A 144,179-nucleotide genomic window follows, 5' to 3' on the forward strand; every position below is an offset into this window, starting at 1 on the left:
AATGTTGATTCAATTCAGTCAATTAAAAAACAAAGTCAGATCAGCTATAGAGCTGCTCTGCAGAAAACAGCGGTTTTGTTGGTGTAACATAATAAATTTCGGTTCATTTAGTGATATTAAATAATATTGTTGATTTGAATAAAATCAATTAATTTAGATGTTAACAACTGATCCAGATGTAATATTTTAATGTCATTTTTTAGTTTTTTGGGGGTTTTTTGTTCAGTTTTTAAAGAAATTTGATTTGACATTTGATTTGCTAAACCTCCATCGCATTTTATTTGGTTAATCAAATTCTAGGGCCATATTCACACAACAATTTAATTTACTTTAATTTACATTTTAAGTTATCGTAAATAACAGTAAAAGTTCTTAGGTAAGTGTTTCCTCTTAAAACCTATTCACAAAGCTGCTGAGACCAACTTTTAACAGAGAGGAACAGAGATAAATCTTAAGCTAAGGGTTGGGTTTCTCTTAAATCGGCAAGTTGGGAGCTACTTTCAGCCTTGAGAAGTTTTGTGGATACGGCCCCTGGTCATTTTGTATAAGAAACTTGAGGCTTGGTAAGGGATTCACAAATTAAAATCTAGTATTTTTCTCATAAATTAAGTGAAGTTTAAACAATGATTTGAAAAGGGAATAAACAACATTGTTTCATTTGGCTCCTAATATGGCCATCCTGAGCTCAGTATGGAAGAATGTACTATGCTGTGAAGAGGAATATCAGTATATCAGATGATGCTTACTTTACCACACACTTCCCTCCTAACAAATCAGCTACATGTAGGCACCATTTATGAGTGGCAACACATTTTAAACATAAAGTAAACCCTCTGTAAACTAATTCCCCTTTCACGTCGTACCTGTGCCGCTGCCACTGTGCCATGGCATGTTTACACATATAGAAGGGGGATTTATCACAGTTTCGTTTCACCAATGTTACAACCCCACGTCACGTGTTTACAAAAAAGACCCACGGCTGCCAGCCATGCTCTTAAAAGGTAACCATGATAAACAATCTTAGGTTTCCCACAGTGTTCGGCCCATGACCAGACCTTTTAAGACTGGAGCACTGGTGCTGTGTTTACTTGGAGGAGAAGGGCAAAGGGAACCACATGGAGAGTGGCTACTACACATCCAAATAGCAACCTGAGATGCAAGGCTGCACATCAGGAGAGAGAGAGAGAGAAAAACCTGTGATGGTCTGTGTCTATGTGTGGACACAGCTGTCTCTAAGGAGTGTTTGTCCAGCAAACTGCGAGGTGCCATATGGTCATAAGGAGCACTACAGAGCAGAAAAATACCTTAATTTATCAGGTTTGTCTCTTTAGAAAATAAATATATATATGAATATATATATATATATATATATATATATATATATATATATATATATATATATACCAGTTGAATGCTCAGGAACAAAAACTTGTAGTAGCTACCTGAAAACTAAATGTTTCTTTATAAATGTTTGTCCTTAAAAAAAATGACATTTGAAGTGGCAAATTTGTACAAAAACAGATTTAAATATTGTAATATTTATCTCTATTCCACAACAAAGGCATCCTTCTGGACAAAAATGCCATGTTGAGTGAAAGACAAGGGAATAAAGTGAGACATCATACATCAATATCTGCCTTTGTATCTATAAAAGCCCATATACACAAAAAGCAATAACTAACAATGACTACAACGATATTAGCATCGACACCAACAAACGTTAATGATCTGTTCCCTTTCAGGAACGTCGAGCTGCGTGAAACGCTGCGGGAACGCCTCTTGCGTTGTGCGTCATGAAGCACGTATGGAATCAGCCCAATGGCGAGACGGAACGTCACGAGTGACGTCATCGACCAGGAAACTATAAAGCACACCCCTGAACACAATGGCGACAGCTTCTGTTGTCTTCAGCAAGCGCTCTGTGTGTGAATCTGTCCAAAAGAAAAAAAAACTGTGTTTTTGTCTGTTCTTAGTGATTGCTAGGCAGGAATTTTTCACTTAAAAAAACTATATATATATATATATATATATATATATATATTCACATATATCAGTATGACGAGCGAGCAGCAATACAGAAAGTGTGTTCCCCCCTGTACTCGTTTTCTCACGGGTGGGGATACACACGATCTGTGTGTTGTTTGTTTGGGAGTGCAGCATGCCCAGTCAGCTCTCGAGGGGGCTGATTGTGAGCATTGCGAGCGTTTTCCATTAAGAACGCTCCGCTCCCACCGATCACATTTACATTTGCATTTATTCATTTAGCTGACGCTTTTATCCAAAGTGACTTACAATTGCTATATTTCAGAGGTCGCACGCCTCTGGAGCAACTAGGGGTTCAGTGTCTTGCTCAGGGACACATTGGTGTCTCACAGTGGATTTGAACCCGGGTCTCTCACACCAAAGGCATGTTTCTTATCCACTGCGCCATCACCACCCCACTCTTCGAGGAGAGTTGTTCGGTTCACGCTCCCCACGGCTCGGGTCCCGCTTCTGTCGAGGCAGAGCGGCGGCGCCTGTCGTGGGGATCGCAAATGGATCTGTCAGCGGGGTTTGAGACGAGCTCTGCCTTATCTCAGCCTTTACCTGCCAGTTCCAGTGCCTCAGTTCCAGGTGTGGAAGCACGCATCGCGGTTTCTTCCCCCCAGGCTGAGGCACCAATTGTCACGGGGAGATGTGGTGATAAACCCAAACGCAGACAGTATAAAAGAAGACACAGTTTAATGACAAAAACAGGAAAACAAAACCCACGAGGGGGCAAAACAGATGGAACACAGAATACCAGACTGACTAGACTAAACTGGGAAACAAATGAACAAGAAAACAAACAAGACTTCAAGAGATGCTAACAATGACTAGATGTACACAGGGTACTCACGATCAACGTATAACAATGAACCGACACAAGACAGCAAACACAAGGGGATTAAATAGGAAGACTAATCAAACATAACAGGTGACACGGGTGAAACACTAATGACAGAATCAGGATAACAAGGGGGCGGGGTAACGAGACGAGACAACACAAGCACATGACCAAAACACAAGGCCATGTGCTTGCACACAGAACATGGGTCTGTCATGATCCTGCCAAAATCCTAGAACTCACAGACCTGATGGCAGAATCATGACAGTACCCCCTCCTTAAAGAGCGGCTACCAGACGCTCCCCAAGGAGACATTAAACGCGGGACAAGACTGACTGAGACATAGACCAGACCCAACAAAACATGACAAATTATAACAGGGGCATACAAGCGTGAACAATGACCGGGTTGGGGTGAAACATCAGAAAAAATAAACAAGGAAGGGGAGGCGGAGGGACAACAGAGTCTTTGAGCGAGAATCCAGGGTGGGTGGGCGGGACGGTGATCTTGGAACTACAGGGTGTGGGCTTAGGACGGGGGACCCGAACGGACTTGGGTGGATTGGTGTGAGTAGACGGAGAAACAGTCCTAGGTTGAACCATGACGGGGGAAACAAACGGGAGTCCGGGGGCAGTAGAGACAGGGACACACGAGGAGACAGTCCGGGGACTTCTGACGGGGAACATGGTTGGTGATGGGACAGGACTGGGTGCCGCGCTCACGGCGACCGACTCTGGAACAGCGCTTGCCGTAGCGGGCTCTGGAACAGCGCTTGCCGTAGCGGGCTCTGGAACAGCGCTTGCCGTAGCGGGCTCTGGAACAGCGCTTGCCGTAGCGGGCTCTGGAACAGCGCTTGCCGTAGCGGGCTCTGGAACAGCGCTTGCCGTAGCGGGCTCTGGAACATCGCTTCACGTAGCGGGCTCTGGAACAGCGCTTGCCGTAGCGGGCTCTGGAACGGGCACGGGGTTCAGCTCCGAAACACCGAACACCGGCCTCTCTAAGATCCGAGCCAGACGCTCCAGATAGTCCCAGCTCAGGAAGGCAGACGGGGCGTGAACATTCTCTAGCTGGATAGACGGGGCGTGAACAGTCTCTAGCTGGACAGACGGGACGTGAACTGGCTCTGGCTGGGCAGACGCAGGTCTCCTCCTCTTCTTCCTCCTGATTCGCGGAGCCGATGATGCCTCGGGAGTCGAACTGGGACGAGTCTGTTCTCCAAGCCTCACGAAGCCTAACCTCAGATCCTCCGGGATCATCGGCAGACAGGCAGGAGGTGACGACACCATGGGACCCTGTGACTCCCGACGAACCAAGCAGTCCACCATGTCCCGGAACGGGCGGTGGGCCAGCCTCTCCCGTTCCGCCAGAGGTGGAGGAACTTTGAGACCGGCGATGAGGTAACGGTTAACCAGGCTCTCCGGTAAAAAATTTCTCTTTGCCTCCACGGCCTGAGCATATCCTCTCAGGGACCTCTCTCCCTGGGGAGGGAAAGGAAGCTTGCCCAACTTGCTGTCGTTGATAGCTGTATGCCACCATAGTTCCTGGTCAGCTGATTGTTGTTTTAGTGGGGATGACATACTGTCCGCTGGGTTCAGAATGGGTCGGTTCATTCTGTCACGGGGAGATGTGGTGATAAACCCAAACGTAGACAGTATAAAATAAGACACGGTTTAATGACAAAAACAGGAAAACAAAACCCACGAGGGGGCAAAACAGATGGAACACAGAATACCAGACTGACTAGACTAAACTGGGAAACAAATGAACAAGAAAACAAACAAGACTTCAAGAGATGCTAACAATGACTAGATGTACACAGGGTACTCAAGATCAACGTATAACAATGAACCGACACAAGACAGCAAACACAAGGGGATTAAATAGGAAGACTAATCAAACATAACAGGTGACACGGGTGAAACACTAATGACAGAATCAGGATAACAAGGGGGCGGGGTAACGAGACGAGACAACACAAGCACATGACCAAAACACAAGGCCATGTGCTTGCACACAGAACATGGGTCTGTCATGATCCTGCCAAAATACTAGAACTCACAGACCTGATGGCAGAATCATGACACCAATACTGCAGCTATCCAGTTCTGAGGAGCTGGATGTTGTCAGTATTGAGACAGGGGATGTTGAGGACTCGTCACCTCATTCCCCTGAACACGAGGAGCTTATGGAGGTGCTCACTCGTGCTGTGTCAAAACTAAGCATAGAGTGGCCAGCTGTTAGGCAGGAATATGTTTCTAAAAGCAAGCTTGACGAACGATTTTTGCCTTCCCGCGTTCAGCCTCCACAGCGGTGCCTTCCGTTTCTTCCCGATCTCCACACCGAGGTGTCGAGGTCGTGGAAGAGACCCGCCTCTTATCGTGTGTTTAGCCCCCAGACTTCCACATATTCTAATATATCGGGGGCTAAGTTACATGGTTATGGGGCGAGGCCCAAGGCGGAGGAGACTCTAGCTAGCCATCTTTCTGCTGAGTCTTCCTCGTCTCTTAAGGCACCAGCTTTACCCACCAAGCCTCTCAGAAATACTTCGGCTCTGGTGGGTAAGGCTTATTCGGCGGCTGGTCAGGCTTCGGCGTGTCTGCACACGATGTCAATATTGCAGGCATACCAAGCCGATCTTTTAAAAGATATGAGTGAGAGTGAGGAGGTCAGCACTGACGTGGTTCGAGAACTGCGTCAGGCTGCAGATTTATCTCTGCGTGCCACCAGGGAATCGGCTAAACTAATGGGCCGTACTATGGCAGCCCTGGTGGCTGCAGAGAGACACTTGTGGCTTAATCTGTCTGATATGAAGGATAAAGAGAAAGCTTTTCTTTTGGATGCTCCACTTTCTCCATCTGGTTTATTCGGTGACGCGGTAAACACGGTCATAGATACATTTCAGGAAGAAAAGAAACAAGCTGCAGCTTTTCAAAAATTCCTCTCACTTAAAGTTCATGTCCCAGGGTCTGCTGGGCGAGGGCAGACCAAGCCGTCGACTAGCTCCTCACATAGGGCGCAACAAAGGCAGAGTGTCGCGTCTCGTGGCCCCCCTTCTAAACAGTGGGAACAGACGCTACAGTCTCAGGCGAAGCCTTCTAGTGGTAAGACTGATCTGAGGACAGTCATTATGGCTAGGAAGGCTTCGTCTAAGAAGTCCTGACGCCACTGGTGTCAGGATGCCGAGGGTGGTCCCCACCGAGAGAGGGAGGTGTTCACCGCTTCAGACGGTGCCCGTTCTCTCACGGTGCCCTCAGGGGTCCCTTCTGCCAACCCCGCCTTCGTGTCGGGGCGCAGACGGGCCCAGCGAGTGCTTTCCCGAGGGATGCTCGCCCCCTCTGAGGAGGGGTTTAGAGCAGTCAGACCAGTTGTCCCCTGCCGGTGCGCCGTTACAGGGCGCTGTGTCTGCTGCTCAAAATATTCCAGAGGCCAGCCTCGAGAGGCTGGTACCCTTAGTAGATTTTCTGGCAGAGTGGAAAAGTCTTCCAAAAATATCTCAGTGGGTTCTGCATTCGATAGAAAGGGGTTATGCCATTCAGTTGAGATCTCCTCCTCGATTCAACGGGGTTCTGCCCACCGTGGTGGGCCCCGAGCAGGCTCTGGTAATGGAACAAGAGGTGAAAACGCTCCTTCAAAAGGAGGCTATAGTTCCCTCCTTGACTCCGTGGGTCAAATTCAAATGAGCTCCTATGGAGTCACTTATAAACGTCTGTTGTAATCCTTGAGATGTCACTGAAAAATTGTCTTTTCAATGTTAGTATCTGTAGAAGCTTGCAGATGACTGTGTTCACCTGCAGAACGCCTGGTCTCACCAGGTGTATGTAGCTTGAGTTCAGCAGGTGGATGAATGCGTTCAGGTTTTCTTCTTGCGTTTCAGCCTAGAATGTGAGCAAAGTTCATAAAGTCAATCTGGACCTTTGTGACTTGTTCAGTCGACGTGTCATTCCTTCATAGAGAAACTTCTGCTTCTCTGGCACCTTTCCCATGACGATAATCTGACCCTCTTGACCAATCCTGTCACCTCCAGCAGTGCGGTTGTCTGGGCAGACCTCGATGGATGAAGGCGTTCTCCTTGGTTCCACACTGCCTCGTATGAGACACCTGAAAATCGTCTTAAATGTCCACTTCACGATTGAGCACTTATGAACTTGAAGCCATGAGGAAATGCATACGAACACATAATGCAACAAAACAAAATCATGTCATGTTCAATGTAAAATACCATGTTCTTGTCAGCAAGTGCGAATGGTACATCTGTCTCATATGTTTCTGAAGGTCCTGAATGGTAAGGATGTCTCATATTAAATATCCAATTCTTAAATATATATATTTTTTGGTCTGAATTATATAAAGAAAATGCAGCAAGAGGTCAGTGTAATCAAAGCAATCAAATAGATTCTATGGATCAAGAAGTCATGTAATAACAACAATACTATTCAATAAATGCATATGTATATAATAATCAGTGTTTGTTCAGGAATCTTCCAATGCCAGCCACTTATGCAAATCTAAGAAGTGACTTGGAACATGCTTAAATGTATTCAAGAATGGAGATTGTTCATTCCTTGCAACAGGTGTGAGAGTGTGTGTTTGTGTGAGGGTGTGTGTGTGTGTCTGTGTGTGAGTGTGAGAGTTTGTGTGAGAGAAAGAGAGAGAGCGAGAGAGAGAGTGTGTGTGTGTGTGTGTGTGTGTGTGTGTGTGTGTGTGTGTGTGTGTGTGTGTGTGTGTGTGTGTGTGTGTGTGTGTGTTGTTGGCTAAGTCACAGTCAATGACAGGGTTGCATTGCACTGATTTGTGACTGTAGCCATTAATATGTATATTCCAGTGTTTTCCCATGAGTTGGCAGAGTGTTGTGAATCGCGTATGCTATGTCATGGGATCAGCTTTCCCATCCTATGTGTGTGAAGCTATCCGGATCTGTTAGTGTGAAGATGTACAATAGGTCTTTAGTGAGGTGATCTTCTTATGATGTATAGTGTTCAGCCTGGATAGATTTGATCTATTCCAGGTGATGGTGATGTGAGGGTGTAGTGATGGAGGAGTGTGTAGAGATGGAGGATTGTGTAGTGATGGAGGAGTGTGTTCAGTGTTCATGTCTAGGAGATGGGTGGAATCTAATCTATAATAATTGTGTTGTAAATTTAGTTCCAGTTCTATACTGGGAGGCCATGCTTATATAGTGATGTGCTATTGTGTGATGTTAATGGCCTCTTGAAGTGTCTTTTCACCCATCTCCCGAGTCTCAGGTTATTTTCTAACAATCCCGCTGTCCTGGCTCTGATGCAGATTGGGTCCGGCCCATCCTGGCATCCGTCCTTCAAGGAATTGCAGTAATACACCTGAGACAGAAACAAATGCAGAGAGAATCACAGTTAATTCTGATGTTTTCAACAGTTTCAAATTCAGACATGTGGAATTATTTTCCTTTCTCCATTATCATGTCCATTGAAATTTTAATTCCAGTTGTCACATGAAACAGAGTTTCATTGATCAGGTCTGAACTATTGCTGTTGTTTCAGCGCAGTGTGTGACACCTAAAAGCTGCTTCTGCAGTGGAGCCTTCACAGTCTGCTGTGTCATGAGCATTAGAGATCCCAGTTCTGCTGGGGAAATTTTCTGGATTAACCAGAGTTTTTCTCACTCATATTTTTATGAGATCAAATGGGTCGATGCCCATGGCTTTATTTCAAAGTTGCTCTCTTTACAGTCAGATCTGTGGGGAGAAATTAGTTCACCTGTTTGGGTGTTCGCTGCTTAGCATTTGCTTTTTTGTGGTGTCATTCACACAAGTACAGATCTTTTGTGACATGCAAAAGGCTGTGATACTTCTGTTCTCACCCTTCTTGTACATTTACTTCTCTGATCCGATTCAATTTTAGTTGGTGTGTCCCAGTTAAGGATGATTTGGTTTGCTATTACCTGTGCCACACTTCTGGTTGTGTTTTTGTAAAGGCAAAAAATAAAATCACATCCCCTCCCCCCTTTGGCACTGGGTAGCAGGCCAATGAAATCAAATTGTAAGGATTAAATGTCACACTTCTCCAATGAATGCCCTGTTTGGCGATTACAATATAATGCATATTATAATTTGAGTTATAATACAATTATATTATATTAAAGGAATATAAATTAAATTATATTGTTTCTGGTCTCTAAAGAGTCTCTGGAACAACTTAGTTGTCAAAGTGTCAAAGCTGTCCGTGCATTGTATGTACAACAACGGTCAGGCTGATAGCCAATGAGGAATTGTGTTGTTGTTAACACCCAAAGAACCGCAAGCACATGCTAAACACATGGTCAAATCTCTGCTCATTCTCATGTCAATACATTTGAATATGAAAAGGTTTCTTGGCTCAGGGCTGATTAGAAGCACATTCGTGGTTTCTGATGTAGATTTCAAATGCCTGTTCATTTAATTTAGTCTTTTTAAAGACGACATAAAGGCAACGTGGCCATTTTAACGTTTGATTATTCTATTTTCTCTTACTTTATATTTTTCGTTTATAGATCAGGAAAGTATATCACTTTGCAGTCCTTCTTCTAAGGATGCACGACACAATCTCGCCAGTCTGACTTATCAAAACAGAGGTAATTGGCTAAATATCTGAGATGTGCCGTATTCACACGTACACAATAACAGACACTTGAATAGCCCCCTTGAATGCCACCTCAGGAACTTAAATTAATTGTTTCAATTAGTAGAGGTCATGATCTAATAGAACATTAAATTAGAACAGAGGTTATGGAACGCACCCGAATCCAGGTTGATCAACAGCATTTTGCTGATTCTGGCCGGAAATAACTCGTTCCCCTCATTCAAGTACACTTGAATCTGATATTCAGTATTAGTCATCACTAATGTCTGGCGCAAACTTGTGGAAATATACGAATCCGGTAATCTATTTTGAAAAATAATTTCAGAGCAATCCAGAATTAGTTCAAACGTGAAAGGGTTTTTGTTTCAGGATTAATGAGATGCGCGTTTGTTGTTTCTCTTTTGTAGATTTCAAATGCACTGTGAAAACACATTGTAACCACATGGCAATCCTATGCTCCTGTACAAGGAGGCAAACAAATTTCTCATAGACACGTTTACACCGTATACACAAGATACATGGCCTAGAATGCATGTCATCTACAGCCTTAACCTAAGTGCTACAACCAACACTTACAGTTAAGTAATCATGTGTTTCAAAGAATAAACTAGCCTATGTGCACATATAGTAGCACAAACAACCATAAAGTGTGTTCTATGAGCAGAATGTGTTAAGCACAATTACAAATACAAAAATACAAACAGAATTATTGCGTGCTTTTTAGTCCCATATCCTGTTAATCGTTTTTGGAAGAAACATGGTCATAGCATTTAGCTTAGCCTTGAAATCTAAATTTTAACCTGTGATCATACAATCCTATTTTTTCCCAAATTGCTTTTCATAAACAAATGCATCGACTTGCCTTTTTATATAAAATCACATGTTTTCCGATTGTTTACAAACTTAGAATTTTCTTTCTGTTGTTTGCTCATTTTTAATCACGTGTTGCTCGTTTGTTTCAACAAGGCCATGCAACAATGGAGAAAACATGCGGACTCTAAATCTTGAGGCTCAAATTTACAGATCTTAATCGAATAATAGAATATAATTTGGAAGATGTTTTCAAATTTTAGGTTTCGTTTCTTGTTGCGTATGCAAACAAGGATATCTTTAAAATCTATTAACAAGGGTTTTCATTCTTCATCTGCGCAGCCACTATCACGTCCTCACGTGTTTCAGTTCCGGACTAAACAAATGGCTTTCCGATCCGTAACAATGCAAACAACATTTTCTCAACACTTCTAAAAAAGGGCAGAAAAAGTTGACTTACCAAAACGGCGGAAGAAAGAGAAGATGTTCAAACCTCAAGTTGATTTCAAAATCCCAATACTTTGCTGGATAAGACGTTGCTCGCTTGTGATGCGAGATCACGGAGGCTTGTCACCACTTTGTAAGGCCGTCTAACTCGATCCAATGGCGGTATTCGAATTAGCGGTGAAGGTCTTTGCGTGTTACTGTCTTTTCTCGTGGCAAAGTATTTTTGGTTAAATGCAATACATTTTATCTTATGTATTAACTCGTTTCATCTGACTCCATAAAATGAAAAGGTTTTTCAATGATATCTGTGCATCATTAAATATACGTTAATGTTTGACTATTCCTTTTAACTCCAATGAAAATAAAGTCAAAGTCTGTTAGAATAATCGAATATAACAATTTATTATGTCAGGTAAATGTATTATTACAATTCCATAATCAATTGAAAGATAATCAATGCAAACCATCAAATGTTCTAGAACAAAGAGGAAAAAGTTTACCCGACAAGAAATGCGTGAGGCTGAAAGTCTCGCAACTCTCAGCCTCACGGGCCGATCTCAGATATAGAAAAGGCCCTGAGCTCTCGCTGCGTTTCATTATATACCCAGACCTCATTTCAAATCTAAACATCATTCACAGTGGAAATTTACCTGTAAGTCACCATTTGCTAGCAGTGGAAAATTAGCATTCAGTCAAATGGTCGAAGGTGTTAACTCAAAGACACACCCTCCAGTATTGGAGGGTGTGGAAGATATTTCTAAACTTCCTGAGAACTTTATTACCTTTTGGGTTTACTTCTTTGGGAATGAGACATTTGTACCAGTCGTACTGTGACATTTTAAATAATAATAAACATGAAAATACTCTGTGATAATCATTCACATTAAAACTACATTTTCTTGGGTGCATTCAGGTGGGGATGAGGGGAGATGTAGATGAAGTTGGTTCGGAGGTGAGACTTTCGTCTCAATGGTGCATGAAGGCCAGTTCAAATGGTAATCTCCAGAGAGGTCCTTTTGTCCTCTCAGTGTCTGGTCACCCCCGAAACAGACTGTCTGGAATTTCCTAATTTATCAATTCTTACAGAACGGGTTCCTCCTCCCAGCGAGGAGTCAGGTTATTACAGCCGATATTTCATCGTTCCAAAGAAGGATGGGGGGTTGCGTCCAATTTTAGATCTACGCCTATTAAATCGTGCTGTAGCCAAGCTCAAATTCAAGATGCTTACGCTAAAGCAAATCGTGTCACAAATCAGGTCCGAGGACTGGTTTGTCACGATAGATCTGAAGGACTCATACTTCCACATCTCCATCCTTGCGCAACACAGGAAGTTCCTGAGGTTCGCTTTCGGGGGCGAAGGGTACCAATATCGTGTTCTTCCGTTTGGCCTAGCTTTATCTCCCCGCACGTTCACGAAGTGCATGGACGCAGCGCTAGTCCCGCTGCGGCTCCAGGGCGTTCGTATACTGAACTACATAGACGATTGGTTGATTCTCGCTCAATCGCAGCAGCAAGCGGCTCGGCATCGAGATGTCGTCCTCGCACACATCAAAAAATTGGGGTTGAGGCTGAATGTCAAAAAGAGTGTTCTATCTCCATCACAGATAACATCTTTTCTGGGGGTACTATGGGATTCTGTGGCAATGCGGGCTCGCCTGTCGCCTGCCCGCATCGCTTCGATTCTCTCAGCTGTAAAAAGAGTAAAGCTAGGCCAGTTGCTCACTGTAAAGCAGTTACAGAGACTGCTGGGTCTGATGGCAGCAGCGTCCAGTGTTATACCCTGCGGCCTGCTATACATTAGACCATTACAGTGGTGGCTCAGGACAAAGGGGTTCTCCCCGAGGGGAAACCCCCTCCGCGTGATCAAAGTTACACGGAGTTGTCTCCGTGCTCTGGTCATGTGGAAGGATCCTTGGTTTCTGTCCCAGGGACCTGTGTTGGGAGCTCTTTGGCGTCGTGTAACGCTAACGACAGATGCTTCCCTCACAGGCTGGGGGGCGATCATGAGTGGTCGCCCAGCCCAGGGTCTGTGGTAGGACCATCATCGATTTTGGCATATAAATTGTCTAGAGATGTTGGCAGTGTTTCAGACTCTGAAGCACTTCCTGCCAGACCTGAGAGGTCATCATGTTCTTGTCCGGTCCGACAACACATCGCTGGTCTCTTCATAAACCATCAGGGGGGTCTGCGCTCTCGCCCGTTATACAATCTGGCTCGCCAGATCCTTCTATGGTCCCAGGGGAAGCTTCTCTCATTGAGGGCGATTTATCTCCCGGGGTATTTAAATCAGGGAGCGGACATCCTGTCGAGGCAGGGGCCAAGGCCCGGGGAATGGAGACTCCACCCCGAGGTGGTGGAGCTCCTTTGGATGCAGTATGGTCGTGCCGAGGTAGACCTATTTGCGTCCAGGGAGACATCACACTGTCCACTGTGGTTTTCTCTCAGTCATCCAGCCCCGCTGGGGTTGGACGCTATGGTGCAGGCGTGGCCGAGGTCACGCCTGTACGCCTTTCCCCCGATTGCTCTGCTCCCAGGAGTTCTGGAGAGGGTTCGCCGGGACGGGGTCAGTCTATTATTGGTAGCCCCGTTTTGGCCGGCCCGAGTATGGTTCACGGACCTAGTGTCTCTTCTAGACGGCTCTCCTCTGGAGATTCCGATCAGGAGGGACCTTCTCTCTCAGGCGAGCGGGTTGATACTTCACCCCGGCCCAGAGTTGTGGAAGCTATGGGCTTGGCCTCTGAGGGGGCCCAGCTCGTAGGGGCTGGTCTCTCAACCGAGGTTGTTGAGACCATCCTTCATTCCAGGGCTCCTTCCACGAGGAGGTTATATGCCTTGAAGTGGAGGCTTTTCACTTCTTGGTGTGGAGAACACCTGTTGGACCCAGTTAACTGCCCAGTGGGTGCAGTGCTGGAGTTCCTGCAGGAGCGTTTCTCCTCAGGGCTATCCCCCTCCACACTAAAGGTGTATGTGGCGGCACTTGCTGCTTACCATGTCCCTTTCAGTGGAGTCTCTCTGGGGAGACACCCATTTATAACTGCTTTCTTCGTGGTACTTTGAGGCTGAGGCCTGTAGTCCGCACGAGGGTGCCAGCATGGGACTTAGCTATCGCCCTAGAAGGTCTTTCCCTAGCTCCCTTTGAGCCTATTGAAGAAGTTGCTGATAAGTTTATTACTTTGAAGACTATTTTTCTCCTTGCCATTTCTTCTCTTAAGAGAATCGGAGATATTCAGGCTCTCTCGGTTGCTCCTTCGTGTTTGGAGTTTTCACCTGGGATGGTGAAGGCTTTTCTCCACCCCAGGCCAGGTTATGTCCCTAAGGTTCCTACCAATGTGGCCAGACCTATAGTTCTGCAGGCCTTCTGTCCTCCTCCTTTTACATAATCTGATCAGGAAAAACTTAATCTGCTCTGCCCTGTTCGGGCTTTAGATGCTTACGTCCACAGAGCTGCCCTGTGGAGAAAATCAGAACAGCTGTTCGTTTGTTTTGGACCACCTAAGAAGGGGTCCCCAGTGTCTAAGCAGAGGATGAGCAAGTGGGTGGTTGAGGCCATCTCACTTGCCTATGAGTCGGTTGGTCAGCCTTCACCTTTGGCTGTCCGAGCTCACTCTACCAGGAGTATGGCGGCTTCCAAAGCATTATAGTCAGGAGTCTCCCTCCAGGACGTTTGTGATGCGGCAGGCTGGTCCTCACCGCATACTTTCATCAGGTTTTATGACCTAGACCCCCTGGGGCGCAGGTGCTTTCGGCTGAATTTAATCTTTGATTCACACAGTCGGTCACTTGCTCTTATGGCGATGTGGGTATTAGCGTTCCAGCAGCGTTTCACGCAGCTCGACGTTCCTTAAATTGAACGTCCCGGGTTACGTATGTAACCCTAGTTCCCTGAAGGAACAAGACGCTGCGTGTCGTTGCCATACTCCCGGCATTCCCTTGATCGACTTGCTTCAGACTTTTTCCAGAAGCTGTCGCCATTGTGTTCAGGGGTGTGCTTTATAGTTTCCTGGTCGATGACGTCACTCGTGACGTTCCGTCTCGCCATTGGTCTGATTCCATACATGCTTCATGACGCACAACGCAAGAGGCGTTACCGCAGCGTTTCACGCAGCGTCTCGTTCCTTCAGGGAACTAGGGTTACATACGTAACCCGGGACGTTTATTATAAGCGCACTGTAAATTGTTATGTAGGCCTACTGCTTCAATTGGCAGTTTGAAAGTAGCTGGGGTAAACTTTTCCGGAAAGTTCGCTTTGGAAAGCCGTTTCGAAATCCAGATACAAACTCTAAATGAACAACGTTTTGGCCTGAGTTTGTTCGAAATGGCATGACATCAGTTCGTTAAATTTTGCTTAAAAGTATAACGGGCCTTAACTTGGTCATGTTCTGAGGAGTACATTGTGTCCAGTACAAAAAGTTCAGGTTCATTCATGATAGGTTCAACCAATGATAAAGCAACCGAGAGAGAACAGTGGTTTTCAACTCCGTTTGGGGACCCACCACTTTGCATTTTGTGTCTCTCTTTATCTGATACACTCAGTTGAGTTCACAGAGCTCTCTCCTGATGAGCCAATCATCTAAATCAAGTGTGTTAATTAAATAAGGGAGACATACAAAAGTGTGACTGGAGTAAAGAACCACTGTTTTAAAAGCTGTGGACAAATTGGCACTTACATCTGATCTAACAAGCAGGGCCGAGCACAGGGGGGTGGCCCGGTGGCTAGAGCCACTGCCCCTCTGCCCTCATCGACTGAGGTGCCCCTCTTCCCCACCCCCACCGCTCCGCTCAAAGCATTCCGCTGATTCTGCTAATCCGCTCCAGGTTTTCCCGCTCGCTCCGCAGCATCACTCACAGTATATTTGTCTGCGCGGCACTCTCTTGAAACTGATGACCCTTTCACACTGGCAGTTTAGTTTGGAACGGGGCACGGTTCCCATGAAAAATCGCTAATGTGAACGCTGTCATGTGGACCCGGTGCGCACTGGGGTACCGAACCCGAGACTGCCTGGAGGAGGTGGTCTGAGTTCGGTTGCTCCCGAACTGTGCTGCGGTTCGCGTGCATGTAAAAGCAACACGGACTCGGGTGCGCACTTGTTCAGGAAGTTAGTTAAAATAAAACACACGTAAGGGATGAAGATTTACCTTGGATACGAGCAAGAGTGAGTCTGCAGTGTATTCGCGCATAGTGCGTGCAAATCAGGGCAACAAATTAATCCACTGTCTCCTCAAAAGAGTCCATTTGTAAACAGCGGGAAGAGGCAGTAAACCTGTGCTGTTTACTCAGCTATGCATAATAGCACCAAATTAATAAAAACACAATATACTGACCCGCGTCGTGTTTTCTATCATGTTTGCAATGACGTAAGATGAACGCAAACGCACCAGAGTTCGATAGAATCAAGTTGAGTGTGAAACCAGACCAACGTTGCGGGGGGGCACCGGGAACAATCGCGCTCGGCCTCGGACCGCAGCAAACGAGCCCAGTGTAAAAAGCATCACGAAAGCTGTGTCATTAACAGGTAGGCTACGCAAGACAGTGGTTGAATCTGCAAAATTATTCTTTTTTTTTATATTAATGTCAGTAATGTTTTGCTCTTGGTCTTCTACTAGTGCTAACGACTTGTACAACATATCTACGTTCTTAGAATTAGCTGCTTGTCTAATCAAATTATTGTACTCTCGATCAGATCTAATACCAATAACTAAATGTTCTGTTGTTGGCACACTTTGTAGACAAAGTGGTATGAATAACACCCCTGGTTAGAGTATTCTCCTGATAAAGTGTAAAATGTAATAACTGAATAATTTGTGTTAACAAGCAACCACCCCCTTAGTGCCCCTTTTTTTTGGTTTAGGCCACTGCCCCTCAAAATGTCTGTGCACGGCCCTGCTAACAAGGACATTGATATTCCAGGCAGTGTCCTCTTATGTATCCTCAATCTGCCCAGGCTCGATTCTCTTTATCTCTTTATGAATTACCATTTATAAATGCCAAGACTGCTGGAAGGATGTTTCCACTGATGAATTCAGTCAATTTAAAAGCAGCAGAAGGGCTGGTGTGTATGCTGTGTAGTGGCCTGAAGTCAGGTAAGGTAAGAGTATCACCACAGTAACATTTAATTGCCAATCATTGCAAAGAATTTCAAACAAATACATTTACAGAGGCTCAAGTAAACAAAAAAAATGTGTCTAACTAATCACTAATTGCTAGTCAACTAATCACTAATTGCTAGAATAATAATCTGCTACAATGTTTATTTGGGTGATTTAATACTTTCAGGCAAATGCACGAATACAAAAACATTTTAATTTAATTAACAACTTAATAAATATTTCATCATATTCAGCTAAATAAATTACAATATTTCTTTGTTCACATCTGATGGTCATTGATGGTTGATGGTTATTTTAATGCTGATGATTACTTCATTTTATACCACACAGGGCCGTTGAATGCTTGGTTCATATTGGTTAACAAACATTCTAAAGTGTGCAATTGTTTTTCATTAAATGCATGGCTATGGAATAGTTTCTGTCAATATTACAATTCCTTATGTCACTTTGCCAAATTATTTCAGTTATTTTAAAGATCCTTATAGCCTACATCAGCAAAAGAACTGAAAACTACAAAGAAACTGATCAAGCAAACAAATTTGACGGCCACACTTTATATTAGGTGTCTTTAACTACTTTGTAATTACATCCAAAAATAAGTAAAATGTACCTATTCTGTTGAACCCTTGTGCAACTGAGGTGGGATACGGATAAGTTTAAGGACAGGTTTGGTGGTATGGGTAAGTTTAAGGTTGGGTTAAAAGGCAAGGGAAGGGTCAAAAGTGTAATTAGTATACAGAAACTAATTGCAGATGTAATTAGATGCAGTTCCCTTTCAGTCGAGAACGTCAGACGTAGTCGACGGTCGACTGAATTGGGAGATCGCTAGAGAGCCTGTCTTCTTCGAGTACTATTGAACGAGCCAATGTAATTGGCGTGCGTGATTCGCATCACACACTCCGCCCCCGCGGCGCGGGTATAAATACGGAAGTGGATGCACGCACTAGTTGCCTTTTCGCTTCGGAGCCGATCGTTTGATGTCTCTGAGAGTGGTGTTCTACAGTGCGAGTGCAGCGGTGATCGCGAGCTTTGAGCTCTCAACTGCTGTTTTAACAGCAACAAATTTCTAAATGTTTGTGTGTGTTGATGGCTGGTTAGAGGGCGGAAAAGTGAGTGCTTCACTGTTTCAGTTCTCTGTTCAGTGTTGCCGCGGTCATTCCCCTGTGTGCTCCGGCACTGGTGACGCTCCTATTTTCTGAAAGAGCAACACGGGTGCGTTTGCGTCTTTTTCAAGATGTCATTCCGCCCGTGCGTTTCTGGCGCGGTCGTTCCCTGTCTCTCTCTGATGGTCACAACTGTTGTGTCACGTGTTTGGCTTACAGCACGCTGAGACAGCTTTTGTGGACAGCTCATGTTTTCACTGTGGGAACATGACTGTCGCAGTGTTGAGGGCGAGACTCGCCTTCGTTTGCGGAGAGCGAGTCCCCATTACCATGCCCCACCCTCAGGTGCTGTGTGGGATGGGTGACCGGAGGATAGTGTTGGATGTCCCGCCCGGTAACCATTCCCTGTGGGCTCCTCACTCCTCCCTTCCACTGCAACCACTGGAACCTCCTGTGTTGTCTGCTGGTCCATCTGTAATGGGTGGGCCAGCGGTTTCACTCGGGCCTCCCCTGGAGGACAGGACGCCGATTGCAGCATCGGAGGGTGAGCTGACTTCTAGAAATGATGACTCGGCTGCATTGTCTCCCTCCGGGAGTTCAATGTTGCCCGAGCCGGATCCAGAATTATCAGCTATGCTGAAACGGGCCGCCGAGGCTGCCGGGCTCGAGTGGAACCTCCACCGTGTCTCGTTCAGTCTCGGTTGGAATCTGGAGTTTGGTATCTTGGGGCGGGCCGCGCTGGTTCTCAGCTCGCCGCCCCAGTGCCTTTCTTTCCCGAAATGCATGGAGAGCTTATCAGGTGGTGAACAGCATCTTTCTCTGCCAGAAACTGCCTGAATAGCTTTTCCCCCTCATTACCCTTGATGGAGGAACGGTGAAGGGTTGCGAGGTGTCCCTCCATTGGAGCGGTCTGTCGACACAGGTGCACCTGTGTCCGGCGGCCGCTGCCTTTTGGGGGGATCCTCGTCTCCCCCCTAAGGCCTGTGAGTTTCGTCCGTTCCGACGGGCAGAGCTTACAAAGCCTGTGGGCAAGCCCCTTCCTCTTGCGTGCCATGGCGTTGCTGCAGGCTAGGGCACCCATGGCATGCACGAGGGTAATCCAGACCGTGCGCTCATAGGTGAGCACCGCACTGCATCCGACCTCACCCTCCGGGGTACGGGTGTCGTAGCGTGCGTGATCGGTCTGGCGATGTCCACCTTGGTGGTCCAGTAGCGCCTTCGTTGGCTCAGCCTGGTTGGTATGGCGGATGCGGACAAGGTTCGGTTCCTGGTCTCCCCAATTTCCCAGGTTGGGCTGGTCGGCGACGCGGTGGAGAACTGCATCAAACAGTTCTCTGCCGCTCAAGCGCAGACGGAGGTCATCCGGCACATCCTGCCCCGGTGGCCAGCTGCTGCCTCCACCCGCCGCCGGTGGCAGCTCCTCCGCCTGCTCGTCGCCGTGGGCGTTCTCCGGCCGCCGCTCCTGCTGGCCCTCCGCAGCAGCCTCCACCCAGGCCTCAGCAGGGAGCCGGCCGCAGTAGAGACGCCCAGCCCGCTCCAGGCGCTGCCAAGCCAGGTGGCAAGCGACAGCGAAAGCATTCCGGAGCGGGCCGCCCAGGAATGGATGAGATGCTCTTGGAGTGGCACGATCACTCCCTCCCCCCGGGTGAGGGCCGGGTGGAGCCTTTGTTTGTGTGTGTGTCTGTTCCGCCGCTGGCTCCCTAAAAAAAAAAAAAAAAAAGGCGGAGCAAGCAGTACCCACACTTCAAAGAGAGAGCAATTTCATCTGTTCCTGGGTCCCAAGAGGGCCAGTCTGGCGGGTGTGACCCTGTATAGCCTTACACCCCTCAGCTCCCCCTTGGTCGCCAGCAGGCAGCTTGGTGCGTTCGAGGACCCGGTCATCCGCCTTCTCACGCGCCCCCTGCCGCTTGTGGAGACAGGTAAGTGTTGCACAGCACACTAACACCACTCTCTCTACTTTGCTGCCCCACCTCAGGCTCGGCTACCCCGCTCAAGTCAGTGATAGTCATCACATTAGGTGTTGAGCAGACGTGCTCCTGAAAATTCAGTGATATTCATCACACCGAGTGTTGAGCAGTGCTCCTGACTTGTGCGTGCTTATCTTATCCTGCTGGCGAAGGATTTGATATAGCCGCTCGTCCAGCCGGTACGAAGGCCAGTTGTAAACTCGTTCTTCGTGCTACTAGGGGGTGGGTCGTGACCATCTTGGCCCAAGATTGGTCTGCAGCTTTGACCTGAAAGACAGGTGCTTCAGATCTCTACCTCCCGCACCGCAGGCCATCCTGTGTGTTGCGTCTAAGGGTGGAGTATCAGTACAGTGTCCTTCCCCTCGAGTGCTCCAGAGCCCGTTGGGTCTTCAGGTCAACTGGAAGAGAGTAATCTCGCCCACGGGCTGAGTATCTCTTTTCTAGTTTTGGAGAGGTACTCGGTCCAACATGTCTCTCCAATGAGAATGTGTTCAGCTGGTGTTGAAGTGAGAAAGGGTCCCACTGAAAGAACTTTCAGAGGCTCCTGGGGTATATGGTAGTCGCAGCCTTTGGCTCCCTCCATATGTGACCGCTTCAGCGCTAGCTTCACGATCGAGTCCCGAGGTGACCGTGGCAGAGCAGCTCACCCTGTGTGACTATAGTTCATCCCGGTCTGCTGCCAAACCCTCTTCAACAGAGGGGCCATGTACAAAGGGTGTGTTTTAACGGGGGCCTGGGCGACCCCCGACTACACGGGCATTCGTGCCTCGAGTTGTTAGACATTGCGACCGTTGCGCAAGCTTCCCCTGCATGTCACAAACTCACCCGTCACCTCCTCCTTGGAGTCAGACGCTTCTGAGGGCGCCTTGTTCCACTCCTCCCGCTTACTCAATCGTGCCGCCATCGAGCCTCACGACAGTTATAGCCAGGGCAAGTGGAGACTCCATCCCCTGGGTCCGGCTGGGTCATGACCATTCCGGGGCCGCTCAGTTGCCCCCCCGGTTTTATTTTTCCGCCAGTGTTTGGGTAAACCGAGCGGACTACCCTTGGACAAACACTGGGACTCAGCTGCCCCAGGGGCCCGCAGAAATGCGTTTAACCCCAGTGAGCCTTCTAAAAGTGACTGCGACTCATGGTCGCCTTGCGCCTGCAAGTCAGTGAAATCATCACTCTTCATGTTGAGCAGAATTGCTCCTGAAACTCAGTGAAGTTCATCGCACTCAGGTGTTGAGCAGCAATGCTCCTGTAGCTCAGTGAGTCCATCACAGGTAGCTCAGTGAATTCATCACACGCAGTGCTGAGCAGAAATGCTCCTGGTGCTCAGTGAAGTTCCTCGCACTCAAGTGTTGAGCAGAATTGCTCCTGAAGCTCAGTGAGTTTATCACACTCAGGTGTTGAGCAGTAATGCTCCTGAAGCTCAGTGAACTTGTCACACTCAAGTGCTGAGCAGAAATGCTCCTGTCGTTCAGTGAAATTCTTCGCACTCAAGTGTTGAGCAGAAATGCTCCTGAAACTCAGTGAGTTTATCACACTCAGGTGTTGAGCAGGAATGCTCCTGAAGTTCAGTGAACTTGTCACACTCAAGTGCTGAGCAGAAATGCTCCTGTCGCTCAGTGAGGTTCTTCGTACTCAAGTGTTGAGCAGAAATGCTCCTGAAGCTCGGTGAGTTTATCACACTCAGGTGTTGAGCAGGAATGCTCCTGAAGCTCAGTGAACTTGTCACACCCAAGTGCTGAGCAGAAAATGCTCCTGAAGCCCAGTGATCTTCACATGTTGTGTTGAGCAATGCTCCTGTCTTTTGCGCCCGTCGCTTGCACCTACGTGCCAAGTCAGGAGAGGAACAGGTCTTCATAGTTGCCCCTTATTGGCCCAACTAGACCTGGTTCCCTTCAACAGCCTTCCTGACTTCCCCTGAGAACTCTTTCGGGGACGGGGCACGATGGCACACGCGTTCTTCCCCCGGAGATTCCGGGTGGTCTTACATCTGAACGCGGAGGTTCAGGTGGCTATCACAAGAACATGTGATAGTTACCATCACTTCTGCGAGCACCCCCTAGAATTGGGTAGCGTGCTTACGCCTTTAGAAGTGGAACCTAGTCGTTGAGTGCGTCTTCTCTCCAGAGGAGATCCTGAAAGCTTTCGATCACTTCAGTGCTCTCTTTCCTGCAAAATGGGTTGCAGTAGGCTGTTTTCCTTCACCCTCAAAATGATGTTGCCTCGGTGTTTAAACGACGCTCATCGTGTTGCAGTAGTATGCAGAAGCACGTTCTGATCGTCAGGTTCCTGAGGAGCAAGGTCTTGTAAATCCTTGTGTCCCTCTTTATCCTCTTGGGCCTTGTCCCTGGTGCGACTGCACTGCAGAGACCGCCCCTGAGCCACTGCAGGCAGTGAGTTAAAAATTCTGTTATATCAGTTCTCCTGCTCGCGTGGTCTCTACTAGAGGGTAGGGACTTGCTCGCTTTCGGTCAACGTACTGTGCCTGGAGTCTGGGCCGGCTAACTCTCACAAGCTGAGACCCCGGCTCGGATTGTGCCCAAGGTTCCTACCTCTCCCGTAATAGGAGCAGGTGGTGAGCCTGCAAGTGCTGCCCTGGAGGAGGCAGATCCAGCCCTGGCTTCTCTGTCCGTTCGCTTGGATGTGTACAGAATGCAAGTCATAGACCTCAGACCAGCTCTTCAAGTATCTGTTGGAATTCAGCAGAGAGGGAAGGCTGTTTCCATGCGAAGTTGCACTTAGTGCTTGCCTTCATTTCGGCAAAGATCCGAGATGCAACATGTCCACTTAGGTGTTGAGCTCCTCTATGATGAGTGTAAAGTGCTCCGCCTGGGCGTTGACGATATACTTTGCTAAACAGATTCTAGAGTTGGGGGCTGGACGACACCTAGTTGAACCGCTGCCTCACGTGGGCTCCCTTCTCATGAAGCCAGTTTCACCGTGAGCCCGGTTCAAGTGTCGGCTTGCTGCGCCATTCCCCTCCTATGGACTGGATACGTGCGCCTTTTTACTCCAGTTGAGTTCCCTTAAAATTGAACCCTGTTGAGTTCCTCCACACCCCTCCGACGTTGGACGTGCGGAACGTCTGGTGTTAGGCCTACCACTCGTAAGCAGTGTGGAACCTGTGTTAAGCTGGGTCCATATGTTGCGGTCCCTTCGGTGACCCCACATGTGTATTCTTCCACGATACGGCTCCCTGCGGTGAGCCCGTGTCTTCCCTCGGCAGAGTCTCTCTGCCGTCACTGTCCGGTGTGTCTCCCCCCGTCTTAGGCTGGAGCCACCCCAGTGACATTCCATATGTTAGACTGCCCGGTTTCCGCCCAGTTCATATGTGTATTCTCCACATTACCTCCCTCTGGGTTGGATGTGGCTTCCGCAGCGTCCCTTCCTTCCAACGTACGGGGAACGCTTTCCCAGTGGTCCTGTAGGAACAGCAGTGACTTCCCTGGCCTAAGCCCTGTCCTTCCCCGCCTTAAGTTTGCGGGGGCATCAGGAGGCTTTGGTTTAGGCACTGGAAGGTGGCAGCGTTAGTGGCGTGTTCAATGGGTGATCCCAATTCAGTCGACCGTCGACTACGTCTGACGTTCTCGACTGAAAGGGAACGTCCTGGTTGCGTATGCAACCCACCGTTCCCTGAAGGAGGGAACGGAGGACGTAGTCCCCTTGCCACTACCGCTGGACCACCGCTGACCCCGGGTTACTCTCGGCTCCTCAGCGAAAAGCAACTAGTGCGTGCATCCACTTCCGTATTTATACCCGCGCCGCGGGGGCGGAGTGTGTGATGCGAATCACGCACGCCAATTACATTGGCTCGTTCAATAGTACTCGAAGAAGACAGGCTCTCTAGCGATCTCCCAATTCAGTCGACCGTCGACTACGTCCTCCGTTCCCTCCTTCAGGGAACGGTGGGTTGCATACGCAACCAGGACGTTTATCATAATAATAAAACTATGCAAAAATAAATAAATAAATAAATAAGTGCATTGTATTAAATGATTCATTTAAATGTTAGTACATAGGAGACACTTATAATATAAAGTGGGGCCAATATGACTAGCAATAGGATAAAAATGACAAACTATCTATGTTTCCCCGACAAATGACCTTTTATCTATGAAAAGCACATTTTCTTTCTCCTGCTGTCTTTATGCACGCACACACAAAGTAAAGATCTCAGAACTTACAGCTTCTATGAAATAGGACATGCACTCATTCAAATATTCTCATGTTTTCTACTGTGAAAAAAAACAAAAAATAAAAATAAAAAAACTCACAGTACCTCTAATAAACTGTAATACACAGATATAAAGGAATTACTGTGACAGGGTGAGACTGCTGTGAGGCTGTAGATTGGTATTGCGTAACCACAGTGATTTTTTTTTATCATGGTGTAAAAGTATGGTCACAGATTCCAGAGTAAGTAAATGGCGTAAGTGGGTTTCCTCCACAGTGCCTTAGGCCACTGATGCTCTTCTGTATATCTACTCTCCATATGAAAATTATTACAGAGCAGCAATACAGTAGTCATCCTCTATGCACTTTAATTTGAATCAGAGGCAAAATTGAAAGAAGATTCAGGGTTAAATACAAAAGTTAAGCTCAATCAACAGCATTTGCAACAACATGTTGAGAACCACAAAACATAATTTTAACTCGTTGCTGTTTACGATGAGGTACTTATAATGGGGGGAAAGTAAAGTCAAGTCAAGTCACCTTCATTTATATAGCGCTTTTAACAATATATATTGTTTCAAAACAGCTTTACAGTGATAATAGGAAATTAAAGTAACAGAGATTGTTTTGGCTTTACAGAAGCTCTAGAATAAAGTTATTGTCTTAGTTTTGATTGATTCACCTTTGTCGCAATGATCATTAGTTATTAACTTAGGGACCGCTAACACGACACCGCTCTAACAGAAAACCCCTAATACGATACGGCCGATCATTTGCACAAAACAGTGCCTAATGGCTCGAGAACGCAAACCATGAAATAGGTTCCAAGGTACCAGCCTTGAAAAATGTATAATACAGAATTTTTTATCGCTTCCACGTAGCCATTTGAACCAGAATTATCGGACAACGGCAGACTGCGGTAAACATCGGGATAAACAGAGAAACTAATATTAGCGTATTAGTTGTAACAAGAACATCAGGATTCATGTGAAGTGTTCCCGGTTCCGACTGACCTAATCTATGCAGCCTAACATTGAATTATAGAAGTCTATAATGTGTTATGTGTATGCTAGGTCAAAGAGATGTGTTTTTAGTCTAGATTTGAACTGATAGAGTGTGTCTGCTTCCCGGACAATGTTAAGAAGACTGTTCCAAAGTTTTGGTGCTAAATAGGAAAAGGATCTACTGCCAGCAGTCGATTTTGATATTCTAAGTATTATCAACTGGCCGGAATTTTGAGATCGCAATAGACGTGAAGGACTATAATGTGTTAAGAGCTCGCTCAAGTACTGGGGAGCTAAACCATTTAGTGCTTTGTAAGTAATCAGCAATATTTTAAAATGTATACGATGTTTAATAGGGAGCCAGTGCAGTGTTGACAGAACCGGGCTAATATGGTCATATTTCCTGTTTCTGGTACGAAATCTAGCTGCTGCATTTTAGACCAGCTGTAGTTTGTTTGTTAAGCGTGCAGGGCAACCACCCATAATAGCATTACAATAATCTACACTGTAAAGACATTGCTGTAAATTTTATTGTAACTTACTGGCAGCTGGATGCCAGTAATTTACTGTAAAATGTTTACAGTATTATTATGGTATTTTGACTTACAGTATACTGTACGGTTTACTGTACTTGAATTAACCGTATTTTTACTGTATTATCATTTAAAGTATTAGTATGGAGTTTATTTTCATTTATTTAAAAAAATATTTTTTCACCCCACCCCACAAAAATCACAATAACTCATGACCATTTGTCCTTATAATATTATTTTTAATCGTTGAACATTTTCTTTTTAGAAGTACAAATTACAAATCTCGCATTATTTTTCAGACTGGTGTTGGCAGAATTTGCCCTAACTCTCAAACTTGATGCTGCATTATTTTGACGTTAATTGAAGCACTACATCTGATTCTGAATGCACAGGGATGGAACATAATGAGCTGATAATCCATTACATTCAAATAATTAAAGCGTCAGTCTTTACTAGGGATGTTAACAATGAACGACGATCGATTAACGGTCGATCATGCATTTTATCGATAAAACTTTTTGATTGTCAATTAAGCATCTTCATGCGTGCTGCTCAACCGCAAAATATTTAAAGCAGACATGATGAAAAATGAAGCGAGCGCGCCGGAGTTATGTTTGGGACCATTTAACAGCTAGAGTTACATCTTCATCGTGACTATAAGTTTGCGTATGCATCCGCAGCCTTTTGTTTTGTCTAAATGTAAGTTGTAGTATTGTGTTTATTTTGTCTAGGCCTATCTATAACTGATTTATCTCATATAAGATGCATTTGGTTAAGAATTAACGGTGATCAGCTTCAGCCCATGCAGCTCAAACAGGAATGCACAACTAATAACAACTATGATTGGGACCGTCATATTATATAACATTAATGAGAACACTATTTTAATAAATCATTTTGAATTCTTTGGATTTAGTTGCCGTGTTATCATGAGTTATACATTCTGACAAGCACAGCATCCAAATTGACATCCCTATTCTTTACCATGCATTCCTGTAGCTTAAACAGTAGAGCAAGATGCAAGAATGATAAAAATACTGGGTTTAATTTCCAGGGAATAAATAACTTAATAAAATAACTTAATAAAACTTAAATACAATGCAAGTTGCTTTGGATAAAAGTGTGTCTGCTAAATCTAAATGTAATGTAAAAAAATTATTTATATTTTGGGTTACCTAATTTTGCATTTGACGAAATGGACAGCTAATGCTGAAGAAGTGTCTGTTAACTGTCGTAACTGGATGACGATTCTGCTCTTCATAGTCAGCATCCATGTTTTTCCTTACAGAACAGACTCTCCTGAAACAGACAAAGTCACAGCAGCCTTTTAGCTATATTGATAATGGTATATTGCTAACCATTTCCTCCTCTTCCTCCTCCTCCTCGAGCTTCAAGCAGGTAGCGTCACCGGTGATGTAGCCTACAGTCCCGAGGGAATGGCTGCTGCAAATTCAAAATAAAGAACAGACACTGATGGATGATTGTTTAAAGGCACTTTAACTCTGCTGCTTGGTAAACTTCAAGCTGAAAAAGACATACTATTAAATGTATAAAAAATACTTTATACTATATTTGTATTGTACTAAATACATACTCCAAGTACATTTTTTATACATTTAATAATACGTCTTTTTCACCTTCCGTTGGTTTCATCAGCAGTTACATTACATTATGTTTGCCTGCTTAACTAACGCATAATTCAGCTAATTTAGTTGATGTCATCTTACTCACCTGTAGATGTTATCACCATTACGACGGCAATCACAAGAGAAGTTTCAAGTTGCAAGTTTCAAGTTTGTATTTATTTATATAGCACATTTAAAAACAGCAAATAGGTCTGACCAAAGTGCTGAACAATACACAAGATAAAGAACAAAGACAAACCACACATTCATGACAGAAGACTCCAAAATACACCTCCGACATTGCAGACGACATGATTCAGACCACAAACTTGAAAATAAAACAAAAGATGTAAATAAAGATACAATATGTAATTTTTTAACCTCATACAATAACAAAGGCGTAGGTTTATGACGCAGTGATGAGCTGAATGATGGGACTTGCTGTCAAGCTGATGGACCTAATAATGTTTATGGATGAGTGAAAACAATCATGTTTTTTAACATTACAGTGGAATGAAGCAGGTCGTGATTGCTAATAAGAGACAGATATCACACGCGACTCCCGTGGATATAAAGGAATAAGGACATTTAACGTTAATTCTACCGAACTACCCGCAAGTGCTGGATTACTACTCACACAGGTCAGTTTATTAGACGAATTAAACTTGTGAGGTAACGCAGCGCTGTTTCACTTGGTCTAACGTTACACTATCACACTAAACAGCATTTAAATGTGTGTTGAAAGTTATAATGTTATTCTATGTGTTAGTTCGTTTGCTATATGAAACTAGCAGTAAGCTAGATCAAAATTAGAATAACATACTGATCATATTTTAACATTTCATCATGTTGAGCTATATAACATTGATTTGTTTAATGTACGTTTGTTCACCTGTCTAATAAAGTATGTGCAAGAGCGGTGTCGCTTAAGTCGTGACTCGTGAAGCTCTGTCAAGTCCAAGTTAGTCGCGGACGTGGAGCTCTCGGCATCTCAAAAACGCCACACCGATATTGATCCTCATTTTAGCTCTCCTTTTTTGTCCCAAAGTCTGCTTGCCATGGTCTATGTTTGAACGAAACAAGAAACAAGAACAGCGCGCCGCTAAACGTTACGCACTTCGCAGTTGTCCACCTCTGTCGCCATGGTTACGTCATGGCTATGGCTGTACCATAGACTGTAAAAAAAAATGGACAAAGCGTCTGTGACGTCACCCATAGACTTTCTGAATAATATGGTATGGGCGCGCCATCTTTGAAAATCCTAACCCCGCCCACCTTCTGGCCAATCCATATATGGTAAAAGGGTGGGCTTTGTGTGTTCACACCGAACGCGAATTTAATTATTTGCATGAGTAGATTACATACAAAGTCAATGCAAAGACGCGAATAGACGCGCAGGGCGTCACGAATGATGCGAATTTGGCGACGCGTTTGCCTCGAACGTCTTCCGCACAAGTTGAAAAATTGGAACTCGAGCGAATGTTCAAGCGTCTAACTAGACGCGATAGACGCGTTTTTGACACTCTATTCGTGTTCGGTGTGACACGAACCTATCGAGAAATACAATAAAAGTCCATAGGACCAACCTGTAAAAACATGAATTTATGCTGTTAAAACAGACATTTTAACATGGGGTCTATGGACATTTGCTCCCTTTTGGGACCTGCCCCTAGCGGATTTTCAATGTATTGCAGTTTTTCGCACTTCCGGGTAGGCTTAATTTTTCAGATTAGAATGTTGAAGCTTGGGCAGTACCAGAGAATGTCTAATACATCTGCAGTACGAGCCATGGTACGAGCGGAAACCGAGGATAGCACGGATATTGCGTCATTGACAGGGGACATTTTTTTCCGGGACGGCCAATTATTCTAAATTGGAATTTCTCTAAAATAAAAATCTTTGTAGACTTTTGGGATATTGTAAGTAGGCTACACAGCTGCAGGAAATATATCACACTGTGCAAGTGATTTTTGGATGTTTTATTACAAAATTCTTACATATTGTACCTCTAACATTATCTGAAAACACTTGAAGATTTTTGTTTTACATAAAATATAAATAATATACTAACCCTTTTTAGTGAGATTTCTCTTTTGTCGATGCATTTAACTGCCGCAGCCACTTCCATAGAGTACAAAAAACTCGAAAAGAAATTTATCTTGCCATTGGTCAGTTTTTCGCGGGCAAGTTCACTACTGTAAATGGATTTGCCCACAGTAGAGAAGAATTACAGTAGTGACCATATATTTTCCCATAGTCCTTTGCTGTTTACAGTGACATACCGTATACACATTTTACAGTAGGCCTACCTCACTGTTCATATTAGAGTAAAATACTGTTCAAATTACAAAAATCAGTTACAGTGTAGCCTTGATGTCATGAATGCATGAACTAACTGTTCCGCCTCTGTCATTGAGAGCATATGACGTAATTTAGATTTTTAAGATGGAAAAATGCGGTTTTACAGATACTAGACACGTGACTTTCAAATGAAAGTCACACCCAGTTTCCTAACCGACAACGAAGACTTGACAGAGCAGCCATCAAGTGTTAGACAGTATTCTAGGTTAGTATGAGGAAGTTTTTTTGTCCAAATTAGAATCTGTTTTTTCAGAATTAAGTAGTCTTACTAGTCAGAATTACTTGTCATCCAGTTTTTTATATCAGCTATGCGTTCCGTTAATTTTGTGATTTGGTAGGTTTTGTCAGGGCTTGAAGAAATATAGAGCTGAGTATCGTCGTAAAGTTAAATGCAGAAATGTAAAGTTAGTAAATTAAATGTAAATTAAATGATCTTGTTTGACTTAGCCCTTAAGTTTGACTACAAATTTCAGGTCAGTATTTATGTCAGCATGAACTAGTCTATAGTTGTCCTTGCCATATAAAATAAGAGTTGAAGGAATGTTCCAATGTTCCACTGAGAATGTTCCAAATTAATAATGTTAATGGGGTAGTAATATAAGTCATTATAAAGTATTACCATCACATACAGTTTATATAAACAGCTCCTGTGTAAACACAGCTGATGGCAGAGGTGTGATTAATATCTCAGACAATTCCTCTGCAAAAAAAAAAAAAAAACATGGAAGAGTTAAAAAAAAAAGGAAAAAAGAGAAAAAGATTGTGATGGAAATAGATGTACTGGTGTCATACAAGGGTCAGGATCTTATTAAGAAGACATTTGTGGTGCTTGCAGGTTGTTGATGAAGATACAAGAGCAACATGGACCACTGGCTGAAAGACTGAATCACATTACTTTTTATGTGTGACAATTAAACATAGTTCTAAAACAAAAGAGTTTACTAATATGACTGACATTAACAATTGCGAGAAAAGGTCATCAATGAAAAAAAAAGAAGAAAAAAGAAAAGAAATTGCCATAATGAAAAAGCATTTCAAGAAAATGGCCTTTTCTTTAAATGCTTTTTCATTATGGCAATTTCTTTTCTTTTTTTCTTCTTTTTTTTTAAATGATTAAATAAACACAGAAACGTTACAATACAATTAAAACTTAAGAGCATAAGAGCACTTTTGTCCCCAATAGAGTATCTTTTCCATTGACCATGATGACCTTGATCAGTGAGCTCACTTAATTGCAGATCTCTTTTCCCAGGACAGGAACATTTTGCTATGTCTACCTCCCCCTGGTGGGAATATATGGTATTATATATTCAGATTTCTATTCAGCAATTGTTCCTGCCACGATAAAAGGACAACTATTACAAAAGGTGCAAATATTTACTGATGCTCAAGAACACAGGGTGAATAACAGGATAATCAGAGTAAAATGTTCTTATTTTGCCTATGCCTATATATATATTTTATTGTCCTTCAGATGTTATATAAGAAATGCAGCCTACGTGTTCAAAACAAAATGCATCCTGTTAAAAAAACTATTTCATATTAACACAAAATAGGACACACGCCTACGAATATTCAAATATTTCAGAAAATGGATATTTCAGAACACCATGTTTGTGCAGAAATCATGTATGTTGCCTGTTTGGGATTCCACAGGGAAAAAAATCTGTGTGATCCATAGATTTTAGATAAGGCACTGTCTGTGAGAGTTTTGTATGGAAGCGCATTTCCGCCACAAAAAGAAATTTAAAAAAAAACATGCTTTATTACATGTTAATTATGACATATGGCTCAGACTACAGTAGTTTTTAAATCTTAACAGATTGTGAAATCTGGTTGCATCACACACACAAGGAGAATCTTCACAGATGTTCTTCTTTCACATCTCAAAACTGAACACGCAAGATTTAAAAATCGTGGCGCCTCACACACTACAAGATGTTCTTAAAATGATCATGTCAGATTTAGCACCTCCGGTGATCTCACAGGGAAGCAGATGTAAAGAAAATGGATACTGTGTCGCGGCTACTTGCTGTATCAATAATTATTCTTTGTAGAGTGAAAAAACTGGCATGTTGTTGCCACATTTTTACCTGCCGTTCCTCCATCTCTGTTGCAGACAGATTTCACACTCAGTTAAGATTTAAAAAAGGCCTACTGTAGTCTGAGCACGGCATTAGTGGACCCGTTTAACTGCTTGTTGTCACCATTTCTTGGTATTGTATTGCATTAAGCATTGCATTAAGTATTGACTTAATCATATGATCATCACAATTTAAAATCCTAAATATAAAAAGACAATTCATCAGAGTCTGAGCCTGGCAATGATAATGACATACTAAGTCATAAGTATGGGATCAAAAATCTAAATTATTACATAAAGTTAAAGGGGACACAACATTCGCAGTTTTGGACAATCTCATGTTAATATACCTATGGAGTAGTGTTGCGTCCTTCATATCTCAGAAGACTCTCTAGTTTAATCAGATTTATAAAAGACAGATACGTTGTACAAAGTCTTTCCCAAAACAGTCAAGCTCCTGGAGGCATGCTGCACCATAGACGGTAAAAGAAATGGACACAGCGACCTCCTTGATTTCAACGGAGAAAAGTGAAGCCCATTAGAAGCACTCACTTCCTGATGGCAGAGCGTACAGCGCAGGCTAAAACTGAGCTTGACGACGTGAGCAACCTGTCTGACAGTTGTAAATCTTCTAGTAGCTGTGCCAAGATAAATCTATAATTTCCAATTCCTCAAAAACGTTGTTGAAATATTTTGTCCCGTTGCTTTTATGGACTCTCTATCTATGGGCTCAGAGCCGGCCCGAGCCTTTTGGGGGCCCTAAGCAGAATTTGATTTGGTGGCCCCCTCCCACTACGCGAAGTCACCTGTGCTTGACAATTATTGACACAAATGTCACGCAATAATGATACATTATAAATGAATACATTGAGGTTATGTATTAATACAAAATAAATAAAAAATAAAAAATAGATGCCTACTTGAATAAAAAAGTTGAAACTTTTACTTTACTCTTTTACTAACTCTTTGAAACTTCTTAAAACGTACATAAAATAAATTATTTGGAAAACATAATGACAAAAGTGAGACATCAGAAACATAATAAGAACAAGGGTTCAACAATGACAATTATTGTTGAAAACTGTAAAAAATATTATTATTATTTCTCTACTGTCTCAATACAGTGTAACTGTCCTCAAAATCTTTTTTATTAGTATTATTGTAACAGACTTTGTTGGATTGTACATGACAGAATCCAACAAAGTCTGAGACTATAATACGGGTAATGTACTGGCGCTCGTTGTATGTGTCAATCTATTTTTCCCCTCGGGGCTTGCCGTAGATAGGAATTGGTCGTGCGCACTTGGTACTGGAGTGTCGCGGGTTTTTGGAGTAAGTGATCTGATGTGTGGTATAATAAAGTGGAGAGAGGTTCAAACTGCTATGTTTATTATTTATTGAAACTGCTAACCTTACACCTAGAAGGTTAAGTTCCCCTGCGGCTATTTTCTCCAACTTAAACCGATACCGTGACAATGCGCTGTTGCGCACGAATTGTCTATGCACTCGCGAGGTGACTAGATTATGCGCACGACTTAAACGCTGGCAGACACAGCAGCAGTTGTTGGCAGGTATATTGATCATGAAATCAGAATTTTCTTGTCTTGTCTGGTTCGCCAGGGGGCCCCAAGCAGCCGCTTAGTTCGCTTATGCCTCGGGCCGGCCCTGTATGGGCTTCTCCCTTGACAAATTTTTGTTGGAATTTTCACCCCAAAATGGCGGCCGCGCTACCAAAGCGCCACCTAGTGGCTGTTTCTAAAAAAGCATCAGAGTTTCGCCTCTTGTTCTTCTATACTCTTTGGTTGAAGTCAATGGGGTCGCTGTGTCCATTTCTTTTACTGTCTATGGCAATAACAGACGCGAATTTTATCAGTAGGAAATAGCGTTGAAGAAGTCTCATTCCGAATCCGAACACATTGCGATGTTTGGCATCAGGTCACATGTGCCAGATGTTGGTAAGTAGTCGTAAATACGCTGTCCAAATAATGTTTGCTATAATGTCTTTTCTGTTTGTCGATATTAATCAGATTAGCTCTCTCATGTTCAGTCACTGCATTAAATCTGTCATCTCCAGGGAGGCTTTGCATTTCATTGGTTTCTAATTCGAAACACATTACAAACTAACGTGATTAAAAACTGTCTGTCACGTGACGTGCTATAACTTAGGCCTAGACCTTCAATCAGTTAATCATATATGAAATATATATTCATATCAGGTTCAAAGTAGTAATTAGTTCCAAAGTGGTATTTGAGGTAGAAGCGCAGTAAGCACAACACTTACAATGCTTTTACCACAGTATTATTCTCAAATTGGGATCGCGCTAGGGAGCCAATTGCCTTCGAGAGAATTAAAAAACGAGCCAATAGACATTGGCATGCAAGATTTGCATTCTGCGACCCGCCTACCAGCGCGGATATAAAAGGCAGAAGTAAACATTGCGCAATGCTTTTTGCTTCAGAGCCATCCAGTGTGTTCTCTCTCTCTGAGCTGCTGTGTTTTCCGAGTTATAAATAAGAAAACGAGTCCTCTTGGAAGAAGAAGGATCCTCTGTTGCTGGTGTGACGGCACTTCAAGCGACCATCGCCCCCCGTTGCCAACCGTTCTCTCTCTATTTAAAAAAAGAGACGTTTTTACGGCTGGTATCTAGTACTGGTGAGTGCAGCATGCGGGCTTGCAGTTTCCCCGTTGTGTGTGCCGCGGTGGTCCCTGTGTGCCTCGGCACGTTAAAAGAGCGTTCCTTTTTTTCTTTCTAAAAGAGCACCACGGGCGTTTCGCGTCCTTTTCAGGATGTCGTTTCACCCGTGCGTTTCTGGATGCCGTCGACTTCTCCCTCAGGAAGATGGTCATAAACACTGCCTCTCGTGTTTGGGCTTAGGGCACGCTGAGGCAGCGTTTGTGAACGAGTTATGTTCTCATTGTGGGAACATGACTCTGGCAATGCTGCGTTCGAGACTGAGATCCCTGAGACATGGGGGAGTCCCTTCAGAGAATCCCCGATCTAGTGCGTCTGCCGGTTCAGTTCGGCAGACGGCTACTTCGGTGATTCCTGTTGGTGAGCGGATGAGGGTTACCATGCAGAACGTCCCGTCTGGTGAAAGATCCTCACGGGCTTCTCACGCCTCTAGTAGCTCGTTGCCATTGGGTGTCCCGGTGGAGCTTCCGGCACCGCCTCGTGCGGTCCCGTTTGTCTCCTTTGGGGCACCGCCTGAGGATCAGATTTCGATTGCGGCATCGGAGGAAGAGCGGTCGTCTTCTGGTGATGACTCAGCGGGTCTACCCCCTTCGGGTGTGGTGGCTGCGGCTGAGCCGGATCCGGAAATGGCCGCTATGCTCGAAAGGGCAGCTGCAAATGTCGGGCTCATCTGGAACCCTCCACCGGGCCCCGAACCTTCGCGGCTGGATGATTGGTGTCTCGGAGCAGGCCGTGCTATTGCCCCGCGGCCTGCTCCAGTACCATTCTTCCCTGAACTGCATGAGGAGTTGAGGAAGTCTTGGCTGGCCCCCCTCGCGACCAGACGTAGACAACCTCGCTCCTCCTTCCTCACCACCCTTGACGGCGGAGCGGCGCATCGGTACGAGGGAATCCCCCCAGTGGAGCGGTCGGTTGCGATGCAATTGTGTCCTAAGACCACTTCCTCCTGGTGGGGTGCCCCTTCACTCCCCTCCCGCGCCTGTAGGTTTTCCTCTGGTCTGACCAGGGATGCCTACATGGCGTGTGGAAACGCCGCTTCCGCCCTGCATGCCATGGCGCTGCTGCAGGTCCACCAGGCCAAGGCGCTCCATGACATGCAGGAGGGTGGTCTCGACCCGGGTTTGCTGCAGGAGCTGCGTGCGCAGCGGACCTTGCACTCCGGGCGACGAAAGTCAGCGCACGTTCCCTGGGTCGGGCGATGTCCACCTTGGTGGTCCAGGATCGCCACCTGTGGCTCACCCTTGCGGATATGCGGGAAGCGGAGAAGAACAAACTTCTCAACTTCCCCATATCCCAAGGGGGCCTTTTCGGCGATGCGGTGGAGAGCTTCGCCCAAGAGTTCTCCACCGCCCAAAAGCAGTCGGAGGCGATATGGCACGTCCTCCATAGGAGGCGGACTGCTGCTGGTCCGTCCTCTGTGGCCGTAGAGCCTCCGGCTGCTCGTCGCCGAGGTCGCCCTCCTGCGGCCGCTCCTCCTTCAGGGCAGCAGTCTACCCCTGGAGGACGGAGGTCTGGTCGTAAGAGGGCGGCCAAGCCCGCTCAGACGCCTCCCGCCCCTTCCCTTAAAAGAAAGGGCGGGAAGCGCCCCTGAGACGGGCGACCTGGTGGAGGTTCCGGAGACTGCGCTTTGGGAGGGTGCCCCTGCACGCCTCCTTCCCCCGGGGGAGGGCCGGGGTGTAAAATCTTTCTTTCGTTTTTGTTTCTGTTCCGCAACTGGCCACTCGGTCAGCGGTACCCACATTTTCAAAAAAAGAGCAGTTTCACCTTCCTCCTCCAGGTCATCCACGGCCGAGACTGGTGGGCACACAGTCTCCCCCGTCCAAGAGGGCCAGGACGGCAGCGTGTGCCGCCCCCGAGCAGTTACACCCCCATTCCCCTCTTCCCAGGTTGCAGATAGCAGTGACGCAGCCCCAGCTGCGTCACTCCGGTCTGCGGCTGGGCCAGGAGGCGCAGATACCAGCATACGAGGAGTCAGGGCCTCGTTCCTCGTCTCTCCCCCTCCCCTCGCCACCGGGCAGTCCGCAGCAGAACGCCCACGAGCCTTCTCTGCCGTCTGCCCCTAGGTGGAAGCAGGTTGGTGTCAGGCGCACACAGACCCCGCTCTCGGTCGCTACAACGCCACCAGAGCTTGGTCCCTGTCTTCCACCTCGCTGCCCCTCCGCGGGTACGCCGGTGGTTCAGGTGAGTTCATTGGGACGCTATCTGGAAGCCTGGATAGTTCTTCCGGGTCCGTCCCGATGGCTCATCCGCACCGTCCGGTTCGGCTATGCAATTCAGTTTGCACGCCGGCCTCCCAAGTTCAGGGGCATCCACTTCACCCGTGTGCGGTCGGTGGACGCCCCTGTCTTGAGGAAAGAGATCGATGTCCTGCTGGCGAAGGACGCGATCGAGCCGGTCCCTCCTGCCTAGATGAGGTCTGGGTTTTACAGCCCCTACTTCATTGTACCCAAGAAAGGCGGTGGGTTACGGCCAATCCTGGACCTGCGTGTTTTGAATCGGGCCCTGCACAAACTCCCGTTCAAAATGTTTACGCAGAAGCTCAGTTTCAAGTGCATCTGTCCCCAGGATTTCTTTGCAGCGATCGACCTGAAGGACGCGTACTTTCACGTCTCGATTCTCCCTCGACACAGACCCTTTCTTCGGTTTGCTTTCGATGGGCGAGCGTATCAGTACAAGGTCCTACCCTTCGGGCTGGCTCTGTCGCCTCGTGTCTTCACAAAAGTCGCGGAGGCGGCCATTGTTCCCATGAGAGAACAAGGCGTTCGCATTCTCAACTATCTCGACGACTGGCTAATTCTAGCTCACTCGCGAGATATGTTTTGCGATCACAGGGACATGGTGCTCTGGCACCTCACCCGGTTGGGGCTTCAGGTCAACTGGGACAAGAGCAAACTCTGCCCCGTGCAGAGGATCTCTTATCTCGGTATGGAGCTGGACTCGGTCGCCCAGACTGCGTGCCTCACGGAGGAACGCGTCCAGTCAGTGCTCACCTGCCTCAGGTCCTTTCGAGGCAGGACAGCGGTTCCACTGAAACAATTTCAGAGGCTCCTGGGGCATATGGCAGCCGCAGTAATGCCGCTCGGCCTGTTACATATGAGACCGCTTCAGCGCTGGCTTCACGATGGAGTCCCGAGGTGGGCGTGGCAGAGCGGCCCGTTACGGGTCAAAGTGACCCCGCACTGTCGCCAAACCTTCTCCCCGTGGTCAGATCCTGCGTTTCAACGGGCCGGAGTGCCCCTAGTCCAGGTTTCCAGGCATGCTGTGGTTTTCACGGATGCCTCTGCCACCGGGTGGGGGGCCACGTACAAAGGGCATGCAGTTTCAGGTCTGTGGACGGGGCCTCAACTGCATTGGCACATCAACTGCCTAGAGTTGCAAGCAGTACGTCTAGCCCTGCGTCGCCTCAAGGGGTTTCTCAGACGCAGCCACGTACTGGTCCGTACGGACAGCACTGCGACCGTTGCGTATATCAACCGTTGCGTATATCGTATATCAAGGTGGTCTACGCTCCCGTCGCATGTCGCGACTCGCCTCCCACCTCCTCCTATGGAGTCAGAAGCATCTGAGGTCGCTTCGTGCCGTTCACATTCCAAGGGAGCTCAACCGTGTGGCAGACGAGCTCTCGCGATTGCCTCCCCTGCCAGGAGAAGGGCGACTCCATCCCCAGGCGGTCCAGCTGATTTGGAGTGTCTTCGGAGTGCCACGGACGCCCTGGCTCACAGCTGGCCCCGGGACCTGCGCAAGTATGCGTTTCCCCCAGTGAGCCTTCTTGCACAGACTCTGTGCAAGGTCAGGGAGGACGAGGAGCAGGTCCTTCTAGTGCCGCCGTATTGCGTTGAAGTGGAACCTGTTCGTCGATTGGTGTTCCTCCCGTCAGGAGGACCCCCGGATTTGCCCGATCGGTGTCGTGCTTTCCTTCCTGCAGGATGGGTTGGAGCGGAGGCTGTCCCCCTCCACCCTCAAAGTGTATGTCACCGCAAAAGCCACGCATCACGATGCAGTTGAAGGTAAGTCGCTGGGGAAGGCCGACCTGGTCATCAGATTCCTTAAGGGTGCCAGGAGGTTAAATCCACCTCGTGTTTTGCACTCTGTACCCTCTTGGGACCTAGCTCTGGTACTTAGAGCTCTTCAAAGTCCCCCCTTTGAGCCTTTGCTGACAGTAAAGCTTAATAGCCTGTCCATTAAGACAGCGCTCCTGTTAGCATTGGCCTCCTTCAAGAGGGTCGGGGATCTGCAGGCTTTTTCAGTCGACGAATCGTGCCTAGAGTTCGGGCCGGGCCATTCTCACGTTGTGTTGAGACCCCGGCTCGGATATGTGCCCAAGGTTCCTACCACTTCCTTCGTGGACCAGGTAGTGAACCTGCAAGCGCTGCCCCAGGAGGAGGCAGACCCAGCCCTGGCTTTTCTCTGTCCCGTCCATGCCCTGCGGGTTTATATTGACAGAACGCAAAGCTTCAGAACCTCAGATCAGCTCTTTGTCTGTTACGGAGGCCAGCAGAAGGCGAAGGCCGTCTCCAAGCAGAGGTTAGCCCACTGGTTAGTGGATGCTATCACCCGAGCATATGAGTCTCTGGGTGAGCCTTGTCCTCCCAGGTTGCGCGCTCACTCCACTAGAGGTGTTGCCGCTTCCTGGGCTTTGGCTCAAGGCGCCTCACTGACAGACATCTGTAGAGCTGCGGGCTGGGCGACACCGAACACGTTCGCTAGGTTCTATAGCCTTCGTGTGGAACCTGTTTCCTCCCGATTTCTGGCTACAGCCAGTGGGTCGAGGGAATAGGTTGTGTCGGCTTGCTACGCCACTCCGCTCGCATCGGATACGTGCGTTCCTTGCTCCGTTGGCGCCCTACATATGTGTATTCCTGGCCTATCTCACTCAGGCTGGGGCTTCCGCAGCATTCCCTCCTCTCTTGAGGGAACGCTTTCCCAGTGTTATCCAATATCCACTGTGCGGGACTTGCGGAACAGGAGTGTGTTTCCCGTGCTAGCTCCCGCAACTTATTTCAAGAAACTGCTGCAGGGTAGCTTTGGCGGGCGCTGGAAGGGGCCAGCACCGTGGCGTTTTATAAGGGATCCCAATTCGTCAGGGAACTCTCCCGACGACACGTCGGAGTTCCCAGGACGAAAGGGAACGTCACGGTTACGTATGTAACCCTCGTTCCCTGAGTACAGGGAACGGAGACGTGCCGTTCCTTCGCCATGTTGCTGTACCTTCGCGGAGGACTGGACACTGTTCGGCTCCTCAGCGAAAAGCATTGCGCAATTTTTACTTCCGCCTTTTATACCCGCGCTGGTAGGCGGGTCGCGGAATGCAAATCTTGCATGCCAATGTCTATTGGCTCGTTTTTTAATTCTCTCGAAGGCAATTGGCTCCCTAGCGTGATCCCAATTCGTCAGGGAACTCCCCCGACGACATGTCTCCGTTCCCTGTACTCAGGGAACGAGGGTTACATACGTAACCGAGACGTTTTAATGTGTCGTTTGTTGTAAATGCACAGTAACCACAAAACTTACCATGCTTTTACCTCAGTATTGGTAGTTTTAAAGTAATATTTGTTGTAAATGCATAGTAACCACAACGCTTACCATGCTTTTACCACAGTATTTGCAGTTTTAATGTGTCATTTGTTGTAAATGCACAGTAACCACAACACTTACCATGCTTTTACCACAGTATTTGCAGTTTTAATGTGTCATTTGTTGTAAATGCACAGTAACCACAAAACTTACCATGCTTTTACCTCAGTATTGGTAGTTTTAAAGTAATATTTGTTGTAAATGCATAGTAACAACAACACTTACCATGCTTTTACCACAGTATTTGCAGTTTTAATGTGTAATTTGTTGTAAATGCACAGTAACCACAAAACTTACCATGCTTTTACCTCAGTATTGGTAGTTTTAAAGTAATATTTGTTACAAATGCACAGTAACCACAACACTTACCATGCTTTTACCACAGTATTTGCAGTTTTAATGTGTCATTTGTTGTAAATGCACAGTAACCACAATACTTACCATGCTTTTACCTCAGTGTTGGTAGTTTTAAAGTAATATTTGTTGTAAATGCATTGTAACAACAACACTTACCATGCTTTCACCACAGTATTTGCAGTCTTAATGTGTCATTTGTTGTAAATGCACAGTAACCACAAAACTTACCATGCTTTTACCTCAGTATTGGTAGTTTTAAAGTAATATTTGTTGGTAATGCATAGTAACCACAACACTTACCATGCTTTTGCCACAGTATTTGCATTTTCCATTTGTCATTTGTTGTAAATGCACAGTAACCACAAAACTTACCATGCTTTTACCTCAGTATTGGTAGTTTTATAGTAATATTTGTTGTAAATGCATAATAACCACAACACTTACCATGCTTTTAATGCCTAATAATTTAAAATCCAAAAATTGTAAGGTAAATCTGTAATTTTTCCTTTAAATAATCCTATATTATACATAATGATATTTTATTTTCTCTTTTTTCAGCTGAAAAGACCAAAAGGGCCTTTCGGACTCAGTCAGCTCATTATTGTTTGAGGAGTAGTAAACGGGAGACGAAAAGCTACAAAGGCAAATATTCACAATGGTATGTATGTGTTGGTTTTAACCTGTAATCAAACATTTTATCAATCATTTGTTGTTTCTTAAACCTTTACTTACAAAACCCATAGCCCAATCAGTACAAACATAGTCTCTAAGTCTTAATAATTCACAAGATTTAACAAGTTCTCAAATTCATACAATGCTCATACATATTTGTATACTCGTACATAATCCTGCAGCTTTTACTCCTAGTGCTGTCATTGGCTACTGCCTCAATTCCTGTACATATTTATCGCGATATTTGCAAATCAGTTGCAGATGCCCCACACACTGTCAGAAAGTTTATATTAATAGCATTGTATTATTTAAAATTATTACAAATTGGACCCTGTCTGTTCATGTTCCAATGATACATGATGTCTCTCCAGACCTCATGACCTACCTCTGTCTGTTTGCAAGAGTGGAAAAGCTAATCTGACCTGTCACACGACATCAGATACTCGATTATTTTGTCATGATCAGATCAGTTACACTACTGATAACTGTCCCATTTGCATGTAAATTGTGTTATTTTTGCTTGCTATTAATGACATACTTTTAATCATGCCCACACAGTAAACTTATTACATAAATGCATTTAACATTTAATTATCCAACCTCTTTACAGAAAAATATCCCACAGTTATGGATAAACTCACAACATCATCATCAAGTCCTGTGCTGGGCACATTGGGCAACAAGTGTCCTCCAACGTATTCGATCCGTGGACTAGTTCAGTAAACTTATTACATAAATGCATTTAACATTTAATTATGCAACACTATACAGAAATAAATCCTACTGTTAATTATAAACTTTCTACTTGCTTGTAATGTAATAAAATTACCTTCATTTCTGTCTTGCAGGATTACTTAGTCCTTTTTTTTAAGATCTCTACAACATCAAACTCAACAGCTCTTTTAAGAGCCGACCCTCACAAGAGCTACTAGTGAGTCTCAGTGAATCTTGCCGTGATCAGCCCTTCCCAGGTAAAGATCCTACGATATTTCAATCAGTATTTACTCATCAAATGCTCTCTCCTGAATCGTATGGTAAAATAACTTATTTATAACTGTCTTAATTTCTATGTTTTAAGAACAATAGTAATTGCACATAGAGTAAGTAGAGACTTTTTTTGTTTTACAGCAGAGAAGGAAGACCAGTCCATATATCAACGCAAGCTAATCGAATGAATCCTTTGTTTCGGTGAGGAAGGAACATCCGTTGCCCAAAGACAGAAAGGTGCGCGTGGCCATTGGTATGTCTTGTATTGAAACAATGCTGTAATATGTAGGCTAGTACATAATTTAATGTTGACAATTTTACGTTGTACAGGTTATCACTTGGTTATTGACCAAGTAAAGCTCTTGAAACAAGTGACAGAAGAGTACGTTGTCTTGAAAGAAATCAAGCATCACTGGCTAAGTGTCGTAATGTGGGTTTTGTGTCTTGTCTTGTTTTGTCATGTTCAGTGGTTCCCTGTCTTGTTTATTAGTGATCCCAGGTGTTTCTCGTTCTCCACGCCCCCTGGTTATCCTGTTAGCTCATTTGTACTTCATTATTTAAGCCCAGTGTTTCTGCCCTGTCCTTGTGAGTTGTTGCATGAATGTATGTATGCTAACGTTGGTGATTCCTGGTAACCTGTTCCCGAGTCCTTGTAACCTGTTCCTGTCTGAGTTTATAGTTTGTTAATAAAGCCACACTGCATTTGGATCCAGCCTCCTCCATTTCTACATCACCAGCATTACAGGACATTACAGAACAACTCACCTCAACATGGATCCAGCAGTCGCTCCAGCAGTCTCTGCTATAGTCGTCAACAACCGGGCCCTGAGAAAATATCTCTCGGTAATGTTTCAAGAGAACCAGTCCGTCCAAAGCTACGCTAACGACTTCCTCTCCATTTGCCATCTAGGAACGCTCGATGAAATCCAGCTCATAGGCCTGTTTCGGAACGGGCTGGATTACCGGATCGCTCGATGGATGCCGAGTGACATTACCGATTGGACTCTGGACCGGTACATTGCTGAGGCTTGCTTCGTGGACAGTCCCATATCCACGTTCCCGTCCTATCCGGCCGAGCCAGCTCCTCACTGCAGCTTTGCCAAACCCGCGACTCACGTATGCCCACTCAAGCCCGTATTCCGCACTGGTCCTGTTGGATTTGCCAATCCGGAGACCGCGGAGGTTTCGCCGAATCCCGAGTCAAGTACTGAGTCAAGTGAATCTAGCCCTAAGTCAAGTGAATCTAGCCCTGAGTCAAGTACTGAGTCAAGCACCGAGTCAAGTGAGTCAAGTGCCGAGTCAAGTGAGTCAAGTGCCGAGTCAAGTGAGTCAAGTGCCGAGTCAAGTGAGTCAAGTGCCGAGTCAAGTGAGTCAAGTGCCGAGTCAAGTGAGTCAAGTGCCGAGTCAAGTGCCGCCGAGTCAAGTGAGTCAAGTGAGTCAAGTGCCGCCGAGTCAAGTGAGTCAAGTGCCGCCGAGTCAAGTGAGTCAAGTGCCGCCGAGTCAAGTGAGTCAAGTGCCGCCGAGTCAAGTGAGTCAAGTGCCGCCGAGTCAAGTGAGTCAAGTGCCGCTGAGTCAAGTGCCGCCGAGTCAAGTGAGTCAAGTGAGTCAAGTGAGTCAAGTGAGTCTACTGAGTCAAGTGAGTCTACTGAGTCAAGTGAGTCTACTGAGTCAAGTGAGTCTACTGAGTCAAGTGAGTCTACTGAGTCAAGTGAGTCTACTGAGTCAAGTGAGTCTACTGAGTCAAGTCCAGTGAAGCGCCGTCGCAGAAGGAGAAGGAGGACTCGCTCGGCTCGTCAGGCTCCAGTGAGCGTACCCAGACTTCTCGCCCTGCCGGCCCCGCCTCTGCGCCTCGCCCTGCCGGCCCCGCCTCTGCGCCTCGCCCTGCCTGCGCCCTTCAAGCTCCGGAAGGCCTTTCCTGAACCCGTGGATTTCCCCAAGTATTTTTTGGGGGGGGGCCAAGGGTCCGGTGAGGAGACCATGAGGGCTGCGCCGCCACGGTCGTCTGCAGGGGCTTCACCACCCTGGCCTTCGCCTCGTCCGGCTCCGCCCTGGACGCCCGAGGGTCCGACAGCTCCGCCCTGGACGCCCGAGGGTCCGACAGCTCCGCCGTGGCCACGCCGTCATCCAGCTCCGCCGTGGCCACGCCCGCATCCAGCTCCGCCGTGGTCTCCTGGTCTGTCAGGTCTGCCCACGCTCCACGGCCCAGGCCCGCCTTGCCTAGGTCCAGGTCCTGTTCCCCTGTATGGGCCTGGCCCCCCATCCCCCCCCAAGACCGCCCTCCTGGACTTTTTTGGTGTTATTGGGCGTCAGGAGCCGCCCTTAAGGGGGGGGTTATGTCGTAATGTGGGTTTTGTGTCTTGTCTTGTTTTGTCATGTTCAGTGGTTCCCTGTCTTGTTTATTAGTGATCCCAGGTGTTTCTCGTTCTCCACGCCCCCTGGTTATCCTGTTAGCTCATTTGTACTTCATTATTTAAGCCCAGTGTTTCTGCCCTGTCCTTGTGAGTTGTTGCATGAATGTATGTATGCTAACGTTGGTGATTCCTGGTAACCTGTTCCCGAGTCCTTGTAACCTGTTCCTGTCTGAGTTTATAGTTTGTTAATAAAGCCACACTGCATTTGGATCCAGCCTCCTCCATTTCTACATCACCAGCATTACAGGACATTACACTAAGGCTCAAAAGAGACCATGCCTTTCTAAAATATATTTTAAAACAGGTTGCTGTTGATATGGGAAAAACAGGGTTTTTTTTTCAGTACTTAACTTATATTACAGGTGAAACTCGAAAAATTTGAATATCGTGCAAAAGTTCATTTATTTCAGAAAATTCAATTTAAAAGGTGAAACTAATATATTATATAGACTCATTCTTGACATGCAAAGTGAGATATTTCAAGCCTTTATTTGTTATAATTTTGATGATTATGGCTTCCAGCTATGAAAACCTTTTCACATAATTCTAATTTTGGGGTTTTCATAGCTGGAAGCCATAATCATCCAAATTGTAACAAATAAAGGCTTGAAATATCTCACTTTACATGTAATTAGTCTGTATAATATATTAGTTTCACCTTTTAAGTTGAATTACTGAAATACATTTTTGCACGATAAAAAACATTTTGCTAAAAAAAAACTTTCGCACGATATTCACATTTTCCGAGTTTCACCTGTATGTGCTGCAATTTAATATATATATATATATATAATACTTCAATGTGTATAATATAATGTACTGACTGCTGCTTTGTAAATTTAAATAAGTAACAGGCAACTCAGGCCCTTTTGCGTTCTCCTTTTTGAGGTGGAGAGTTTTCCTCCAACCCTAATTGAGCTCATCTGAACATTTTAACCAAAGTCTTCAGGTTTACTTGTAGACGTATGCAGGAGGGTTTGAGGTTGGAGCTAAATCTACAGGACAGTGGACGCTGAGGGCCAGAGTAGCCCATCACTGCTTTAAATAACACACAACAGAAGCTGACCTGACTGTCCATTAAACAACTTAATTTGAATTGTTTGTTTTACTTTCAGACCAGGACTGGAGAACGCCTGACGATGGGATGTTGAAACTTCTTCCTCTGGTTGAGAAAAAGCTACACCACATCAGTGATCACATCCTCTGTTCATCAGTTGTACTGTAGGGTACAACTGAACAAACTGTTTAGATGAGGAAGAAGAACATGAACACGATAGAGACGTACAGGGAAGAGCAAGAAACCAGTTTAGCTGAGATAATGAATCATTATTTTCCAACAAAATATCAAATCTGTTTTCTGTATCATAGGTGACTGAATAGGATTCTCTGGCCCTCATTTGTGTGGCTTCAGCAGCTGTGAATGGATTAATGTGATGTTAATGTATTTTTGAAGACCCATTTTTATTTATCTTGAATCTCATTTGTCTTTATGCTACTTTATCAACTTTATGCTGTGTCCTCTGTAGTGTTAAAAATGTATTAAATGTTTTTAGGTTCCAATACAATAGTATATACAATGAGAAAGTTTAGTAGACTGAATTTAGCATTTGAAGTATAAATGATGATATCAGAATTATCAGTAAGAGATTCATTGCCAGTCCTGATCTCTCTATTGTAAGTCAAGCAATTCAGGTGTCGGACATAAGCTTTTGTCTGTATGCACTTCCTGGCCATTAAGATGGGTGATACAGTCGGGCAGATTACTGAAACTCTCACCTTTTGTTCTAATGGCTCTCGAGCCACTTTCCCAGTCGGTGAAGAGTCTGGCTGATTGGATTAGGATATTTACATTTGAATCACCCTGTTATGCTGACGAGATCAGGGCTGTGGAACTTCCGTTAAAGTGCTGATTCCTGTACTTCACATTTACATGCGTTGTTCAGATTGCCTCCCCCTTTTATGTAAATCTTAGATTTACATAAAAAATTTTAGATATTGAGTTAGACTTGATTGAGATAACTACAGCGACGCATTAAAGAACTTCTGCTCGAAAGATACCTCTTAAAGTCTCCTGGTCTGCACTTTTACGTTTTCTACACTTAAGAAGAACAAGGTTTACAACAGATGGTGCCATGAACCGGATGGAGAAACTGAAACTCAACAAAGAATGAACTTTTCCAGACTGATTTGAGACTTCAAAGCTCAAAGATCTCAACAAAGCTAACTGAGTTCCAGAACTGAACCTCAACAAAGATCTCAACAAAGATCTCAACATCTGACTTTCCAGTTCCAGACTGAATCTTTTTAATCCAGATTGAGCTCAACAAAGATCTGACTTTCCAGTTCCAGACTGAATCTTGAAACTTCAAGCTCAACGAAGAAAGAACTTTCTGACTGAGTTTCCAGACGGAACCTTTCCGTACAGCGAACGATTTGCTGAGTTTCACTCTATTCAAAGAACCACTGAAGACCAGTACAAATTTGTCATTCCTCTGCGCCGCCAGATAAGAAGTTAACAAACAGCTGTAGGGTTTGTTAACTAAAGTTATCCTCTAAAGTTGCTTTTAGAGATGAAATGTATCATCTGTTTTTCAGGCAGGGAAGATTAACGTACATGTTAATATTGCTTATCCTCTAAAGTTTCTGTTAGAGATGAAAGTGATCCTCTGTTGTCAGGCAGGGAAGAATTTAGCATTACGTGTTAATATTTGGTGATCCTCTGTCCACAGAGTAGGATTAGCATTACGTGCCAGTTATTTTTTTTTTTCATCCTCTGTTCACAGAGAAGGTTAGCATTACTTGCTAATATTTGCTATCCTCTGTTTTCAGCAGAGAAGAATTGATTTTATCCTCTGTAAAGTTAGGGAAGACTTATCCTTTGCTTTACAAGGGAAGGTGATACATCCTCTGTGTAGTCATAGAAGATTAATCCTCTGTTCAACAAGGGACGTTTAACAACAGTTACAACAGTTAACCGTTTAAACTGTTAACAGTAGTTTGTCCTCTACTTTGCTTAAGAAGGTTCATCATCTGTTTAATCAGGAAAATTTAACAACTGTTAAAAGTGTGTTAGCAAAGTGGTTTCTCCTCTGTTTGCCAGGGAAGGCTGAATACATTATGATAAGTATTCATAACTAGTTATTCGTTGCTTTGTCAGAGAAGTAACAGGTTTATCCTCTGTTTTCAGCAGAGAAGAATTGTTTTATCTTCTGTTCTTGTAAGCAGGAAAGATTAGCATAAAGTGCTAGTAATTTGAAGGAAGGTTAACGATAGTTGATCTGTGTTAACAAGTGTACCCTCTGTTGATCAGAGAAGTTTTAGTGTTTGTTTGTGTTGGCAACAAAGAAAACTCACAACAATGTTTAGAAGGAATGCTAGAGTAATCCCCACAACAGAAAAAGGTGGTCTTGGTACTCCTTTATGGACAGACAGTGAGTTCATGTCATTGTTAGGGGAGCAGATGGACTCCATAGTCACTGAGTCAGTCAGATTGGATTTGAGAAAGAAATTTGGTATTCACCCAGAAAAAGTATGGTCTATTGAAGAATACAAGAATGTGTTGGGTGCATGTATCAGGAAGAGAAACATAAAAGGCATTATTTTCTGTCACATGGAATTTAGCTTATCCATTGCACAATAACAATCTAGGTGTATAGCTAAATTAAAAGAACAGAACAAACAATTGCACACTAAGGTGGGCCATAACAAGGCCTCAACCAAATGTGACTCAGAAGACCAACAATCAGATGAGATTTATCCTGACTTACAAGCATTCTTTGAAACAGATGTAGACATCCCATCAGTAACTGATAAGCCTGTAGATTCAGTAAAGGTATGTGTCACAAGAAGATCTCAGGGAATTGAGGGAACTGAAAGTGTTCCTACCAACTCTTCTGTTGTCCAAAACCAAACTGTTGCCAAAGCACTCGGACCTAGAGACATAGAAAGACTATCCCAAAGCTTACCCTCAGTACGCACAGATTTTTCTGAATGTAGAAGGGCATTGATCAGTAAAATGCGTCTTTACGACATGTCGTTGGCAGAAGTCACACAGCTGATGTCACAAATTCTAACTGAATCTGAATTCAACAGTTTTGAGTCTACTGTTACTTCTGAACTACAACATGCCAGAAAAGATAAACTGAGAGAGGGAGTTCTGAAAGCGTTGAAAAACATTGTTGGACCAAACATCGACTGGTCAAAGATCAATAGTTGTGTACAGAAGAAACATGAGAATGTTAGTGAGTACACTCAAAGATTTTGTCAGTCAGCAGCAGCATACAGTGGTTTAGCTGACACTTCAGAGAAGGTGCTAGAAGATAATGGTCCCCTAGTTCGCACATGGTTTGATGGTCTGTTGTCAGAACATAGAAAAGCATTGCCTTTCTTAGACTTAACATGGTCCACTAGAACCATACAAAACAACTTAGAGAGTTTGGCTGCATGGGAAAGAGACTCTGATGTCAAGGCAAGAGTAAAAGTTGCAGCAGCATCCTTTAAGGTCAACACAGAGAATCAACAGAAACGCAAATGTCCTAAGGGAGAGGGCAGTAGTTGTTATTATTGTGGTAAACATGGACATTGGGGAAAGGAGTGTAGGAAAAACAAAAAGAACTTTAAACAAGTTAACAAGGTTACTCAGCTCCTACTCAGTCTGCTTGCTACTCTGAAGCAGCCCCTCCCCTCATCATTAAACTGGGGCAGCTGGTTGATGTGTTAACCATTTGGGCTGTGAGTGCTTAATATCCACAGTAACTTACAACAGAGATAAAATACTTATTTTTGTTTAATAGAACAAAAGGAAAGTGACTGTCTCAGCCTTCCTTTGGGGAACACTGGTTAAGTAAACTCACAGCCTTAAATGTTATGCTACAGCACAGGCCCTTCATCAGTAATGATGTTAGGTCAGACTGTAAATGTATAATGCCTTCATGCAGTGTCCACACTGATGAATGAAACAAAAGAAACTTCTGTCACCTCCTCCCATTGGGGAAATGGGTTAACTACCCCCACAGCCCCGAACATTGTTTTACAGCGTGCACCAGTCAAGAACCCATCCTCATATATGATGTCTGCAATGACTGAGGATTTGTTAGAGGATGAAGGAGAAATGACTCACGATTGTGTTACGCTTACATACACACCTTCGAGGGAACTAAAAGAAACTCCCACAGAGAATTCAGAATTTGAGTTGTTTGTTGACGGTTCAGCTCAAGTAATTGAAAGTAATTCCTATGTGGCAAAGACCACATTAAGGGATGTTGATTACAGGTGCTGCAGTATTGTGTCAGGGAAGGAGAAACCTGGACTAATGTACACACTGTAGAGTTGTTTCCCCCACCTACAGGGATAGGTTAGGACACGGAACCAGTGAGGAGCCCAGAGAAGAACCGAATGCAACAGGCTTCGGGGTCAAACTCTGCGGTGAAGATTCCCTCATAGGCCCTATCCTAGTCCATCCTTACCTCACTGTTCCTTAGGTGTCAAAGGTTTAAGAAATAGGGAAAGATGGAACAACAATAGCAGACTCAGAAAAGTTTACAACCATAGTGTTTGAACAAATACTGCTCTACTGTCTAGCAGACTCGGAAAAGTTTACAACCCTAGTGTGTGAACAAATACTGCTCTCCTGTCTTTTGTTTTCTTTCTTACTCTGTACAGATACCACTTGATGATGACTGTCCGGGACCCATACGCACTGACCTCGTCATCTGCGTATGAAGCCACAAGAAAACCTCAAGAACACGACTAGACCCACTGCCGAACCAACTATCATGAAAGAAAAAAAGAAAAAAATACACAACGCAGAGACTCACATACGAAACCTTCAGTCATCCTTCAACATGATCAAGATGGTGGTGATGGCGCAGTGGATAAGACACATGCCTTTGGTGTGAGAGACCCGGGTTTGAATCCACTGTGAGACACCATTGTGTCCCTGAGCAAGACACTTAACCCCTAGCTGCTCCAGAGGCGTGCGACCTCTGACATATCTAGCAATTGTAAGTCGCTTTGGATAAAAGCGTCAGCTAAATGAATAAATGTAAGATTGTCGTACCAGTAACATGACAGACACTCTCGCTTCGCACAAGATAATGATCTTACAGAACAGAGTGGCCTTGGATTCAACACAAGGAGGAGCCTGCACCATCATCGGACCTGAATGCTGCACCGGTTTAATGGATCCAACAGAGAACTTGAACAAAATCCAACAAGACATTCTTGATCTTTCAGCAAAAGTACACCAGATGACTGAAGATAATTTTTCATGGTTCGGAAACTTGATTGGTAGACCCTGGCTGTGGATAAAGGAAATAGCAATTATGTTGTTGTTTGTTCTACTGGCTACTATCTATGCGTCCACAGTATCAAGTGTTTCATTCAACATATGAATCACGCCTCTCACGAGAAAATCACAGTTCCTACCAGAAAAGACTATTACACGTAGGAACGTCACGGACCCTAAAATTGCATGTTTGTTTCTGTGTCAGCATGCAATTGCAGAAACAGCAACACAGAAGCATGTGCTTGTAACGATCACAAGTTACAAGAATTAACTTTTAAGTGTTTAAATTTGTATATAATGTGAGCGTTATTAGAACTCTCAAAGGGGGAAATGTAGTGTTACAAATTTATTAAATGTTTTTAGGTTCCAATACAATAGTATATACACTGAGAAAGTTTAGTAGACTGAATTTAGCATTTGAAGTATAAATGATGATATCAGAATTATCAGTAAGAGATTCATTGCCAGTCCTGATCTCTCTGTTGTAAGTCAAGCAATTCAGGTGTCGGACATTAGCTTTTGTCTGTATGCACTTCCTGGCCATTAAGATGGGTGATACAGTCGGGCAGATTACTGAAACTCTCACCTTTTGTTCTAATGGCTCTCGAGCCACTGTCCCAGTCGGTGAAGAGTCTGGCTGATTGGATTAGGATATTTACATTTGAATCACCCTGTTATGCTGACGAGATCAGGGCTGTGGAACTTCCGGTAAAGTGCTGATTCCTGTACTTCACATTTACATGCGTTGTTCAGATTGCCTCCCCCCTTTTATGTAAATCCCTCCCACTTTGGAAGGATAAAACAATGTGTTTTTAGATATTGAGTTAGACTTGATTGAGATAACTACAGCGACGCAATAAAGAACTTCTGCTCGAAAGATACCTCTTAAAGTCTCCTGGTCTGCACTTCTAAGTTTTCTACACTTAAGAAGAACAAGGTTTACAACACCTCCAATAAAGCATTGTGAAATACAATATGGTGAATATTGTGTATTGAAAGTGGTGTTTGGTACAGTAAATGTAATATTTTATTTGAGAAATTTTAATTTCTTATGAGTTTAGTTCATAATTTAAAAATAAACAGGACATAAACATTTTTGATCTAGTTAATGATATTTGGGACAACAATGCACTAAAAGTTGAGAAGTATGACAGATTGTGAGATTGTGGTTAGGTCTCATTAGCAACTGTTGGTTTATTTGTATCGGTTGTATAGTATTTACAGTCATTACGTTCCTGTGTATACTGTATTGCGTGAATGGGTAGATTGTGAGATTGTGGTTAGGTCTCAGCAGCAAGAGGGAAGTAGAGGTCAGTAAACTGGGCTGAGTTGAGTGGGGGACGGAGGGGGGTGACTCTGGGACGCCAGAGTCACTGTCGAGCCCTCTTGAGGTGTCATGGGCTAGTCGACGAAACACTGATGACTGAAGGTGCCCACTTGAAGACCCTAGAGATGTTCCCTACTCCGCTCAATCCAGAGGGTTGTTATGGGGGGACTGCACTGTGGTTGCAGCCGTTGTGTGTGCTGACGCGCAATACACTGCAGCTATTAACACCAGACAGAAGGAGATTCACGTCACCAGATGGAAAGAAGCGTAAATGGATGGAGAAGCATAGGTTACTGTAAAGCTACGTCTTAATTGGTGATTATCTTGGTGAAAGCCGAGTACAAATCAGCATGAAGTTTTAACACCTACTCTCGTGTAATGGAAATCATTATATCCTTGTGATTATTGTTCACTTTTATTAAATGAAACTAAATGTGTCAGGTTTGTGTGCAGGTAGCTGAAGACGAGGATGCAGGAACTTCAAAGTAGTTGATTTATTTACAAAAAAAACTTCAGGAACATACAGGAACAAAATAACAAACTCCAGGAATTCAGAGACACAAGCATACAAGGACGACGACCAACAAACACTGAGGGAAAACACAAGGCTTAAATGAATGTTTTAAAATTGAAAAATAGGGTTTGAGCTGTTAGTGGGAGAACATGGCGTCAGGTGGAGGCTGCAGGTTGGCAGGTCCTGTGAGCTCACCTCCCTTAATACGTTCTGAGGAGTCGCCTTTTAAAAATAGAGGACCTGATGCTGAATTACAGTTGCCTTATCTGAGAAAATGTGGCTGACTAAATATAAATCAGTACGTGGTTATTGCCTTGTATGTGCTTACCGCGGTGCTACTATCAACCTGGAGTGACTGGAAAGCTCTTTGCTACCGGTCGGATTACAATGAAAAGTGCCATGTACTACCACCTTTTAACACATGGAGCAAACACGCCATTTATGCGTCTGTTTTAAAACAAGGACGCGCAGTTGTGCCTTCATTGATCAGCTCCTGCTTTGATAAACGCCGCCGAGGATCAGCTGTTTCAACCTTGCTATGCATTTTACTTTTACTATGTGGGGATATACATCTAAACCCAGGACCTGTCGGCGGGGGGGGGGGGGAACAAATGGGTGCAAATGGCATCTCACCCATACGTGGATCTGCAGTCACGATCGCAGTGAGTTACTCTTACGAGCATACACAAACAAATGGACAAATTTGCATGCCATCAACACTGTCCCCAGATGGTACTGAGACTTTGTGTAAAAAGAACTTGTCGGGTGCTTTGGCACAGACACCGTGCACAGATACATCTTGTACGGATACTGGGATAAACAAACAAAATGCCGCTGTGGAGAAAGCTGGGGCGGCATGTGATTTGGTTTCCTCGTCTCATCTATCCATGCCGTGTCCCTCAAACGCTGTCACTAAACAACAGAGATATAGACTATTTCAGACTGTAAATCACGCCAAAGTACTCTGGGACCCTAAAGTCAAACCCAAAGGTGTATTTGGGGGACACCTCAATATAAGAAGCGCGGTATCGAAAGCGGAACAACTTGAACAGTTGCTAACACAGTCGAACCTTGACTTTTTGTGTCTTTCTGAGACTTGGCTAAAACCCGCCACTTCAAATACAGCTGTTTATATTCCAGGCTACAACATCTACAGGCGTGACCGTGGTCACGGCAAAGGGGGCGGAGTAATGATCTATGTTAAGGACAGTTTTCAATGTGTACATATGGAATCAGTGGGAGATGTTTTGGAATGTGTGGGGATAAAAATTAAGCTGTCTCCGGAAATGTCATTTGCTGTTCTAGCCTTGTATAGGCCTCCGACATCAAATAATCTATTTTTTGATCACCTAACAGACATTCTTAAAAAGTGTGATGTGAAAGAAATACTTCTTATGGGGGATTTTAATATAAATTGGATCGATAAGAATGGTAGAAAAAAAGTTAAAAGAGATTACTCAAAAATTTCATTTTACACAAATGATTGAAAAAGCAACTAGGATTACTAAGACATCTCAAACGCTTATTGATCTAGTCTTTACTAACAATACTGACCGTATTGGTAAAGTTTATAATTTAATAACAGGTCTGTCTGATCATAATTTAACATTAGTTGCAAGGAAATTGTCAAAAATGCGCTACCGAAATTTAAATAAGGTTAATATTAATGATTCTGTACTCTATATCCCCAGGAAAGATGTTGAGAGGTTTGACAACGAAATGAGAAAGGTAAATTGGTTGGAAATGATAAATGATAAAGACAGTAATACAGCTTCTAGTGAGTTGATAAAGAAGTTACAACAGCTTGTTTTTAAATATTCTAAAGAAAAAAAGGTAAAGCCTAAAGGCAAAATTCCTTTACCTTGGTTAAATGATAATCTATGGAAATTGATGAGAACTCGAGATTCAGCATTAAAAAAGTCCCATAAAACGGGACTTACAACTGATCGTCTAGTCTATAAGGGACTTCGAAATAAAGTCACTCAACAGCTAAGACAAGCAAAAGCAATGTTTTATCTGAATATAATTAAACAAGCTAAGGGTAACTCTAGAGAACTTTGGCAAACTATAGATAAATTAACTGGAAAGGTGCAAACTAAGAGTGGAGTAATAGAGCTGAAAATAGATGATGAAAATCACAAGGATGGACTAACAGTTTCAAACTATTTTAATGATTATTTTATTGATTCAGTGAATGAAATTATTCAACATGTCTCTGGATTACCTCATTCTTGTTCATTACCTCAGCCTCCTATTAACGATCACGAGGCTCTGTGTTTTAAACACATTGATTACTCTAAAACAGATAAAATAATGCAATCCTTATCTAATTCAAAAGCAAAAGATTTTTGGGGAATTGATAGCTCTTTCATTAAAAAACATAGGGAGATTTTAACACCAGTTATTACATATATTGTGAATAAATCTATTGATGAGAGTATCTTCCCCAGTGTCTTCAAAACAGCAGTTATAACCCCAATATACAAATCCGGAAGCAAAAACGAAATAAGCAACTACAGGCCTATTAGTATAATGCCTGTAGCATCAAAAATTCTTGAGAAAGCCATCATAGAGCAGCTAAGCGATCACTTAGACTGTAATAATCTGTTGCACTCCATGCAGTTTGGCTTCCGACGCAATCATTCCACCGACGCAGCCTGCTGCTATCTGATGGAAAGCATAAAGGCTAGCTTGGACGGAGGGGGCACGGTGGGTGCCGTGTTTCTGGACTTACGAAAAGCCTTTGACACGGTAAACCACAGTGTCCTCCTGTCTAAGCTCTCTAAGTACAATCTGTCAATGGACACACTGCATTGGATACGATCATATCTTGCAAATAGGATGCAATGTGTGAGGGTGAAAAATGTATTGTCCTCTTTGAAGCCCAGCACAACTGGGGTCCCGCAAGGATCAATTCTGGGACCCTTGTTGTTCAGTATTTATATCAATGATCTTCCGGCTGTGTGCAAGGGTGTAGACATCATCATGTACGCAGATGATGCTGTCATCTACGTACATGGGAGGGATACGGAGCAAGTAGCCACTAAATTGTCCTCAGCCATGGACAAAATAAGTAACTGGCTAAACTCTTCTTGCTTAACACTTAATACTGAAAAAACTGTTGGAATGTATTTCGCTAAGTCCAAAAAATTTAAAGATATGCCTAACATCTATTTTCATGGACAAAAAATTACCATCGTGACAGAGACTAAATATTTAGGTATCCATTTAGATCAAACGTTAAGTTTTAAAAAACATATTAAAAAAATGTCTAACTCCATTAAATATAAAATTTCTATTTTCAAACATATTAGGAATAGTTTGACAATTGAAGCATCTTTCATGTATTTTAATGCCATGATTTCTTCACACATCACCTATTGTTTGTCCTGTTGGTCACAGGCCAACGAGACCACACTTAAACCGCTCAGATCAGTCTATAATCAGGCGTTAAAGGTGCTTGACAGAAAAGCCCCTCGCTATCATCATTGCAGTATTTTAAGTAAATATAAAGTATTAAGTTTTGACTCCCTAATTCGATTTACAAATTTGAGAACTGTTTTTAAAATTGTTAATAATATTGCTCCACTCTCAATGAAAAAATTCATAAAACTTTATTCTGAACAAACAAACCGAACATCCCGGTCCACTGCTCACAGAAATTGTGCTATCCCGAAAAGATCCTCCGCCTTTGCACAGACAGCTTATTCATTTAAAAGTATTAAACAATGGAATCAACTTCCTAACAATCTAAAGTTGTCTGCAGATTTAAATAATTTTTCTCAAAACTTAAAGAAACACATTCTTGATAACCAGCTGTGTCAGCATCAGCATATTTAAAATGTACAAATGTTATTTTTAAAGTAAATGTTTTTGACTTTGTTGTATATATTATAGGCTGTGATGGTCTTTTGATTAGTTCTTTCATCTTGAACATCTGATTGTTTTTAAATGACCATTGTTGGACTAATATTATATGTACTTGCTAAGTACTATTGATAGTTATTTTGTAATGTAATGTTGTAAATATTGTGTGTACCTGCCCGGGGACTGCAGATGAAAATTGGCTTCGGCTAACTCTGGTACAAAACATCTTTTCGTAAGATTAATGTATTTTGTACGTTGTCCCTGGTAAATAAATAAAGTAATTTTTTTTTTTTTAAAAACAGGGACTAAAATGATAATTAACAGAACACAGGTGAAGGGAATTACTAATCAGACAGAGCGGGAAAACTATCAGGACTGAACCAAAATCACAAACACAGGGGAAACCAAGATCACAAAACTCAAATATACTGAAACGTGACAGTACCTCCCCCCTCCCCGAAGGCGCGTCCTCGCGCCGTATAAAATCCAAAGGGGTGGGAGGGTGGGCATCCTGGACTCCAGGACAGTCCAGGCGGAGCAGGCTGTGTGCGCGTGGCCACGGCGGAGCAGGCTGTGTGCGCGTGGCCACGGCGGAGCAGGCTGTGTGCGCGTGGCCACGGCGGAGCAGGCTGTGTGCGCGTGGCCACGGCGGAGCAGGCTGTGTGCGCGTGGCCACGGCGGAGCAGGCTGTGTGCGCGTGGCCACGGCGGAGCAGGCTGTGTGCGCGTGGCCACGGCGGAGCAGGCTGTGTGCGCGTGGCCACGGCGGAGCAGGCTGTGTGCGCGTGGCCACGGCGGAGCAGGCTGTGTGCGCGTGGCCACGGCGGAGCAGGCTGTGTGCGCGTGGCCACGGCGGAGCAGGCTGTGGGCATGGCCAGGGCAGAGCAGGTTGTGGGCGTGGCCAGGGCAGAGCAGGCTGTGGGCGTGGCCAGGGCGGAGCAGGCTGTGGGCGTGGCCAGGGCGGAGCTGTCGGACCTTCGGGCGTGGCCAGGGCGGAGCTGTCGGACCCTCGGGCGTGGCCAGGGCGGAGCTGTCGGACCCTCTGGCAGGCCAGGGCGGAGCTGTCGGACCCTCGGGCGTGGCAAGGGCGGCGAGGACCCTTCGGGTGGGCGCCCCCCCCCCAAAATTTTAATGGGGAAATTGACAGGAAAAGGGGGATCCGGCAGCAAAGAGGGTCGTGGGCTCCCGGTGCAGGACCAGTGGGCTCCTGGTGCAGGACCAGTGGGCTCCCGGTGCAGGACCAGTGGGCTATGGTGCAGGACCAGTGGGCTATGGTGCAGGACCAGTGGGCTATGGTGCAGGACCAGTGGGCTCCGGTGCAGGACCAGTGGGCTCCGGTGCAGGACCAGTGGGCTCTGGTGCATCTGGCAGGATCAGTGGGCTCTGGCGCAGGATCAACGGGCTCTGGCGCAGGATCAACGGGCTCTGGTGCATCTGGCGCAGGATCAGTGAGCTCTGGCTTAGGATCAACGGGCTCTGGCGCAGGATCAACGGGCTCGGAACTGGACGGGACCAGCACATCATGGGACTCGGAACTGGACGGGACCAGCACATCATGGGACTCGGAACTGGACGGGACCAGCACATCATGGGACTCGGAACTGGACTCATATGCTAGAGCTGATGTGCGTGTAGCCCACACACACAGAATCGCCGAAGACATCACAATCAGCGCTTTGTCTTCTTGTGTGGACTCACATGTGGTGTGCTCAGGCGGGCAGGCGATGGGTTCAGGCTCTGGCGGGTAGGCGATGGGCTCGGGCGCTGGCGGGCAGGCGATTGGCTCCGGTTCTGGCGAACAGGTAACAGGCTCTGGCTTTTGCTCGAAGACTGGTTCTGGCTCTTGCTCGACAGGGCGGATGAGATGAGGATTGGGCTGGACGCAGAGATGTTGACGCTGAAAAAGTCTAGACCCATATCCTCCCCTATGACCTCCACGGATCCCCCGGAGAATCGCTTTGCGGGTTCCCACAAAGGCCTGTTTATCGAACTCAATGTTCGACTGGAGGCTTACACTGGAGGTTTTCTTTTTTTTTTTTTGCAGTAGGTTGGTCGTTCTGTCAGGTTTGTGTGCAGGTAGCTGAAGACGAGGATGCAAGAACTTCAAAGTAGTTGATTTATTTACAAAATAAACTTCAGGAACATACAGGAACAAAATAACAAACTCCAGGAATTCAGAGACACAACCATACAAGGACGACGACCAGCAAACACTGAGGGAAAACACAAGGCTTAAATGAACAGGGACTAATATGATAATTAACAGAACACAGGTGAGGGGAATTACTAATCAGAAAGAGTGGGAAAACTAACAGGACTGAACCAAAATCACAAACACAGGGGAAACTAAGATCACAAAACAAAACTCAAACATACTGAAACGTGACAAAATGAAAGGAAACTTAAAATAGTTAATGATTATAAATGTCAGCAAGAAAATGTTTCTATAAAATACATTCACGGGTATATTACATTTACATTAACCAGGCAGTGATATAATGATACCATAGATGCAATTATGGTGGATATTTACTATAGTAACCACTGTAATAAAAGGTTTAATGAAGCTAAATGCAAGACATTAAGTCCATCTAAATGTAAAGGTAACAAACTCACAGAATAATGTCCAGTTGTCAAGTGTCTTATTTCTGTAATACTCTTTCAGCACCAAACAGAATTCCATAAATATTTATTATTTTCAAAAGGTTTTCCTGAACACTCTCACCATCTTCAATTGTTCAGACAAAAACCGGTTATATACACTTGCAGAAATATACATTTGACTATTGCATCATGAAGTCGCTGCATGACTAGAACTAATGGATATCAATGAATATGTCCTTTACCAAAACCCCTGATGAGCACTGACGCTTATTTGATAAAGGCATTAGGCAGACATCAAGTACACATCCTACGCATGCCCAAACAACACAGCACAAAGACAGTAATGAAGTGGACACCACCAGGAGGATGCAGGAGACAGGGAAGACCAAGGAAGACATGGAGACAGATGTGTCACGAACACCTGAAGAATGTCAGTGTCCCATGGGAAGATGTGGAGAACTAGTCCACGGATCGAATACGTTGGAGGACACTTGTTGCCCAATGTGCCCAGCACAGGACTTGATGATGATGTTGTGAGTTCATCCATAACTGTGGGATATTTTTCTGTAAAGAGGTTGGATAATTAAATGTTAAATGCATTTATGTAATAAGTTTACTGTGTGGGCATGATTAAAAGTATGTCACAAAAATAATCGAGTATCTGATGTCGTGTGACAAGTCAGATTAGCTTTTCCACTCTTGCAAACAGACAGAGGTAGGTCATGAGGTGTGGAGAGACATCATGTATCATTGGAACATGAACAGACAGGGTCCAATTTGTAATAATTTTAAATACAATGCAATTAATATAAACTTTCTGACAGTGTGTGGGGCATCCGCAACTGATTTGCAAATATCGCGATAAATATGTACAGGAATTGAGGCATTAGCCAATGACAGCACTAGGAGTAAAAGCTGCAGGATTATGTACGAGTATACAAATATGTATGAGCATCGTATGAATTTGAGAACTTGTTAAATCTTGTGAATTATTAAGACTTATAGACTATGTTTGTACTGATTGGGCTATGGGTTTTGTAAGAAAAGGTTTAAGAAACAACAAATGATTGATAAAATGTTTGATTACAGGTTAAAACCAACACAGACATACCATTGTGAATATTTGCCTTTGTAGCTTTTCGTCTCCCGTTTACTTCTCCTCAAACAATAATTAGCTGACTGAGTCCGAAAGGCCCCTTTGGTCTTTTCAGCTGAAAAAAGAGAAAATAAAATATCATTATGTATAATATATAGGATTATTTAAAGGAAAAAATACAGATTTACCTTACAATTTTTGGATTTTAAATTATTAGGCATTAAAAGCATGGTAAGTGTTGTGGTTACTATGCATTTACAACAAATATTAATATAAAACTACCAATACTGAGGTAAAAGCATGGTAAGTTTTGTGGTTACAGCATTTACAACAAATGACACATTAAAACTGCAAATACTGTGGTAAAAGCATGGTAAGTGTTGTGGTTACTATGCATTTACAACAAATGACACATTAAAACTACCAATACTGAGGTAAAAGCATGGTAAGTATTGTGGTTACTGTGCATTTACAACAAATGACACATTAAAACTACCAATACTGAGGTAAAAGCATGGTAAGTTTTGTGGTTACTGTGCATTTACAACAAATGACACATTAAAACTGCAAATACTGTGGTAAAAGCATGGTAAGTGTTGTGGTTACTATGCATTTACAACAAATGACACATTAAAACTACCAATACTGAGGTAAAAGCATGGTAAGTTTTGTGGTTACTGTGCATTTACAACAAATGACACATTAAAACTGCAAATACTGTGGTAAAAGCATGGTAAGTGTCGTGGTTACTGTGCATTTACTACAAATGACACATTAAAACTGCAAATACTGTGGTAAAAGCATGGTAAGTGTTGTGCTTACTGCGCTTCTACTACAAATACCACTTTGGAACTAATTACTACTTTGAACCTGATATGAATATTTCATATATGATTAAGTGATTGAAGGTCTAGGCCTAAGTTATAGCACGTCACGTGACAGACAGTGTTTAATTGTGTTAGTTTAGTAATGTGTTTCGAATTAGAAACCAATGAAACGCAAAGCCTCCGTGGAGATGACAGATATAATGAAGTGACTGAACATGAGTGAGCTAATCTGATTAATATCGACAAACAGAAAAGACATTATAGCAAACATTATTTGGACAGCGTATTTACGACTACTTACCAACATCTGGCACACGTGACCTGATGCCAAACATCGCGATGTGTTCGGAATGAGACTTCTTCAACGCTATTTCCTACTGATAAAATTCGCGTCTGTTATTGCCGCCACAGGTTTCCCATTGAAAGCAATGGAGTTCCTAAAGCGCCACAGAGTGACGCCAAGGGGCGCCTTCGGCATCTGCTATATGACGCCTCGGGCGCCTGTCCATGCTTCAGTTGTTGACGCCTTGGGAGTGAGAATGGGTTGTAACAGCAGGTGATGGTCTGCTACAATGGCAGCCCCCATGGAGGCTTTAGTTTCCGGGTGATGGATTACCCCCTTGTGCGGCACTGCCGACAACTTCCGTAACCCGAACAAAGCATGTTTGGGGAGTGCTCTTGCTTTCGCTCTGGGGTGCATTTCCTGTACAACGACTTAACTCGATGCTTAACTGCCATAGTATATTACATCGTTGAAGAAATCAACTAGCTAGTCCCGACTGTTTCTCGAAACCATATTGTCAACCACGTTGGTTAATGATGTCACACGTGGTGGAGTAATAACTTCTTTTAATTAATCTATTGAGATTGAATTAATTCTATATGTTTTGCTATAAATTACGGACATGACATCTGAGGACTATTTCAAATTTTTCTCAGTTATTTTGCTCTATTTCCAGATTTAATCATTGGCTCGTTCTTACGTGGTAGAGCACATTCGCACTCTTCAAAAACGGTGCTTTAAATCTCTTGCCAAACTAAAAGACATAAATGACATTTGTATGTATTCTAAATAAAAGATACAGATTGCACTGAATGTCAGCTTGCTTATTTTGATCAAGACATGGATTTATTAAGTCCACATGTTGACAATTTAGCATGACAATTCAAGTTCTTGCTTGAGCAAGAAACTATGCTTCTAACCACAGGTCAAGAGCTGTCGTTCAAACCACACAATTTTGCGATTGCGATGCTGTTTGTGAATGTTCGTTAGAACTATGTTTGTTTTCGGGAAACACCGTTCGTTGAACTATGCTGATAACAATGGAACTTGCGACCAAAGTTGGCTAATGATGCTTTTGGGAAACACCCCTGGTTGATGTGTGCAAAGTGCCCATAAAATGATTTCCGCCCTGTATGACATCATACAGGGCCATACTCGGAAAAAAAAACTTTTCGAAAACTCAAACGAATCTTGAAGGTGGCACAGAAATACTCCATCATACGTCCAACTAGTTTTTTTTTTATCTTTGGCCATGTTTAACATGAGAATCCAACTCTTTAACAGTGTAAATAAGTGAGACATGACTGCATGAGACATCTCCTTTAAATTATGACATACAGGTACTAAATCTAAAGCCGGGATCAGACAGGAGTTTCAGGTCGATTTATGCCATATTTACCCATCCTGCCATTCTGAGAAAAAAAGTATTACCTGGTGATCTCTAGTCATTTGTAATAATTGCGGAGGTTGTCTGTGATTTTAATCCCGCGCGAATCGGCCATGTCTGTAATTTGTAAAATTAAAGTAAAATTTCCCCCGCAAATGACCTACCATATTTCGCCGAACACCAAGGTCCTGTGATAATATTAGTCCCGGAGATTTGGCGGGGTCGTATATAATTTTTTCAAGGTTTTTGTTTCCTGTGCGCTTTTTTTAAATCCATCTTTCGTTAAGAGTGGAGGCTGCGTTGGAGTGATTTGATAGTATTTTTGGTGCTGGGTAATATTGCTATATACACCATTCAACTATACAATTTGCAGAAAGAGAAAGCTGAAAACCATCAGAAGAGCAAAAACAAAAAGAATGATTAGATGGAGATGGATGACATGTATAGCAGTATACGGTAAGGAACATTCTTCTGTTTACAATATATCATACAGCTAGACCTATAACGACAAGATATTTCCAAGCAGTAGCCTATAGACATCAAATCCAGGAGATAAGTCAGTAAATTTGAGTAAAATCACAGGCTTCGCTTATCCCGTGCGAATGCGCAACAATAAAATTCAGATGTGGGTGTAATTTCTAAATTTCAGAATTTCTAAATTACACGAGGTCCCCAGATAATACTAATCCAGTGTGAATAGGGCTTAAGACTGAACTGAACACACTTACAGACTGTTTCCATCGACTGCAGCAGATTTTAAACAACGACTGAACACGACTCGATCAGCGAATTTGGGCATGATCAGTCGTAAGTATCAAATTAATTCTGTCAAGGTGGTTGCGGGAAGGCAAACACAGATGAAGATGAGAAATCCAAAATGACAGGTTTAATTGTAATTCTGGCAAACAGACAATCAGGTAGCAACACACACTAACCAAGATGGTGAACAGAAAAGGAGTGACTGAAAAAGGAAGAACTTATATAGCAACACAAACTAGGTAACGAGCAACACAGCTGAACAGAATTAACTCATAATGAGGTGACGATGGTAACTAAGAAATGGCGGGAATACAAACAACAGAAGGCATGTGACGTGAAAATAAACTGAAATGTCCATGATAACTGAAATAGAACAAACAGACTGTGACAGTCTGTTCTGAGGCCTAGGGCACGTGCATATGCAGCGACCGGCAGTAAGAGTTTGGCATCCCCGTGTTACTTGTTTGTTAAGTCTTTTGTTATTTATTTATTTATTTTCTTATGCGTCTCAAGAGTTGTTTCTATGGACTGCTTCCAGTGCTGCTAATACAGAAATGGATTTTCTCTACCCAACTGCTCTGTGGATTTTGTTCTATCTACTGCTGGTAAGCGACGTCAATGGCGCTAAGATACAGTACACCAGAGATGCACTGCTGCAATTGAACTTTGTGAGTTTAGCTTGCGCGACAGACAGCATGCTACAGTCACCGGATTTCCCTCTGAGAGTTTCCCATACAATCCGTGGTACAACGAGGGATAAGAAGAGGAAGAGGGGTAAACGAGGTGGCGTCAGACTACGCATGAGGAAACAGCGACTCACCAGGATACCCCTGCCCTCAATTATTATGGGGAATGTTCAGTCCCTGAGAAACAAAGCGGACGAACTACAGGGGAACGTTTTCAGAAGGACTTCAGAGACTGCTGCATCATAGCGTTTACTGAGACATGGCTCACTGAGCACGACCAGGATAACGACCTGTTCATCGAGGGTTTTGGAGTGCCATTTCTTCTGGATCGGAAGGTTGAAGTGACAAGGAAAACTCAAGGTGGTGGGGTATGTTTATATCTGAATAAACGTTACTGTTGCTCTGTGACTGTCAGAGAACGCATTTGTAAGCCAGATGTTGAACTTTTGTCTGTATCATTGCGTCCCATTTTATCTGCCACGTGAGTTTCCACAACTTTTTATAACTACAGTGTACATTCACCCGAAGGCAATTGCCATCTCTGCCTCTAGCACTATCTTTGACGTAGTGCAAAAAATACAGTCAATTTCACCTGATGCACCAAACTTCATATTGGGTGATGTGTCTCCCTCAAAAAGACACTCATAAACTTCTAACACTATATCTCCTGTCCAACCAGGCGGGATAAGACATTAGATCTATGCTATGGGTCAGTAAAGGACACCTATAAATCACTCCCACTACCCCCACTGGGCTCTGCTGACCATAACTGTGTACATTTACTTCCTATTTATAAAACGAGAGAAAGCAAAGACAAAGGACTGGAATGATGAATCTGTGCTCTGCCTGCAGGAATGTTATGTCTGTACTAATTGGGACATGTTTAAACAGTCTTGTGGTGATGACTTGGATAAAATTGTTGATGTAACTTGCTCATATTTTGCCTTCTATGGGGATATGATCATTCCCTGCAAGCAAGTTAAAATCTACCCTAATAATAAACCATGGGTGACCAAATCTGTTAAGTCCAGCATACAGAAAAAGAAACTCACTTTTAAACACGGAATAGCCTCAGATTTTAGACCGATTGCTCTCACGTCGATTTTAATGAAAATCTTTTCATCTCTACCAGTGAACAAATTGGTAAGGTCAGAAATCCTACTGAAAACTGAGCAAGCACTTGATCCCATGCATTTTGCTTATAGGCCACATAGAGGAATAGAAGATGCCACAGTTACCTTGCTTAACTTGCTTGTTAAACATTTTGAAGGAAATGAGTCCCACCGACTCCCACACTAGACTTTTGTTTGTTGATTTTTTCGTCTGCTTTTAATACGACAGGACACAAAGAGTTAAGGTAAATGGAACACTGTCAGACCCAGTCTCCTCCTCAATTGGCTCCCCTCAAGGATGTGTGCTTTCACCCCTATTGTTTATCCTCTACACAAACATGTGTCAGAATAGGTATAAAAATAGGACTATCTTAAAATATGCAAATGATTTTGTTATTGTTAGTAGGCTTCAGGACAATGAGACCTGTCACGGCCCGGTCATCGACGACTGGTGGTGTGAAGAGTCCTACCTTCAATTAAACATATCCAAGACAAAAGATATAATCATTGATTTTAGAAGACATGCCCACATGCATGAAGTCACATCCATTAAAGGTCAGACAGTGGAATGTACTCAATCCTACAAATATCTTGGGACAATTATCGACTAAAAAATGAACTTTGAGGCAAATTGAGAAGCTTGTGACGAACTGGAAGTTTTCACCAAAAATGGTGGTGATTTCCACAGGAGGGCGATGTTGTTATAGAGAGTTGTGAGTATAAAAGCAGAGAAACAAAATTTAAAGGTAGTATCTAGAGAGAGAAGGTACTCTCCACACCAATCTGAACATGCTATTTTCGTCTGATCTCCGTCTGAACACTGGAGATCTAAACACAGTGATTGAGCCTAACTCAGGTCGCTACGGATGTCAGTTCACTATGGATCAACGCTGGCAGCGAGACGAGAGATGACAACTAAACGGCTGATTTGAATCGCAGTTCCCGGTTTACCATTACTGCTGAACTCTGGTGCAGACGGAACGTCAATCAAGTATTTCACTGTTTACTTTTCTTTTTGAGAATCTTTGCTTGTTCCGTTGCTGAGGAACGTTTGAATTGAGTCACTGAATCGTTGAACAGTGAGGTATTCTGAGTGGTTGAACTGAGACATTGAATCGTTGGACAGTGGGATATCCTGAGTGTTTGAATTGAGTCTCTGAATCGTTAAACAGTGAGAGATCCTGAGTGTTTGAATTAAGTCACTGAATCGTTGGACAGTGAGAGATACTGAGTGTTTGAATTGAGTCACTGAATCGTTGAACAGTGAGAAATCCTGAGTGTTTGAATTGAGTCTCTGAATCGATGAACAGTGAGATATCCTGAGTGTTTGAATTGAGTCTCTGAATCGTTGAACAGTGAGAGATCCTGAGTGTTTGAATTGAGACATTGAATCATCGAACTGAGACATCGAACCGTTGGACAGTGAGATATCCTGAGTGTTTGCATTGAGTCTCTGAATCGTTGAACAGTAAGAGATCCTGAGTGTTTGAATTGAGTCATTGAAGCATCGAACTGAGACACTGAATCGTTGGACAATGAGAGATCCTGCATGTTTGAATTGAGTCACTGAATCGTTGAACAGTGATATATCCTGAGTGGTTGAATTGAGTCATTGAATCATTGAACTGAGACACTGAAACGTTGGACAATGAGAGATCCTGAGTATTTGAACTGTTGAGAGATCCTGAGTATTTGAACTGTTGAATGAATCATGAAGAGTTTGAAGTGAATGACTGAATCATTGAATGTTCGAACTGTGTAGATTGAATCAATGCTTGTTGAACCTCTGTTAAAAATGGCCTAATATTGTAGTTGCAACGTGTGTAATTCCGGTTGTATTGTTATTGTTTAAAGGTCAGAGGTAAATTGACTGAATTAATCAGGTGTAGGAGAGGTACCTCTAGAAATTAATCTGACCTCACAAGGAATTGATATCATTTTTTTTTTTTTTGTGATTTATTTCTTTATCAAATGGTTATTTGAACGTATTCTTGTGTGTGTGTAAAGTATGAGAGTAAAAAGAATATAAAAAATCATGCAATGCAAATTGGGTTATGTTATCTGTAATATTATTGCCATAGGTTCAACAGGGTTCATCTGTAAAAAAAGCAACAAGTTGAAGCCTTTGTATGATTGACTTTAAAATTAAAAATTTACTTATAAGTTGGCACCCCAGAAAGAAAAACCCAGTCAATCCGCTACAAGCTGTGTGCAAAAAGGGGCACCAGCGCTTTTTTTGAGGAAACTGTCTTATTTTAACATTGACAAAACCATGATAATCTTATTCTACCGTGCTTTTATTGAATCAATTTTATCTTTCTCTTTGGTGTCATGGTTTGGGAACCTATCTTTAAAGAATAGAAACTCCCGAAATCAAATTGTTAAATGGTCTAGTAAGCTGATTGGTGGGTCAGAGTTTAGTCCAGTGTCCCTGTACATCAGACAGTTACAGCAGATAACTGGCTCAATTTTAAATGATAATTTGACCTGACCTGAGTATGTACTAATCTCTGCTCTCTTCCTTTTCTGCTGATGTTCACGCCACAAAATCTTCATATTTCCACAACAAGATCAACACCGCCTCTAACACACAAACACTTTTCAAGACATTCAACTCTCTCCTCTGTCCACCTCCACCACCACCCTCCTCCTCGCTAACTGCTGATGATTTTGCTAACTTCTTCACTAACAAAACAACAACCATTAGCAGTCAGTTCTCTCCTCCACACACACAGGAACCTCGGCCAACCTCTCCCACAGCCAATAACCTTCTCTCCTCCTTCTCTCCACTAACCGAGGAAGAAGTATCTAAACTTCTCCTCTCCAGTCATCCTACCACCTGCCCTCTAGACCCCATCCCCTCACACCTTCTTCAAGCCATCACTCCCACACTTCTACCAGCACTCACACACATCATCAACTCATCCCTCCATACTGCCATTTTTCCTACAGCATTTAAGCAGGCTCGGGTAACCCCACTGCTTAAAAAACCAACATTAAACATCACTTCTAGAGAATTACAGACCTGTCTCTCTCCTACCATTCATTGCAAAAACACTTGAACGAGTTGCTTTCAACCAAGTATCATCTTTCCTGTCTCTGAACAACCAGCTGGATGTTATCAATCTGGCTTCAAGAAAGGGCATTCGACCGAGACCGCATTACTTTCAGTCACAGTAGCCCTGCGGATCGCTAAAGCTGCTTCCAAATCATCAGTTCTCATTCTCCTAGACCTGTCTGCTGCCTTCGACACTGTGAATCATCAGATCCTTCTGTCCACCCTCTCATCACTGGGCATCACTGGAACTTCCCTCCACTGGTTTGAGTCCTATCTCACAGGTAGGTCATTCAGGGTCGCATGGAGAGGCGAGATATCCAAAGCACATCGACTGACCACAGGGGTTCCCCAGGGGTCAGTCCTTGGACCCCTCCTCTTCTCCATTTACACCACATCACTGGGACCCATCATACAGGCACATGGTTTCTCTTCGACTGCTATGCTGATGACACCCAGCTCTACCTCTCATTTCAACCAGACGATCCCACAGTAGCTGCACGTATCTCTAGCTGTCTGGCGGACATCTCGGCATGGATTAAGGAACATAACCTGCAGCTCAATCTGGCAAAGACTGAGCTTCTCGTCCTCCCTGCCAATCCGTCTCTACAGCAGGACTTCACTATCCAGCTAGACTCATCCTCAATCACCCCATCAAGGTCAGTCAGAAATCTTGGAGTAATCTTTAATGACCAGCTAACTTTCACAGACCACATTTCAAAGACAGCTCGATCATGCAGGTTTGCAATGCACAACATCAGGAAGATCAGGCCTTTCCTAACTGAGCATGCAACAGAACTTCTTGTCCAGGCCCTGGTTATTTCTAGGCTTGATTACTGCAATGCTCTTCTAGCTGGTCTTCAATCATGTGCAACTAAACCCTTACAAATGATCCAGAATGCTGCTGCTCGTCTTGTCTTCAACGAGCCCAAAAGAGCCCACGTCACTCCGCTGTTCATCTCCCTGCATTGGCTACCACTCGCTGCTCGAATCAAGTTCAAGGCGCTGACACTTGCTTACAGATTGTCCACCGGCTCAGCTCCCTCCTACTTTCACTCGCTCCTACGGGTCTACATCCCTACCGGAAGCCTACGATCGGCCAAGGAGCGACGGCTCGTGGTGCCTTCACAGCGAGGCACAAAATCACTGTCCAGAACATTCTCATTCACGGTTCCATGCTGGTGGAATGATCTCCCCACCCTCGTCCGGAATGCAGAATCCCTGACAGCATTCAAAAGACAACTGAAAACTCATCTCTTCCGTGAGCACTTAACATAAAAAAATAAAAAAATAAAAATAAAAAAAAACTTTTTCTTAATCTTCGCTTGTATGGTTTATGCTACTCTGAGCAATGTTTGAACTTGGTATTCTGAGCACTTCTTGCGTTGTTTTTGCCTCTCCATGATGACTCGCTTGGTTTAATCCTCAAATGTAAGTCGCTTTGGATAAAAGCGTCTGCTAAATGACTAAATGTAAATGTAAATGGATAATGCTCACCCTCTGCACAGTGAATTTCAGCTTCTTTCTTCTAGACGAAGGTATATAGTCTCAAAGTGCAGAACAAAGCGGTATAAAAATAGCTTTGTCCCAGCAGCCATCAATCAGAGGAACAAAACTACACAGATGACACAGAAGCTATGTTATTTATATTTATGTATCTATTTTTATTTTATTGTCTAATGTTTATTGTGTTTGTCTTAAATGTGTGGATAACTCTGACACTGCAAAACAAATCTACCTACGGGTACAAAAAAAGGAACCTGAACCTGACATTACAGAAGTCAGAGGCGGTGATGGTGCGCTGATGACCTGGGTGGCCGCGACGGAGCCGCAGTAACGACCCCCCGAGAAGGAGGTGGAGATCCAGAGAGCAGAGGATGAGCTGGTGCGACCGAGGGTTGAGGTGTAGTCTGAGGTGGGGCCGACGGTCCAAGGGAGTCCGGCGAGGCTGTATGCTCGATGGTCAACGCTGGAGTCGAGGGAGGAAGGAGCGTAGGTGCAGGAGCCAGGCCGATGTGTCGAGGCGAGACAGAGCACGACATTGCTGGAGGCGGAGCCACAGGCTCATATCGCCCAGGAGGAGTGGGCTCCCAGCAAGTCCACGGTGTTACCTCACCACTGAGAGGAGGATGTGATAACACCGTGGGACTGATGGGAGACAATGATGACTGGGTGACAGGCTTGGTGGAGTTCTGGAAATGAAGAGTGGCACAAAACCCCCCAAAAAACAGAGTGTCCATGATGGCAATTAGTAGAGGTGGCAGGAGAGGGAGGATGGGTGGGATTAATAGGGCTGATGAAGATTCAGATACAGGTTCAGATTCAGATAAGTACCAGGGATAAAGGGAATTAATCTCAACACATTCAATTAAACTGTCCAATAAGTCCAGCCGGTGCTCGCTCTCAGTGGCGGGAGGGTGGGTGGGGCTCGCTTCCATGCCTTCGAACCCCACAAGGACTCTCACGGCGATGGACGGCATCGTCAGCTCACACCCCTGGTCAGACTCTTCGGCTCCAGGGCGACGTTATGTTCCTCCTTCCCATCCTTGGATATAGGCTCACTCGTCACAGCAGTCGGAAGCGTCCAGTCTGCAGGGGGCTTAGGCATCGTTGAATGCCTAAGCGGGCTGCGTTCTGGGTCTGGCCAGGTTCTGGATCGGGGCCATATGCACCCCAGACACCTCACGACGGCTTCCCTCCAAGTCAGTCCGTTGGTGTCTGGGAGGTGGATGGTGTTGTGGAAGTTCGCCCCGATCCAGAACAGGGTCTTGAGGGTTTTGTCCTCCAGAGGGCAGTTGCTGGCCAAAAACCAAAAATTCTTAATAAATGAAAATTAATCAGGGCTTTCCTGAGCCATGACGATAAATTTAGCCCTATCATTCATATAGGCTGGTCTGTTCATCTGTCATGGTAAGACACAGATAAGAAATCCAAAATAACAGGTTAATGACTGGCAAACAGAACGATCAGGTTGCAACACACACTAACCAAGACGGTGAACAGACAAGGAGTGACTGAAAAGGAAGAACTTATATAGGAACACAAACTAGGTAACAAGCAACACAGCTGAACAGAATTAACTCATAATGAGGTGATCATGGTAACTAAGAAATGGCGGGAATACAAACAAAGGAAGGCATGTGACGTGAACATAAAGTGAATGTCCATGATAACATAAATAGAACAGAACAGACTGTGACACATTCATAATCAGCCTTACAGTCGTTAAGTGTGTCCCCTGCTTAAAGGGATATTTCACCCAAAAATGAAAATTAGCCCATGATTTACTCACCCTGAAGTCATCCTAGGTGTATTTGACATCCTTCTTTTAGACGAATACAATCGGAGTTATATTAAAAAATGTCCTGGCTCTTCCAAGCTTTATAAATGGAGTGAATGGGTGTCTGTCTTTGGAAATCCATCAACGCGCATCTATTCATGATTAAAGTGCTCCACGTGTCTCCGGGGGTTAATAAAGGCCTTCTGAAGTGAAGCGATGTGTAAGCGTTCGTGTAAGAAAAATATCCATATTTAAAACTTTATTGACTAAAATAATTAGCTTCCGGCAGACAGCCGTACGCATTGATTTACACCAAAAGAGTAACCCTTGAACTTCACGCACAATATAATGATGAACGTGGTTGCCCGGCCCTGTTTGTTTGAACCGCGGGAGGCGTCAATTGCTATCATTACGTTGTGCATCAAGTTCAAGGGTTACTCTTTTAGCGTAAATCGATGCTTACGGCCGTCTGCTTAAAAGCTAGTTATTTTAGTCGATAAAGTTTTAAATATTGATATTGAAAGCATCGCTTCACTTCAGAAGGCCTTTATTAACCCCCAGAGACACGCGGAGCACTTTAATCATGAACAGATGTGCTTTGATGGACTTCCAAAGACAAACACCCCTTCACTCCATTTATAAAGCTTGGAAGCAGAGCTGAGCTAAATTCTGTTAAGGGGCCCTCCTACTGACCCATGAGTCATGTAAACCATTTGCCATTGCCCAGACAGTCACACCTGACACCCCAGTGCTCCCAATACAATCCTCCCTCCTTAAACTAGTACTAATGAAAATTTATATCAAAAATGCATCCTGTGAACGAATAAAAGCTAAAATGGCTTGCCATAGCATGTCACTGTGTTTTAAATGATAAAAGCAGTACTTGATACTTGATGGTTATTATTTACTGAGGGATGTGCATCCATATTGACCAGTATGTCCAGCCAATCAACATTTTAAATGCAATATAGCCTATAAATCAATAGTCAATGTTAATACATTGCTTTCTATCTTGCTTTATTGCGGAGTTGTAACTAAACCTTGACTTGGAGATCATTGCCTTGTTTTAAAAATATGTGCGCTCATAATGAGGAGTGCCATCATGCCCATATTGTACTGGTCCTCACAGATGTTTGACAGGTGTTTCGTGCCAAGGTACTTACCCCTGAAAGGAAGTGTATCCCCGGTCGCGGGAGCGCACTCATATTCAGCAGAAGGTTGGCCATTGGTTTGACCAAGGTAAATTAAACTATAACACGTGAATTGTTTAAGTTATCGTTTTACTATTGTTGTTTTATCAACAAGGTTTAGCAAAGACAGCTATCACGTGGCCCATCTATCACGGACGACCATACCGTTTCACTCATAAACCAAACAGCCTTTGGATATTAAATTGTTCTGAATCCCCCCTCCTCCTTCCATGGTGAATTATTATCAGAATTATTTAATAATGCATTGAACTTAAATAGTAGGCTGGTCAATGTCATACACAAAAAGCGATTGTACAGATGATGGCCTATCATCAAGTGTTTTATTTTGTGAATACTTTACATCATGTCTAATAACAGCAGTGAATATGGACAAATTTCTTGTTTCCTGACAAAAGTTATAGTGGGATACAGATTTTTTCAGACCGTATTTTTGACTTGCCAAAATATGTATCCTCCCTTCCAAAATCTACAGATTATGGCCTATCATCAAGTGTTTTTTTGTTTTTTTTAATACTTTACATCGTGTCTAATAACAGCAGTGAATATGGACAAATTTCTTGTTTCCTGACAAAAGTTAAAGTGGGATAACCCTACATTATCACCTATCCACCGAGGAGCTCTTGATGTGAAAGATGTGAAAAGCTTACAAATCTAACAAAAAAAACAACAAAATGTGATAACATAAATGTGAACAACTGGTAGTTTTTATTAGTCTTTTGTTTTCGTTACAGTTTAAAAATGCATACCTGGTGGCATTGACCTCTACTGTGTGTGACAAAATTGCAAAACAGAACATTTTTAATATTGTTATTTTCTTTCTTCAGGGCATTCATGCGAAACAAGGGATACAATGTCTCAAGGTGGACATGTGACACAGTCCCACATCCCAAACAATCGGACAGTACCTTGTGTGGAGTCTTTGCCTTGAAAGACTTCACACGATACCATAATGCCTGGTCATGCCTGGTCTTCTCACAGCCAAACTGGCCCAGCTCTCCATACCATCCTCGATCTGTCAGTGGACCACCAGCTTCCTGACGGACCGGCACAGCGAGTGAGACTGGGGAAACTCACATCCAGGACTCTCAACACCAGCACTGTTGGCCCCCAAGGGTGCGTTCTCTCCCCACTACTCTTCTCCCTGTACACTAATGACTGCACTTCTAAAGACCCCACTGTCAAGTTCCTGAAATTTGCCGACGACACCACAGTCATCGGTCTCATCCGAAACGGTGACGAGTCTGCTTACAGACTGGAGGTTGAACAGCTGGCTGTCTGGTGCAGTTATAACAACCTTGAGCTGAACACGCTCAAAACAGTGGAGATGATCGTGGACTTCAGGAGGAACAGCCAGCACTCCCATCTCTCAGGACCTGAAGTGGGACAATCACATTGACTCCACTGTGAAAAAAGCCCAGCAGAGACTGTACTTCCTTCGCCAGCTGAGGAAGTTCAACTTGGCACAGGAGCTGCTGATTCAGTTCTACTCAGCCGTCATTGAGTCTGTCTTATGCACTTCCATCACTGTCTGGTTTGGTTCAGCTACCAAATCAGACATCAGGAGACTACAACGGACAGTCCGGACTGCGGAGAGGATTATTGGTGCCCCCCTGCCATCCCTCCAGGACCTGTACTCTTCCAGAGTGAGGAAGAGAGCAGGTAAAATCATCACAGACTCCACTCACCCTGGACACCACCTGTTTGAACTGTTACCGTCAAGACGGCGACTCAGATCACTGGCCACAAGAACATCTCGGCACAGGAACAGCTTCTTCCCACAGGCCCTTTCCCTCCTGAACAGTTAACACTCCACCCAAGGCATATGCCTTAAGTGCAATACTCCCACTGTTTAGTGCAATACCCTACAACTCAGGTGATACTTATATGTAGATTTATTTATTTATAATATTCAAAACACTATAAATATGTTCACAATCTGTAAATCTGAAAATGTCTATTCTGACTAAACCCATCTGTGATACTTTTATTCTCATTTATTTTTATTTTTATTTTTTATTCTTATAATTTATAGTATTATGTTTCTTGTTGTATTTGTATATGTCCACTGGAAGCCTCAGTACCAAAACAAATTCCTTGTGTGTGCAAGCACACTTGGCAATAAAGCTCTTTCTGATTCTGATTCTGAAAGTATGTTTACTGTTCAGAGCAGTGTCCTCACCCTCACATTATAATATGACCATTGTTCAGTTAAGACTGTTACTCTAAAACTATAAAGTTATTCACTGACAGCAGATTTATGTCTCTGTAACATGATTTATTTATTTATTTAATCATAAAATTTCTTTTTTAGTTTGCAGGAGAACTTTTTAAAAAGTGAGACGGTAGATTTTCCTGCTAGGAAAGAGGCTATCATCATACACAGGCTGCAAATCGCTGTCACTCTTCTCCTAGAGACTGGTAAGCTATCAGGGGGTGTTTTGGCAATCCAAATAATTGTCCTTATAATTGCTGTTAACATCTTATGCAGCTATCAGCATTATTCCATACTTACCTAAAAACTATTTGTGTGAAAAATGAAGAATTATAGATGCATGCTCTGTGTTTTTTTTTTTGTTTCTAAGATGACCTGACTGACATCTTAGTGGAACAGAAGGGCCTGAGGCAGATTTGAGTTGGGTAAATCAAACTTAAGAAATGTGAAATAAAATATGTTTTTTATAAAGTTATTAAGAATTTTCTTGTATTGTTTGTTATGTTGGATATTTCTATTCTATTTTTTCTATTTTACCTAGGACTAACAAACATTTCATTATTCTTTTATCTCCCCATGAATTACTGTAAATTAAAAATATAACATCAATTACACAGGAATGAAAATTTGCAGCCTCTTATTGAAGACCCAAAAATCCAAATAATTTGTTTTCCAAATTAAGTGTGACATTTGTTTGTGGTGGTTCCAACATATGTGCGTTCAAGGCCCACCAACGGAGGAGGCCTTCCTGTGTACTGCTTGTACTCCTTAGTTTTGTGTACATTATTGTTCTGGAGGAATTTATTCATTAAATAGTGTTGTATTACATTACACATTCCAAGATTGTGTCTTCTTATCTTAAAATTATTATTTCTTTTTTTGCTTGAAAAATGGCTTACAATATATTGATTAATAAAAACAGGTTGATTTGTTGTTGCCCATTACATGCTAGCATTCTGCTAATGAATGCTGATTGGTCAGTGAAGGACTGATTACGACCAGAGATACCGCTTGATAGCATCGTGGCATCTGAAGCAGGACCAGAATGCGTGTGTATTTTCGGCGTGGTGTTTAAAAACAACAAAACAAAAACTCTTCTAGCACATTATTTACCTGTGTCAGCTGTGTTTTCGATGCCTCGAGAGAAAAGAAAGTGCAGAGCGCGAAAGCACCAAAGTGAATGAAGGATTGCCGTAAAGCAGTATCTCTGGTGGTACGATGTGTATGACGTCATTGACATTTTAAAATACTTTTTAAAGCAAATAAGTGACTCTAAAAAATCTAACAACCAGCAATGAGTAATTTCTTTGCATCTCCTTTCGAATACAACATTCAAATTACTAGACAAAAAATTATTTCCTGAGAAAAGTGGAGTTTGAGGTGTATAGCTCCATACACCTCCATTCATTCTGCACTCGTCCTGTGAGCGCCCTCATATGGAGCCAGAGTGGAACTGCAACCAGTTCAGAAGCCGGATGTTTACTGCGAGTGAAAGTTCTCCCCTTATAAGACATTCTCTGGACAAACGCAATTTGTTTGTGCGTACAGGGCTGATCGGCTCTGCTTGGAAGAGCCAGGACATTTTTTAATATATCTCCGATTGTATTCATCTGAAAGAAGAATGTCATATACACATAGGATGGCTTCAGGGTGAGTAATAAATCATGGGCTAATTTTCATTTTTGAAATCGGTTAAGATTTAAAAACTCCTGTAGTCTGAGCCCGGTTTAAGTCATAATTTCGGCCCTGCGTGACATGATACCCAATGGGGGCGGTTCGCGCCCATTTCGTCACGTCCCGCCAGAATAGGCGTGGCCTTGGCCTATAAATACGCTCGACAGGCTGATACAAACTGGTTTTCATCACTGAAGCGAACCAGCGCTGTTGTAAGATACGCAGTACTCGTTCCCTCTCTAGAGAGAACCGAGGTTACATTAGTAACCGAGTACGTTCTCTTACGAGAGCATCTCTCGTACTGCGTAAAATCTTACGCTATGAGGAACACAATGCAACATGCCGTGCGTACCGGGATCCGACACCAAAGTCCCAAGGGCAGTAACCCGGGGCTCATATAGTGCATAATCACCGTAGACTTACAGAGAGTCGGAGAAGAGAGGCTACGAGCATCATTCTCCATGAAATAGCATCCCACGGGAGCTAGTTATATTAACAGTGTTTCACGCAGACAGGGTAAACGTGTTCAGCCTGAACTGGGTATAAGTATGGGTTATTCAACACCCATGGAGCTGTTCTATCGATCAGTGAGTGATGCACAAGCAAAACTCAGCATTCTGCGCCGGCGCAGTGGTCTCTAATCCTGCTAGACCACACCCGCGACGAGGCCACGCCCCTCGTGGTATGCGCTCTGACACCCAAAGGACACTGCAAGCCCTTAGAAGTGTAAGCCAGCGCTATGGCATCGACTATCCATCTGGATAGGCTCTGTTTTGATGCGGCCAGTCCCTTGGAGCGTCCGTCAAACAAAACGAAAAGCTGCTCAATCTGTCTGAAGACAGACGAGCGGGACACATAAGCTCTCAGTGCCCTGACAGGGGAGAGGAGACTCACATCCTCCTCCTCATCATGAACCGGGATGGCGCACAGGGAAATAACCTGGGCCCTGAACGGTGTGTTGAGGGATTTGGGCACGTACCCGTGCCTTGGTTTGAGCATGACTTTAGAGTCATTAGGCCCAGACTCCATGCATGATGCGTTTGCTGAAAACGCTTGCAAGTCCCCTACTCGCTTCACTGAAGCGAGAGCCATAAGGAATACCGTTTTGAGAGACAGATGTTTCATGTCTGACAAATGGATTGGCTCGAATGGGGCACCTTTCATGGCTTCAAAAACGTAGAAAGGTCCTACACAGGGACTGAGGGGGGTCTGGGAGGATTCAGCCTCCAAGCTCCCCTGAGGAATCGCACGACCAGGTCGTTTTTCCCCAGTGACTGGCCAGACGTCGGTTTTGCAAACGGCGCTATGACCGCCACGTATACTTTGAGTGTGGATGGGGTTCTGCCCTTAGCCAGCAGCTCCTGAAGGAAGGAGAGCACTTCCGTAACCCCGCAGTCTGCGGGTGAAAAGCCCTGAGCTTGACAACAGGCAGAGAACACCGACCACTTTGAGGAATAGAGCCGTCTAGTAGACGGGGCTCTAGCCTGCGTGATTGTGTTTAACACTCCCTCTGGGAGGTTAGCGGGTACCTCGTGATGGTCCAAGAATTTAGGGATCACAAATCCAGGAGAGGATGCCAAATCGAGCCCTTTGCCTGAGAGAGGAGGTCTCTCCTCACCTGTATCGGCCACGGGGCAGTGCTGGTCAGCCGCATCAGGACTGGGAACCAAATCTGGTTCGTCCAGAGCGGAGCCACGAGCAGCACTGGGCATCCGTTTTCCCTGATTCGTTCCAGCACTTGATGTAGGAGCGAGACGGGGGGGGGGGAAGCATAGAGGGGGCAGCGGGGCCTTACGTAGGCCAGCGCATCCCTGCTCTTGGAGAAAAAGTTCGGACAGTGAGCGTTTTCTTGGGATGCGAACAAGTCCACCTGCACTCTGCCGAATGTCTCCCACAGCAGTGGGATCGTCTGCGGGTGCAGCGACCATTCCCCTGCTGGGACATTGTTTCTGGACAGACAGTCTGGTCCCAGATTCAGGCGACCAGGCACATTTCAGTGAAAGCAGGTTGTGCTGAGCCCACATCAGGAGGCGTTTCGTCAGCCTGTAAAGTTTTCGGGACCTGACGCCACCCTGGCGATTTATGTATGCCACCACTGACATGTTGTCCGACCGGACTGAGACGTGGCGGCCTTTTATCTGGGGACAAACGCAGTTATGTCTGCCAGCATTTCCAGACAGTTTATGTGTAGGAGCTTTTCCCGTTCTGACCACTGGCCAAAGAACGGTCTGCCCTCGGCCAGCGCTCCCCATCCCGATGTGGAGGCATCCGTGGACACCACCGTCACACTCGAGGGAGTCCCCAGACTCATGCCTGACTGACACCAGTTGGCTATTTTCCAAGGTTCCAGAGCCGAAACGCATTTCATGTCGACCCTCAGCGAAACAGACCAGAGGTCCATGCCCGGGGTGGAACTCGCGCTTTCAGCCATAACTGCAGTCATAACTGCAGTGGGTGTATGCGAAGCAGGCCCAGCTGAAGTACCGAAGATGCCGAGGCCATGAGGCCCAGCATTTTCTGAAACCTTTTGAGCGGGACTTTAGAGCCACGGCGAAAGGATTTCGTGGCGTGCTGAATGTCCAGTTCGCGCTCCGGCGACAGACGTACTGTCATAGACAGCGAGTCCCGCACTGTTCCCAGACAAGAGATTTTTTTGGCAGGGAAACAGCGAACTCTTCGCCCAATTGACTGTGAGACCCAGATTCTCGAGATGCTCGAGTAATGTGGTTCTGTGTTCCATGAGCTCTGATTGTGATCGAACTAGAATCAGCCAATCGTCCAAGTAGTTCAAAACTCGCATGCCCTGAAGTCTCAGGGGTGCGAGGGCCGCGTCCATGCACTTCGTAAATGTACGGGGTGCTAGGGATAGGCCGAATGGTAGGACTGTGTATTGATATGCCTGGCCCTCGAAGGCGAATTTCAAGAATCGCCTGTGACGTGACGCTATTTGATTTTGGAAAAAGGCGTCTTTCAGATCTATTGACATAAACCAGTCTCCCTGGCGCACTTGCGCGAGGGTCTTACTGGTTGTCAGCATTCTGAACTGGCGCTTCATAAGCACTCTGTTCAGCTGTCGCAGATCTAGAATGGGTCCGAGACCCCCGTCTTTTTTCGGTACCAGAAAATATCTGCTGTATAGCCCCCCTTCGCTCTGAGACTGAGATAAAGGTTCTATGGCCCCTTTGCTCAGCAATTTCGCTATTTCGGCTTGAAGTAGATGAGATACTTCATTGTTTACCGTGGTTTAGACTCGCACCGTGTAACGTCGGGGATGTCGAACGAACTGTAGCGAATAGCCTCTTTTTATAGTTTTCAACACCCATTCTGATACCCCGGGAAGCTTTGCCCACGCCTCTGCGTGAATAGCTAGAGGTAGAATGAAATCCGGGCTCTGGCCGCGGCATAGCGGCGGCCGCAGAGCTTGGGTGTGCTGAGACATAAACACTGTGTTTACAGTGTGCGAGGCCGGAGGCGCGCCGATCACGGCGGGCAGCCTGGTCGCGCTCGAATTCTCTATGACAGATTGTGGAGAGAGAGCGAGCGGGACAAACCCCATGGGGTTGAGCGTGTCTGCGAGGGAATGTGGGCGCGGGACAGCGGGCACACTCACTGCACTGAAAACACCGTCGGCTTGTGCTGACTGAATGTATGTCGGTTTCGTTTTTACAGGGCACATTCACTAAATTTTTTTTTTTTTTTTCACGGTCGACATGAGTCGATTTGATTTGTGCTAGCCCTGAACTGTGGCGAGCTGTGTCTGGGAATGGGCACTGAGACGTGGGCATTCTTACAACACTCATAACACCATCGGCCGTGGCCGGAATACCAAAAACTACACTCTTTTTTTGGGGATTTATCTGGGTCGCCGTAAAAATGGCGTTTGTGTGCATCCAAGCAGGCTGTGGTGCCGGCTTGTTTACTGCGAAATACACTGGAACAGTCACATTGTTTGGAACTGAACGAGCGAGAAGTTTCGGTGGAGTCTGGCCGCGGCGAGACTTAAACACCATGGGTCTTAGCTGACTGCATGTGTGTTGGTTTCCCTTTACAGAAACCGTGGTACATGCAGTGTGTAGTGTTTGTGGGCACTGGGTTGTGGGCACATTCACTACATTTAATGCACAATTGACATGAGTCGACCTCATTTGTGCAAGCCCTGCACTGTGGCGGGCTATGTTTGTGTGTAGAAATGAACACTGGGCTGTGGGCATTTTTATTACACTCATAACACCATCGGCTGTGGCCGGAATACCAGAAAATACACTGCTTATATGATTTTTCTGGGTCGCCGTGGAAACGGCATTTGTGTGCAGGCAAGCGGGCCATGGTACCGGCTTGTTTACTGCAAAATACACTGGAACAGTCGCATTTTCTGGAACTGAACGAGCGGAAGTTTGATGGAAGTCTGGCCGCGGCGAGACTTTTTTTTTTTTTAATCTGCTGCGAGAGCTGGGATCGAACACGGGTCCCTCGTGCAGATAAGAGAGCGTCATCACAGTTTTGTGTGTGTGTTGGCGAGCCTTTTGTATAACACGCACGCCTGCAAACAAACGTCAACACATTACTGCAATATTGACATTTTCAACCGTTCAGGCATATGAGGAGCTGAGAAATGTTTGAGAAATGGAGATTGGTCCGGCCTCGGTGGGACAAAAACACACTCTTTCCTCATTTCGCCGGTGACGCGTGCCCACGGGTTGAGAGCGTCATCACAGTTTTGTGTGTTTCTGCGTTTGTTTGCAGGCGTGCGTGTTATACAACAAGCTCATTGCCGCAATATTGACATTTTCAGCCGCTCAGACTACGAGGAGCTGAGAAATGTTTGAGAAATGGAGATTGGTCCGGCCTCGGCGGGACCAAAACACACTCTTTCCTCATTTCGCCGGTGACGCATGTCCACGGGGGGCGGGGTAGCTTTCTTGTAACGTAAAGAAAGCTAGCCGCACCGCGGTTTTGATGCTGGCCCGTTTCACTGACGACTCGTCGGCAGAAGGGGGGAGGTCCACAGAGCTCGCCCAGTCATCACTGTCCGACGCCAGGATAGAGCAGCTGGCCTTCTCTACAGATGCAGCTACCTCGTCGTCATTAACGGCCGAAGCGGCGGCGCGCGGTGGCCGTTGTCTGTCAGCGAGCGACTCGAGTGAAGCTGGTGAAGCTGGTGAAGCTGGCAGGCGAACCGGCAAGCTTTCACGGGCTAGAGAAGGCTCGGGGACCCGCTGAGTACGGCGCTTTTACGGCGCGGCACTACAGCGGGCGGAAGAGCAGGCTCTGAGAAGGATGCCAGGCGCGTCCTCAGTCACCATGGGCATCAGCTCGTAATGAGGGCATTCGCCGTCAGTGAGCGCGAGAGCCGCGTTATCCTCACCCAGGCAGGAAGCGCAGATGACGGTCCCCGTCGCTGAGTGTGGCTCGGCACGAGCTGCAGGATCTTTGCATCTTTAAAAAGACGCAGCTCTTTTAGGAGAGAGAGAGATATACAGTGAAGGTGTAAGTCGCAGCGGCGAACACACACTCTTAGCATTGAAAGGATATAGACGCCAGAAAGCGTAGCAGGTACGGCGGCTGAAGGCGGCGAGGTGAAGGCCAGCAGCTTCAGGCTCGAAGGCTCGTCCTGCAGAAGGCTTTGTCAACGGCGCGGCTTCTCACTCCGGATCCAGCGATGCAGTAGTGCTTCGCTGAAGAGATGTAAATCAGTTTGTATCAGCCTGTCGAGCATATTTATAGGCCAAGGCCACGCCTATTCTGGCGGGACGTGATGAAATGGGCGCGAAGCGCCCCCATTGGGTATCACGTCACGCAGGGCCTCTCTCGATAGGCTGCTGCTGTTGTCGCAGGGCAGCCAATAGGTGCGCGAGCCGTCTTGCCTATGTCTGCATGCTGCCGCACAGCGTTTTACATTAATTCAAAATTAAGGATAATTTTTGGCTTCAATATCTCGTGGAAAAGAGGTTTTCCCCATAGCGTAAGATATTACGCAGTACGAGAGATACTCTCGTAAGAGAACTCAGATGCGCGAGAGATTGTAATGACGATTTACTACTAATCATGGAACCGGCTTTACTGATGAGATGCGCATGCGTCACGAGCTTTGAGTATGCGCACGAAGGGGGTCACGCGCGCTGGGAGGAGGGGGGTATGGTACAACCGTTTGATTGACTAACTTACTGTCCAATGATTCCAGGTGGTCTTGGAAATGATTGGCTGGAGTTTTTCGAGTCCTGCCCATTCCACAGATGATTAAATTGAGTTCGAAGCACTGAAATGAAAATTAAGCAGTGGCTGTAAGTGGGTTAGGAATAGGATTTCAAGTTATTTTGAAAAAATGGACAAAAAAGAGAATCACATACCCCACCTTTAAGTTTTAATTTGGACTTTTTATGATTTACAAAAGCATGATTTTTTTCTTATGTAGGGTAAATGGGCTTCCATAGGTTTTCAATTCCAAAAGCTGCAGTTAATTCAAATTGGATGAACTGGTAAAATTTAGGGCATTCAATGTAAAATGCGTTTGCCATAGTATACAGAGCAATGTCACCACGCCCTCGTTTAAGTTTAGCCAGAGCCGTCTACGGAGCAAAAGACCAAAAGCGAAAACACCAAAGTGACTGAAGGATTGCCGTAAAGCAGTATCTCTGGCCACACGATGTGTATGATGTCGTTGACATTTTAAAAGACTTTTTAAAGCAAACAAGTGACTCTAAAAAATCTAACACCCAGCAATGAGTAATTTCTTTGCATCTCCTTTCGAATACAACATTCAAATTACTAGACCGAAAATTATATCCCTGAGAAAAGTGCATTTTGATGGGTATAGCTCCATTGACTTCCATTCATTCTGCACTCGTCCTGTGAGCGCCCTCATATGGAACCAGAGTGGAACTGCAACCAGTTCAGAAGCCGGAAGTTTACTGAGAGTGACGTTCTCCCCTGGTTTCTTTTACTGTCTATGGGTTTAGCCTTCGTCGTAGTAGGTTACGTACATTCTCATCCGGTAGTTGCTTGGTAACTCGCGTAAACAAATGGCGTTCATGGTGAGTTGAGCAACGCTTACTACCTCACTTTTGTTTTGAAGCTACGGTAGGTTTTAATTGTTGGAACGGTTGATGATGTTTAAATGCAATATCTAAAACGATCATGTGCTTGTTAATTAACAAATGATTGCATTTAAACAGTCCGTTCGATAAGATGAATGACGAGTCTTTTTCTACAACGCTTGCTTACACGAAAAGCCCTAAAACATCCAGAAGAACAACTTTTCAGGTATTAGCGTCTAATCATTAGTGTGCTCTTAAGTGAAATGTTTCTTTCTTAGATTGTCAGACACATCAGCCTTTGTCTGAAAGCCTTGTGAGCTGCCTAGTTTCGAATCCGAACGTTCGTAACCGTATTAATGCTCTCTTATGTAAGTCAGTATGATGTCAATGACACGTGCCTGTTGTTGAATTTCAGGATGAGCTAAAGAAAGCTGTGTCTGCTAGAGCCAACACCAAGCATAGTTACTCTGATGACTTTGAGGATGATGATGATGATGATGGTAAAAATTATGAAGATGATGATGATGATGATGATGGTGGTGATGGTAGGTAGCCTACAGAATGGCATGCTTATCTAAATCATCTTCAAAGCATGGCTCAAGTTCATGGTATAACCTACTCAGAACTATAGGCAAAACCTTACATAGAATCAGTTTGTTTATCCCCAATAAACAGTAATTCAGTTTCAATGTAATGTTGTTCTTTGCCTTGTATTGAAATACTTGAATTGTTTCAGCAGACATACTGAACAAACTTCTTAAAAGACAAAAACAGAAAAAGGAGAGATTTAAAGCTGGGAAAACAAAAGGCAAAATCAATGATTTCAAGCTTACAGATGATGAAGAAGAAAATGTCAAACCCAAAAAAGTGTCTTTCATGAAAACCAAAAGAACCAGCTCTCCTGTCCATTTTGAACAGCTAAACTCCATGGGAAGTGCAGATGGCCCGATCAGGTCTTTTCATTCCACCCAATCCAGGAATACTTCTCAAAGTCCAAGCGATTCTTACACTGCAGAGAAAAATGAACAGTCAGATTCCCTTTTTTCCTCTCTATCTGACAAGTTTCAACCAGAATTCACTTTACTCCAAAATAATGAACAGTCAAAATCAGTAATGAGGTTGAGGAACCAAACAGAATCTGTGGTGAGGAAGAGCCTGTCAGAATCTCCACTGCCACTAAATTCTGAGAATAGCCTATGGGAATCTTCCATCCCCCTTAAATCAGAAGGCTCCCAGTGGGACAGTCCATTACCATTGCCTTCAGAAAAAGATGAGGCCAACCAAAGGATTGGAGAAGATGGTGACCTACCCATTCCTCAACCCAGGGAGAGAAGTGTTAAACAAAAACTCTCTACAGGTCAGGGCTACAGTCTTTGCATGTGTGCTGCTGTTTAAGATCTGTGGTATTTTGTAAGCCCAATTATTACTACTGTTTATTATAATGCTGTTTTGGTGCTCAATTATTAATAATGGTTCTTATTACTTTTTGGTGAATATAAAAGCTCAAAATAACAGCACTTATTTGAAATAGAAATCTTTGTAACATTAAAAAAGTCTTTACTGTCACTTTTAAACAATTTAATGCATCCTTTCCGAATAAAAGTATTAATTTATTTGCACCATAGTAATAAGAAATGTTTCTTGAGCACCAAATCAGAACAATTTCTGAAGGATCACGTGACACTGAAGACTGGAGTAATGATTCTGAAAATTCAGCTTTGCCATCACATTTGTCTGTAAAACCGTCTCAAGAAATGTCAGAAACTAACAAATAAAACACATATTCTTTATTTAAAGGTTACGTTGATCGAGACATGTCACCCAGACCCAAGCCCAGACAGAGGACAACAAATATGTGTGACAATAGTCAGTTAGAAGAGGAAACACAAGCAGAAACTCCTGGCTTCAGCAGAACAGCCACATCCTCTATGTCTATACCCTTCTCCAACAAATCCTCTTCTGAGAAGAGTGAAACCTCTACCACTGAAAGTGTTCAGGTGAAAATGTGTAAATGATAGAAAGAGAAAATGTGAAATAGCAGGAACTAATTTAAACAATCGGCTGTAAATACTAAAACCATAAAAAAGGTGTTACATTTTTCAATTACAGTAATCAATTTAGTGGAGTCATATGTTGACTCTGTTAGCGGCAGTGGGGGCTGGTGTGTTTTAAAATAGAAACACACCTTTCTTTTTAAAAACTTCTTTAAAATGGGTTTAGTGGTCACTAATAGACAGAATATTTATTGAAAACAACACATACATCAAGACAATATAAATATAAGTTCACTCACCTAGTCCTAGCCTATCACTTGAAGCAAAAATCCATCCTTCTGTCCTTTTAAATGTCTGTTTGAATCAGTTAAAGCTGATTGCTTTAGCCTATATCCAACTTAGGCACGGGGTCTTCCTTCATTTTTAATTTGTAGCTGTTGAATGGTAGTTTAGTAAAATTGTTTGCGATCAAATATTCAGTGTCACTACTCTCCATAGTTACATCAGCAGTGGCAGTTCAAACTAATATCACATAATTTACGTCTTGTCGATGATTGGTTGATATACCAAGGGAGGCTAGCCTCCTCTGTCGTGTTTCTTTTCTCAACACTTGCTAATCGCTGAAAGTGAAAAACTCAATGGTGATTGGCTTTTTTTTTTTTTTTTACCAGTGGAGGCCCAAGTCTCCGGCTATGGATTTGCCTCCCCCTCCCTTTCTCTATCCCCTCAGACTCGCGTTTCGCAGATTCGGCACATTCGGTGAAGAGGCGCACGGTGGTTACACTTACAGTGGGGAAATTACAAACAAGAAATACACACATTCTGGGACATAAAATTAATAACTGGGAAATGTTATTAACATTAAATCGTCCTTTTCTCATTTTCACCTCAAAATGTTGGGTAGGCTGTGCCTGATTGGCCTCCCCTGACGAGCTGCCATTGGTTAGCAGTAGTTTATATATCACAACATAAACAAGCTGATCAGGTCTAAATCCAGATTCAAGCAAATGTTTTAACAGATCCTTGTTTTTAACCCTCCTAATGCATTAAAAAAACTTTATACACCTTTTGCATTCCAGGGTCTGTTTGGATCCGAACAGTCATAGCTTAATGTTTTTCAACTAAAACCATATTGTATAGCTAATCAGTAACTTCTCATTAATGAATGAATCCACAAAAGTTTTAAGGTTCTAAATGTTACAATGTCCAAACCTTTCCTTTTTAAATTTAGACTACTTAGTCTATGAACTTTTGCTCTACAAACACATTAAAACATTACCGTAATTTGTTTGTCATTTTATTTTAATTTCAGAATTATTGTGTTATTGTATTGTTCATGTGCGAGCATGTTTATAAACAAAATACATTCCCAGTGGGAAGGGTCAAAAATGTGTGTGTCAGTGTAGGAAGGAGAGTAAATGTATTTTATAGAAGTAATTTGAGACAAATCTAAATAATATATGTAAAAAATAAAATTAATAAATGAAAAAAGGCATAATTTCATGTGTAAAGCCACTGTTCAATTTCGTCTCTAAACGTACTGAACGCAAAAGTTGTAACAAATTATTTTAAATGGTTATATCTCTATTTTTAAAAATAAATTGTGTATTTTGACAGTCTTAACACACCTAAAAAAATCATCTTCATACTAAAAATAATGGATTAAAAGAAAAAAGAAAAATTTACCTGAATGCAATAGGTGGGTTAACCCTATTTTTTACTGCAGGCTCAAGATGAACACCAGGCCATGTCAGAAAAGTCCATTACACAGTCTTGTTCAACAGTAGAGCAAGTGTCTGAAGCTCCAGCCACTGCAGACAGTGGTATGTGGGAATGAATTTAGATTGTTTTAATGTTCAGACTTTTACTGTTGTAAAGAGATTACATTTTGGTACTGTTGATCTATGACCTAACATCTAATATTTTAAAGTAAATTATAGTTAAGTATTTTATTAATAATTTCAAATAATTTTCATTCTAGTTGCCTCAGAAGAATGCAAAGGGAGAAATCACTCAACATCATTTGAAGAAAAGCCTGTAAGTATGATTAAGAGTGAAAAGATCTTGTTCTTAACGTTTATTTTGAAAGATGGCTCACCGGAAATTGCATCTCTGTCAGCAGTGTAATAAGAAACGGCTTCTTTTTTTTTTGTTACTAAAGGATGCAGTACCCTACAAATTAAGATCAATAACTGCCTTGTCAACATTTAAATGCTAATATAAATCTTAATTAAATCTGTCTTCACACTTTTCCCATCAGGAGAGTTCTCAGCATGACCTTGACTACATGTCAACCACACAAAGCCACATGTCTAGAAAATACACAGACAGGTTAGTGAATTTGTTTAATACATAATGCTGATACAAGCAGTAATATGCATGTGGTGAACTTCTGAAATAAGGAAGCTAAGTTTTTAAAAAGTGTAAATTGTTCCATTGATGTTCACACATCATCTGGTGATCCATTTTACTGGACACTTAAAGGGATAGTTCACAAAAAAAGAAAGAAAATTGTCAGCCTTTACTAAGTCTCATCATTTCAAACCATTATGTCCGTCGTTGATCTTCGAAACACAGCATCTAGGTTACTAATGTAACCCCCGTTCCCTGAAGGAGACAACGGAGACGTTAACGTCGAATTTGGATCTCACCTGAGATCCCAATCAAAGTGGTAACAGAACAAGCCAAAGCACATTTGTGAATGAGATTTCCCGCTTCTGGGTATATAAGGCAATGTACAAGTACTCCCATTAAGTTTTTCGCTGAGGAGCTGAGGCGGTATTCTGAGACGGGGCCCCCAGCGGAGGTACAGGTGTTGTGGCGACGGGCATGTCTACATGTGTACTCAACCTCCTAACGATGAAGTCGTGTTTTCTGAGGGACTTACCATCTACTGCATCATGGTGTGCGGCAATAGCGGCAACATACACTTTCAGGGTGGAGAGAGACAGCCTTCGCTCCATCCTGTCTTGCAGGATAGAAAGCACAACATTGACTGGGCATCTACGGGGGTCTTCCCTGCGGGAAGAACATCAATCAACAAAGCGGTTCCACTTCAAAGCGTTACCGCACCTCATAGAGGGGGCTCTAGCTAATGTGATAGTGTCAACTGTCGCTGGAGGAGGGCCACTTAAAGGTGACCTATTATGCCCATTTTCACATGATGTAATATAAATCTCTGATGTCCTCATAATGTGTATCTGAAGTTCCAGCTAAAAAAACACCCAGATTTTTTATTATAGCTCGTCAAAGTTGCCCCTTTTTGGGTGTGAGGGAAAACGCTCCATTTTTGTGTGTCCCTTTAAATGCAAATGAGCTGCTGCTCCGCCCCCATTCAGAAGAGGCCGATCCTTTACACAAGCTTCAGATACTATGGGAACAACATAATAGCCAAGTTTCTCTCAGGCAAAATGGCAATAATACCCAGTAGCAGAGTGCAGCCTTACATGTTTGAACCAGAGTTAGACTCAGATGGAGAGACTCAGGAAGAGGCTGCAACTGTTAGACTGTTTGTGGAGTTACGTTGATTCATCTCATCGACTGACCTGTACTGTAATGTTAATCTATAAACTGTTGTATAGGTGCTTGTGTGTGAAGTGTATTAGGATGCCCACACAGCCAGAAAATATATGCATGGAGATAGAGCTGGTATGGTTTAGTTCACTGTTATAATGTCGGACTGCTGCTTCAGTCTGGGTGGGATCTAGTGTAGATCGTCACCAGTCGTGGGCGGGGTTTCCTTACTTTTACGTATGAGTAGGGGGAAATTTGAAATTCGCTTGTTGTGAGAGATTGATTTTGATACAGTATATGGGGATTATAAAAAAAGTATTGGGTGGATTTTTACCATTAGGCCTATAGGCTGGTTGTTTACACACACTGTAGACACACATTTGTGTTTAAACACCTTATAAAAGTGAATTTTGCATAATAAGTCAAACATTTTCGATACCTATACCTTGACTTCGATACCGGGCATTTCCTTAACAATACTTTTTCCGATACCAATTTTATGAAATCTGTTTTATCAAGATTAATGCGTTGGGAAAAAATAGCAAGGAGACATTTTAATTGTTTATTAATAAACTAATGTTTTCTGAGTCAGAGTCGCCTGCAAAGATGAAGTTGACTTTGCTGACTCGTCATTCAGCATAGTGAACATGCACGCGTGCGCACCTATAGAGAGAACTTTCATATGGATTACATAATCAGAGAGTATTTGTTTTCGATTGAAAATTAGTTAATTTAAAATTAGACATTTCAAGCTTTCTATATGCCTTTTTCTCATGCCTCCAGTTCTTCTTGGAATCGAAGACTGAGCAACCTTCTGCCCTTAAAGTCCCTGTAAAGGCAATTAAAAAAAAAAAATCTAAACACATTATAAATGTTAGAAATGTATTGCTAAAACATATTACAAAGACTGTGGACTGTGAAGTACTGAATTGTGGAGTTAGACCGTTAAACAGTTTTTCACCATTGCAATTTTCCGGATTTTTTGGGCGGGTCTAAAACAGGGCTCGATGACGCACTGGAGCCCTTGAGCTCCTGGACACGCCCCTACTTGATGACGCACTGGAGCCACTGAGGCTGGCCGCTTTCCTAACAATATAAATAGAGCACATTCACATCGGTTTGGCACTCAAACGGAGTTACTGTCAGTACTATTATTAGTTACTACAGCCTACAGTTTGCTGGCTAGCTATGTCTTCGTCACGGAAATGCGTACTACCTATATGCGATCATGTACAAAACAGATCGGTGTCCTTGTTTAAATTTCCTAAAAACGATCACATCAAGATGAGGTGGATTAATTTTTTGAAGAGCCACCTTGATGGAGAGCTGAGGATCACCACCAAAACCCGCCTCTGTAGTGATCATTTTACTCGGGATAGTTTTATAAACTTTCGTCTGAGACAACTGGGATTCACTGATAATCCGCTGGTACTGGTGAAAGGGGCTGAACCGCCTCGGCCTTCATCCTCCCGTCGCGCCGACAACTTGTGACATCATCGGCAGTGCGTGCCCACTAATTAGTGTAAGTTGCCTTGTGTGCTTATGTTATAATTATAGTAGGTAGTCCACAGTAACTACTAAATTCTGCAACCCTCTAACGTGATTTTTTTGTGTGTGTTTATTTAACGTTATATGATCAATATTCCTTAGCCAAGTAATTTAAACTATTATCTGTTCACAAAGCAGTCCCTTCCAACCACAAGACAAAAATGTTTTATTCTGTTATTCTGTTTATTGCTAGTCTAACTTAATTTGTCTAAGTTAGGTTATGATAGTTAGCATTCTGTTGCAGAACGAGGGGGACGATGTTGACTTTCTTGGTCAATGTCCTCTAAATCAGATTCAGGCTCTGGAGGCTCAAACATATATGGCTTGGTAAAACCTAATAAGCTGCTAGGAGCATCCATTCCGGCTGTAGCGGTGACAGTTGAGTGTGGCAACGGCAGCTTTACAGCGACTGGGCGTGGTTTCAGCGCAGCCAGCGGACACGCCCCCAGCGTTTGAGAGCAGAGACTACTGCTCATTTTTTCAAGATTTTGATAGCTTATTTTATGTACTTGCCGGCTTTTTTTATCATTCAAATTTGGCCGGGTGGCTAATAACACATTTTTCTGTAATATGACAAACTCAGAACACATACTTAATTTTGACTTTACAGGGACTTTAAGTTTATTCCGTGCATTGTCAAGTGCTTCATCAGATTTGTCTTTGGCATCGATCCTGATGAAATGTAGCCACACTTTTGATCTTTTACAAATCTATGGGGGTTGGGACGCTACACACTACAGCCTCACATGTGAGCCACTTCTCTGGGTCTAACCTGCGTAAACTAGTGTTTTTCCTTGATGCCTCTCCACAGCCAATAATGCTGCAAGCTTATTGGCTCACTGACGTTGACGAGATTAAACCCTTAGGTATCGAATTTTGGCAATCTAGACAATTATTGGTACGCGATAGTATCGAGGCAATTCGTCAGTGCCTAAAAAGTATCGAACTCGTTACCCATTCATAGTCCAGAGACCACACATGGAGATTCCAGAGGTCTAGACTCGGGTGTCAGGTGGTGCCCTGTTCCAGAGAAAGAAGGTCCTTCCTCAGGGGAATCCGCCAGGGAGGGGCTGTCAAGAGGAGCATGAGTTCTGGGAACCAGGTTCGGGTGGGCCAGTACAGGGCTCGCAAAACTGATAGCCAAACGGCCCGGGGCTATTGTGTTTTCCAGTCGGGCTATCAAAATGCATAACCGGCCTGCCCGACGGGCTATCTGAAATAGTGCAATTAAATTGCTCCCTTTTATTCACATTATTGACTAGTTTTTTAAGGAAAAATATGACCGTGCAAGTTTTTGATTATGCTGATTTATCCGCAGCACAATTTCTCCTGGCGTAAGTTTGTTTTAAAAAGTGGGTGTGGGTATGTTGCTAATACAATGCAAAATCAGATATATGTATCAATTCAAATAACCATTTGAGAAAAAAAAATAACACGATGTCTAGAAATCATTTTTAGTAGTAACGTTACATTGGGTTTAATTCGTCTTTTAATGAGATCCACTAATACCCCTTTTACACCAAAAGAGAACTGGTTCGGAACTGGTGCTGGTTCAAAGTTGGTTCGGAGTTGGTTCAACTTGCGAACCTTCCCAGAACCTGTTTGTTTTCCAACTGACTAGAGCGCCCAGCGAACGACGTCGTTACGTACTGTGTACGTCGCCATACGTCTAGAAACGCTTGCAAGTACAACATTAATTTGGGATTATCTCTAACTCGTGTACCAAGAAGGCTTTAAAAACAATTGAAATATGTAAGTCTTTTAATCTTTTCCTTCGATATGTAATCTTTTCTTATTAGTTATGCACTCCTGTCTTGTGTCTTTTTTTTTCTTTCCTTTTATTTGTTCTATATTGTGACTGTTTTCTTCTTTGCTTACATAATGTTTTCAATAAAAAAATAAAATTAAAAAAAGCTAGAAACGCTTGCGCCAACTTCAAGCATAACAATTACAATGACGGACTACATTGTGTTTCTGCAACTCTTTCTCCTGGCTTTGTGGTCAGAAAAGATATTTAGAACACATCTAAACCCGCCCCCAGCCCCAGACGTAAGCATGACGTTGTAAAAGAACGGTTCTAGTCCAGCAAAGAGTTGGTGCCGCTTTGGAACCAGTTTTCCTGGCCGAGAACCGGTTCTTTGGCTGTCAAAACACAAAGAACTGGTTCGCGAGTAGGCACCGGCTCCGAAGCGGCTCTAAAAATGCTTTTGTGGAAAAGGGGTATAATATTCTTAGTGCCGAGAATTTCCACGTGAATAAATGCATAGATCAGCGATCTTGATTGTGTACCTTAATGGTCTTATGGTTAACTTTTGCCAAGCGTGTCAGGGGTTCTGGGTTCTAATCCGCACACGAATAGATTTTTTTTTTCCCTCATCAAAACCGAATATGTTCATCAGTGGTTACAGTTTATATCAAGTAGGGCCACATTTGTGTGCATTTTGTTTTGTGATTTCACCGGAATGAATAGTCTCCGCAACGGCAATAGATTGAAGCGCATGTCCGCGTCCGCGTAGTGAAGACTACCCGAGCCACAAGAGAACACTGTATCCATGCAACTGATCGCCGCAGCAACGAGCACTCAGCTTGAGTTCAAAAACAACACATTTTAGTGCTAGATTGTCTCTTATTTAATAACGAACTAAATGAATGCTCTGCTAGTTAACTGGAGATGTTTTATTTATTTGTAGTAGGACCATCCGTGCCTCGAAATGTTTCTCGAAAAGTGGTGGGGGACAATATTGACCCTGAGAAAAAGTGGTGGGGACATGTCCCACCCATAAATTACACCTATGCACAATAAAAATTAAAGCTCCACTTTCCCATGAATGCTTTACTTTGCATGTCAGAATGTTTGAATCCATGTGCTAACACACTATCACTGTAAAGCTGCTTTGAATCAAACAAATCTGTATGGTAAAAAGCGCTACATAAATAAAAGTGACTTGACCATCATATATTCTGCTATAAACAGCATGAAATAATTAGAGCACCATTTACTTGCCTCAAAAAAGTCTGATATTGTTATTATTATTATTTATTGCTACACTTCAATAAGTGAATTATTCAGTTAGAAAATTAACACTTTTAGCGTTGTCAGACTTTAAAACAACAGAGATGCGCACTTGTTGATATTTGTGTTTTAAAAAAGTTTTTGATTGATGTTTTGACTCCTAACCAATTTTCTATAGTAAAATTAATTTCGGGCTACCAAAATCTGAAGAGTGCCTGCCCGAAGGGCTACCAGCGATTTTGAAATTTTGTGAGCCCTGCAGTACGAAAGTGTTGTCTGTCTGGACCAGCACATACTTGTCCAGGCGCAGGGCAAGGTGTACTGCTAGCAACTCGATGCAATTGATATGCCACTGCAGGTGCGGTCCTGTCCAGGAGCCCGAGGCTGCTTGCCCATCGCATACCGTACGATCCCAGTCCGTGCTGGAGGAATCAGTTAAGACAACAACATGCCTGGATATTTGTACTAGGGGAAGCCTCGCTATCTTCGTAAAGACATGGGGTGACGAGGACAGACCGAAGGGGAGGACCTTGTACTGGTATGCCCATCCCTCGAACGCAAAGGGCAGAAACAGTCTATGTCGAGGTTGGATCGAGACATGAAATTACACATTCTTCTGGTGCAAACCGATCTTGGCTGCGAACACATGTGATAATGTGTTCTGCCTTAGCATCTTGAACAATAGCTTGTGAAGGGCCCGGTTCAAGACGCGCAGAGTTCATATCGGACGCTGCTGAACCTGGGGGGACGCCGGCCGAACTGATCGCATAGCAAGTCTGATCATCCAAACGACCCAGGATAATGGGCTGGGCTTCCAGACACCGTGCAAGGGTGACCAGTAGGCTAACAGAAGTACCCTTGGTGGGGTAGAGCTGTGTAGCACAGGGGTCCACCTCAGAAGGCGCAGCGTCCCGATGTGGGGGCCGTGAGTGTAGTTGCACACTTACCTGGCTCCACAATTCCCGTGAGGGAGTGGCTGGAGATGCGTGAGAAGGCGTTGCGTCCTTGAACCGCATACTTCTGCCTGTTGGTGAAAGAAAGGGGAGTTGAGAGGGGCAAGGTATTGCGTCGCTCACTGTCATCCCACATCCTTTGTAACCCAGAGACTGAGAAAACTGCTCTTTTGCTGAGATTTTGGGTAAAAGAAATAAACTCTTTTTGAAACAAACAAAAGATTCTCCGCCCAGCCCTCCACCGGGGGAAGAAGCGGTGCATTCACCGTCTCCTTAAAGGATTAGTTCACCTCAAAATGAAAATTTCCTAATAATTTACTCACCCAAATGCCATCCAAGATATCCATGTCTTTCAAGATATCCATATCCTGACCTTTCAACGTGATGATGTAGTTCCCGGAGCGTTGCAGATCAGCTCAATCCTAACAATTGTAGTTAAAAAGTGTATATATATATTTTTCATTTTTTTGAAAATGACCTATCATTTCGCGAGATAATACCCTATAGAAAGACATGGATATCTTGGATGGCATTGGGGTGAGTAAATTATTAGGAAATTTTCATTTTGAGGTGAACTAATCCTTTAAGACCATCTCTAGGTTGCCCGTCTCAGGGACGCTTCGCATGCTGCTCGGAATATTTGGGGGGCATTGAGATGGGCGGTGTCACCTTCCTGCAGGGAGCCCGACGTTGCAGCCTGTGTGAAGGCTGCTGCTGTGGCCATGATGGAGCATTCGGCAGTAGCATCATGTCGGGGCAGAATGTGTCCAATCGCCTTTGTCTGCTTTTGCACTGCGGGGAACTGCTGGACGAAATTCTCAACAGCGTTGCCGAAGAGGCCGGCCTGGTTGATGGGGGAGTAGAGAAAGCGAACCTTGTCGACTTCCTTCATCTCGGCCAGGTTCAGCCAGAGATGGCGTTCCTTGACCACTAGCATAGACAACGTCTGCCCAAGGGACCGCAAAGTGACTTTCATCGCCCGTAGGGCAGCTTCTGCATCAACCCTGGGTCAGAATTACCCTTGTGCAGCTCATTTAGTGCTTTGGCCTGGTATACTTGCAGGAGGGCCATGGCATACAGGGCAGAGGCATGCAACCATGGCGTGCAACTCACCCAGCAAACAAAACCCCATTGTAATCCTCAGATCACCCTGTGTATTAATCGAAGTGGCCCTCTGCACATCAAGGCCAGAACGGGGAAAGGACTCCACCTGTTTTCAGGTATCTTTGTCTTGATCTCAACATCGCGATGGTCATCTTCCTACAGTGGGTGCATGACTCATCAACAAATGCCACCTCAGCATGCTTACGGCCCAGACACGTGAGGCAGAGATTGTGGCTGTCAGACGGGGCCACGACCACATCCAGAAACACGCGGTTGGAATTACATCTTTAAAAGACGCAAGGTCACACCCACGTTTACTCTTTTAGGGCCCAGGGGAACACCCGCTGCATTTGACCGTGCACTCACTCAGCAACGTGACCTCCGCTGGAAAGCGCTGTCACACTAACATGCACAAACAGCTTCCCTCTTGTTCCGAAGACACTGAATGAAGATTGAGAGCAGAGTGAAGACAAACGTCTGGTTTTGAAGCAAAAGTTTAATGTGAGTATTTGCACACTGCCTTATATACCCGGAAAGGGGGGTGCGGCTTGCGGTACAAATCTCACTCGCCAATGTGCATTGGCTTGTTCTGTTACCACTTGAAGGTGAATTGGGCTCTCAGGCGAGAATACCAATTTGTCAGTCACTGACGTTAATGTCGAATGTGACTGACTGATAGGGAACTGAAGATATTTTTAATGAAACCTGAGAGATTTCTGAGATTTCTAAATGCATAGTGGAAAATAATCCAAACTAATTGAGAGACAAATGTATAACCTTTTAAGGCAGTCAACAAGAAACCACTACTATAATATGGGTATATTATCATTTACATTAACATACTTTATTGATACCAAGCCACATGGAAGTCTCACCAACTCAACACTTCTGTTAATTATTTTCTCATGCAATTATTTTTTCCACCTTGCTTCCTTTAATCATAAATGTATTTTTTTAATATTATAATGAGGAAACCATTACTTGGTGCTCCTAAAGAGTGTTACTTAAATGCACCAAACATTGAAAACTCAAAGAAGAATATCTTTTGGACGTTAGACCTTCAAGCTCCCGGTCAACCAGTTCCAGAAAGTCCAAAAGCTCATATATAGTGGAGTCTAAATACCTGGGAACATTGAAGATTTTGGATCAGAGGGCACAGGAAATCCAACAGGTTCCAGAAGCAGCAGATTCACTAAGAGCTGCTGTGTACCAGGTTAGACTAATCATTTACTAAAAACATCATAATAATTAGTTACAATTAGAGGCTGACTAATTTTTTTTTTATTAAATGTTTTTATTTCAATTTGGGAAAAATATTTTCTTAACAGGAATGGCTAAAAAAGAAAGAAGAAACTTTAAAAATAACAAGCAGGGCAAAAAAGCAGGAAGAGAAATTGAAAGAGGAGAAAATGCAAGAGGTAATTAACAAAAACCAATGCTGCGTCCGAAATCGAATACTTCCCTACTATATAGTATGCGAAAAACAATACGCCACTAGAGTACCTGGCGAAAAGTACCCTGATTACCTACTACTAGAGCTGGGCAATATGACGATATTATTGTATATCGACGATGTCTCGCAAGTATCGCAATGTCGATTATAACAATCTTTTTCCAGACGATAATCGTCAATAAAAAAATAAAAAAAGACATATATTTCACATAGCCCTATACACATATTTATTCACATGCATATGCACATGCACATGCATTCACATGAATTAAATATTTTCTATAGGCTAGTTAGTTGGGTTAGGAATAGAAAATCGATTCTTCTTGATAGCATTCTTTAAGTGCAAGACACGCCAAAGAGAACGTACTCGGTTACTAACGTAACCTCGGTTCTCTTTAGAGAGGGAACGAGTACTGCGTTACTAAAAAACCTCTTTTCCACGAGATATTGAAGCCAAAAATTATCCTTAATTTTGAATTAATGTAAAACGCTGTGCAGCAGCATGCAGACATAGGCAAGACGGCTTGCGCGCCTATTGGCTGCCCTGCGGCAACAGCAGCAGCCTATCGAGAGTGGCCCTGCGTGACACATATCCAATGGGGGCATTTCGCACCCGTTTCGTCACGTCCCGCCAGAAAGGCCGTGGTCTCGCCCTATAAATATAGCTCAATTAGGCTGGTACAACTGGTTTTCATCGCCGAAGCGAACCAGAGCTGTGTATGCACGGCAAGATACGCAGTACTCGTTCCCTCTCTAGAGAGAACCGAGTACGTTCTCTTACGAGAGTATCTCTCGTACTGCGTAAAATCTTTTTGGGCCTAATGACTCAAAAGTCATACTCAAACCAAGGCACGGGTACGTGCCCAAATCCCTCAACACACCGTTCAGGGCCCAGGTTATTTCCCTGTGCGCTCTCTCGGTTCATGATGAGGAGGAGGATGGGGAACACAATGCAAAACGCCATGCGTACTGGGATCCGACAACAAAGTCCCAAGGGCAGTAGCCCGAGGCTCATATAGTGCATAATCACCATAGACTCACAGAGAGTCGGAGAAGAGAGGCAGCAAGCATCATTCCACATGAAATGGCATCCTACAGGAGCTAGTTATGTTAACAGTGTTTCACACAGACAGGGTGAACGTGTTCAGCCTGAACTGGGTAATAGTACGGGTTATTCAACACCATGGAGCTGTTATATCGCTCAGTGAGCGATGCACAAGCAAAACTCAGCATCTGGGCCGGCACAGCGGGGCAGATAGCACTGAATTCTATACCGACAGAAGCTTGGCTTGTAAGGCGGAAACCTCTAGGTTCTAAAACCTTATAAATGTAGACGGCGAGGCCCAGCCCGCAGCCGTACAGATATCTTGCAGGGTAACCCCACTATACCACGCCCACGACGAGGCCACGCCTCTCTTGGAGTGCGCTCTGACACCCAAAGGACACTGCAGGCCCTTAGAAGTGTAAGCCAGTGCTATGGCGTCGACTATCCATCTGGATAGGCTCTGTTTTGATGGGGCCAGTCCCTTGGAGCGTCCGACAAACAAAACCGTAGGAAGGTCCCACACCGGGACTGTAGGAGGTCTGGGAGGGTTCAGCCTCCGAGCTCCCTTGAGGAATCGCACGACTAGGTTGTTTTTCCCCAGTGACTGGCCAGACACAGGTTTTGTAAACGTTGCTATGGCCGCCACGTACACTTTGAGCGTGGATGGGGTCCTGCCCTTATCCAGCAGCTCTTGAAGGAAGGAGGGTACTTCCTGGACCCCGCAGTCTACGGGTGAAAAGCCCTGAGCTTGAAACCATGCAGAGAACACAGACCATTTCGAGGAATAAAGCCGTCTAGTAGACGGGGCCCTCGCCTGCGTGATCGTGTTTAACACTCCCTCCGGGAGGTTAGCGGGTACCCGTTGATGGACCATGTAGGGACCATAGTTGCGGGCGAGGATGCCAAATCGAGCCCTTGGCCTGAGAGAGGAGGTCTTTCCTCAACGGTATTGGCCACGGGGCAGTGCTGGTCAGCCGCATCAGGACTGGGAACCAAGTCTGGTTTGTCCAGAGCGGAGCCACAAGCAGCACTGGGCATCCGTTTTCCCTGATTCGTTCCAGCACTTGAGGCAGGAGCGAGACGCGGGGGAAAGCATAGAGGGGAAAGCGGGGCCAGACGTGGGCCAGCGCGTCCTTGCTCTTGAAGAAATATTTCGGACAGTGAGCGTTCTCGTGGGACGCGAACAGGTCCACCTGCGCTCTGCTGAATTCTCCCACAGCAGTTGGATCGTCTGCGGGTGCAGCGACCATTCCCCTGCTGGGACATTGTTTCTAGACAGTCTGTCTGGTCCCAGATTCAGGTGACCAGGCACATGCGCCGCTCTCAGTGAAAGCAGGTTGTGCTGAGCCCAGACCAGGAGGTGACCAGGAGGTGACCAAGACGTGGTGACCCTCTATCTAGGGACAGAAGCTCCGTAGCGCGTTGTCGACTGCCATCATTTCCAGACAGTTTGTGTAGGAGCTTTTCCCGTTCTGACCACTGGCCAAAGAACGGTCTGCCCTCGAGTAGCGCTCCCCATCCCGAGGTGGAGGTGTCCGTGGACACCACTTTCACACCCGAGGGAGACCCCAGACTCACACCTGACTGATACCAGTCGGTTATCTTCCAAGGTGCCAAAGCTGAAACGCATTTCAGATCGACCCGGAGGCGAAACCGACCAGCGGTCCATGCCCTGGGCGGAACTCGCGCTTTCAGCCACAGATGCAGTGGGCGCATGCGAAGCAGACCCAGCTGGAGCACTGAAGGTGCTGAGGCCATGAGGCCCAGCATTTTCTGAAACCTTTTGAGCTGGACTATCGAGCCGTGGCGGAGGGATTTCACAACGTGCTGAATGTCCAGTTCGCGCTCTGGTGACAGACGCGCTGTCATAGATAGCGAGTCCAGCACTGTTCCCAGAAAAGAAATTTTCTGGCTGGGAGACAGCGAGCTCTTCGCCCAATTGACTGTGAGACCCAGATTCTCGAGTTGCTCGAATAATGTGTCCCTGTGTTCTATGAGCTCTGATTGTGATCGAGCTAGAATCAGCCAATCGTCCAATTAGTTCAAAATTCGCATGCCCTGGAGTCTCAGGGGTGCGAGAGCCGCATCCATGCACTTCGTAAATGTACGGGGTGCCAGGGACAGGCCGAACGGCAGGACTTTGTATTGGTATGCCTGGCCCTCGAAGGTGAATCTCAAGAATTGCCTGTGACGTGACGCTATTTGTATTTGAAAATAGGCGTCTTTCAGATCTATTGACATAAACCAGTCCTCCTGGCGAACTTGTGCGAGGATTTTCCTAGTTGTAATCATTCTGAACTGGCGCTTCGCGAGCGCTTTATTCAGCTGTCGCAGATCTAGAATGGGTCTGAGACCCCCGTCTTTTTTCGGTACCAGAAAATACCTGCTGTATAGCCCCCTTCGCTCTGAGCCTGAGATAAAGGTTCTATGGCCCCTTTGCTCAGCAATTTCACTATCTCGGCTCGAAGTAGATGAGATACTTCGTTTTTTACCGTCGTTTCGAATAGCGAATAGCCTCTTTTTATAGTATTCAGCACCCATTCTGATACCCTGGGAAGCTTTGCCCACGCATCTGCGTGAATAGCTAGAGAAGGAATGAAATCTGGGCTCTGGCCGCGGCATAGCGGCGGCCGGAGAGCTCCGGTGTGCTGAGAAATAGACATTGTGTTTGCAGTGTCCGAGGCGGGGTGTGCACTGACGACAGCGGGCAGCCCGATCGCGCTCAGCTTCTCTCTGACAGGTTGTGGAGAGAAGGCGAGCGGGACCAGCCCCGTGGGGTTCGGCATGTCTGTGAGGGAATGTGGGCGCGGGATAGCGGGCACACTCGCTGCACTGAGAACACTGTCGGCTCGCGCCGACTGAAAATGTGTTGGTTTCGTTTTTACAGAAACCGTGGGACATGCTTCGTGTAGTGTTTGTGGGCACTGTGTCGTGGGCACGTACACTACATTTATTGCACAATCGACATGAGTCGATCTTATTTGTGCTAGCCCTGTATTGTGGCGGGCTGTGTCTGCGTGTGGGAATGGGCACTGAGACGTGGGCATTCTTACAACACTCATAACGCCATCGGCCGTGGCCGGAACAAGAGAAAATACACTCTTTATTGGATTTATCTGGGTAGCCATAAAAACGGCTTTTGTGTGCAGGCAAGCGGGCAAATGGACCGGCTTGTTGACTGCTAAATACGCTGGAACAGTCACATTGCATGGAACTGGACGAGCGAAAAATCCGTCCGCAGCGGGATTTGAACACCGTCGCTTTCCTAGAAAGGCTTGGAAGGCTTTGAGACCTCTGGCTTGATTTCGATCCTCGGCCGGGGCCCGCGCTAAGGGGGACAGCATCCAGCAGAGCGAGAGCGCGGTCTCTGTTCTCGGGCCTGGCGGCGTTGAGAAGCAGCGGCAGCGGGTTGTGCAGGTTGCGGCTGGGAGCTCCGGGCAGACGGCTGCTTAGAGCGACCTGCTGCGGAACTAGAGTGCTTCGGGAGGAAGTGCTTCATCGTCTGCGATGTCTTTTGAACCTCTTGGAATCTGTCCGCGAAATCTTTGACAGCAGATCCGAAGAGGCCAGCTGACGAAATGGGCGCGTCGAGGAATAAAGAGCGCTCCGCTTCAGTCATTTCAGACAGCGTCAACCACAGATGTCTCTCAGCCACGGTGAGTGAGGCCATGTTCCGCCCAATGGCCTGTGCAGCTGATTTTGTAGCATGTAGAGCCAGGTCTGTAGCGCTCCGCAAATCCGCAATGCTGATCGACTCAGCGCCTTCCTCGTCCATTTTTCGGAGAAGGTCGGCCTGGAAGATCTGCAAGATGGTCGTGTGTAATGCTGACGCGGCTTGCCCAGCGGCGGCGTATGCGCGACCGTGCATGGCTGACGTCACTCGGCAGGCTTTAGGTGGTAGCGCCGTCTGCGCTCGCCGTCCAGCAGAGGGCAGAGATGGGAAGCTACCGCTGCTTCCACTGGGGGAAGAGAAAGGTATCCTTTGTCTTTTGCACCGTCCACAGTGGAGAATGCAACTGAGACAGAGGTACGCACCCTGGCCGAGAGGGGGGTGCCCCAGGACCTCGCGACTTCTTTGTGAAGCTCAGGAAGAAAAGGCGCGGGCCTGGATTGTGACGGCACATGGTCCTTCTTGAGGAAGCATCCGTCCAGTCGGTTGCGCGCAGGCTGCGCGGGCGCCTCCCAGTTGAGGCAGAGGTTGTCGACGGCTTGAGAGAGCAGACGCATCAGCTCTGATTCAATGCCGGCTCGTTTCCCAGAAGGCTCGCGGATAGCAGAGGGGAGGTCCACAGAGCTCGCCAAATCCTCACTATCTGATGCCAGGATAGAACAGGCCTCGGCTGTTTCGTCGACCTCAATGGCAGAAGCGGCGGCGGACGGCGGCCACTGTCCGTCGGGGAGGGACTCGAGCGATGCCGGCGAAGCTGGCGGGCGAACCGGCGAGCTCTGGCGGGCAGGAGAAGGCTCGGAGCCGCGCTGGGCACGGCGCTTTTTACGGCGCGGCGCTACAGCGGGCTGAAGTGCAGGCTCTGAGAATGATGCCAGGTGAGTCCTCAGAGTCACCATCGGCAGTAGCTCACAGTGAGGGCATCCGCCGTTGACGAGAGCGAGAGCCGCATGATCCTCACCCAGGCAGGAAACGCAGATGACATGGCGATCCTCTTTACTGAGTTTGGCTCGGCACGCTGAAGAGATGAAAATTAGTTGTACCAGCCTAATCGAGCTATATTTATAGGGCGAGACCAAGCCCGTTCTAACGGGATGTGACTAAATAGGCGCAAAATACCCCCATTGGATATGTGTCACGCAGGGCCACTCTCGATAGGCTGCTGCTGTTGCCGCAGGGCAGCCAATAGGCGCGCAAGCCGTCTCGCCTATGTCTGCATGCTGCTGCACAGCGTTTTAAATTAATTCAAAATTAAGGATAATTTTTGGCTTCAATATCTCGTGGAAAAAAGGTTTTCCCCATAGCGTAAGATATTATGCAGTACGAGAGATACTCTCGTAAGAGAACATTTCTTTTTCTGAGCTGCACGTACATCCAAAGCGAGCACAGAGACCCGCTTCTCATATAGTGCACGGACAAATACACACACAATTATATCTCACAAATATCCTTCTTGTTCATTTATAGCATCAAATAACCATCAGAAGAATTGTTGTTTCAACCACGAAAAGACGTCAGTACACACCTTTTTTCAAGTTCAAAATATCCCTGTAAACACAGTTGGTTTCCTCTTAAACGGCTGAACAGTTAGGCCTATGTCTATTGAATCAATGCATTGACAGCTGCCAACATTTAATGTTGATCAAAGAACAAAAGAAAAAGAAAATCACTCACTGAACTTTTGTAACTTTAATTAGCTTATTAGCTCCAACGACAACATGAGTCTGTGAATGCGACTTTGAGATGCGTTCCCTGTCAAACATCATTTATCCTTAGGCTACATTCGTAAATCTGTTAAACATTTTTTTCTGGATTTCTTGATCTTTATATGATTTTTTTATTCGTACGCTATTCGTTTTCATACTTTTTTTTGTTGTGGTTGTTGTTGTTTTTTTTGTTCTGCAGACGAAAAAGTTAAACTATCCTGTTAATTCAGAATAGCAGAGATATCTCCAATATTTTATTTTGGTTCGCAGTATAATAAAAGTCCATAAAAAATGGTAGAAGTAACTTTACTCGTTTCTGAATATTAATTTAAATGTTGCACATGTTGCAGACCTTGGAACTCTAAAACCAGAAAGAAGGAGGGGGGAAAAAACTATTTTGCTCATGCAGAACAAAACAATGTGTTACTCCCTAATTTTAGACAAATAACAAATATATTATAGCTTGAATACAAGTTTAAAAACAGCGCTACACGTTATAATTAGGAAATTATACTTATCATCATTAAATCAGACGACAACGCCTAAAAAAGAAGAGAAATATCGGACCTTATGAAAAACAAATAGGCAAGACAGTACACCTTGACATCAACATGCATTCACCATTCTTACAATCACCAAATTGGGGTCTGTTCTGTTCAGTTGTATTCAACATTTCTCCTTGTTCAAACCTTTAACGTTTCAATCATTAAATTAAACTAGCTGAATTCCAGGCTATCATTAGATAAAGTGCAGCCAAACTCAACGGTGTATGTCGGCAGTGATGTCTCCGGCGGGACATGTTGGGGGCGGGGCTTGGGTAGACGATATAATCGGATATGGCGATATTGTTTGAGGCGATTATCGATAAAATATTTTTTACATATCGCCCAGCCCTACCTACTACCGCCGAGAATCTGAAGTGCACATTCGATGAAGGCTTTACTCCCACGAGGCCATGGGAGAGGATTATTGAAAGGCAGTGAAGCGACGCAACTGACATTTGTAGGTCACACGACTAACAACATACATTCATACTATATAGAACGTACTTTTTTAACCATCTTGAAGATAAACTTCAAACATAGTAACTACTCAGACAGTATGCAATTTCGGACGCACCAGAAAATGTTCAATACACATTTTTTCTGCAATAAATTAATTGAATTCTTTAGTCACCACAGTCATGTTATGATTTATTTATTGTCATTTCCCTTCGAGGAAAAGCTTGCTAAAATTGCAGATGCAAAGGCCTCTTATGATGCTTGGAAAGAGAAAAAATCTGAAGTCATCAGAAAGATAGTCCAAGAAAAACAGAAGTCAATCCAGCAACAACAAATGGAAATGGATAAAAATCAAGAAAAAAAGGAAACCGCAAAACAGGTCAGTATTTTTCATTGGTGATTATAAACCGTTTACTGTATTAAAAAGTATTAAAGGATTTGTTCTAGACATTTGTTTTTAAATTATCCACAATTATGCACACGTTAGGTGTGCACGACACCAAAACTATATTTTCAAACAGCCATACTTTATGGTTAAAAAAAAAAGATTAACAAAAATCTTTGCTTTCACATCAATAGAAAAAATAATGGTTGGTGAAAAGAAATTATATTCTGTCACACTAAAAAAATACCACCATGCCCGTCAAGGACTTCATAACAATGCCTTCAAGGCATTTTAGATCCAGCATTTAAGCCGCTTTCAGAACTGTCCCTGTCATGTCTGTTTTTTTTTCTTGTTTTTTTTTCTGATGTCTGGGCTGTCTGATGGGGTTTCGGGGTCTGAAGGCTTTACTCTTATCATTAGTTATTCTGGTGTGTGTAGGGTTTGGAGAAAGCAGTATCTGTCCTGAAATAATAGGAAGTTGACATATACTTCTTTGTGATGTACTGTACTTACCTTAGGCTAAATTAATTTTGCTAATTGTTTTAAAAATGCATGAAGCTTTGGTGACTTCATAATATTAATTGGGAGAGTTTTAATGTAGTTTAAAAAATACATTTGCCACAGCACATGACTAAAAATGAAAAATTATGGTGTTTTAAATAAAGGTAAATAAAAATGAGAGAAAGAGAGAGAGAGAGAGAGCGTGAAAGTGAGTGAGAGAGAAATGATACCCAGCAGTATATACTACTAAATGCAATTTTAGTACTATTATTCACATAAAGCTATCACAATCTAATTTACAAAATCAGGTTTTTGAGAAGTGGAAAGAGGAGCATGACAGTATCCTTAAAGACAGGATAAAGGAAAAGAAGCAGAGTGAGAGAAAAGAAAAACTACAGCAAGTCAGGGAGAAAGAGGAAAGAAAAAAGGAATGCAACTCTGCTTTCACTGAATGGTAAGAAAGACATTTAAATTACATATGATACAGTGGGTATTTATTTTTATAGTGTAAAAAATTAATGGTAAAATATGTACTATTGTGTTAACATTTTATTGACTAAAAATGCGTTAGAACATGTTCATCTCGAAGACGAGTTCGTTCGAATCAGCTACATATAGAAGGTCGGCCCACTCAATTTCCTTCTCATACATTCCCGTAGCGTCACAGTGCATTTCCCTGTTGAAGCTTAGCGTCCATTGACTTCAATGGGGCTGCTTTGAACAGTTTATTTTTTCAGTGCAACGAAACTAGACACTCATTGGATAAATGCAGCGATTATGTCCCACCCACAGACGCTCAGCGTCTCTGGGGGTGAATGGAGGAGTGGGCTGGCCTGGACTCCAGGCTTCTGCGTGATGATTGGAGGGCTTGTCGAAAGACTACATCTCCTTTTGATTGACAGCGATTTTTTACTATAAAACGTTGCTGACGCTGAAGCTATTCGAGCTCAGTCCCACCGTGGATTTTGCCAATGTAGTCGAAAGACAAACTGGTGCAACCTATTTCTTGGTATTTGCTGGGCGAAATTGCTAGCCAATTTTCATCATACATTTCACATACTTATACACCACATTCCTTGTTTAACCTAATTCCCACATTTCGAGTTTAGATCATTTGTTAATTTGTTCATTCATTCATTCATTCATACAGTAGGCTAGGCTAGCTAGGCTATAAATAAATGGACAGCTTTTATGATGTAGGCCGAAAATGTGCTTCCCCTCTTTGAAAGACCAGCAGTCGCCACTGATAAATAGCTCACATTTGATCATGCTGAAGTTATTATGCAATTATGTATTGATTAATACATTATAGAAAATTTATTATACCTGTTATACATTTGAACATAAGTGTGTGTCGGCAGTGTGTTTACGTAACCACCCTATAATGGTAAAAATCCACGGCCTTTCTAGCAGGTAAAATGCCATAAATAGATGACATCCAATCAAATTACCGCATCTTTTGCGGTCAAAAATGACTGCATCCACATAAGCAGCATGTATTTGATATGTTGCGTCGCATGCAGAGTCTGCTGCCTTAGCAAATTGCATAAATTACTGCCGTTCTCAACAATATACCTTTAAAAGTGGGGATTTAGCACTTACTAGCATAAATAACAAATATAGACACAGACTGTGCATAGAGATTGATTTTAGATTCAAATTCTCTTCGATACAAAAACATACCCTTGTGTGAGTTCTTGTTTATAATGTTGATCATATATTTTACGAGCAAGAATGCAATCTCCTGAATATCCACACGATTTCAAATGTGACATTGATTTTATACAACAGTTCAACAAACGAAAGGGTAATATTAAGTGATGTTCATTTTGAACACAGTATTTTTTATGAGTTCCCAGGGCTTGAATTTGAATGGCGCAGGAAAGGTATTGCGCATAATTTTCTAATCATTCCCGCAGGTCTCCCACTTATAATATGGGAAATTCCCGCAAACATTGATTCACTTTAGCATGTAGGTTGTATTAGTAAATTAATCCACACAGTAAATGAATCCACACAGGGTGAATATAATCCATATGTACACACATTAATCCACACATGGTGGGTTGCACCAATAAGGATTAAATTAGGCACAGTTTAGAGCTAATCTAGGATTTGTTGATCTGGGCTGCACCACTTAATTTTAAACACCGATTTAACAAATCGCAGATTAGAATTTTAACCTGCTATTAAAACCTCATTTATGATTAATTTTCTCCACCATGATGGATTCGCCGTTGTTGTTATTAAACAGTAACAATGTTAATTTTTAATTTTCTTCAATTGACCACCAGAAACTCTCTCTCTCCTATGAAAATAGCTCTTGCCGATAAAGGAAATAAACTTTTAAAATGTCAACTGTCTTTATAAACTGTTATGTAGAGAGACCGTTACTGATAAAGCAGGCATGCTAATGGTCATTTCATAAGCCGGTAAATATATTTATAGTAGCTTATCAATTAATGGAGTAATATGGCAGCATAACATATGACAAAACAACTGAAAAAAGAAAAAAAAACTGCCATGATTCGCAGAGTGACTATCTCCACTCGTGATAGCGCCACCATGTCCGTTTAATCGCCACCCAGCAGCTACGTGTGCAGGGCTTACCTTATCATCACCAATGTCATTACATGCTAAATATATTCCTCTCTTCTTTTCTTTGTCCGACACCGAGGTGCACCGAGATGAGTGACGGATCCGCATCCCATACTCGTTAGCAAACTAAGTTTAGGGGCCGCCACGACCCTCACACTCTGCCGGCTCAATGTGCTTTATTTGCTCTGAGACCTAAAGACCCACTGTTTCTGTCTTTGTTCAAACAGCCACATATTTTAATTGTAGGTGCACTTTATTTTATTTAAACATCATCACCTGCAAGTTTAAAGTTTATCCCTAATTGAAATTTAAATATGAGTTTAAAGTTATGGTGCAACAGGATTCAAGTTAATCTGAAATGTAAACCTGCTTATTTTTAAACAAGGTTTAAAGTTTGGTGCAACAGAATTATTAGATAAACCTTGATTTAATCTAGATTTAGTATTAATCATTGTTGGTGCATGCCACCCACAGATTAAAAAAATCTAATCAGTCATTTTAAAACTTTGTGCGAGACGCAATTTCACAAACAGCGTGAGTGATTCAGCGGTGCTGCGTCTTCTCTCTCTCATGGGTTGCACAAGGCCTGTTATGTCTTAAATAAGCATAAAATGCATGTGACAGTATGATGAACTCAGGATCCATGCACACGCTCTTAAAGTGACAGCAGCCATGTCATTCATTTCGTTGTCAAAACAACAAAAGATAGATTTTATTTTAAGGAATCAGGATTAATATCTTATGTATTTAATTTAGTCAGGACTAAAATACTACCCAGTGTCATTTTACATTTGATTACTTTATTCAGTTTCTGTAGTATTTCTGTAGGAGCGCGGGGGCCCAACCCCAGAAGGCAGAGCGTCGCGGAGTAGGGGCGGTGAATGTGGTGCACTTACCTGGCTCCATGGGTCCCCTGTGGGACTGGGTAGGGAGGCGTAAAGAGGCAGTGCATCCTCGAATTGCGGACTCCTTGCCCATGGCGAATGAGGGTGTGGCTGAGAGTGAGGAAGCGGAGCGTTGCTCACTGCCAGCACAGACCCAGTATGGCCCAGAGGTTGAGGAACTTGTTCTTTTATTGAGAATGTGGCCTTTAAATGAAACTGAAGATGCTCCACCTATCCCTCCTCTGGGGGAAGGAAGATGAAGAAGTGTTATTTATATAGCGCCTTACCATAGCTCAAGGCCGCTTTATATTGTACATTACAAAACATTTACAAACCCACACACACATTGCAAACACATAAGGACACATACAGCCACATTAACCAAAATACATGTTAAATAGATAGTATTTTAGATGAGTCTTGAAGGTATCCACAAATGAGGTATTACGAAGTGTAAGGGGTAGTGAATTCCATAATGTAGGAGCATTAACACTAAATGACCTTCCACCTACAGTGGACAACCGATAACGAGGGATGGACAAGAAACCAAGTTCAGCTGATTTAAGGGACTGGGCAAGGCTAGGAATAAATTAGATCAGACAGATATGGAGGTGCAAGACCATTTAGTGCCTTAAACGTTAGAAGTAACATCTTAAAGTGATGCCACGGGTAGCCAGTGAAGATCATGCAGCATAAGGTGTAATGTGAGCAGAACGCCTGGTGGAGGTGAGAACTCTTGCTGCTGAGTTTTGAAAATACCATAATCTTGCAATAAGATTTTTGGGCAGACCAAGAAATAGAGCATTGCAATAATCCAGACATCGTGTGATTAATGCATGAATTTAGGTTTCAGCATCAGCTTAGAGTGAGTGAAGATCGAAGACATGCAATATGACGAAGATGGAAAAAAAGTTTTCCATATTACGAAGATGGAAAAAAAGGATGGAAAAGAAATTTGAGAGCCAAAAGACAGAGTTGAGTCAAATAATCTACCAAGGTTGCAGATAGATGATGTGGGCTAAACATGAACCCCATCGATATCAAAGGACACGTTCATCTTTTTGACTGAGGTAGCAGAACCAATCATCAATATTTCAGTTTTGTTATTATTTAGTTTGAGGAAATTCAGGGACTTCCAATGCTTGATATCCCTGATACATGTAGTGAGTGAGTCGGGCAGGGATGGCCTATCAGAGCTGGTGGTAAGATAAATTTGAATGTCATCAGCATAGCAATGAAATTGAAGTCCATGCATACGTATTTTGTCACCAAGTGGATATATTTAAATGATGAACAGTAGTGGGCCAAGAACTGAACCTTGAGGAACACCCTGTGTAAGCGGAGCAGTGGCAGATCTATACCCTTGTATAGTGACATAATACTTTCTGTCGCTGATGTAGGAAATGAGCCAGGAAAGAGCTGGACCAGTGATGCCGATATCAGAAAGGCAAGAGATGAGCAAGAGATGGCAGACTGTGTCAAATGCAGCACTTAGATCGAAGAAGTTCAAAAAGACCATTAGCACCTTTTCAAGAATTTTCCTTAAGAATTGTAAATTAGATATTGGCCTGTAATCGTCCATGTTTAGATGGTCAAGGTTTTTTTGAGGATTGGGGCCACTGCAGCCATTTTTAATTCTGCTGGAACAATGGCTGATGTTAAACTAGTTTATCATATGTGTTATGAAAGGTGCAACCTCTGGGACACACATTTTAAGCAAAACAGTAGGTGTAGGATCAAGCGGGCAGGATGTGGAATTAGACTTCACAATAAGATCAGTTATGCCAGCAGAGGTAGTCAGAGTGAAAGCAGAGAGAGGATGACAGGATGACTCCGGTCTACCCGGAGCCGCTGCAGCCGCAAGGGGACGCCATCGGTGACGAGCAGGCTGTGGGCAACCGCACGGCGGCTTGGTGGCAGAGTCACGCCGAGGCAGGATGTGTTTCATGGCCTCCATCTGCTTCTGGATTTCGGAGAACTGCTGGGCGAAGTCCTCAACAGTGTCGCCGAAAACGCCAACCTGGGAGATGGGGGCGTTGAGAAAGCAAACTTTATCTACGTCCTTCATCTCAGCCAGGTCCAACCAGAGATGACATTCCTAGACCACCAGAGTGGACATCTTCTGGCCGAGGGCCGGACTTTGGTCAGTCACTGTGCGCAGTTCCTGCAACAACCCCGGCTCAGAACTACCCTCGTGCAGCTCTTTGCGAGCTTTTACCTGATGGACCTGCAGGATGGCCATGGCATGCGAGGCGGAGGCGGCATGTCCAGGGGCGCTGTAAGCCTTAGCAGCCAGGGCTGCTGTTGTGTTACTCGCTCTGGACCGAAGGCACAGATGTTTCTGCCAGGGGGCACTTTGAGGGCAATTGCACGCTCCACATCTGGAACGTCCACGTAGCCATTGGCGGCCCCACTATCGAGGATAGTGAGAGTGGAGGAAGAAGAATGGCTTCGGGCAGAGAAAGGTCCTTTCCATGACTTCTGAACCTCCTCATGCACCTCTGGGAAGAAAGGCACTGGAGCGGTGTGCGGCACCCAGGAACCAATCATCCAGCCAGCAAACGTCAGTAAATTACCTCATCCAGAAACACAAGGATGGAAAGACATATTGAAAAGACGCTGACCACACGAGCTTGCTCTTTTAAGGAAGTGCTCTTTTAGCTGAAGCGCCGAGGGGTGTATGCTGCACTGATGTAAACACCACTGGAATTCACCTTCACACCGGTAGTAACATTCCACGACAAGCTGCAGACAAAGTAGCAATTAAAATAGCTGTTTTTGGAGTAATCTCCTAGTAACAATTAATTAAAATTAACTGATAATTTACTCACCTTCTTTGTTTCTTCAGTCAAAAATTGTCACGGAACGTGCAAGGTAAAAAAGGTGTGAGGACTCAAATGCAGAGAATGGTAATTTATTACAAAAATAAACAAACACAAAGCAAAACCCACGAGGGGGAAAAACACAATAAATAAGAATGAAACAACTGAACCTTAACATGAAACGGGGAATCACGGGGAACAGGAGACATTAGACAAATGATCCGACAAAGACTGCAAACAAGAGGAGACTTAAGAAGGGAACAAATCAAGAGGGGACAGGTGGAAGAAATCAAACAATAATCAGGTAACGAGGGGGAGGGATCAGACAACGACCAGAGCACATGGCCCAAAATAACAAAACACCCATGTGCAACACAAGACAGGACAGGCATGTGACATTACCCCCTCCCTACGGAGCGGCTACCAGACGCTCCATAAGACCAGGGCGGGACAGGAAGGAAACACCAGGGCGGGACAGGAAGGAAACACCAGGGCGGGACGGAAGGAAACACCAGGGCAGGACGGGAGGGACAGACCGCTTACTCCTGGGAGGCCAGGGCGAAGCAGACAGTCCATCGGGCGGCCAGGGCGAAGCAGACAGTCCATCGGACGGCCAGGGCGAAGCAGACAGTCCATCGGGCGGCCAGGGCGAAGCAGACAGTCCATCGGGCGGCCAGGGCGAAGCAGACAGTCCATCGGGCGGCCAGGGCGAAGCAGACAGTCCATCGGGCGGCCAGGGCGAAGCAGACAGTCCATCGGGCGGCCAGGGCAAAGCAGACAGTCCATCGGGCGGCCAGGGCGAAGCAGACAGTCCATCGGGCGGCCGGGGCGAAGCAGACAGTCCATCGGGCGGCCAGGGCGGTGAAGACCCCTCGGGCGGCCACGACGGTGGCTCATTATCAGGTACAGCGGACACCGGCTCAGGAACAACAGACACCGGCTCAGGAACAACAGACACCGGCTCAGGAACAATAGACACAAGAACTGTAATAGTCACAAGAACAAACACAGAAACAAACACTGGCTCTGGCGCTGGAACAGGCGCTGGCTCTGGAACAGACATTGGCTCCAGCTCTGGAACAGGCCTTGGCTCTGCCTCCGGCTCAGGAACAGGCACTGGCTCTGCCTCCGGCTCTGGAACAGCAGACACTGGCTCCGGCTCTGGAACAGCAGACACTGGCTCTGCCTCCAGCTCTGGAACGGGCACTGGCTCTGCCTCCACTATATGGAGAAAAATCCTGGAATGTTTTTCTTAAAAACCTTAATTTCTTTTCGACTGAAGAAAGAAAAACTTCTTGGATGACATGGGGGTGAGTAAATTATCAGGAAATTTTAATTCTGAAGTGAACTAATCCTTTAAAATTGCCTTTGTTTGCTGTTTGCTTTTAGAAATGTACTCTTTGTAGCTGTAGATGAATGGAAAGCAAAATATGAATGAAGTGAGTAATCCCGGTCCTATTTATACCCCTATTGTCACGGTGGGTAGTGGAGAATGGAAAAGAGGGCGGCCAGGGCGGTGAAGGCCCCTCGGGCGGCCAGGGCGACCACGGCACAGGAACAGCAACAGACACCGGCTCAGGAACAGCAACAGACACCGGCTCAGGAACAGCAACAGACACCGGCTCAGGAACAGCAACAGACACCGGCTCAGGAACAGCAACAGACACCGGCTCAGGAACAGCAACAGACACCGGCTCAGAAACAGCAACAGACACCGGCTCAGAAACAGCAACAGACACCGGCTCAGGAACAGCAACAGACACCGACCCGGCGGCGGCCATCCTGTCTGGGGACACTGGAACAGACACTGGCTCTGGCTCAGGGACAGACACCAGAACTGTAAAAGCCACAAGAACAGACACAAACACAGAAACAAACACTGGCTCTGGAACAGGTACTAGCACTGGCTCCGGCTCTGGAACAGGCACTGGCTCTGGCTCCGGCTCTGGAACAGGCACTGGCTAGGGCTCCGGAACAGGCACTGGCTCCGGCTCTGGAAGAGGCACTGGCTCCGGACGACACTGAACAGCAGACACTGACTCCAGCTCAGGAACAGCAGACACTGGCATGTCCAGGATCCGAGCCAGACGCTCCAAATAGTCCATCACTGCCTTGGCGGCCCCACAAATGGGCATCTCTAGATCTGTCTCAGACTGGGCAGATGGGACGTGAACAGTCTCAGACTGGGCAGATGGGACGTGAACAGTCTCTGGCTTGGCAGATGTGACGTGAACAGTCTCTGACTGGGCAGACGTGACCAGTCTCTGACTGGGCAGACGGAACGTGCACAGTCTCTGACTGGGCAGACTGAACTCGAACAGTCTCTGACTGGGCAGACGGAACATGAACCGTCTCTGACTGGGCAGACGGAACGAGAACAGTCTCTGACTGGGCAGACGGAACGAGAACAGTCTCTGACTGGGCAGACGGAACGAGAACAGTCTCTGACTGGGCAGCGACGACATGAACCGACTCTGAATGGATAGGCGCAGGTCTCCTCCTCCTCCTCCGTCCTTTCTGATGAATGTGTGCAGAGTCGAGGCTGGCTAAAACCATCGATGAAGTCCCAACACTGGACGGATCTAGTGACGACGACTTTATTCCAAATGAGACCAGTGATGAGGACTCTGCTGCCCTCCTCTCCTCATTCCTTTGAGCGCATATGGAAAAATATTTAAATAAAGAAATCCCATTCTCCCTCTCCGCAGGACAAAGTTCGCTCCGCTGAATCCACATATTGGTCTCGTTCGTTCTGTCACGGTGGGTAGTGGAATGGAAAAGTGGACTCAAGTGAGTGAAATGAAAAGGTTTAATAAAGATAAAACATAAAATAAACAAACCAACAAAAGAAATCCAAGGTCTCAGAACTTAATCCAACACAGACTTGGCAGAACAGGACAGGCACAGAACTCCAAGCGACTAACACACGTAACAATAACAACGAACAAGCACAGGAACGCAAACACAGGTAGACTAAATACGGAGGCAAACAAAGGAGGGTAACGAGGAGGACAGGTGAGACAAATAAACCAATAATCAGATAACAAGGAGGAGGGACCAGACAATGACAAGAGCACATGGCCCAAAATAACAAAACACCCATGTGCATCACAAGACAGGACAGACATGTGACACCTATGTCCAGGTAGGTGTGACTCGGCATGCAAGTCTCACTGACCATAACCATTGGCTATTTTTGTTACCACGTGGAGGTGAGACCCCATGACATCAGTCCGACGTAACGTAGAACGTGACTGACTGAATGGGAATGATTGCTTAAGGCACACAGACATATCCTGATAGAGTTCTTTAAAAATTAATAAAATAATCAAAATAATATTAAATGTTTTCTGTTGCAAGGTTGGGTGGGTGTCCCTTATTTTGCCACAGTGGAGGTGGCAACCCTATTTAACCGCAGCATTTAAGTAAGAAATGTGTTCTTATTAAAGCTAATAAAGTTAATTCAATTTAAGAGCAGTGAGTAGTTTTCTGTTTTTCTGTTGTTGTTTGATTCATATTAACAGCATATAAAGCTGTAGGTACTGTATATTACTGCTTTCACTCCAATACACAGATTTAACATACAAATGTGATTTCTTTACTTGCTGTTTACGATCAGACATCACCGACTGTGTTTATCTGAACTTTGTCAGATACACTTAAGGTTATGTCAAAAACACACAGTTTAAGCGCAATAACACATGAAAGAGAACTTAGTTTAATACTCAAGGGATGCGCTGTCTGACATGTAGTTTTCTGAGTAGCAGTTCAGATACATGGATGAAAACAGCATGTTTTTCCTTCCACTCAGAAATGGACATTTATAACATGATATAAAATATGATCTGTGGGGTAGCTGAAACTACACAGACATTCTGGGGTCACCTGAGATTTAAATTACATCTTGTAAAAAGGGGCATACTTGGACCCCTTTTAGATGTAAATGTGCCCTTTGTGAAGCCTCAGATTATAGATCGAATTTAATGAATGTGCCGTCTTGCAGAACATGACTTTCATTTAATTATTTTACATATTACATAGGAGTGACCGAAAAAAGGATGTCATTGAAGAGAAGGTAAGGGCAGAACGCAGGAAGGAGAAATTAAAGGAAATGGAGGAGAAATTTGAAAAGGAGGAAAATGAAAAAATGGCCTTGGAGATGTACGACAAATGGCTGGTATGTTACAGGAAATTTATTTAGACACAATTTCCCAATCACACATATCATTTTGCACTGTAAAACAGTTTTGTAGAAAATATATTTCCATGACATTGCTGTTTATTATTTATTAAAAAGTTAGTTCTATAGTAAAAAGTTCTTGGAACTCTTCTTAAATGGCATTTGCCATAAAATGTTTGTCATTATGGTGTATGTTATGTGTGTGAAAAGGGCAGATCAGTCATATTTCTATTAAGTGGGGTTGTTCAGTCCTCATTTGTCACGCCATGCACTAAAGATTCCTACGTATATACACACATTTAAACAGATGATTTAACATTATTTAAATTACATTATTTTTTAATGAGCAAACTGTAAACAAAAGATTTTCATTGTTTTGCCTCTGATGTTGAATTTATTTGGTCCTGGTCCTTTTTATTACAGAGAAGAAAAGAGTTTCAACAAAAACGAGAGAGAAATGAAAAAAGGATACAGGCTATTCTTCAGGATGAGCCCCCTCTACCCTGGAGCCCACCTAATAAAACCATCCCATTTGGAAAATGAGGTTTATTTAATTTAATTGAACCTGCTTTTTTGACATTTGATATACTAATTTCAGGAATCGTTGATAAATTAAACTAAAATTCCCTTAATGTAATACTGTAACACTACATATCATTTTCATCAAGAAGTCTTTAAGTTATAAAGCGATTTTAAGATATTTGTCTAAATATCATAAAGTTGATCATAAACATGCTAGATAAGAGAGATAGCGATAAATACGTGCTGTTATTTTATCATCACATTGTAGGTTTATCAAAGCCTTAACCTTTTATACATTAAATGTGTGTTTTGTTTTTTAAATCATGTGTTCAAATTATGTTCTTTTATGGAATTTGTTTACTTGTTGACAAAACATTCACAGTTTGGACCTTTTCATTGTTTGTTCTTGTTAAACTTTATTGTATTATATATATTATAAAACATATCTTGAAATTGTATATCTGTGTCTATATTACTTCTCTTAAACTCAGTTAATCAGCCTTCTGAGCCTTGCAGGCACTTTGCTGAATTGGTCTCTTCAAAGGTAATCAAAGCCTGGGATTTTTATAAATGGTTCTTTAATATTTGATGACTCATGGGCATGAATTTACCCATCAGCACCCTGTGCCCTACCAATTAATGTTCTGCTATTGTATAAAGTATATTATAACCTTTTTTTATCCCTGTAGGAGGGGAAATATTGTTCCTTGTGGCATCAAAGACTTTAACACTGAAGCAATGGAAATTTGGCATCCTCGGTAAAATAAGTGAAGTGACTACTAGGAACTACCTTAAAGATTCTGTGTCCTTAGCGTTATAGTGGTAATGCACATGCCTATCATTTTTTAGGCTAAAAGCCATCTGCTTGAAATAAAAATCCCTAATGCAATAATGTCTGTGGATAAATAGCTTTGTGCAGAAACAGGAATTCAATTGTGAATTGTAGATATAATAAAAGTGGCTTTTGGGACATTCAAAGACGGGCAGGACAGTCATTGACAGGATCAATACTTTGAGAGCCTCTTATTCTATTTTTATGTTGTTGTGCAGCGAGTATGGATTGGTCTGTTCCTGTCAGTTGATCTTTCAGGGGCCATTGGCTATCAGAATTAGGAATACTGATCTTAATGTACATTTCATTTGTAAACCATATTTATTTATTGTTTTTGTATCTGTCTGGTGCATGGGCAAAAAATCACAATCCCTCTCTATATCAAAACTAATAAAAAAAATCTATTTTTTTTATTATAAAAAATATATATATATATATATTATGGTTTATAATTCTAAATAATATAGAGTTGTCATTGCACATGATCTTTGCCCAATATGGAATCTCCATAAGAGACAGGTTGAGACAACATCCCACCACAGAGACTTCTTGTTTAATGAACTTAAGACATCATTTTATGAGAATATTTGTGTTTTAATGACCATATGTAACCTTGACGTTCCTCTGCAGTCGGTCAGTCGACGCCACGTCGAGACCGACGAGACAAACGAATAGGAATCCCTACCAAAGGGCCACAGTTGCTTACCCCACCCCATCCTTCTGTTAGGAAGCGAGAACGTTGCAGAACCCACATTCTTTCCCGAAGGAATTATGTGGAGATATACATATGGACTAACACATAGGTTGTACTTCATATGAATACTGGGTGACTTAGCCCAAGGGAAAGACACAGGCTTCCGTTTAGGAGCAGCCGTGGAAGAAATACACATGTGGGATCCCCACAGGGTCACACATATGGGACCCAGTCTAGACCCGGTTCTCAGGATTCAACGGATAAAGGTTCCGCCCTCCAGGCTGAGGGTGTTGGAGGACTCAACAGGTTTTTCTCTCTGGAGTAATAAGGGTGCACAGTAGGGTGCAACAAGCCGACAGAGCTGGGCCTCTCAGTGCTTCTACCCATTTAGGGTGAGAACACGGGGTCTCGTTACAACATGGTTGTCACCCGGCCCAAACTCTAGGCACTATTCGTCGACCGGAAATGCCTGCATGTTCCCTACCCTCTTGATAGAGGCCAGAGTGCAACCAGCAGCAAAATGTTCATGGAGAGAAACTTTAAGTCTGCTGTTTGCAAAGGCTCAAAGGGAGCATTCCAGAGTGCTCGAAGCACCAGGGAAAGTTCCCAAGAGGGTATGGAGGGGGGTCAAGGAGCATTTAACCGTCTCGCCCCCCCTGAGGAACCTGACGACCAGGTCGTGCTTTCCTACTGTTTTACCATCTATGTGGTCGTGATATGCTGAAATAGGAGCAGCATGTACTTTGAGGGTGGAGGGAGAAAGCCTTCGCTCCAACCCTTACTGCAAGAAGGAAAGCACGGACACTATCGAGTGTTCCCTCGGTCAGGGAGTAAAACAGCTGGCAGTGGGAGGTCTCTGAGGAGGCAAACAGGTCTACCTGAGCCTCCCCAAACTCTCTCCAGATCAGCTGAACCGCCTGGGGGTGGAGTCACCATTCTCCCGGGAGCACAGCTCGTGATAGCTCGTCAGCCACACGGTTGAGCACACCGGGGAAATACATGGCAGGAAGTGACCTCAGATGCTTCTGACTCCAGAGGAGGAGATGGCGGGTGATGGATCTGTGAACACCACAGCGTGCCTGGACACCAGGTCCAAGGGCACCCCTGCCCGCAGGAACAAGGGGTCTGACCACGGGCTAAAGGTCTGGCGGCACGCCTGTGTGATTGTCACCCAGTGAGTGATGCCACGCCCATCTCGGGACTCGGCCATGAAGCCAGTGCTGAAGCTGTCTCATATGTAATAGCCCGAGCAGTGTTACCGCTGATGCCGCTGCCATACACCCCAGGAGCCTCTGAAAGAATTTCAGTGGGACCGCTGTCCTGCCTTTGAACGTATTCAGGCAGTTCAGCACCGACCAAGCGCGTTCCTCTGTGAGGCACGCTGTCTGTGCGACCGAATCCAACTCTATACCGAAAAAAGAGATCCTCTGCACGGGGGAGAGTTTGCTCTTTTCCCAGTTGACCTGAAGACCCAACTAGCTGAGGTGCCTGAGCACGAGGTCCCTGTGTTCGCATAACCGATCTTGAGAGTGTGCTAGTATTAGCCAGTCGTCAAGATAGTTGAGGATGTGAACGACCTGTTTTCTCATGGGAACAATGGCCCCCTCCGTGACTTTCGTGAAGACCCGGGGAGACAGTGACAGCCCGAAGGGCAGGACCTTGAACTGATATGCTCAACCCTCAAACTAAAGCGCAGAAACGGCCTGTGTCGAGGGAGAATCGAGACTTGAAAGTATGCGTCCTTCAGGTTGATCACTGCAAACCAATCTCGGGGACGGATGCATTAAAAAATGCTTCTCTGCGTGAGCATTTTGAACGGTAGTTTGTGGAGACTCGAAGGGTCCAAGATCGGTCGTAACCCACTTCCTTTCTTGGGTACAATGAAGTAGGGACTGTAGTGCCCTGACCTCATAGCGGCTGCAGGGACCGGAACACCGCTTGCAAAACATGGGCATCAGCTGCTCTCACTGTAGTGGAGTAGATGGCCTGAAACTTGGGGGGACGCCGGGCGAATTCAATCGCATAGCCGAGCCTGATGGTCCGAATGAGCAGAGACCATACAAGCGGGACCATAGGGAGACCACTGGGGCAGGAGCCGCACGATGAGGGTTGGTTGCATTATCGAACTGCACGCTGCTGCCCACTGGTGATAGCAGAGGCGGATGAGAGTAGTGAGGATTCTCTCCCCCCACTTCTCTCCGGGCCCTCTTCAGACCCAGAGATGGAAGAAACTGCTGTTTTATTGAAAATAAATAACTGCTGTTTTATTGAAAATTTGAGTACGCTGCTGCCTGCTGGCGATAGCAGAGGCGGATGAGAGTAGTGAGGATTCTCTCCCCCCACTTCTCTCCGGGCCCTCTTCAGACCCAGAGATGGAAGAAACTGCTGTTTTATTGAAAATAAATAACTGCTGTTTTATTGAAAATTTGAGTACCGCTGGTGTTGACGCCAGCGGCTGAACGAAAACAAAAGGAAACACAGGATTTACCACCCGGCCTTCTCCCGGGGGAGGTAGTGGTGCGGTCACCATCTCCCGAAGAGCAGTCCCATCCATCTCCGGGTCGCCCATTCTAGGGCCACTTACCCCTGGCTTTGCTGCCCACCATAGTGGACATCGCACGACCCAACGACCGCATGGTCACCTTCATCGCAGCACGAAGTTCCTGAAGAACTTGGGAATCATGGCCACGCTTGTGCAGGTCCTTCAGTGCCTTGGCCTGATGGACCTGCAACAACGCCATTGCGTGTGTGGCAGAGGCGGCTTCCCCACAGGCCTTGTAAGCCTTGCCGGTAACTCCGACGAGTACTCTCAGGCCCGGGAAGGGATACACGGCTCTCCGCACCAAATGGAGTTGGGGCACAGCTGCATTGCAATGGGCAGCTCCACTGGAAGGATGCGTGTGTACCCCTTAGCCGCCCTGCCATCAAGGGCGGTGAGGGAGGAGGAGCCACCGGGACGGTTTCTGGCAGTGAAAGGTTCCGTCCACGCCCCAGTTAGCTCCTCATTCACTTCTGGGAAGAAAGGCACTGGGGTGAGAACCAGCGTGTGCCACCCCGAGAAACCGATCATCCAGGCTCGAGGGCTCGGGACACGATGAGGGTTCCACTCAAGCCTGATCCTGTTGGCGGCCCAGGAAAGCATGGCCATCATTTCTGGGTCCGACTCGGGAGAACCACTGCCACACCCGAAGGGGGCAGTGGCGCGAAATCATCATCCGCAGAGAAGTCTGATCCGCCCTCCATTGCAGCGATCGACATCTGTTCATCGTGGGGAGTGCCGAAGAAAACGACTGGTACACACCTCGTGGATGGTCAAGCACGTTCCGTCGGCAGCTCTACTGGTCGCGGAGCGTGAGAGGGATGAGGGTCCCTTGGAGGTTAGTTCCCCAGAAGGAAGCGTGCTCACCGTGTTCCTCAGGTCACCCGTACCACTGCCTGAAGTAACCCTCAGAGGATCGTTAGATGGCAGCAGAGGCACAGGGACTCCGCCCCTTTGCAGGAACGAGAGTCTCGACCGTAATCTAATTAGAGGAACCTAATTACCTGCGAGATATGGGGTGTCTGAAACAGAAAGCACCTGGCTTGCTGCCTCACTGCCCAATGAATTTGTTGATTCATATGCATTTTTGTATAAACCTTTTATACTTTTGTTAAACTTGTTTCACACCAGCTTTCAAGGCACCAATATATTAAATTCAAGTGAGCTGTACAGACAATCAAGCAAATACTTTAACCTCTTCCACTCTAAGGCATATTTTGGAATTCCGCCTGAATTTAACACACCCAAGTTTAAATATTCACCCTAGACACAAACAGTGTAGGAAATTTAAAAAGCTAGTGTCATTGTACAGAAAACCCTTCAAATTTACTAAATCAGATTGCAAAACTTAAAAAATAGCATGGTATGCTTTTAAAATATTACGATGAACATAAAAAAATAGGCCTTTTATTTTTTATTTTTTTTAGAATCCTGTCTTTGAAAATCTGTGATTCAGGTACTGTTTGCTCTGGGGACCTGCTGATTATATTGTTTGACTCCACTAGGTGGCAGTATCCACCAGAAAAAAAGATTTTTTCTTTTGCAGGTTGATCACTGCAAACCAATCTCGGGGACGGATGCATTAAAAAATGCTTCTCTGCGTGAGCATTTTGAACGGTAGTTTGTGGAGACTCGAAGGGTCCAAGATCGGTCGTAACCCACTTCCTTTCTTAGGTACAATGAAGTAGGGACTGTAGTGCCCTGACCTCATAGCGGCTGCAGGGACCGGAACTCCGCTTGCAAAACATGGGCATCAGCTGCTCTCACTGTAGTGGAGTAGATGGCCTGAAACTTGGGGGGACGCCGGGCGAATTCAATCGCATAGCCGAGCCTGATGGTCCGAATGAGCAGAGACCATACAAGCGGGACCATAGGGAGACCACTGGGGCAGGAGCCGCACGATGAGGGTTGGTTGCATTATCGAACTGCACGCTGCTGCCCGCTGGTGATAGCAGAGGCGGATGAGAGTAGTGAGGATTCTCTCCCCCCACTTCTCTCCGGGCCCTCTTCAGACCCAGAGATGGAAGAAACTGCTGTTTTATTGAAAATAAATAACTGCTGTTTTATTGAAAATTTGAGTACGCTGCTGCCCGCTGGCGATAGCAGAGGCGGATGAGAGTAGTGAGGATTCTCTCCCCCCACTTCTCTCCGGGCCCTCTTCAGACCCAGAGATGGAAGAACCCTCGGAGGATCGTTAGATGGCAGCAGAGGCACAGGGACTCCGCCCCTTTGCAGGAACGAGAGTCTCGACCGTAATCTAATTAGAGGAACCTAATTACCTGCGAGATATGGGGTGTCTGAAACAGAAAGCACCTGGCTTGCTGCCTCACTGCCCAATGAATTTGTTGATTCATATGCATTTTTGTATAAACCTTTTATACTTTTGTTAAACTTGTTTCACACCAGCTTTCAAGGCACCAATATATTAAATTCAAGTGAGTTGTACAGACAATCAAGCAAATACTTTAACTTATTGTCCTTATTTCTCTATATAAATTAAACCACATATATTAAAAATATATATATTGAGAATTGACTACTGCACTGTCAGAAATTATTTTTTATAGACAGGATCAAATGCAAACACTTGATTCCAACTTGCCCTGATGTCTTCCTACTGCTGGCTTTTTACAACCATTTTGCATAAAATCCCCTTTATTTTCACAGGAAGCAAACAGAAAAACTAGAATATACTTAACATGAGATCCCTGTCTCACTGAGTTTTATTTTTACAGATCAAATGATGATTCTGCATATAAACAAATACATATTACATTTTAACAACTAAATACAACATTCCAAACTAAGTGTTTAGTCACAAATTCACCATAATTGTCTCATATATTTGTAGCGTTCAGTCTTCAGATTTACGTACAGTCCTTCTTTACAGTAGACTTTCTCCTTATGTTTACATTTTGTTTTGAAATCTCAAAAAGCAAATGGCCATCACAGCAGAGTGTTTTCTTGTTTAAAGGCTACACTGATTGCGTTTTGCTTATTGCGTGTACTTTTCTCACTTACTGCCTCACTGCTACAAACTCTTCTCATTCCGTTGTTTAACCTTCCACATTTGAAAACAACCACAAAAGATCTTCTATAGTTTCTGTTCATCCAGCCATAGAGGATGGGATTGGCAAAGGTGGAGCACATAGCCACAATATGAAAAGCTGTATAGAGCAATTTAAAGTCTTTCATTTCCAATACACTGCTATCAATATCCACAGCCAGCTGGAAGGCATGAAAGGGCAGCCAGCTAACGGTAAAGACCACCACTACAGCCACCAGCATTTTCGTCGTCTTCTGTCGCCGTTGATGACGGTCGCTACGGCCACCGCCGGGGCTGACATGATTTCTTAGCTTGTTCCAGATTCGAGTGTACGCAAAAGAAATGATAGACAGTGGCAGCCCGTACTGCAGGAAAAACATGGCGATGCTGTAGATTGTCCCATCCGCGCTACTTCCAGGCCACTTCTCTGCGCAACCCTGAATTGTCTGCTCAGGCGTTAGGTCGAAGGTCACATATTCACGGAAGATAGCTAGAGGGCTGGCAAGGATCGCGCTTGCCACCCATGTGATCGCAATCACGACTATGCACATGTCTTTGGACATCTTTGTTTCCATGTGGTAGACAATGCTGCGGTACCTGTCCAGCGCTATAATGTTGAGCGTGATGGTTGAAACGTGGACCGCTAAACCTTGTGAGTATGGCAGCAAGTAGCACATCACCTGTCCGAATTTCCACTCTCCATAGAGAGTGTACATCAAAGTAAAAGGGAGACACAATGTGTTGACCAACAAGTCTGCTACAGCCAAGTTGACAATGAAATAGTTAGTAACCGTGTGTAAATTTCTAAACTTGTACACGACATATATGACCAAAGAGTTCCCGGTTACGCCAAAGACGATGATGGTGCTGTAAGCCAAAATCAAGATCACTTGAACACCCACCAGTTTTGTACTGTCTTCCAGACCATCTAAGACACCTTCAACTTGGATAGTGGGTGGTGTACAACAGTTTGAGGACTGAATTAAGGAGTTCAGGGTTTCGTCTTCAGATGTGTTTGTTTCGGTTCTTATATCCATGTTTAGCATTTGTTCACTTTTGTCACTTACTCTGAAAAAAAGAGAATGAGTTAAGTGAATATTAAAAGTAAAAACTATTTTGTATTCAAAAAAGATGCTGGATGCCCTGTAGTTTTTGTTTTTTAATATCATTTAATGATTTTTTTTTTAAGAAGGATAAATAAATTAGGAAGGTACAAGGAGTTTGTGTTAGTTTAAGGTGATGTTGTTATGGTGTAATTACACAAATAAGTAGGCTACTTAGTAATAATTATTAATGTACTTACTACAGTGTTAGGGTTAGTTACTTTTAATTATGCATAATTTACTGTTATTACTATCCCAGCTAGCAAAAAGTCGTTTACGTTGAATAGACGTAAATCTTCAACATCTAATTACGACTTTACAACATTGAAAACAGGTCGATCTTCAACGTCTAAATGGAATTTGTAAAACTCTTTCAATTTATTTGAGATAATAATGAAAATGGTTTGGTAGTTTGTTTTTCTCCGTTATTTTAGCATGTATAACAGACTTATCCTGTCTTAGATTATCATTTGAAAACATGTGGTATCTTTGATGATCAGTTGAAAACACGTAGTCAAACAGTCCGGCCAAAACTATTAGTTGAAATCACGTTGTAAACCAGTCCAAGGCGGACCGACATATTTTCAACCAAATTTCAACGTTGAAAGACGGTAATTGTTTACTGGGATATTAAGTAGGCTACATGTAACGTGTAACCATGTCACTTTAAAATAAAGTATTATAAAGGGGACCTTATTTTAATTCATAAAAATGCATTAAATACAAATAAGTTTTATTATTTAATGAATCTAAGCATGTTAATTCATATTTTAAATAAATAAATTACTGGTTCATTGCATTCATCTGTTTGAATTTCTATTTATCATTGACAAAAAGAAAATTGCGTGTGTGTGTGTGTGTGTGTGTTAAATGCACGTTTGCACCAAGTGTTCATTCACTGTCACTACGTGGTCATTTAATCATATAGATTTAAAAAAAAAACATGCATAAACTTAAAAGTGTTACAGCTTGAAGTGATCTGAGCAAAATATGTTGAGCAAAAGTGCACTTAATTTAGAAAGTTTCTTACCTTTAAGTTGTGAAGTTGCATGCCACATAAGCTCATGTAGGCTACGTATATCTGCCAGAAGAAGAAAAAAACAGACCAAATCCAACATTAACATACATAACCCTATGACAGACCGCAAGAAGTGTCAGTAACACGAGTCCGAACGAATTTGATACATTGAAAGGGAAAGGGACCGCTTCCCTGAGAGTCTGCTGGGAGTCTAAAGGCTGCCTCTGCACGATCTACGTGCGCAAATCCACCAGTACTCGCGAGATTGTTGATTGACATCAGACTTCATAATGAGCCACAGTTTGCTTTAAAATTACAACTATAACAGATAAGAAGCTTATGAATGTTTAATTATGTTAATTCATATTTCTTTTTAAAATGAATGAATCTAAGGATCTTGATATTTAAATCTTTGAAGCACTAGTCTATACATTATTTGCTAATCATCTTTACTAATGTTAATGAAAGTTATTACAAAGTGTTTTTTAAAAAAAAATGCTGACAAGAAAATAAATCTATTTTCTTATTCCAATAACTGCAGTAATATAGAGCTAATTAGCTCATGAATAGTGTCATCACAACATCCTTTTTTTTAACATTGTTTTCTCAGCTTTTTTCCATTGTCAGCTGAGCTTTGCTGATGGTATGGGTAGGGTTTCATTCAAAGAGGGTTTTAAATGTCAGAAAATGTAATCAACAAAAGTACAAATGTCTGTCTTCCTGATCCACATCAGGTAGGTAGAGATGGACACATGACGTCAGCAATCAAAAAAGGAGACATTATGTTTTGTTGCCAGACCTATTCAATTTAAACAGAATAAACGGAATAATGCCCTTAGCAATATTTGCTTCTTTTTTTTTTTTTTTTTTTTGCTGTAGGCCATAAGATCTGATTATGTCTGTTGTCGGGTGTTGATGGCATCATGCCTGTATTTTTTTTAATTTTTTTTTTACAAAGATGGTATTTTAGAATTATTCCCTTATATTACACGCTTTTATCTGATGGAGTACAGCTGTGTTCTGATGATGTTGTTATCTTGTGATCATGTTATTAGTAATGAATGTAATAACAAGGACCTTATACAGTAAAAGTTTTAATCAGTGATAGTTGTAACCATCCAGCCACTTTACACATAAGAAACAGAGACATAAGAAACTCAGAATTTTAGTCCATTAGGTTTTGATTCGAAGTGAAACAGCAATTATAATCTTTCACAGGGCAGCTTTTAGGAACCGCACTGAGACTATAACTGTTAATCATTCTTGTCTCGCTCACGTTAAATATCACAGCATTGAACATCTGAGTGATTTAGCATTTTCCAATTCTTGTCCACAATTGCTTAATTTTCTAAATTTGAATTTGATGCTGTCATTGATTTTTTTTTTCATAAGGTTGTTCTGAAGTCATTTACTCTTTTAAGGAGAAGCTAGATTAGTTGTGCTGTGTTTCGTAAAGAATATTGATTAAGGATAACGTCAACATGAACTACCATTTGCAACCCAGAGGAAGTGCAAATTACTTTTGGTTTAAGAATCATTTTGTTTTTTTCCCCTCTCTTTGGAATAACACACACACCAATAAATTGTTCACAGTAAGACCAAGAACATACCTTAAATGGATATTTCACCCAAATTCATAATTTACACTCATGTCATGTTGTTCAAAACTCAGACTTTCTTTCATCTTTGGAGCACAAATTAATATTATTGAATACACACTAATGAATGTCCTTTTACCATATTTGTCATATTTATTTGCATTGATCAATGTTTATATGTTAATAAAAGCCTAAATTAAATAGATCATAAAACAATAGTGTATCTTCAGAAGACTTTTACAGCTTGATTTATGGATTAGGCCTACGTTTACAAAGTCTTTGAGTGCTATTTAAATCTTAAAAATGTTGAGCCCTAAAAAAATAATCTTTTCAGACATGTGAAATATATTTAATTTTGGGTGGATCCATTATGAAACATATAAAATTAAATATGAAACATTAAAAAAATGTATAACTTTCTATGTTTGATTGTGGATAATGAAATACCTTGAATAATTTTCCTTAAAAGCAGAGTTGGGTAAAATCTTAGTGATCTATTTTCTTTAATATTATTGGAACAACATTAACATCAAACCCCATAGCATTCAAATCCACAGCATGTTATTAGTGATTGTACGAACAACTGTCTAGAGCTTTCCTATCCCTGATTTTTCTCATTCAGGAGCCCATACCACAGGAAATCTGTCTTGTGACTTGTTTTCTTATTTTTTTTCTTCTCATATTCTAGGTTGTTGAAACAGTAATTGCAGTTTGGTTGCTATGGCATATGTACAGTAATACAGCTAAACACCCCTAAATCGCAGTGCAATAGGTTTCTAATAATGACAGCTTTAGTCTCTTATTGGCTGTATAATTAATTGGTATAGATTTCCATTCACTTTTAGAGACTGAGGTAAATGTCCAGCCAGGCAAATTGACATCAGTGCAACAACATTACAGAGAACACAAAGACAGAAATAACCAGCTCCCTAAAGCGCTGCTTCTGTTCTGATGTTAATCCAGTGATCTATAGTGCTGTTAGCTGTTTTACTTCACGGTAAAAATATAACACCATGAAATATAAAGAAATATATATATATATATATATGTCATAGTCAAAGTGGGACTACAGTTATAACTTATTAGAGTAATTGTTTTTATGATCAGAGCAGCTTTTTATCTGCAGTTTATTTCAATATGACAGATTCACGACCTTATACTTTAGGATATTTGCAAGATATATTATATAATTTAGGATATTTCTCTCAGTAATTATCTCAAATGTAAATAAAGAAACTTCTTTTGAAAAATGTATGCTCAAATTTACTTCATCAACTTAAAAATTATTTGTTTCTTGCATGTAATGCGTCCAAATTAATTCAAATATGAAATAGTACCTGTATGCTCAATTAATCTAATAATAACTAAATGATGCCATTATTATAATTGCAAACAAACAAGCTTGATTAGAACCTATTTAAGTGGATTCAGTACGAATTTCCTTTAAGTAATTTCCCCCAGGCTCAGTGTAGGACTCTAGCTATTGTAAACACTGTATGCAGCATCTCTCCAATAACTGCCATTCATCATAATTATCCCCATTAGTAATTCTTTCTGACTACATCATGGCACTCAGGACCATCCAAATATTACTTACTGTTTCTTTGTAACCCATAATTACTGAATAGCATTAGTATGAAATAGCACTGGCTTAAATTTGGACATAAATTATACTGAATTTGTTATATTGCTCATAAAGATAATTGCATATGATTTGAAAAAGTGCATGTGATGAGAGGTAAATACTGGAAGCTTTCATAAAGTATTAATGCATTTATGTATAATTAACATTCACATATTTTAATTTAAATCGACTACATGTATGGTTCTGGGATTTTTTTCTGATGTTTTGTTTCCTTCAGTAATACCCACTAACAGATTTCCTCTCTTTTTCACTTATTACAAGGTTTAATTCTGCTGTGGGTATTGGCAGATGTCATGCGATCTTGGTGCACATTAAACATAGCAAATAGTGTTGTTTTCTCATGATAAGGGTTTATTTATTACAAAAATAGTGCTAAAATGGTTAAATGAAACTAATAATCATAATTATCATACACATTCATGATAAGCATCAGACGAAGGACCTATATCCTATGACATGTGATAACATACAACAATTTAATCAAAATTTTAATTTTAATTTGAATAATCCATCATCACCACTTCTTGTAACATTTAGGCTATAGTTTGCATACCAGACACATATTGTCCCAGATACCAAGATATTTTATAGCCTGTGTATTGAAGGGCAGTTGGTGACAGAGTAAATGCTTTGATGCTTTTGTGGCAATTTCTGGATCAACATTGAAGGACAAATTCCACCCGGAGTGTCTTCAAAATGCCATCCAGATGGTAAAGGGAATGATGACAATAGGGTGGGTGGTGAGAGGTGCCATAGTGCCTAGATATAAAATGATGAAGACCCCGATTATAGCTGACTTCTTCCTGCTCAAGAGAATTGTCCTAACAGTTTTGCAGAACTGAAAGAGAGGGAGAGAGGATATTATTAGAATGGAATTTGATGTTTGTGTTGTATATTAAAAACCTTTGCTGAAGGTTTTTCAAACTGATGATTCTTTCTGTCACTGTGTAAGGTAATGCATTACAACTGTCCACTAGATGGCGTTGGTACTGTTGTTTGATGCTATTCAAAATGCTAAATAAAATGGCTTTTTCATTGTCACCTTTTCAGAATTTATTCAGATATAAAGGAGTATACTGGAATTTAGGTTTTTATTATTTTAAAATCAATTGGAAATGTAAAAGCAAATGAAAAAAGCTCATCACATTTAATAAGAAAAGAACCATGCTCCTTTTACATTATTTTATTGAATGTTGTTGTGTAAAAAATATTTGTTGGTAACACTTTACAAAAAGATTCAATTCGTTAACATTGGTTAATGCCTGAAGTATCATTAACTAGCAATGAACAAAATTTAATTACATTTTTATGTTACTTACGCCTATCGAATTTAGTCTATAAATAACAGTTATTTTAAAATTAAAATCTAGTTATACACTTTAATCTAATATTCATTTATACAACTTGAAATGTGAAAAAAATAGTAGATTTCTAAATACTATTGTCATTGTTAGTCCATATGTTACCTTATGAAGTAAATAATTTAATCAAATTTTCATTCATAGCATAATCATAGCCTTAGCTGTTTGGCAAGACAGACTCCAAATACAAGACTCATAACTGTTGTTATGGCTCAAAATTGGCTTTTGTGCTCTGACAGTTATCCTGTGTGTTTGTTGCATTCAGCAGCTTTTCATAGCACATGTGGTTAAGGTTACTACAAAATGCACAAGATGTGCACGTCTTTTCTCGGCTCTATTTATGGGGACTAAACCATGAGGATAAGAGTTCACTGACATATTCAAATTAGAGATAATCAGTACTTGTGTAGGAGGATATTGTGATATCCTGCTTGGAATTTGGAAACAAAAATGGACAAATAAATAAATGCAGTGGGGCGCTTAAAGTGAAAGAAATGTTTTTTGAGTACCAAATTAGCATATTAGAATGATTTCTGAAGTATCATGTAGCACTAAATACTAAATTAATCGCCGCTGAAAATTCAGCTTTACCCTCACAGGAATAAATTACATGTCAAATATATTCAAATAGGAAACAGCTATTTTAAATTGTAATTATATTTCACAATATTACAGTATTTTTTATCAAATAATTGCAGCCTTGGTGAGCATAAGAGACTTAAAAAATATTGCCAACACTAAACTTTTGTATTTATTCCACATATATCACCCTCCACCCTGTTTTTTTTTTTGGTTTGTTTGTTTGTTTGTTTGTTTGTTTGTTTGTTTGTTTCTTACCTGGAAGGTTTGGAAGCTAAATGCAACACCATAGTGGCAATACATGACATAGTGTTTGCAGTTGTGCCACAGTAAGCTGTAGTAGAAAGATCCAATCAGCTTCTCTGTGCCACTTTCTCTCCATTCAGTGGCTGTACACTGACCATACTATCTGTGCTATTAACCTGAATCTGAGCACCATATGCAAAATCAGCCAAAGGGTCTACACGAACACTGGCTGCCTTGGCCAAAACTACAAAAATCAGTCTTTTGTTGGTCACCATATGCTCAGCAATGGACTTTTCTTTAGTGAATAAAATGAGCGACGCGACCTTCACCTAAGTAGATTCCAAAATGTTTCAAAATAGTCCTTGACACCACCAAAAGGTCACGTGCTTGTGAAGGGAGATGTCGTAAGTTTTCATCCCTCTGTCTTCTTCACACTCATCCTCCAGTGTTGAGGTGATCAGAATCAGAATCAGAAAGAGCTTTATTGCCAAGTGTGCTTGCACACACAAGGAATTTGTTTTGGTACTGAGGCTTCCAGTGGACATATACAAATACAAGTACAACAAGAAACATAATACTACAAATTATAAGAATAAAAAATAAAAATATAAATATATGAGAATAAAAGTATCACAGTTGGGTTTAGTCAGAATAGACATTTTCAGATTAACAGATTATGAACATATTTATAGTGTTTTGAATATTATAAATAAATAAATCTACATATAAGTATCACCTGAGTTGTAGGGTATTGCACTAAACAGTGGGAGTATTGCACTTAAGGCATATGCCTTGGGAGGAGTGTTAACTGTTCAGAAGGGAAATGGCCTGTGGGAAGAAACTGTTCCTGTGCCGAGATGTTCTTGTGGCCAGTGATCTAAGTCTCCGTCTTGACGGTAACAGTTCAAACAGGTGGTGTCCCGGGTGAGTGGAGTCTGTGATGATTTTACCTGCTCTCTTCCTCACTCTGGAAGAGTACAGGTCCTGGAGGTTTGGCAGGGGGCACCAATGGTCCTCTCCGCAGTCAGGACTGTCCGTTGTAGTCTCCTGATGTCTGATTTGGTAGCTGAACCAAACCAGACAGTAATGGAAGTGCATAAGACAGACTCAATGACGGCTGAGTAGAACTGAATCAGCAGCTCCTGTGGCAAGTTGAACTTCCTCAGCTGGCAAAGGAAGTACAGTCTCTGCTGGGCTTTTTTCACAATGGAGTGAATGTGATTGTCCCACTTCAGGTCCTGAGAGATGGAAGTGCCCAGGAACCTGAATGACTCCACTGCTTCCACAGTGCTGTTCATGATGGTGAGTGGGGGGAGTGCTGGGCTGTTCCTCCTGAAGTCCACGATCATCTCCACTGTTTTGAGCGTGTTCAGCTCAATGTTGTTATAACTGCACCAGACAGCGAGCTGTTCAACCTCCAGTCTGTAAGCAGACTCGTCACCGTTTTGGATGAGACCGATGACAGTGTTATCGTCAGCAAATTTCAGGAGCTTGACAGTGGGGTCTTTAGAAGTGCAGTCATTAGTGTACAGGGAGAAGAGCAGTGGGGAGAGAATGCACCCTTGGTGCCCCGTGCTGGTGGTGAGAGTCCTGGATGTGAGTTTCCCCAGTCTCACTCGCTCCTGCCAGTCCGTCAGGAAGCTGGTGATCCACTGACAGATCGAGGATGGTATGGAGAGCTGGGTCAGTTTGGCTGTGAGAAGACCAGGCATGATGGTATTGAAGGCCGAACTGAAGTCCACAAAGAGGATCCTTGCATAAGTCCCTGGTCTGTCGAGATGTTGCAGGATATAATGCAGTCCCATGTTGACTGCATCATCCACAGACCTGTTTGCTCTGTAAGCAAACTGAAAGGGATCCAGCTGGGGTCCAGTGATGTCCTTCAGGTGGGCCAACACCAGTCTTTCAAACGCCTTCATGACCACAGACGTGAGAGCGACAGGTCTATAGTCATTAAGTCCAGTGATTTTGGGTTTTTTGGGGACATGAATGATAGTGGAGCATTTGAACCAGCAGGGAACTTCACACTGCACCAATGATCTATTGAAGATCTGCGTGAAGACCGGGGCCAGTTGGTCAGCACAGGCTTTTAAACAAGCAGATGAGATGCCGTCTGGGCCTGAGGCTTTCCTATTCTTCTGTTTTTTGAAGACTCTGCTCAGGTCCTCCACACAGACCTTAAGCTCAGGTTGGATGGCAGGAGGGGGAAGTAATGGGAGTGCAGGAGGTGATGGTGAATGCGTGAAGTGCAGGTCAGAGCCGGTGTGTGGTGTGAATGAGGGCTTTTCAAACCTGCAATAAAATGAGTTTAAATCATCAGCCAGGTGTTGATTGTCCACAGATCGGGGGGATGGTGACTTGTAGTTGGTGATGTTCCTCAGGCCATTCCAGACTGATGATGGGTCGTTGGGTGAAAACTGGTTTTTCAGTTTTTCAGAGTCGATTCTTTTAGCAACTCTGATCTCTTTTGTCAGTCTGTTTCTGGCCTGGTTATACAAGATTTTATCCCCACTTCTATAAGCATCCTCTTTGGCATGACGAAGGTGTTTGAGTTTCCCAGTAAACCATGGTTTATCATTACTAAATGATAAGAATTTCCTGGTAGGAATGCATGTATCCTCACAGATACTTGTATATGATGTTACAGTATCTGTGAGCTCATCCGTTGGTAGCAGCTTCAAAAACAGTCCAATCAGTGCAATCAAACTCTTAAAAGAGAGTCAGGATACCTTTGTTCTGTTTCAGCTATTTGTTCAGCCAGCTGTTGTAGCGTCGCGCTCACGCACGCGTCTGGAGGGATGTATAGCCTACATTCACGAGAATGAAAGAGGAAAACTCCCGAGGCGAGTAGAAAGGGTTACAGTTTATGAAATGTTCCTCTAAATTAGGAGAGCACATCTTCTGCCCCTCCGACGAGAATGTCCTGCAAGACGTCCGAATAATCAAAAACTGTAGAAAAGTTATCTGGTGTGTGTTTCCTATTGTCCAGTGTTCCTAATAATTTGTTCTGATGAAGAACAAATTAAACAATCTGAGAGCGATCATGGTGGAAGGCAGTGGACAATGATGCTGTTCACTTCACATCTACTCAATTTATTTGATCTGCTCTGGGAGGAGTGATGTGGTTTGTTTAATTAAGCAGCTTTTGGGCATCACATGTTGACTACAACAAGGTGATTTCACAAGTTTTATATAAGCCCCATTGTGTCTGAAAAGATATTAATAGGCCTGCTGAATAAGTCAGTCTTAATTGCCAGAAGGTAAAAGTCCCTGGTCAATATTGAGATTATCACAGAGTGCTGGTTGTATAATGCTTATGATGAAATAGGTTGAACAGAACAATTTTAGAAGAATGTATGCACCCTGAGGAAGAGGATGCTATCAAGAATTAAATTCAAATGTATCATGACAGTTTGTCATTTATATACAAAGTCTGGTCAGGGATAGGCCTGCCTGGATGAACATTACTAATGAGAGTCTTTCACAAGTGTGGCTTTGCACTTCTGTTGAAAGACCTTGCAGTTGAGAACCTCAATATTAAAAGTACTGATATGACAACTCAAAACCAAACAAATATTTTAATAAGAAATGCTATACATGCTTATAGTATTTATGAGGTATATGAGGCATTATTATTATGAGGCATTATTTTCTATACTATAACTATGCTATCATTCACTCAACATATTTTGTTCATATAAGAGTGTTAGAGATGTAAGTGTATTCATTGGTAGTAGTGAAACTTTGATTGTACTCTGACTTTGAGGGGGCTTCAGAAAACTTCCAAGGGGACATTAGATGCTATTTACAGTTAGTTTAAAAAATAAATTAAAAAAAAACATTTCTTTGCACATTTGTACTTGTACAATTACAAAAATTGTAACCACAGGTATGAATATCTGCAAGGCATTTCTGCCAGACGCACATCCAACGGTGCCATTTGGGAAGGCTGCAGTCGCCTTTCCTTTATGTACGGTCATATTTATTAAAATTATAAGTGGATGCTACCTTAATGGGACCTACTTGTCTCTATCCCCAAAGCCCACCCTTACAAATCCCCCTTACCAGCCTGCAGTAAAGGTGTCCTAGAAGGTGCAGGAAGGGAGCCACGGTTTTTAGTGAGGTAATAAATTGAGTTTAATGCATTAATTTGCAATGGGAAAAGGGAGAAGAATGGGATCAGGAAAAGGCAGACTCAAACTGTGGTCGATTGCATCAAAAGCTAAATTGAGCATTTTTACTCTTCCAGCTGTATCATGTACTAGACTGGTTTCTTGTCATCAATCTGCCCAAAGCAGATAATGGTGGGTGCTGTTGGTGTAAAAATCCTTTGTAAACAAGATGAGCTATTTGCCGATATAAAATTAATCTAAATCATTTTAAATGTATATATATATATATATATATATATATATATATATATATATATATATATATATATATATATACATAGGCTATATATAAACAACATGTTAAATGTATAACTTCATATTGTTGAGGGCATATAATTTATTTTTTATTTACTTTTTTTATTGTCCCCTCAACAACTGATTTTAAAAATGCACAGTTCTTGAAATGTATGTAACAACAAAAAACATCACAGTACTTTTTTGTTTTAATCTACAGCCACTTCTTGTTTCTGGTAATAATATATTTGAAAACAAGAAGCTTATTCATCATTAAAGCAGGAGTACCAGATAAAATATGTAGAGGGCACTCTTAAGATTGTCTTTAATTGTGGGACAACAGGGTGGAGAACCACTGAATTAGACCCAAACACTACTACTTTCTAAATAAAATTCGAACACTTTTTGTGAACATTGCCAATTAAATCATACCCACATCCATCCTAAAGTGACATAATTCAATAATTAAAATGTTTCTCATTTTTATTGTGTATGATTTAATGTCAAGAAGAACTTTGCTATAAAAGTTGGAAATATACTTTATTTCTTAAAAAAAAAAAAAAAAGAACATTGACCTGGCCTAAAAACACTAAATGATGGTAAAACAGGTGCACAGCTCAGATTATAGAACCTTTGCAAATTCCACAGTTTCAACCACAGGTCAAACATTGAGAATGTTTGGAATTCAAACATTTTGGCTTTATTTTGATAAAAAAAATATGGTAATAAATCAAATCAACTGTTTACAGCAACCCAGAAATACTATTTACACATCTACTAGCATTCATCATGTCTAAATGTTCTTCTTCTGGTTCTTGTTCAGGAACTTAAGGTATTAAATATATATTATAACTGTACAAAATTCACAATCAAGCATAACAATAATGATAAAAAAAACTACAATGTATGTTTTAAAGGCACTTTTAGCACATTAAATCTGTAACTTTAAGCTACAACAATATTGGCTTTACCAATTTTAAGTTTATGATTTAAAATGGAAAATATGCAGCAAGCTAGAGCTAATGGCATGTTTTCATGAATTGCTTTAATGATGAAGCTTACAATTTAACGTAGGCTATATAGAGACAAAATGCAAACTATATGCTAAAACATTGCTTGACTACATAATCAGACTTTGCATACACATATTCCACTTCTGCACTGATGCATTGCATTGTTGTGTTTTGTCCCCTTTAAGACTGGACTGTGTTGTTGTCGATTGAAATTGTCTCTCAGCCAGCCATCCACAGAATGAAGGGAATAAGGATTGTGGGTAATGTAGTTGAAGGTGCCATGCCAAAGCAAAGGATGTATGTCACTCCCATCCCAACGACTAAGGCCACACTTCTCTGGTCCCGAATGATGTTTTTTAGACAGTCACAGAACTGTTCAAGAAAATACATTAAAGATATCATTAACAGACTTTGTCCAAATCCAAATCATCATCATCATCATTTTATTAATATTTTATCATTTTTTATCCAATATTGACATTTGCCTACTAATTAATATTAATATTAAATATACCATTTTAATTATTAAGTACAACAGACTAAGGTATGTTCTAAGCTGTATTTTATACGTTCTGTATTAAAGATAACTCACCCTCTCTGTCTGCTGGCTCACAGGTGTACCGTACCTGCAATACGTCACGAAATGTTCACAATTATTCCATAACAAACTATACGGAATGTCGCCGACCAGTTTCTCTGCTCTTCTCGCGACGTCTTCGCTCGCCAGTGCTTGACACTTCATTTTCATATCCATATCATTCACAAGAATCTGAGCTCCATACGCGAAATCTTCAACCGAATCGACCCGTATACTCGCGTTTCTGTAAATGCAGCCTAAAATGAGTCTTTTGTTGGTGACAACGGGTTTAATGACCTGTTTGTCGTTAGTTAATATGGGCATGATGTCAGGCATCAGGTGCGCCACTCTGTTCTCGCCCAGATAAATGCCGTAATGAATAAAGAGAGTGCGCTGCACTTCCAATAGATCTCCTCTCCTGAGCATTGGACATCTCACAGCACACTCCTCCGTCCCCTGCCATATACTTTTAAAAAGATTAAAATTTGAGAAAATAAAGAATTTCTCAAATAGAAATGTCAGCGAGTCTAGCATTTTAGTGTTTTTATGACAGTGAAGACCTCACAGTCGATTGAGAATTTATATGGCATGCGCTTTTGGACCGAGGAGGTTCCCAACATTCTGATTGGCTGGAAGTTACATTCCCCAATAAACAACTTTAATACTTCAACACTGGATTACTTAATGTTGTGTTGTTTTTTTGGACATAAACAGTAAGATTATTGGTAACACTTGCCTAACTTTCATTAATAAAATGTATTTAATAGCTATCAAATAGTAGGAAATCTTGATCACTATATTAAAATATTGTGTTTTATATGAATAATGCTATAAAACACAATATTTTAATATGTTGATCAAGATGACCTACTATATAGGCTATATATATATATATATATATATATATATATATATATACAGTATATATATATATATATATATATATATATATATATATATATATATATATATATATATATGAATAGAAATTGTTTGACAATAAATTTACTTTTTATATTTGTTTAAACTGCTTGCAATCAGCATTTTAAATAATCAGATGGGAAATCTGCACTGTAATTAAATATGCTTATTTATTCAACTGTGTGACTGTAAATTCACATGTAGGATAAGCAAACAAAAAACAACCAACTCCAAAATGAGACTTTGTTATCTCAAATTAAATTAGACCCATATATTTTGTGGCCATTATATAGTACATTTACACTTTTTCCACAAACGTCTAGGTCTGTGACCTCAATAGTTTCAGACATGTGAAAAGGCTTATCCAGAACCATATGTTTTCCCCCCTCTGCTTGAAAATGTTTCGAAGTCCACTTTGAGCTGATTTTGTCTGTGAAACGTGAGCCTTTTGATTAGAGACAGGAGCTGATTATCCTAACAATACCACTTGCTGTTCTCACATGCATTGGTCCAGCCTTTTAGCCTCCCAGCCTTTCTCCTAAGCACCCAAAAGATTTCTGCGACCGTGAAAGGAAGAAGTGACCGTAATTAGCAGTGGCCTGTAATAGAGATTCTCTGTCATAATCAGGTCATCTGATAAACCTGAATATTATTCCCAGATTCTTCCAGATCCTCTTCCTTTTAAAATCATTAGACCCATTTGTTCAATCTAGCACATGAAATCAGAATATCTTTCTCCACAACATTTGGCTGTAAGTATTATTTAACATAGATGATGCCATCTGATGCCATCTCAAAGAGAAACACTTCAAGATTATTATTTTTGTCCACAATGATAAACACTGTATTTTTTTCATACATTTTCATGAATCTTACAAGCATTAATATCACATAATTCTTTCTCCTTCTTCCTTTTAACTTGTAATACAAAAGTGAGCAATGCCATTGGTGCAGAATCAATACTCAAGCACAATAATAACATTATTCAAATAAAGTAGAGATCAGCAAATTTGAACACAAGAAGTCTGCCTAAACAGTGGTTCTGTGTAAGATTGATACTGGTTCAGTAGACAACCTGGGAGAGGTAATGAAGGTACAACTGAAATAAAGTAATCATAACGTCTAAAAATGGTCTAACATATGTACAGATGGTAACAACTGAAGGAACCAATACATCTCTCAAGGCATCGGTAATAGCTATTTACAGGCCAGTTTTTTTTTCCGTTGTTCAACTAAGATAAGAACTGATCATTTGTCATTGCACCTAGAAAAGTTTTAAAGGTGCTGTATGTCCAGTAGTACAGGCTTTTGGCTGTGATAACTTTTTGTTAAGTGGGCATTTTTCATACGCATATCTATTAAGTGCAATAGTTAAAATACTAATGCAAGAAAAATCACCAACAGTGTACTGATGCAACAAAATGGAGATCCTTTATTTAATAAATAAATAAATAAATAAATACAAGTTTGTGATCACATTCACTGTCTTCTGTTTCCTTATTTGTACAAGATTATCCGTCCACTCCCATCTTGTTTAGTATAAACCAGATAAATAATAAATCATTTTCATTATTGTGGCCTTCAAAGCCATTTATTTTGTGTTAAATATTTGGCAGATGTGTTAACCAGGCAGTCTGAGGTCTTAAGGGCAGATGTGAAACTGCGGTCATTGCAGAACTAAACTTGAAGTGACGGCCGCTGAACTTACACTGCCCTTGCTAAGACCTCCCACTTTCAAATTCACTGTGATCATATTTACGGGATGCCAGATAAGAGTACTCTTGTTGAGAAAACAAATACACTATACTTAACTCTCAGTACTGTTATTGTGCATTTATTGATTATCATTTCAGTGATGGTTCCTTCGAATCATGTTTACATAATTCGGGGGGAATGATTAAAGTGGAGGAAAGAAGATAGAGGACTTCAGTAAATCAAATAGACAGGAGAGGTAAACCTGAGTAACTGCTCGCATAAACAATCCCATTGGGAAACATTAGAAGCAGCTTGCTATTTAAAAAAATAAATAAATGAATGAATATAATTAAAACTTGATTACGTTACTGTTGTTCCCTATCGTAGTCACTACGAGTTACGTCGTGACAACAAATGGGGTTTCGCTTAGAAAGACTATCAACTTCGAGTATTACAAAACAAGCCAATGGCAAGGAAATGCCATGGGTCTGCGGAATTTGCATAGCGTAACTCCGCTCCACCTTGTGGGTATATAAGGAAGTACGCTGGCAGCATGCAGCTATGTTTCCGCTTCGGACCCAAGAGGTCCTCTTCATTCCTGCAGCCTTTTCTTCTAGACGACTAGCTTCCAGTCGGTGTTGGTGTGACGGTGTGTTCCATCGAGTTTCACATTCCTGCCTGCTGATCTGTGCAGTGGTTTGCAACAGCTTGTGTGTTTCTCCCTGGGCATTTCAGCACTGCTGCGAGCTTTCCTCTCACAAAAAGAGGTTGCATGTGGGATGTATTTTTAAAGATGTTTAGCCCGTGTATTTCTGGGTACGGTCGTCAGATTGATTCTGCTGATGGGATGAACGCTGATTGGCGTGTTTGGGCTTAGATCACGCCCAGACCTCATGTTCTCATTGCGGGAACATGACCATCGCAATGTTGCGGTCGAGACTCAATGACCTCACAAGAGCGAGAGTTCCCTCATCCACACCCCAATCTATTTTCTCCACGAGAGGGAATACTTTGGCTGGTGGCCAGGGTGACCCGAGGCAGCTGTTGTGGAACAACCCGACAAATTCTCCTCGGTCCACACACGCCTCTTTCACATTGCACAGTGGAACCTTCTGCCATGTCCCGAGCGCTCAGGGCGTGATTGGTTTTTGGGGGCGGCGCGTGCTGACACCAGTCAGCACCCGCTCTCAATTCCTTTCTTCCCGGACTTGCATGAAGAGGTCATGAGATCATGGGAATCTCCTTTGACTTTTCGCGACTGCTCAGCTGCCTCTTCCACCTCTCTGCCCTTGCAGAGGCCGTGGCCAAAGGGTACACTGTGGTTCCCCCCTTGGAGTGTTCTGTGGCAACACATCTGTGTCCCCACAGCGCCTCCACCTGGCATGATGACCCTAAGCACCCCTCCAATGCCTGTAGGTCTTTGTCTACTCTGGTGGGAAAGGCCTATAGAGCTGCGGGGCAGGCTACCGCCTCACTGCATGCTATGGTCATCCTTTAGGTCTTCCAGGCCAGGGCGCTCACTGACATGCACGAGGTTAGGGCTGATTCAAGCATCATGCAAGATCATGCTACTTCATTGTACCCAAGAAGAGCGGTGGGATACGGCCAATCCTGGACCTGCGTGTCTTGTACCGAACCCTTCACAGGCTTCCGTTCAAGATGTTGACAGCTTAACACATTTTCGAATGTGTTCGTCCGTTGAATTGGTTTGCAGCGATCGACCTGAAGGGCGCGTACTCTCATGTCTCCATTCCTCGACACAAACCGTTTCGTTGGTTTGCTTTTGAGGCGTAGACATACCAGTACACGATTCTCCCATTCGGGTTAGCCCTGTCCCCTCACGTCTTCACGAAAGTCGTCGAGGCAGCCCTTGTGCCACTCCAGCAACATGGGGTTCGCATCCTGATCTATCTCGATGACTGGCTGCTCCTAGCTCACTCTCAAGACCAGGTTTGCGAACACAGGGATCCGGTGCTCCGGGATGGGCATGGCAACCAGGCATGCTCCAGATCTTCACCCCGTGGTCGAACCTCTCCTTTCTACAGGCCCGAATACCCTTAGAACGAGTTTCCAGGCATGTTGTTGTCTCAACAGATGCCTCCACCACAGGCTGGGATGCCATGTGCCAGCGACATGCTGCCACGGGCTCCTGGACAGGACCCCAGCGCCTTTAGCATGTCAATTGCCAGTTGCTGGCAGTACAGTTCTCTCTGCACCGCTTCCGGGCGTTGCTCAAGAGTCAACACGTATTAGTCCTGACAGACAACGGTGATGGCTACCATCACTTCCGCTAGAGCAGCAATTCCCGAAATGTGGTCCGTGAGGGTACTGAAGGTGATCCGTGGAAAGGCAAAATAAAATATTAAATAATAATGAAATATTTTTATTTCATTTTACCAGGAAATTCCCATAAAAAAATAAAAAGTAAAAAGAATATGTAGGCCTATATTGATATAAAATTTAAATTAAATTGTCAAGTTATTGTGTGATTACTAAAATAGGCTAGTGGCGCTCGGCCGTGACGTTCAAGTTCAGTGACGTTAGAACCACAACATGGATCGGTGGATAGCAACAGGTCCTCTGAAGAAAAAAGAGGCAGCGGCAGAGGTAAATAAATGTTTATAAATGGAATGAATAAGGCCTGTTATTATTTTAATTTCCAGTTAGTTTCTTGATCTCACGTTTCTGAAATGTTTTGCGGATGTGCTGTTAAGTGGACAAACTCAAGCCTACTTTTTGAGGTCTTGTAAAACTCTGAAGATTAATAATCCCCTAAAATCGCTAAAGGTTTTGAAATGTTGACTAGGCTATATCCAAGTGTTCTTATTACTGTATGGATTTCAAACTCCATTGCTATGGAAATAAGCCCGTTGTTCAAATGAACCTGATTATGCCCTCGGGGTAATGTGTAATGTGTATTTATTTGAGTAAATAAATAAATTAAATATGTGGCAGCCGTTGTGTGCAGGAAACTTTCTTTTAACAAGCCTGTTGTACTGATGTGATGACCAGTTATAGTTTTAGTGCTAGTAAGCCTATTTAGAGGTGCGGATTAACTCAGGTAGGACTGTGTGTAGACATATTTTATTATGTGTATTATGAGGTGGTCCGCGAAAATTCTTGATTACAAATAGTGGTCAACACACACAAAAAGTTTGAAAACCCCTGCGCTAGAGCACTGTTCACTCGACTTGCCTATGCATTGAACTGGAACCTCTTTGTCACCTGGTGCTCTTCTCGCTAAGAAGACCCCAGAAAATGCCTGATCAGTGTCGTGCTTTCCTTCCTGCAACAAGGGATGGAGCTAAGGCTGTCTCCCTCCACCCTGAAAGTGTATGTTTCTGCTATCGCAGCACATCATGACGCAGATGACGGTAAGTCCTTGGGGAAGCATGACCTGGTCATTAGGTTCCTGAGGGGAGCCAGGAGATTAAATCCTCTACGCTCTACCCTCTTACCCTCTTGGGACCTCGCAGTGGTCTTATCTGCCCTGCAAAGAGCTTCCTTTGACCCTTTGCAAACAGTCGAGCTTAAGATCCTGTCTATGAAGACAGCGCTCCTGGTTGCATTGGCCTCCATCAAGAGGGTAGGGGACCTGCAGGCAGTTTCGGTTGACAAAGCTTGGCTGGAATTCGGGCCAGCTAACTCTCACGTGATCCTGAGGCCCCGGCCTGAAAACGTGCCCAAAGTTCCCACCACTCCCTTTCGAGACCAGGCGGTGTACCTGCAAGGGCTGCCCCTGGAGGAGGCAGACCCAGCCTTGGCACTGCTCTGTCCAGTACGTGCCCTCCATGCTTACGTAAACAGAACGCAGTGTTTCAGGACCTCAGACCAGCTCTTTGTTATGGTGGGAAGCTGAAGATAAAGGCTCTCTCCAAGCAAAGGCTGTCTCACTGGATAGTGGACACCATTGCTTTGGCATACCCGCAGCAAGGTCGACCATGCCCCTTTGGTGTGAAGGCCCACTCCACTCGGAGTGTGGCTTCCTCTTGGGCTCTAGCGCATTGCACCTCGCTAACAGGCATTTGCAGAGCTGCAGGCTGGGCGACACTCAACACATTCGCAAGATTCTACAATCTCTGAGTGGAGCCAGTGTCCTTTCATGTACTCGCCCCCAGTGGCCGGTAACAGGTGTCATCACTTGCTCGCCATTCCACTCCTCGGACTGGATATGTGTGATATTACACGAGGGTGTACCTCAGGTGAGTTTCCCGAGAAGCCCTGAGTTCCTCCAGCACTGCTGACGTCAACGCCAGAGTCTATGCATGCGGCAGCTTTCACGTTGGCTAGGTGCCTCCATGTGCATGGTTCGCCCCTGGGCGACCCCCACGTGTGTATATCCACTGTAAGCCTCTCTGAGCATGTGTCTTTCCCTTGGCAAGCCACCTTGCCACCCCTGGAGTTGAAAGATTCCACCCTACGGGCTGGATATTCCAGTGTTTA

At 43.5% G+C, this 144,179-nt stretch overlaps 4 protein-coding genes and 3 long non-coding RNA genes across 8 annotated transcripts; 3 read left to right on the top strand and 4 right to left on the bottom strand.

Annotated features, from left to right (window-relative positions):
• Nucleotides 1–1,106: 1,106 nt before the first annotated feature.
• LOC143740167 (uncharacterized) lies at nt 1,107–73,570 on the top strand. Its single transcript, XR_013204786.1, has 3 exons — nt 1,107–1,317; nt 63,824–64,364; nt 73,479–73,570. It is a non-coding gene; the product is annotated as an uncharacterized LOC143740167 (long non-coding RNA).
• LOC143740165 (uncharacterized) lies at nt 40,832–50,192 on the top strand. Its single transcript, XR_013204784.1, has 4 exons — nt 40,832–40,949; nt 41,812–41,934; nt 42,092–42,203; nt 45,477–50,192. It is a non-coding gene; the product is annotated as an uncharacterized LOC143740165 (long non-coding RNA).
• Nucleotides 59,115–61,294, bottom strand: LOC143740166 (uncharacterized). The gene is made up of 3 exons (XR_013204785.1): nt 61,183–61,294; nt 60,070–60,169; nt 59,115–59,522 (listed from the first exon to the last, which is right to left on the bottom strand). It is a non-coding gene; the product is annotated as an uncharacterized LOC143740166 (long non-coding RNA).
• A 9,968-nt stretch (nt 73,571–83,538) lies between the features above and the next one.
• On the top strand, nt 83,539–116,921 carry map9 (microtubule-associated protein 9). 2 transcript variants are annotated; one of them, XM_077232416.1, is made up of 14 exons: nt 83,539–83,617; nt 83,713–83,800; nt 83,990–84,119; nt 84,311–84,931; nt 85,372–85,571; nt 87,295–87,391; nt 87,550–87,605; nt 87,829–87,899; nt 96,756–96,912; nt 97,028–97,117; nt 104,789–104,950; nt 105,766–105,911; nt 115,803–115,938; nt 116,365–116,921. In XM_077232416.1, the coding sequence occupies exons 2-14, from the start codon at nt 83,726–83,728 to the stop codon at nt 116,482–116,484; spliced, it is 2,061 nt and encodes a 686-aa protein (XP_077088531.1). In that variant the 5' UTR covers nt 83,539–83,617; nt 83,713–83,725; the 3' UTR covers nt 116,485–116,921. The 2 variants fall into 2 exon arrangements, with proteins under 2 accessions (XP_077088531.1, XP_077088532.1); XM_077232417.1 differs by having other exon boundaries at nt 83,611–83,800; nt 83,990–84,110; nt 84,314–84,931; nt 116,365–116,611.
• Nucleotides 116,922–123,474: 6,553 nt separating this feature from the next.
• On the bottom strand, nt 123,475–124,611 carry npy2r (neuropeptide Y receptor Y2). The gene has a single exon (XM_077232217.1). It carries the CDS (start codon nt 124,609–124,611, stop codon nt 123,475–123,477), a length of 1,137 nt encoding a protein of 378 aa, XP_077088332.1.
• A 5,018-nt stretch (nt 124,612–129,629) lies between these two features.
• LOC143740191 (lecithin retinol acyltransferase) lies at nt 129,630–134,169 on the bottom strand. Its single transcript, XM_077232233.1, is given in 6 exon segments — nt 129,630–129,776; nt 131,137–131,243; nt 131,246–131,430; nt 131,432–131,507; nt 131,510–131,582; nt 134,137–134,169. Coding segments are annotated over 6 exon segments (621 nt in total).
• Nucleotides 134,170–135,995: 1,826 nt separating this feature from the next.
• On the bottom strand, nt 135,996–137,660 carry lrata (lecithin retinol acyltransferase a). The gene is made up of 2 exons (XM_077232218.1): nt 137,136–137,660; nt 135,996–136,915 (listed from the first exon to the last, which is right to left on the bottom strand). Exons 1-2 carry the CDS (start codon nt 137,652–137,654, stop codon nt 136,763–136,765), a joined length of 672 nt encoding a protein of 223 aa, XP_077088333.1. The 5' UTR covers nt 137,655–137,660; the 3' UTR covers nt 135,996–136,762.
• Between the last annotated feature and the right edge of the window lie 6,519 nt (nt 137,661–144,179).

This window comes from Siphateles boraxobius, unplaced genomic scaffold, assembly GCF_051911475.1.
Source record: "Siphateles boraxobius isolate OS27281-9 unplaced genomic scaffold, OSU_SipBor_1 17, whole genome shotgun sequence".
Taxonomy (NCBI): domain Eukaryota; kingdom Metazoa; phylum Chordata; class Actinopteri; order Cypriniformes; family Leuciscidae; genus Siphateles; species Siphateles boraxobius.

Excerpts from the sequence above, each read along its gene's own strand:
- map9 (XM_077232416.1), top strand. The coding sequence starts at position 83,726 with ATGAATGACGAGTCTTTTTCTACAACGCTTGCTTACACGAAAAGCCCT. Across the intron at positions 85,572-87,294 it reads CTACCACTGAAAGTGTTCAG|GCTCAAGATGAACACCAGGC; the intron begins GTGAAAATGTGT and ends TTTTTACTGCAG. Across the intron at positions 97,118-104,788 it reads AAGAGGAGAAAATGCAAGAG|GAAAAGCTTGCTAAAATTGC; the intron begins GTAATTAACAAA and ends TTTCCCTTCGAG.
- npy2r (XM_077232217.1), bottom strand. The coding sequence starts at position 124,611 with ATGGATATAAGAACCGAAACAAACACATCTGAAGACGAAACCCTGAAC.
- lrata (XM_077232218.1), bottom strand. The coding sequence starts at position 137,654 with ATGCTAGACTCGCTGACATTTCTATTTGAGAAATTCTTTATTTTCTCA. Across the intron at positions 136,916-137,135 it reads TGAGCCAGCAGACAGAGAGG|TTCTGTGACTGTCTAAAAAA; the intron begins GTGAGTTATCTT and ends TTTCTTGAACAG.